The 121,896-nt window shown below is 40.7% G+C and overlaps 1 protein-coding gene across 2 annotated transcripts; it reads right to left on the bottom strand.

Annotated features, from left to right (window-relative positions):
• Window positions 1-8,905: 8,905 nt before the first annotated feature.
• ZCCHC24 (zinc finger CCHC-type containing 24) lies at window positions 8,906-117,458 on the bottom strand. Of its 2 annotated transcripts, XM_082285756.1 has the most exons (4): window positions 116,867-117,433; window positions 100,455-100,655; window positions 24,317-24,481; window positions 8,906-15,375 (listed from the first exon to the last, which is right to left on the bottom strand). In XM_082285756.1, exons 1-4 carry the CDS (start codon window positions 117,104-117,106, stop codon window positions 15,262-15,264), a joined length of 720 nt encoding a protein of 239 aa, XP_082141882.1. In that variant the 5' UTR covers window positions 117,107-117,433; the 3' UTR covers window positions 8,906-15,261. The 2 variants fall into 2 exon arrangements, with proteins under 2 accessions (XP_082141882.1, XP_082141883.1); XM_082285757.1 differs by lacking the exons at window positions 8,906-15,375; window positions 24,317-24,481 and adding an exon at window positions 59,870-60,912 and having other exon boundaries at window positions 116,867-117,458.
• Between the last annotated feature and the right edge of the window lie 4,438 nt (window positions 117,459-121,896).

Raw genomic sequence — 121,896 nt, 5'->3', positions numbered from 1 at the left:
GATGACCAAAACAAAGATAATACAAAGCATATGGAAATTAAATGGTAGGAAAATAAAATAAGAGCTGTGTGGAAGACTGACTAGCACTGACCTGGGCAAGGGCTGATGTGGAGAACCATGTGATGGAAAAAGGGTGCAGCTGATCCAAGCCCTTTTGTAACTCACTTTGGGTTCCTTGTGTTGCCAGTATGATTAATGCCCAGCTTTGTTAATCTGTCCGTGAGTGGTTGAGGACTGCTTTATTTATTTTTCCTTTGTGGCCACATCACTCCAATAAAGCATTTTACCCTCTGTGTGTTACTGGTGAATGTTCAAAGCAAGGTCAGCACAGGGGAATAGCGAGCAGTTCACACTGTCAGCCACCCCCGCAGGTCCCTGCCAACCCTGCTAAGAGGAGCTGGACATTCTGGCCAGTGGTGATGCCCTCCCAGCCCTGGTCCTGGGTAGGCAGTGCAAATGGAGTTCAATTCAGGTATATGCAGGAAAGTGATTCAGGAAGAGTTCCCAGGTGTTGTAAAAGGTCTCCAGCTCCCAGCCAAGCTGCTGGGGGCTTTCAAAACAGCTTACCACTAGCTGGAAAATGCTTATAGAAGGAACCAAAAGGCCAGAACATTCATTCATGTTTGATTGCTCAGTGTGAGAATTAATCCCTTCCTTGGGCTCGGGCTATTTGGGCAGGTAGGCTGCAAGGAAGATGTGCAAAGCCTTATCAGGCAGCTTGTTCAGGAGTGCTTATGACTTTCACAGAACTACTTTCTGACAGGCTTTTTTCCAAAGTAACCATCCTCGCTCTCTCCCTCTGGCACTGTGACCCTGGAACAAGCGTATCACAATTTTGGCATGTGTGGGACATGCTACCACAGTACAGCAATATTATGTGGCAAGCACAACATATGTTTTGGAAGAGAGTTCAGTTTATTTTAGCTGCTCCAAATTTACTTGACCTGTTTAATCCAGCTTTCACACTACATCATTTCAATGACTGGGACTGCTTTTAGGTCATGCCCCACAGAACATATGCAGCCAGTTGGCCTATCATCTGTATGCTTAATTGTCCGAAATTATTTCCATGTGATTAATATAAACCCCCAACATCCACGATAGGCCAGGCCACTCCATCATCCGTGTTATGTTTGGCAGGTGCAGGGTCTGTCCCACTGAGAAAGGAATAGTGTGAACACGGCATGCTGGGGAGTCCACACAGCTTCCTAGCTGGGCGTTACCCGATGGCTCCTTATCTAGGCTGGGTGTGAGCTAATATTGACTCAGGCTCCCGCAGGACACCAGTGAGGGGCAAAGCTCGTGGCATGGACAACCACATCCTGCTCTGGATGCTGAGCCATGGTGCTGCGTGGCTCTTTGCTGCTCTGCATATGGAAACAGCAGCTCGGGCTAGTTCTGGTGTGGGAGCTGCCGCCATCCCCAGTGATACTCAGACACGCCTCTTCTTTTGGGACCTGCCCCTCTGAGCACACAGCATAGCACTGCGGCTGCAAGAGCTGCTGTGGTCCTGAGGCTGAGGTGAAGGTGCAGGGCCAGGTGAGTCCTGTGACTGCTGCAGGTGGTCACTGGCACACTCTGGGGGATGGGACAGCTGACAGTGCCCTGCTCATGGATCACACCAGAAGCACCACAGGTGTCATCAAGGGATGAACAGCCACAATGGCCACACCCTCACGCTGTTGCCCGGCGCACCTGTGCTGCAGCTGTAGACGTGTCTTCTGTCTTGCAGGGTCTTTAGTGTAGTACCCTGCATGGGGTCCATGCCCCATACAAAATTAGGTGATTGCTGTGGCATCATTTCTTTACAAGAGAGCTGCCCTGTCCCCTCTTCTACCCTCTGTTTTTCCTGTCAACAGCAACAACCCTCACCCCTGCCTGGCAGCCACTCCCTCACCATCCACTGAATCATCCTGGAGACAGCAGGCTTTTTTGGGTGCTAAAACTTTACAAGGCAAAGTCTTACAGAATACACCCATATGCCCTGCCTGGAAACTGGCTCCCACCTCTGCGGAAAAAGCCAGACAGTCTCAATTAGGCATTCGTGGAAAGTGGGGACAAGCTGGGGCTGGAGCCAGAAGCTGTAAAATTTTCCACGTTTGCCAGCACCGATCCTGCAGACCCGTCTGCTCATTCCATCTCGGCCTCCTTCTCACTAGGCAACAAAATGTGCTAAAGGAGGAATCGGGAAGATCATTTTCATACCCAGCATTCTCTGGTTGGGATGATTTTTGCTGTGCTGCAAAGCCATTGCACTGTGTCACCTGTTTTCCCTAAGGCTGAGGGGAGCAAAGTGCTCCCGCAGCAGTGTGTGCTCTGCCCCAAGGAGATGTACAGTGGCTCCACCAAAACAAGCAAAGAGGCTCCAACCAGGCCATTCATGGGGTAGAAAAATCAGATTCATCCCTGATGGGAAATCCTCCTGGAGCTCTTGCACTGAGGATTGACAGAAGGAGCTTTGGGAAGAAGAAAATGCCAGGACTATTTGGCCGTAACCCAGCTGCAATTAGCCACACCTGGGGACTAATGGAGCGAGCAAGAACTCAGCTCACAGCCCTTAGAAAGCAGTGCTGTCTGCCTCATCTGAGAGTTTTTTGGTTCTCTGCTAAGCCAGTGATGGAGGCTGCATGAGAAAGACCAGAAAACACAATTGTGACTGGAATACAGAGACCTTGATTTGCTTCCTGTGAGGGCAGGGAGACGGCTGTGGTCACTTACCTGCATCCTTCTGCAGAACAAATAGGCTTCTTAAGAGTACGAGTGGCAGTGGGGAGCTCCAGGGTATTTGCCTGTCCTGCAGGTCATGTGGGGCAAGTGCTGGGGGAATGTGTGTGCCAACACAATTAAGGATGTTTGGAGGGGACAGCATATTATCGTAATTCCAAATATACTTTTGAAAAACCAGGGGCGGTGCAAAGCCCGTAATGCAACTTCAGGCTTGAAATGAGTAACAACTGTAAAATACAGGCAGTGGGGAGGAGCTGGGAGAGGCAAGAGAAAGTGGGGAGGTAGGAGGCATAGACGGACTTGAAATTTACAGTTCCAGTTATTTGAGGTACAGTCATTTACAAACTAAATCTACAGGTGAAGGAGCCTCTGATTAGGTTCACCAACTTTATAATCTAAACATACATGTCTCATTCCAGTCACTGAACAGACTTTAACCAGCTTGGTTTTCTAAGAAATTAGTTTTGGGGATTTTTTTTGCTTGTTTGCTTGCTTGTTCTGAGTAACATAATTTCTTTCCTACAATGAGCTTCTCCTGTTGTGCTAAATTCTTGCAAAGATGTGCACAGAGTTCATTGTAGGAAGGAAATCTGGGGAGAAAAAGGCCCTTTTCTTCTCTTGGCTACATTTATTTCACAAAAGCCTCCTGATGTATCTTCTTTGGTCTGAATATTTCTGTCTCCCTCAGACTGACATTTTCTCCACTCATAGAGAGATGGGCAGAGATATTTATGGCAGAAAAGGTAAAGTGTTTCTCAACCCAGATGTGCACATCTCATGCCTCCCCTGCAGCTCCTGGGTATGAAGCTACACCCTTGGAGTAAATCCATGACTTAAAATCAGTAGATGGGAAAACACAGGTGCAGGCTAACCAACCTCCATGCTAATTCAGGGTGTCCTTGGCTGTGGCTCAGGGCTGGCCAGGAGGACTGAGCACAGCATGGTTGGAACCACTGTGGGAGCCCAACACAGCTTGGCTGCCTCCCATTGTGACATGGTGCATGGCTCAGCCAGAGCCCATAACCTCATTGTTATGAGCTCCATTTACTGGACCTTTTGGATGCTAAGAGGTGCTTAAACACCTCTTAGAAATTTTCCTTGACTCAATAAATTCCTTTGTGACCCCAGAAAGCCATATGTAAGGCTAATCGAGGGCTAAACCCTGTCCTGCCACTTGGAGAGCAAGAGTGGGTGGTGTCGCCCGGCAAACAGGAATGGAGTGTATAGAGACATTTAAAATCACTTTAAGCACAGCTAATTAGGAACAGCTTTTTAAACAAAAGTGTATGCAAGGAATTAAAAAAAAATTAAACCCAAACCAAAACTATTGCTACCACAGTGCAGTATTCTGTTGGAGACTACAAATTATGGTGGTGTTTCAATTAGTTTCCTGCCAATTAGCCCTACCAAGCATGAGCATAAGTGAGTCTCAAGGTCTCCTTCCAGAGCATGGATGCTGGGAAACTAAAGGGTATTTCCCTGGGCATGTCTGTTTGAGTCTTCCCCAGCAGCTGGTGGGTGCCACATATTTCCTTAAGTACAGGGCTGAAATATGTTTACATTCACGTATTGCAGCTCCTATTGTCACCCAAAAAAAAAAATCCTTGGGCCAGGACAACACTCAGACTAGCACCTACTAGGATATCTTCTTTCCTACAGCAGTTTAGTGAGGGAAAAGATACGAACCACAGCCAGTCAACCTTCTGTTGGCATCATCTCTTGCTGCTGGCGGCTTCTGTGCTTTGGGACTTCCTGAGCAGGGTCACAGCTTCACGGTTAATAACCCTTGCGGAGTTTAATTTTTTTTTTAATGTGGTTTTGTAGTTGGTTTTGATCTCATTTATTCTTTTGGCAGCTAGAATATCCCATGACTATGCATTTCAGACTGCTGTGTGAAATTTTTGTTTTAATTATATTGCCTCAGTTGTTTGTATCCAAAATTCCCTTCTTCTAGGAGAGCATTGTAGAAGCAATTGATATTCCTTCCCTTATTTGTGTCATTTATTAAATTATGGGATACTAACACAGCTGCCCTTAGTGATCTCTTTTCCAGAAGATGGAGGTCCAGTGCACAGACTCCTTTCACAGAGAAATAATTTCTTGCATTTTATCATTCCTGATTTTTTTTATTTCTGTTTTGTCCTTTTTAAGCGATAAGGATCGTATAAGGATGTTTTCTCTTTAGTTTCTTGTTCCTACTTCCAAATCCTCTGTTTGTCTCTTTTTTTAAACTATTATGACATTGATCTGAACAATCCAAAATAACACAATGCACTTATTCCTGACTATTACAAGCTAATTTAAAACCTGTTATTCAATATGCACCATTTGGGGTGTCTTTCACTGAATATCAGGGACTCTGACAGCTGCTACTTGTGTTTGGTTTTGCTTTTGCTACTCTGAATCAGTGCATTACTGTTCACCTCCCAAGTTAATAAACCTGGTTTCATTTCTTCAGATCCTGGAACATGTGAGTAGTTGTCTTTATTTAACTAAGACACTTTTACTTCAGTGTAATTAAAGAAATGCAAAAACTTGCTGTAGCTAAGTATCCAAAGGAGTACCACACTTTAATAGTTGGGCAAGGTATTAGTTGCCACGTGTAATTGCTTTGTATTCAAAAATTGTCCAACACATTCAGAAACTTCAGCAGGGTATGTTGGGAAGCAGTTTTAATTGGTTGATTTCAAAGCTTCTGTCTAGTGAAGTTTACTTGTGTGTATCCCTAAGTGAAATTTCTACAGCTGCTGAAGATTTAACTGTGTTGATCTTTCAATTACTGTGAACATTAAAAGGAGAGTTATTTGTCTCTCGTAGATGTGAACTGAAATATCCTTTGCCTCCCAGCAGCCTGTGAAGATTCCTGTTGGTGGCACTGATGTCTGTGCTCTTTTTTTCTTGCAGCACTGTTGGAGAGGGCTCTGGGGTTTGTGCTGCAGCAGGCACAGCCAGGCAGGAAGCCCTTGCACCTGTGGAGGAGCTGGTGCCCACCCCCATCCCCTCCATCCCCTTCCCACCCCCCACACAGCTGGCCAGCACAGATGGAGCCCTCAGCAATCAGGGCCAGTAGCCAATTTAAGTGAGGCAGAGAAAAAAGAGGCCCTTTTTAGGGGCTGTGGGTTTCAACTCTCTGAATTTGGACCTGTGGGTTCTCAGCAGAGGTATTTTTTTTTCCTGTGCTAGTGCTATTCATCCGTTTATCATTGTTTTATTTGCAAGCAGTGAGTTTTGAGGTCTTGCTTCCTATTACTTCTGCAGTGTTTTCCTGCATTATTCCTTCAAGTTTTGCTGGGTGAAATCAAGTGGAGCATAAATATGTCTAGCTTCTTGGAAATCCGTTGAGTTGTACCTCCTTATATCGCAAAACTGTAAGGAAACTTCACGGAAAGATGACTAGTGTTAGATTTCCCATACCTGCTGCTTTAATGTGTTCAGGAATTGTGTAAGAAAAAGCTTTCTCATGGTGTTCTGGCATTCTCTTTTCTGGTCTCAGCTGGTGAATTGGAGGCTAGAGTAGTGATCAAAAGGAAATCTTCGGTTTACACCCTATTCCCCTTAAAACATACATAAAGTTTTTGGCTATGATTTGCTTTCGCTGCAGGCATGGGGTTTGTTTGGGTAAGCTGGGCATGCAAGGTCCATTTTTACCTCTTACTAAAAAAAAGGCAAAAAGTTGATGATGACTGTACTTTTATTTAGCTAAGTTGATGGCATAGAAAGCAAGCCTCCAAAGAATGCCCAGGGGTACTGTTGCTCCTGGTCTCCTCGTTGGCCCTGGAGCTGTGTGCCTGTGCAGTGCCTCAGCCAGCGAGGGCTCACGGTGCTCTGCTCTCTCCCACAGCAGTGCTGGCTGTCTCTGCTGCCCTGGGCTGCACGTCAGGGATGCTCCAACACCTCACACCTGTGAGTGCCTCTGCTTCAGTCTTGGCCCTTTGGATAAAGACCCCATAAAGGCTGCCTGAGGTAGGTGTTTCTTGGCATGTTCAGTTACTAAAATGTCTCATGAAGCTTGCAAAAGGATTGTAGGAGGTACTAATCTGTGTTGTTTGAATGAGGTTTTGCAGTTTTGGTCTCATGAGCAGTCTTCTAGGATTGGTTATCTGAAATGTGTTTGAGATACAGATGGTGAGGAAGAGCAATTGCATTATTTTCAGTAAAACAAAAGTGCTTGATGAGTAGGAGTGCTGGTTGTCCCCACACAGGAGTTGACAAATTATCAGTCCAGAAGGTGAACACTGTAGAAAAGCAAACCTGAATGTTGCATTCTATTTTTCAGGATCACAAACTACATATCAGGAGCAAGAATTTTATATGTTCCAGTTAAGAGGTTTCTTTAGTTCTTAGTGGAAAGACCTGAGTGTCAGCATTCAACCCTTGGTGTTTTAGGTTCCTTTTTACTTGCCAATGTCTCTTGTGTACAGACTCTTTTCATAGCGGTATGGAGACAGGAGCAGCCTTTTTAACATTTGACTGTGTTATATGGCAGTGAATATTCTATGTCTGAGGGCCCTGAGTGAGATTAAACAAGTGTAATATGCAGACTGTTTCCCCTTCCTAGCTGGGATTTAAGATCTAGTCTGTACACCTGCTGTACAGTGGGAGGATCCGAGGAGGGGCTTTTGGTGTGATGTGACTATCTTGAGAAGTAGTAGCCTTGGTGTGCTGTTTAAATTGGCTTTCATTTAAGGATAATGAAACAGCTTTTTATTTCAAAGTATCAGTGTTATATGAAATCTGTTTTGTGAAAGCCCTATTATTTTTCTTGTAGTGGGAATCATTTGGCCCTTCCATTACAAGCAGGTTGTTGCACTGTCTCTTGACCTCATTCATAAAGAGCAGGAAGGTGAAGTGCTTGAAAATGAAAAATGAGGGAGGAGTAGTTTGATTGTTCTTGTTGATGCCATCTTGTGTTAATCTAATTTTGTTTTAAATATGAAAAAGTTATTTCTTTGAGGAATCATAGAAAATGTGGTAATAGGGAGCTAGGACTTTGCAGTTGTTCTACTCAGCATGTTTTCTTGTCTCAGCTGAGTGCTAAATCTGAGGTGTTTGTGGGTTTTTTGGGAAGCCCCACGTCTTCTGTAAAAAGAAAGATGTATTTCAGTACTAAGCTCAGCTTTGTGGCTTGTGTTTGCTATGGGAACAGTACTGTAGCCAAATTTAAAGTGAAGAGTAGTGTGTTTTATTTTTTAAACAAAAATTACCAACAAGTTCTGCATATGTGCTTTCCCTTTCCATAGGGCTCAGCTGGGGATGTCTTTCATCATCTGATGAAACAGTCCATTTTCAAGGCTTCAGAACTGTGCAGTTCCCTGTCAACCTCTTCTTCCACTATTGCATCCCAATGCACAAACATGTGGACGTGTTTTTGCTCTCTCTTATGTGGACTGAACAAGAAGAGGACTCAAATCCAGAAATGAGGCTTGCTATGTGATAGAAATGGTGTCAATGTGGTGAAGATCTCCAAGTGGCAAATATGTACTGTGTTTGTAGGGATGATCAGGCATAGAAAAATGTGTGCTAGCAAAATGGTGTGTCTAACAAAAATTTTCTGCTTGTTTTAAATGAAGGAGATCTCTTGTGTTAGAGGCAGGATACCTAAAATCCAAAGTTAATTTTGTGACATCCTTATTCTAAGTTCCAATCACTACAGTATTGTCAGGCTCAGGAGAAAAATTACTTGCCACTGAGCTTTGGCTGGGAATGCGAGAAGAGCATTGCTAGTACACAACAAGCATTTAGTAGGTCTGGTTCTTGCTAACTTCTTGTGTTTGCAAAGAATGATGAATGTTGTTTTTCATCAAAGCAACTTTCTGGCACCTCAGCTTTCCTATCCAACCACAGGCTACAAGTGTACTTTGATTATAGGAGGTTTTCCTTGAGAAGGGATGTTAGACAACACCGGGCTGTTAAAAACTAGGAGCTGGCACCACTAACCCAAGGTGTCCCTCTAGCAGTGAAGAGGTGTCACCCTGGGTGTGATCAGGCTCCTTGCAGCATAGGGACTCACTGCAGTGGAGAAACTCTTCTTCCATGGTCTGGGTCATGGCTGTGGTAGGGCAGGCTTGCTCCACTGGCACCAGACTGTGGCTGGCCAGGCCATAAGCAGGAACCCACTGCAGCTGGGAGTAAATTGTCAAAGGAAGGAACAATCAAGAAAACCATGCCACACTCTTGCTGGGTTTTTTGCAATACTTTAATACAGCATTAAAATGCTAGAATACTAGAGGAAAGCTGTATACTATCCAGCAAATAAGGCACATGTCGGAATGCCATTTTATGGACAATCCACAACAGAGGTTTTACAGTCTCTTTAGCAACACAGTCACCAGATGAGCAAGCTGTCATCTTGATTGCTGAAACAGAACTGGTACCTCTGAGGCCTTTGTCCATAGTTTTTTTTTTTGTTTTAGCTGTACAAGTTTATTAACAGTTACAGAAAAAGAAATTATACAAATTGCCAACTGAATCTGACAAGGTCAGTGGGTACAGCTAAACACATGTAATAATCATTAGGTTAATTTTTTTAAAGCTGAAGAAATTCATAAGATAGTGTTAGTTTTAGCACTATTACACAATGCAGTGAGTGCTGTACTAAATAACCTTTTAAAGGAAACAAGAATCCAGTATAGGGTTGGGCAGACCTCCCATTTTAGCATGGTAAAATATCAAACTAAAAACTCAATCCTTCATAATATAAATCAAACTACATGAAATGTAAAGTGTAAAATGCTTTGAATACGTGCACATGCATATTCTATATTGCTATGAGTTCTAATTAAAATAAACATATACCCCTACAATAATCTACTTCAATCCTTTTCTCTTACATCCTTTGATTGGTATTATTGCTGTAGATGATACTGCATAGCTGAGCTCACAGTCTGCAAAGAGTTGTGAAAGTCAAGTCAAACAGCGTCCCAACCAACTTTCTTCCCCTCTAGTTATGGGGAAGGAAATAGCCACCATCTGAAACCCACCACTTGTGCTTCGGAGTTTCTGAAAGCCAACTCTCTACGGTGCTTAACATCTTTTGTGTCTCTCACAAGGCCATAAAGTGACATAAAGTGTTATTTTCTCCTCACTTGCTACATGTCTAGTGATAGCTTTTCTAGCACTCCTTCCCCAAATACACATAAATAAATCGTATAAGCATTTTCATATAAGTCTAAGCACTTGAATAATACACTGGTTACTTAATACTGATATTTTCATCCAAGGATAACAAAAACAATATGGCTTAAAGAATTGCAAGGTTTTTGTCAGAATTATGTACCAACTTTCATATAATATTTTATGTAGACAATATTTCCTTCTTAATGTAGTTCTGTTGCATACTTTATACAGACAAAAGCATTGTAAAAAAAAAAAAAAAAGTAAATTATTTCCATAAATATTTTCTTGAGGATACATCCTTAGTTCTGCAAAATACTGCAAAATACTTAAGAAAACTCTTACCTCTGTTAGTATCCTAGTTGAGAGGAAGGCCCTTCTGAAAGCTTCCCAATTGTAAAAACTTTGCCCAAAAAACAAACAATACTTTTTTTAAAAAGGCCCTCAAATATATACAAAAAAGTTACTGCAAAGAGTTTCCAGATAACAATTCAGTATTATAAGAAATATTTGTAACCATTCAAAAATTTTAACATCTAAAAAGGTTTCCAAAATACACACATAGTATTAAAAAAAATTGAAAGAAACTCTATGTCAAGTATAACTCAAGATAAATACACATCTGCAAGTAAAATTGTAAAATACTTCATACAGGGGTAAACATTTATATCAATCATCTATAGCTAGTAACTGCACACGATTGTCCCTTTGAAATTCATCCTAGAAACACAATCCATCATCCCTATATCTAAGATCTCAAACAGCCCTCTGAGCACTTGAGCGATATAGCAAACTGAATGGACAGCACTGGTTTTGCAGATAAGGAGGAGATATGGGTTGAAGCCCAGTTGGGAGTGGAGTGATATCTGAAAGAATGATTTTTCTATGGGGATAGTTCCATCACATTTTAAAATATGTTGGCAAAGGCAAGTGGAAAATATATGTCCATCTACTTAACTTGAAAAACACGTGTTGATGATTTATTGCTTACTGTTCAGTGGATAACTTAGGATCCAGAATAGGAAAAAAATCTATGTGACTGCATGTCAAAAAGCACTAATCTATGAAGTCTGACATTTCCAAAAGCTCTAAACTTTTAATCTATTAAGTAGGTTTCTCTTTTTAAAACTTGCTAGAGTGTCACAGGTATACAATCTGTGTATAATCTAAATTTCATGTTGTACAAAAAGGTAAAATGTAGATAATACTTCTAGGTATAAGGCTTCTCTCAGACATATGTAACTTCACATTTGTAGTTTAAAAACTAAGTCCCATATAATGGGGAACTTCAAAATACACCTATTTTCAGAAATAATATATACTCTTGTGTATTTATCTGAAATTAAATAGCAACTTTGAGACAAAAAGGCCTCAAACTTTGCTTGTGTGGCATCGTTTTACATGTGTGGTAGCAGCAGTAGAAACTGGCTAAAATGGGGCGATCCTTTAAACTACTAGGATTTTTCTTCATCACCTTTAAACAAAGTATTTGTAATAACTTCATTTGTAGCCTCGTTAAGTTAAAAGCAGCTAAAAACCTACAACACACATTTCAAATTACTCAAATATTTTTCCAGAGCAGTGCCAATGCCAAATTCCATATGAAATGTTATGACCAACTCATGAAACAAATCGTGGGGCATTTTTTTGTTCAGTTGGTTTTTGTTGTTGTTTTTGAAGAAATAAATGGAAGTTTAAAAAAATCTCCGAAAGGGTGAAAATTAAAAAAAGTGTGCTGGATCTATTGTTAGGCTGTCAACAGCAAGCATCTGAGGTTAAAAATCCAGTTTTCCAAATAAATGCACAGAGCCAAACTGTGGTCAGGTACACCCCTAAAGAACACTCAGTTTAGGGAGGCCTGTATTGATTTACAACTCTCTTTATTGATGCTTGCTTCACTTCTGCCAATACTGTCTACTAATGCCTTCAAGGATTGCTAGCCGATGCTCTAAATGCAGAGCTAGTTAGAGAACATCAGAAAGCAGTAACAAAAATTTAAAAGATAAATTGATTCCTCATTTTTCCAGTCAAAAATCTGCACATTTATGGGTTTTTTTCTGATTTGGAAAGAGTTGGTTACATCTATAGGTGAATTACCCTTGTGTGGGGAAGGAGGGAATAGAAGAAATCTACATTTTGTAATCAATCTTTCTTTTTTTCCTTTGAAATAAAAATTCATAAATGTCCCTTCTGTGCCACTAACTAAAAGCCAATGGTCATAAGCTGTTACACATTACTTATGTGGATGTGTTTTTCCAGCAACTCCAACTGCACAGACTCAAGTGTGGAGCAAATGCCTCAGGCTCAACACTCCAATCCTACGAGCAAAGTCACGCAGGGACAGAGGAATCCTGCCCTTGCCTGAGCTGGGTGCTCCTGCCTTCCCCACGCTGCAGGGAGGCAGGTCAGGTGCCAGCCCTGTGCAGGGAGGAGGTGCCCAGGCCCCGATGTCCCCGCATCCCACGCTGGCCTGGACCCGCGGCCTCTGGCTCAGGCAGCACAACCTGCGGCAGTGGGGCCTCCTGCCTTTCCCCAGCGCGAGTGTGGGGGGAAATCTGCTCTCCTCCGTTTTACAAATATGCTGAGTATTACTTAAATACTTTATACGTCTTCTGCCTAGGAACACATCAATAATATAAATACTGAACTCTCGTAAGTATGCTCTTAAGAATTATTATGCTACACCTATAGACATTAATTGTGTTAAAGGAGATCACGTATATTTTTAGTACAATCTAAAAATCCGTAAGCTAAAGGTATTGCCTTGCAGTGTTGAATCTGGATAAACAGTTCTTCATAGGGCACTGTCATGAAAATACCAATGCTTATAATGGTATCTTTTAGTCAGCTTTTTGTTAGAACCTGGTGGTGTGTGGGTATAGTGATACAACTATATCAAGAATTGTGCTATTTTACTGATTTAGTGGTTATCGTAACATGGAGATTATTTCAATACAGAACAAAATGTTTGATAGCAACATCTTACTTTCACGGAAAAAAATAATGTTTTCCCTTCATCTAAGGGGGTTTCTCTGCATGTTCTTTAGCTATATGTGAATCATCTAGGTGATATTTTTGTTCATGTACTATTAAGTGCTCAAGAGGAAAAAATAGATCTGGTTTAGAATGCTGCTCTTTCAAAATTACTCATGCTTGAAACAAACTATTGAGATTAATCCTTGAGGTCAAGCTTAGAAAATCCACCCCTAGATTTCCTTGTGTATTTTCTTATTTGTATAGACAGATTAGTATCTTTGCTGAGAGAATTTGTCTCTAAGGTAATTTGTGAATCTGTGCAAAAGAATGTGTTTGCATTTGAAAATGCTAAAACTGCATATCTTCACTGAGGCAACTGTTTATTAGTGTTACTTTCAATAGTATTATTTTCAGCTATTTTAGTTGGAGTTGCCAACTGGGCAAAAGTAGTTTCCAAGTGATTAATTTAGTTAATTCTATTTTAGCGTAACATAGCACTTTTTGTCCAGTGATGCCAAAACACTTAAGAGATATTAAGTAAACCTCACAACTCTCCTGTGAGGTAGGTATACTAAAGTATTATTACCCCCATTTTGCAGTTGGGGAAACTGAGCTCCAGAAGGATCGTGTGACTTGCCCAAAATCAGGGAGCTGTGGAAGAGCTGTGGTCAGAAGCCAGGAGTCAGGATGCTTATCCATTGCTCTGACCAGCAGGCTGGGTCACTTGGGCTGCCCATAAATAATGGGGTTTGCAAGATACATACATGCCACTCCCACCCAACAAGCAGATGCAATTTTGCCCTGCTTATAGCAAAGCAGGGAAATGGCAAGAGTTTTACCCTGGAGCAAATTTGTCAGGAGCTTCACATTCCCTAGATGAATGCTCATGGTAAGTTTTCTACTTGCTTTATAAGAGCTTGTCTTGACATACTGGTAACATCCTGCTATCACTTGGCATAAACCCCCGCTGTCTTTGCATTATGGAACTAGTCCTCAGAAAAAATTTAGTTCACATCAAGTTATTTAGGATTTAAAGTATTTTCTCTAAGTATCATTCACACAAATCAATCTCCCTAAAGGAAACTTCATAAAAATATAAATTGTTGATGTAAAAAACCCCCCAACCTCGAACATTATCCCTCTGATTTTTTTAGTGAATGCTACAAATTAATTGCTTGTGGCGTCCTTTTGCCAATGTACTCTTATGTAGACATGCAAACAGGATACTGTCTCGAGGTACTTTCAGCTCATATTTGCCAATCCCTGATGAGATGTTCTTTGCAGCAGGGTGTCCCTGTGCAAAGTTCTACCTGAAATGGGACAATGAAATATAACTCCTACATTTCTCCCCAGGTATGTAGGTGCTTCAGGAAGACATAAAGAGGGTAGTATAGAGTGTTCTCCCTGCCTCAAAACACTCCTATGGCTAACAAGTTTCATATTATAACAAATTTCTATAGTAGAAAACAGGACATAAAAATATTTCCAGAAAGTGGCTTTAAAACTACTATAAATAGTTAAGTTTGGCTAATCTTTCAGTTAAGGGTTTTGGGGTCAGTTTTAAGTATTCTTATCCCCTTATTCGTAGGAAATTTAGTGTGCTTGTGGCCTAATGAACACACCATGCACATACAGGGGCCATGTCAGTGGGATTATATGACAAGAGAAGGATCTGTTAGTTGTATAAACAAGCCAATTTTGTCTCCTCCAAAAATCCTCTTGGAATCCTTTCTGATGATCTGGGTCCCATTATGGCATTCCCTTTCTAGCCAACTCACACCCTCAAACAATTATTCACTTTTTTTGCCATGTCCTGCAAAAATTATTTTGCCTAAGCCCTGCCCAAGAGATGGTAACAAATAGAAAAAGTCTAAGAAATCAGCAGCACAAAACTCTTAAGACTTTCTGAAACTGGGAAAGCAGTAATTCTCCTTTTATGCTGTGGCTTGTTTCATCTTCCTTTGTCTTGTCATATAATAACAACAGTGTTTGTGTTGTGGGTGAGTGCTTGCAATTGGTGGCCCCACAGTTACTGAACCTCTGCAAAAGCCATACATATAACAAATATTCCTTGTGAATGTTATTCCTTGCCTTTTGAATAGTACTTCATTTCACCTGGCTGTGATATAGGGTCTGTGTAAACAATCAGCAGAAACTGTAACTGTAGTTACAGGTTGACAGTGAACACCATCAGTAACAACTTGTGTGTGTACATATATAAATTCACATATATATGTATACAAATCATAGTCCTGTAAATACCTATTGCATGCATGCACATGCACAGGAGAAATGTTACATTCTATTAATGGTAAGGCATATTATTAGATAGGCAATATTGGCAATTATTTTAGCTTTTATCTTGATATGTTGTGTTGCTGTTGATCTCATGCTGCCAGAGAATCCTTAAGGATGATGGGGATGGGAAGAGGCCACTTTGAAGGTTTATTGCACACGGCGGCAGTAGTAGCCCAAAACTTTGCACTTCTCACACAGATGCTGAGGATGTTCTTTGCTCTGGTCTGAAACATCCAGGCCATCTGGCTTTTCCAGGGGTCTCTGCAGTGGAAGGAAGGAAATCAGATTAGATCCAAGGTTTTGTCCTTGTTACTCTTTATTAAGCATATGAAGTCCACTTTTATAACCCAACTGAGCTTTGTCCTGGTAATTAAAAAGGTACTATGTTTCTCTCCTGAAGATGTGGAGTGGTTTTTTCAGCCCTTCAGCTCTACATTGGTTCAGAGCAGCCTCACAATTTAATGTCATTGTTTATAAAGATGGTGTTAACCTTGTTGTAGACAAATTACAAAAATACTGAATTGAGGACTTCATTTATAAAAGCAGTAACAAGAATTCAATTGCTTAGCTCCAGTAACTTAGATGTCCCAAAGGCATTAACACCTCAAGCATGGGAATCCAATTACCCAGCAATGCAGAGCAGGGATTATCAATGTTAGGACTAGCTGCTACATGAAGAAAACTGTCTTAACTATGCCCAGATACTACATAGCTAAATGGTGTTTTCCCAGTATGCAGTCCCATGCTTTTGAGGCTGAAAGTTTTGAAGCAGAGCAGCTGCAAAGCTATTAGTAAAATAAAAAAAATTCCAAACTACTACAAAACCAAAACAAAATCGAACCTCATGACACAATCCTTTGCCCTGAATCTGAGTAATAAATTATGTATTTTTAATAATATTTGTGAAATCACAGGGTTGGGGGAAATGAAGGTGATTTGTTGTTAGTAGGTATTTGTGCTTTCATTTTCCAAGGCATGTAAAAGGCTTCACAATCATTTTGAAAATAAAATACCCATGTTAAATATTGTGACAAAGTGAAATGTTTGGAAATTCTTATAGGTAGGGAAGTGATAGAGATATGAGGTAGAACTTAATAAAGTGCACCATTTGCTTGGAAAAAACCCCAAGTTCCCTAACCCATAATTTATCTGTTTTCATGAAATGTATCCGAAAGACCATTTCATTGCACAGAGCCATGAAGACAGCAGTTCTTCCATGGGACTGTGGGAGACACAGCATGTGGTGTGAAATCTGAAAACTAGCCATAAGCTTCTCACTGTTTTTACAGGGATATTAAACTCTTGCTTATATCTTCAAAATGTGATTCTTGGAGCAGTGGGTGGGTAAATATAAATTACACCATCTTGGCCATTTATCTCTTAACACCTTTCCTAATCTTAAAGACTTTTCTTTATCTGTAAGATCTTAAAGTACACCTGATCATTTAAGATTTCCTTTATATGTTCTTCATCAAGCCACCTACCTGAGACTCTGTGGATAGGAACAGAGATATTTAAAGCTTTTTTTTTTTTGGCTATGTAATCCTGCCAGAACTGCTCATAAACCAGGGAGTAGAAGGGTTTCTCAGTTCTCTGAATAACTAAAATGACACAAAATATAGTCTATCATCCTGAACAAGGGATGTCTGTAAGTTCTTGCTTGATTGTACTGAATTTTAAGTGCAATACTCTTACTATGCTGCACAGCTAGTCAAAACAATATATAGGAGTGATTCACTGATGATTGTCAATGGTTTGTTCCTGATTCAATATTTTGAACCATGATATTGTCCTGCACCACAGATGTCTTTGAGTCTAACATCATTTACATTTCAACTGCAAATTGGATTTCCTGTGTCAGTTGAGGAGGATAGATGGACTCTTCATCTCCAAATGCCCTGCAACTCCACTGAGCTTTAAATGACTTGTTCGATGTCACTGGGTTGAGATTTGAGATCAGAACCAGCAGTTCTGTTTCTAGGCTTGCAGTCCAAGCACTGGTGCAGATACTGCTTCTGCCACAAGAGGCAAGTTCAGCAAGTGTGTTTGGTCAGAAATACTGCCTTTCTGCCTCATCTACCACTTATTCCGCCAACATCTGCCCACAAATATTCTTCAAGAATTTACATTACATAGATACACAAAGATGAAGCCCAGGTTCTGGAGTCACAGGGGTTAATTTACACTCTTCAACAGCAAATGAGAGTTTTGAAATGCTACACTTAAAACAGGCTATTTGACTCAGCTCTGATTGCTTCTACATGCTAGCTGTGCTCTGATTAAAGAGAAAAATACAGCCGTTATCATGTTTATTGATATAAGCCAGATTTTTTTTTTTTTTTTTTTTTAATATGCAAGGCCTTGGGAATCATTTTTCCTGGAAATAGTGCAAAGGACATTGGGAATGCCTTGAAGTGCCAAGAGTTTTTGGATGGTTTTCAGAAACAATAGCTCTCTGTGGTTTGCTTTCCCCCAGTGTTGATTGAGCTCAGCTTTTTGGCCTGCAAAGCATTTTGGTTTCAGAAATGTTATTGTTACCAGTGTGTTACCACACAGGCTGGGGAGAGAGGGGTTACAAATGCAGGAAAGCAGGTTGCCAAGGGCCAGCTGTAAAGAACGAAGCCGTGGAGAGCCCAGACTGCATTTCTGGTGAGGTGTTGGAGGGCTGAGGCTTTGAAATTGGTAGTGTGCTTGCGTGGTTTGTGTCTCAAAACCACTTTAACCCAACTTTTGCATAAAATGAAATCCCAGCTTATCTCCATTTGCCATTTTCTCTTCATGGATTTCTTGTAAAGGCAAAAAAGAACCCTTCCATCACCCTGAGTAGCAAGTGTTCTTGTCCTGCTACTGTCAGTCTGTTACCAATTGAGGAGAACCTAAAAGTAATAACCTCACACTCTTGGAACCTTTCTTATACCATGCTAAAATGTGGGATGTTAGTCAAAGAGCTGTGTGTCCATCAAGCCTGGACTCCTTGGCACAGGCTGGGCAATTCTCCTCAGCTCTGCTGTGGTGGATGCAGAGGGGAAAGAGAGGACACTAGCACAAGAGGGATGTGGATGGTTGGGCTGTTGCACGCTGTGTTAGCTCTGGGGACTGCCTGAATTCTGTAGGAGACACCAGTAACTGAGGAGGCTGCAAGAGCTCTGTACTGCTGCTGAGGACTCAGCCATGCATATGGAGAGGGTGTGGAGAAGGGGGCAGGCTCTTTGGTTGAAAAGTTAGTTCCTTTCCTTAGAAAGAGGTGAAATGGGACTTGTAGAACAACAGCAAATCCTGCTATGTTCCTCAGGGGAAAGGTATCCTTTTCTTCCATTAAATTGAGAGTTTAACTGTAATAGTTCAATTTTGTTGTCTTTTTTCTTTTCTTTTCTTTTCTTTTCTTTTCTTTTCTTTTCTTTTCTTTTCTTTTCTTTTCTTTTCTTTTCTCTTTTCTTTTCTTTTCTTTTCTTTTCTCTTTTCTTTTCTTTTCTTTTCTTTTCTTTTCTTTTCTTTTCTTTTCTTTTCTTTTCTTTTCTTTTCTTTTCTTTTCTTTTCTTTTCTTTTCTTTTCTTTTCTTTTCTTTTCTTTTCTTTTCTTTTCTTTTCTTTTCTTTTCTTTTCTTTTCTTTTCTTTTCTTTTCTTTTCTTAGCAAGCATCCACAATTGTATTCTTCTGGACTTCACTTTCGTGCATCTTTCTTTAATTTTCTCCTGGTAGTGCAGGGTGGAAGTAATCTTGTGCAGCTCCACTAGGAAAGCATTTGGTGGTGGTGAATAAAGCTATTGCCTCAGGGGAATAAAGCTGAAATAAATTTAAATTTATATATCAATCCCTGACCTGCAAATTAACTTTTGATTGTGAATTATTGCTGTCCCAATCGACATGTACTAAGTGACCTCTGCATTCCCCAACAGTCAGCTGAAACCCCAAACCCTTCAAACAAAAAAGCTCACCCTTATGAAGTGTAAGGTGTTAAAGCAAGCATCACTAGGACATCTTGAGGGAAATTGCTTCCACTAAGATGTAGAATGGAATAATGTGCCTTCTTCTGTTTGTATTTAGAAGATGGATGTTTTTTCTGCTGTAGAATGGAACAATTTAATTGCACCACTGATGGATAGAGGATCACATCAGAATTCAAATGAGAGAAAACAGTTAAAAATAATTTTCTGGACTCATTTACATCAAGTCTTAATTCAGAAAATGAGATGTTTAAATGTCCGATTAGAAATGTGAATAGATTCTGTAGCTACTGCTGGCAGGATAATTGTTAGGTTAACAGTCTTAAGGAGCCATGCTTCCCTCAAGAAACACATGCTATCGTGAATTTGTAAATTTTTTGTCCAATAAAAAAAATAGGCACTGGAGAAGAAAAGATTAAATGCAATGTACATTCTTGAGCAGCAGACCCTCTGCTTTTCTATCTGCCTGGGGGAAGAGGGACATTAACAAGGCCCTGGGCTGTCGCCGTGAATCCAAGAGGCAGTGATAAGAAGGCTGCAGATCAGAGGCAGGATGCTTAGAGAGAGCAAGCAGCCTCTGTCAGCAGCATGCCTCTGGGACAGGCCAGCTAGGAATGAATGATAACAGCATGAGGTAAACGGTGAAAATCTCGTTTTAGAGTTCAGAAAAGCAGCAGTCTGGGGTGAACTGTACTTCCAGAGCTGGAGTACACAAGTATGGGCATGCTGGGGAGGGTTTATTAAATCTAAAGAGTCAAAAGATAATATTTGTAGGCTTGAAACTGTTGAAAAGTTTATTGGGCTTGAGTGATCATACCCACCCCTCCACATACTGAGGGAGGAGAGGTGGCTGTGGTTGCACTCAGATATGGGAATTATGATGAGACCACTGAACTGCCCATGAAAGTAATAACTTGAGTATCATGAAGTATGTATTTACATACCAAATTACTTCCAGTCCAACAGTAAATTCCTGGCAGCTGGAAGAAAATAGTGTCCAAGAGGACAAGTCAGTCACCAGATGGCTGGTTCTGCACCAGTGCAACAGCTGTCATCACAAACAGCACTGGCGTTAGCCACAAAGTCGGAGAAGAAGCCTTGATAAGAGGCCAGCCAGGAAGTAACCACGGGCGCAGATGTTGCTGCTATAGTAGGCAGGGGAAGAAAATGAGAATTCAGAGCTTGGCATCTGGGCTGTCACACTGCCAAGAATGCTGGTGAATGACTGTAAGGACTGGCTCTGCTGCTGGAGCAGGGTAAGAAGGAGCACAACCAACCACAAAATCTAAATTCCTTGGAAGAATAAGAGAGATTTAAGTCTTGCCTGAGATTTCTGTTTATGTTTAGAGTAGCTAAAGTAACTACCCAGGAAACTACTTTTGAAATTGCCATAGAGCAGCTCTGTCAGGGTAGTTCTTTAGCCTTCAGTAAGGCTTGGGCTCAATGGGGCCTATGGCTTTTGCCACATGTTCTGTGCATTCCTGTAAGCACTCCCATGGGAAGGTTTGTCACTTGAGGGAGTGGTGAAAATGCAAAAGGAGGAACACAGTGGAGCAATTAAGCAAAGCTTGCTTGAGGAGCAGTTTCCCATCTGAGGTGTGACAGCTACCTGATTCCCTACTCGGTGGATGAATTGGGGAATGAATGGCAGCAGCCCTCCTGTCAGGCCCTTGTGTTACTTCTTGTAATACATGCTCCACCTTCTCTTTTAAATACAGAGATTTAGAGCTGTATTTATAGAGCACTCTGAAGTATATACACAGCTGTAAAAGTGCTGAGAAGACTTTTCCTGCCCCAGAGAGATTAAAAGCTCATTCTCACAGATAGACCATGTGGACTGAGAGCACAGGGCTGAATTGAGACATGCCTTGTGGGGAATTGGCCGAGGATAGTTTCCTGGAGTGAAACGAGCCTCCAGGAACAATGAGCAGGTGGCAGGAAAGTGTGGATACTCTCCTCTCCAGGGACTCACTAAAGAAAGGCATGCATAGGAAATCAAGATTTGAGCATAGCTGCACAAGCCATTCACAGAGCCAACATATGTGCTTGAATGGCTACCCCAGAGATATCCAGAGTGGAGATTATTATCTTCAGTACTCTGACATTATTGCCTGAGCCGGTTACGTGGGAGTACTTCAGCACCAAACCATCCCTTGTGAGACATGGACAAACCCTACTGTACTGGGAAGTCCATGAATTTGGGAAAGCAGCTGGGGAAGATGAAATACAGCTATGGAGACGAGGATGGGAGAAAAGGGCAAGCCCGGCAATTGAGAAGAAACTCCTAATTCACTGCAATGAATATCAAGCAATCCTGAAATGAGGTTTTCAAATTTGTTTTTGTCCTAAATTGGGAACAAGCATCCTACTCTCTAACAGTTGAGGATGACACAGCAAGGCTTGGTGGCCCATGTGGTTGGATTTCAGCTCGCTAATAGACTCTGCAAGGTTTGATCTCTTTGGTGACAAACTGGGAGAACGCAGAGATATTCACTGGGCCATACAAGAGGATGGGAAAGTATCCTTGGTGGTGATTGCTGTGTCCTGTCTGTATACACACACACCTTTCTGTAAGCGTCCTCCACTGCTTAGGACCAGGTGTGGAACAGGGGGCGTTCACTGGACCTGGTGTGAGTTTTCATTATGTATATACTATGGTGAATGGAAACTTTCTGTAATATGCCCTCAACCAGGGAAATGTGGTCCCTGACTGTTTTAGATATGGGCTGAAATGTTTAAAGTTTCTATAGTTTTGGAAGCTCTTGTAACTTGATAAAAGGTTACTTCATGCTGAGGGACCAGCAGTGATTTTCATCTGCTGATAAAATCACCATTATTTTTTAAAATAATGTTCCAGGATATCTTTTTTCCTTAGGTTACAATTAGGTTTACCTAATTGTTAGGTTACAATTATATGTTTACCAAACGGTAGGGCTAGGAGTAAGAATAGGAGATGATGAATTCCAGCACATTGCTGAAGAGAAATATTGACAAGATTGCTTGAAAGTAGAAATCATTTATTTCACTAGGAGTAAATACTGTCTGATCTTGAAAGGAGGTCAGACTTCTCCAGTTCATCTGGTTTTTGTTAAACTGGAGAAAAAAATCCATTTACTGATTATTGGTACTATGATCATGTCACATATTGTGGTGACTTTGCTGTTTTGAAGGATCTATTTGCTCACTGCAACACTTACTTTTTTCTTTTAATGGAGTTAAAATGACATAAGAGAATCATGGTGTGTAGGGGGGGCAAGACATTATTTAGGTTCGAAAACCTGTCCAATGGAAGATTCAGATAAGAATGCAAATACTCTGAGATACCATATAATAAATGCAGAAGGAGCACATAATTAACTGAGGGCATCCACAGAGAGAGAAGTGGGGGCTTGAAAACTTCTAGAAGTGCATAGGAAATCAAACATGAGTGAGGCCTCTGCTATGGTAGGTATCAACAAAATAATCTAAAGAATAAATAGGAAGTATATCTAGAAAATTAAGTGGTATAGCAGTGCTGTTTAAAAAAATACTAAAACCATCTTATGTGCACAAGACTTTTTTGTGCTGTAACTCTCAAAGTAGAAATATGGGACTTTTAATAAAATCTTTCATTGTGCTTCTACAAAATACAGTTCTTAGTATGAGTACTGGTGACTGGGTGTAACATATTTTCCAAAGTAGTGCAAAATAGCTCCCCACTGATAAATATTGATAAATATTTACAGAGTCTGGTGTGGCACTGGATGCTTGGACAAAAACCACTATGGGATAGCAGACAGGAAGCTGTGTCAAGAAGCACCACAGACCTCCTGCAAGGCTGTTACTCTCTTCTGCTGCTGGCTCTGTGCATGAACTGATGCTGGTCCCTTCACTGTGTGCCTGTTGCTGTTGTACTTAATCAGAAGCAGCACAAGACACCTCTGAAAGAGTGAAAAGGACTAGAAAGCATGACAATGGTAACAACACTGAGAAGCAGATGGAGGTGAGGCAGTGACAACAGGATGTAGAATCTTTCAGCTCAAGGTTTGAAGTTCGCATTTTGGGGAAGAGCACTAGTGACTGGTTGCAAGTTATTTACATCGGGAAGCTGAGCTGAAACACACTCCTGCCTTGAAAATGTCAAGTAACTGCAATACCTGCTGCTGGGACATGAACACATGGATAGACGTGTTCTTCCACATCCATGAGTTATGGGCCCTTAGGGAATAGCATGGAAACAGTGATAGGGGTTGACTGTGGAAAGCTGCACTGCATATGCTGTGATTGTTCCCCAGAAAGTACCATGTTTGTGGCTCGGTGGCAAGCACAGCTTAAGGAAGCACTGTAGATTGCAACCCTCCCACAGTGTGTCTGTGACTTCAGTACTGCTGTGCAGATTGCACTCCTCTAGCCCTGCCATGAGGGGCAACTCTGCACAGTGGACTACTTGCAAAACTTTACTACAAAAATGTACATGTCTATTATGCCTCCTGTACAGTGTGGATGAGATACCTCTTGAATGATTTCTTGACCCTTTGAACATCAACATAAATTGTGGAAAGAATTTTGAAGAACAAGATAAATATTTATAAATTTGTGCTATAAATGGTCTTGTGCTTTCAATGGTCTTGTAATTTCTCTCACCCTCAGGACTGTACTTCCATGCATGTGGTAAGTGACTCAGCCTGGATTTTGGATCTTTTAGACAAGCTGTCTGAACAGAGGTAAGGAACAAGAGACCTTGGAAGCTTTGAGATTGTCTCAAGTTAGTGTCATTAACCAAGGAATTTTGTAGGCAGGAGTCATCTTAGTGTTGTTCTACTTTATCACTACTCTTTTTAAGTAGCAATAGCCCCTTGAGCAAATCCAAGAGGTGAAAAAAGCAGCACACATGGGAAATAACTCTGCTGACACCAGTGGAATGAAACAATAAATTGGTGTAAATATGAAGAGAATCATAAGAACTAGAAGGCCTCTTGCTATTGCTGAACCTTTTTTACTCTATCTCAGATTAAAAACCCTCATAGTCTGTTTCTGTAAGAAAGGCAGGTGAAGATTTTGGGTTTGAGGTATTTATAACAAAAGACAGAACATTCAAATTTTGCAACTCTGATGACACCTGTCCAGACTTCCAGGACTGAGACAGCTCATCTGGGAAACCATTCACTGTGGTGTGTTGTAGCCCATGTCAAGTTCTGTTTAAGTCTTAATCATGCTTTACAAAGTCAAGAGCGTTCCTAGTTCCAAGCCTGTTGCCATCAGGTCTGCACTTCTCCTACCTGTTTGTGAGGATAAACATTAATGTGGCACTTGATACATTCTTGTCCCATGTTAGCCCAGGAGTTTCCACTCATCCATTTTCTCTTGCATTTGGGGCACTTATATTCACCAAAGCAGCGCTTCTTGCCCTGGTATGGTGTCAGGCCTTCTCCTTTTGGACGAGCCTACAAAACAAAGGGAAGTAGCAATGAATGACTGAAAATGTGTGTGTGTGTAGTAGAGAAGTTTTTTTTAATTAGGAAACTTTGTGCAGAAGATACTGGAGGCATGCATGAAGGTCATATCCCCTTAATGAACAGTTCATATGTTGAAGCTAGAGTTTAACAGTTCTGAGAGTTGTTTCTGTAAAAAGTATTCAAAAGTCCAAGAAAACTTGTAATAATTGTTAGTGATACTAAGTATTTAGAAATATACATTTTCACTTTTTGAATAAGTAGCTTTAATATTAGTTTTGTTATGATAAAACCATCTCAGCTGAGTACATATTGCTAGCAATATATATAGCGTTAGGAGGAGTAGCTCATTATTAATAAAGGACTACTTTTAACTAGAAATTCCAATTAAGAAATCCAATCTATTTTTCACTAAAACCTGTAATTGAGAAGAGTTTTAATAATTCTGCTTTTTACAGCCTCTAAACAATTAAATATTGGCACTTCATTAGTATTCATTATTCAGTGATATTAGATATGTATTACCATATGGGAGGGCACAAACTGGGATTATGAAGGAAAGACGTTCTGACTAGTGGAAATAATAACTTTATCTGGCTTCTTGCTCTTGGTAAATTGTTTCACTGACTTCTACCTTTTGAAGGAAACAGTGAAGAGTTCTCAAATGGTGTGTTGTGATGTCTGAGTGCTAAACGTCCCTTAGAGAAAGCCTTCTATGTAGGGAAGCCAGTAGAGTTGACAATGACTGTATGCAAATACCAAGTTTATTTTTTGTACATACCTTCACTCACTAAAACTTTACAAAATATGGTAAGGTATGTGAAGATGAGGGTATTGCATCCAGCTGTGCTAGGATAGCTGTAAAGATGAAGCCATTTTCCCAGGTGTTGAAACTGTCCTTGTATTCACTGTGTTTAGTTTGTTGCTGCCTAGAGGGAGATACTTTGCTTATATTGTATAGTGGCAGAATATGGTGTGATCACCTATCAAAGGCTTCTTTGTCACTTACTTCCACGTCAGGCCTAAGCAGCTTTTCTTTTTTAAGGCTTCTGGATAAAGTTTACAGAAGTGAAATGAGCCATCATGCTGGGAAGGGATTTGTTTTTGTTTTGGGAGCTTGCGCGATTTCTCAGTGTCTAGGTCCAAATCGCTTTCTATGTGAAAACATGGGTTGCAAAAGCAGGTGGTTGGCAGAAGACCTGAGCTTGGCAGGAGCTCTGAGACTCAGGCTCCAGTGGCTGATGGAGATGGTGAACACTGTGTTACCTCCTGGGTTGAATGTGGGAGCAAGAGGGAAAGGAACATCGAGTGCGCTCTCCCCCGCATGCTGTGGGTGGAATAGCAGGGGACACCAAACCTACTCCAACCTTTTTTTCTTTCTGTAGTGTCAATAAACAACATTCTCTGGGGTTTTTTATGCTTATTCCTAGCATAGCAATATTCTTTAGAAGATCAGCAGCAACCTCCATTACAAATAGACATTTGTAATAATTTATAATAATTTGCTTCTGACAAACCACTGTAAATATTCTGGCTCATAGCAAAGATGAAGCTGACCAGGACAACATATTTACAGTAGTATTGCACAGAAGAAAAAAAAGTGCATTGGTACAGTGAGAAACATTGACTTCCACAACTAAATGAGTGCTGGCAGGCACCGGGAGTGTAGCTCTCTGACCCATGGTATCTCTTGATAAGGATGAGAGATCACAACTGAATGTAGTGCAGGAAAATGTCAATTTATGGAGACATCCTTTTTCTGAGTACTTGATTTGGTTCTGCCTCTGAGGAGTTTGTAGCACAACTCCGTGTAAGAAGGAGCCACCTGCTCTCTTCATTTAGAAATTCTCATGGAATTGAATAGGAGCCCTGTGTCCAGAGAGCTCCTGTGATTGAGACACCTTCCCTGTCCTCCTGAGGCATCACAAGTTATTTTTGATTCTCTGATTAAGTCACCCTCTACTTAAACTCCTCCTGCAGCCAGACTTGCAAATGCAGCTCAATGCCCCTACCAAGCAGCAGTCCTTTCAGAAAATGTGCAAGTCACAGGATTCACTATTTCTAAAAGTAATAGCACTGATTTTGGAGACAGAGTGTGTCTTGGAAGTCTTATAAATGTTTACAAAGAGTATTTAAACGTAACACTCCCACAGCAATATGTTATGTCAGCCATAAAGAGCATTTAAACATCAGACTCCCACAGCAATATGTTGTGCCAGCCACAATTCCCAGATGGGAAACGTTCAGAGATGGCCACTGGGTTGGCCAGTGACTGTGGGTTTGTCCAGGTCACATAGGTGACTTCAGAGACATCAATGCCCTGAAATACTCTGCCCTCACAAATGCACAGGGGGCACTGAAGATGCTGGTCTGTGGAGTCCTCTGTGTGTCCAGCTAGGCATCAGAAATGGAGACTTTCCAAATTTGAAGCCACTTTTAAAATCCGGCTTCTCCAACTTTCTCGGTAAATCGGAAGCAGAACCTGGAAAATAATGTAGGAGCCCTGACTCTGTTAGTAGTTTCCTGTTATAATTGCTAGACTAAACTTTTGATTTATTTTTATTTTAGCTTTTTGACTGTCACAGCTCTCTCCTCAGTCAGTGACTCTAATTAGTTTGCTGGCAAAGTTACAACATTCTCTGTAGGTGTTTTGCTATTCTGCTTTATGGATGTTTATGCATTGCCTTAACAGATATTCTTTTCCTTCCCATATCTTCAGTTTCCCAAACTGTGCCCCACAGGGAATTTGGATTCACAAACAAGCAAGCTCATTTTCTCTAGTGAGAAACATCATTAGGAACCACTGACAGCAGTGAAGGCAACCCTCCAACTCCCTCCACCCTGCAGAACCAAACAAAACAGATATTTGACAGCATTTGGTAGAAGGCGAAACCTGAGTGAGACACACCAATGGCCTGCGAGATCTGAGGCTGAGTGTTTTGGTTTGTTTGTTGTTGGGGGTTTTTTGTTGTTGTTGGGTTCGGGGGTTTTGGGTTCGGGGGGTTTTTTTAAATTTAAAGTGTCTGGCTCCAGCAGGAGCACAGCTGAATTGCATAAACATTTCCAAGAAACAACCTGCTCCTTGGCACAGAAGCAGCCAGCCCTGCCCACAGGGTGCTGGAGCACCCAGTCACTGTGCAACAGAGGTATCTCAGTGCTCATTCAGCTAGAGGGCAAGAACTATTTTCACCAGAGGTTTTTCTTTAACTAAGTGCCAAAAAAGAGCAAGAAGACACATTTTATCATTCAGTATTAACCTAAAAACCCTTACTTTACAGAGTGTGGGATTTACCTTGTTTAAACCATAAGCCTCCTATTCTCTCCCCACCCCAGCTCCATTTGAGTGGTGGTTAATAATAGGCTGTGGTTGGTGTTTAGGTCCCGCAATTCCTGTACTGAGCATTCTCTTCTTACTCTTTCTGCAGATAGATTCATTTATGTCTGGAGTTAATCTGGCAAAGTTATGCTTCTATTCATAATGGCACAATATTTTGTTGTTACCATATTAACATACGCTGTCCCATTGCCTGTAGGCCCAGGTAGTCTTTGGCCTGGTTTCTATCCTTGGCTGCAAAAACTTGATGTGTCTTCATTCAGCTGTTTCAAGGATTTATGGCATCCTGGACAGGTAGGCCTTTGGGGAGGATCAAAACCAAACAGATTTTTCTACAAGGACCAGAAGCTAGCCATTACTTGAAGTATGTCTCAATGTCAAGATCTAGGTATTAGGGAATGGATCCTTTGTGATGTTTTGACTTTGGACAAGCACTGACACAAGCACTGACACAAGTGACACCACCTTTGCAGGTGTAGCTAATCAGTGTGTGTATTTGCCTTAGCTGGATAAACAATGTACAAAGCCAGTGAATTTTGTGTGGCACAGTAACAAAAACTACCTCAATATTCCACCCCTCACTGACACCCAGCTGTCTCTATTTTTCATCCTTGTACTTTCTTGAGCCAAAACCACAAATTTGCCATCATAAGATTTTAAAAGTGTTTAAGTTGAGCTTTTCTGCTGGTAACTGGCCAGTCCAGCTCTCTCTCAACCTATCAGAAAGTGCATCTCATGGAGGGATCTGCCAAATCACTTAGCAATGACGTACATAATACAGGACTCTCTGCTTTCCCTAAACAATTCCCTCAAAGTATCAGTTTGCAGACTCAGCAAAAACAAAACATGCCCCCCTCCCCCAACATGCCCTGCTTAAAACTAGATTCATTATAAACAACATGAGGCTGAGTTTCCTCAAAGCAAATGCAGAGGCACAATTTAATGCTTTTCTTCCCCTCATCTCCCCCCAAGTTTGTTTTCTACAGCTGAAAGGGCTCTGTACAGCACAGGAAAAAATTAAATCAGCGTAACATTGGGAGGTGGATCCCCTTCATAGAAGAACTGTATGAGGATCTGCTTGTAAACATGCTTCATCAAACAAAGAGAAAAGAGTAACAGCAAACAGCTTGATGCACTGAGCAGCTCCCAAGTGGTTTGTGGGAGTGGGAGGGTCAGAGCTGTATTTTGAAATGTGAACCCTCCGACACTCTGAACTGAAAGTCAGCACAACTGGGAGATGGCATTAAAAATGCCCTAGCACTCTTACTGTGTACTACTGTGTGTGCATGGTTTTAATAAAGATATTATGATAATGTAGACTCAAAAGGTGCAATTACAAAATGAAAAAGAAAGTATAAGGACTGATTCGGTGCAGTGGGTGTTGTGGTATTCTAGTCCTGACTCTGCAGCAAGTTGCAGAGTGTTGGGATATTCACAGAAGTGCTCTCACCTTTCTCAGCTCTGTGTATACTGTGTAGAGAATGAGGACACGCTTGCACACTACTGCTGAAATGGCATATGAAAGGGAAACTCTGGATTGGTCAACTTTTTTTTTACTTTGTCCTTCCTCACTTTTGTGTGCATATAAATCTGAGTATCAACAGAATACATAGGCAGATAAGTTATGTGTTTAGGAAATGAATTTTAACGTAGCTGGTCTATTGTTCATTGCTGTGTGTAGTCCATGTTGTTCATGCATGACACTGATAATGCCTGACACTGAAGACTTCTGAGGTATTGATTTAAACCAGCAGTCACTACACCTTTAATTAGTACATGCAATATAGAAAGAGCATCTAAGGGATACAGAAACCAAACTAATGCTTTTTTCAGCTTTGTTGCTAGTTTAATTTGTGTGTTAGGGACATGATGAGAAGTCTTACTTGATACAAGTCTGTTAAGGGGAAAAGCACATAATGGTCAGAAAGTAGGATCTTCATTACAGCATTACTATTTAAACAGAAAGTTCTATTTGTTTTGCTGAATGATAGACATTATGGAATTTCTAGTTGTATTGGGTATTTCAGATTAAAGATTTATGATAGATAAAATTATACCTGAGCAAGACATGGCTGAAAAATAAAGAAAACTTAAACTTGTTCATGTAGCTTAAAAGAGGAGGCCAGTGCGTGTTTTATTTGACTGGGATTTTCTTAGACTTGTCCGTGGTGTGGCTTAGGGCAACTTCAACCTCTGTCTGGGGAGTTTGCTGAATGGTTTTCCCACCTCTGCATCCATAGAAACAGACATGTTTTTCATGGCCATTAGAGCTCATTGGTTGTTGTTGATTTGAAACCTTTTATCACACGTGAACCACTGCTGCTCTTAAAATACGATCAAGGTAGAAGGTGGCTTTGTACTGAGGTTCCAAATAATGAAGCTGTTATAGTCAGGCTTCTGATAAAGTTGGTAGGATTTCTCAGCACACTTTCTCTAGGGCAGCACGTGTATCATAGCCCTCCTGCTCCCCATCAGTGTATTGGGCTGGGGAAAAGGAGACAATGAATTGCTGGAGCTGGTACTTGGCCTCCGAAAGAAAAATAAAATTAGAAGTAGGTATGACTGATTAGGCTCTCTGTACATCTGCTTGTTGCTCTGAGGGTGTCATATGCTGTGCTCTCTTGCAAGTAGTATATTCTGTCACCTTATGTGGACAACAATTTCACAGGCAAGTTTATACAGAAATTTGCTCCTCTCCCCTACCTTTCACCTTTATACATGTACCAGTACTGAGTGTAAATATAGTCCTCTACTTTCTTGGCCCTGCTGTCAGTATCTTTCTAGTAGGGTGATGTTCAGAATGGAACTCAATTTTCCAGAAGCAGAGCATTAAACAAAACAGGCAAGTCTGTGCAATGTGCAATACAAAACAGCATTGTTTCTCTTATTTTTCTTGAAGAAATACCCTATTTCTGCTGTTACAAACATTTTCAGTCCCCTGGTCTTAATCTTTGGGAAACATTTAAAAGCATATTGACTAAGCTGTGTCAATGAAATTTTACAGGTAAATTTTGATACGGCAGAAGCCCAATTTTATGTTTGACATTTTGTGTGTATCTCTTGGCTGCTTTGAAAAACCAGTGTTGTCAACTGTGTTGTGTATGTTAACTGTGATTTTGATCTAGTTTCCACAAAGGTAAACCAAGAGTAAGATTTAGCAGTACTTGTTACTAATAACACGTGTATGGTTTCTGATGATGATTAAATCAATAGGCATAGTTGTCATGGACATGTCATCTAAGTCTAGAATCTGGTTTTGCAGATTTTTCAGACTCCTAGCCATGCTGTTAGGAACAAAGGCTTTTCTTCTGCTATAAAATGGCTATTTGAGCTGATCATTAGAACCACCCTCGGGTCAAAGATATGATATCATTACTATGCTAAGTAGTTTGAAGCAGAATAGTTGCTAATTGTCGATGCTGCAATTATCTGATGTGTCAATTACTCAACGCTGAATGGTCTGAGAAGCTGATAAGTATGGGTTTTCTTTGCCAGTCCTAGTCATCATTCCACAGCCAGTATAGAGACAGGAAACGTGTAAACGCTCAGTACCATCCACTCTGAGTAAACAAATCTATTCATGAGTAGCATGCTGCTGCCACAGGCCTCTCCAGATAAAAAAGGACTTGAACATATTGATGCAAGCAAACAGTAGAAGACAAAAGTATCTGGTAGAATGGTAACATGGGACTGGTGTTGGACTTCCAGCACCTAGACTGAGTATAGAGCCCTAAGAGGTTTTCTCTCTGTTTGTGGTCAGATTGTACCTCAGCTCTTCATTTGTAGGGGGGAAAGGTCCTTTTGCTGTTTCCTGCCACTTCTGCGCTTCTTATGGCATTGTATAAATCACTTTGGGCTACCTATAGTAATGTAGCTTGTGTAGCATAGTGGAACCTTGAATTTCATCTCAGGTAAGTGCTATTATGGAAAAAACAAGCAAATAACACTCCAAATTTTTTTCAGTCAATCCTTTCCATAGAAGAGCATTTGAGTGCATATTGTACTGCACAGAAACCTGTTCTCCCTGTAGTAGAGCCTTAATAGAAGGGTAAACTCCTCTTGCATTCACAATTCTAACTAATCTCAGATATACTTCTGCTTTTCCTGAATGTTCACATGAATTTTCCAGGTATGCTTATATATTTAGTATATCATGTGTTATATACAGGGCAACAGGCAGTGCCCAAACGTTTGATGTGTTTGGTAGATCTTCAGAGCCACAAAACTCCGCCAACCCAATCCAAATCTTCTGTTAAGGAAAGCTGCAATTATCTTGGTGAACTGTACTTCAAGGATTTATTTTACCTGCACATGCTAACTCTTTGCTTGTTGAATGACCATGAAAGAGCTCCCAAAAGGGCTGTCTATGCTTGCAGCTAATCACAGCTTTAATATGCTTATTCCCGTAGGACCTTGAAAACAACGAAATTACTTGAGCATATAAATAGCTGCCTAATGAATCTTTTGAAAATATTGCATAACTCAGTCTAACCCAGAACCTAAAGTTTCAAGAATAGGTCCTCATGCATGTAAAGGGTAACCATTAAAATTTGAACTGCATGTTAACTTGTGCAACAAAGCAAGCATACTGAAAAAAAATCACTTAGGAAGTTGCATAGTGAAAACTGTTTTCAAGGTATTGTTTAATGCAATACAAAATAAAAAGGGAGTGGGGCTAGAAAGTGGGGATGGAGCATGCCTGGGTCTTTACTGTGTAATTTAAGAATTGTATGTCATAGAGAAAATAGGGATTTGCATATCAAATTAGGCATGTGGAAGAGTTAAAATTACACTCGCCTGCTGGGATGCAGTGAGGCACTTCCTTTCAGCGTTATAAGATCATATTCTTCAGCTTGAGATAAAAGGAAGTGGTCAAAATCTTTCCTTTCCCTTCTCTGATACAAAATTGGACATGCTGAATTAATTATGAAGAAACTAGGAATGTATTCATTTTAATAGTTTCCTGATGTTTGGACTCTTTTGTCCCTCTTCATCTGTTGCTTGAGAACATATAATGGCAATACTCTCCTCCTCTCCCTCCCCCTCTGGTAGCACACTATATTTAATATGTTCATATTTATTTAGTAGCTGGAATCAGGGTTTTAGAGAAGGGAGGGTCAAACCCGTGCTATAATCAAGCATTACCTCTTCCAAGCTGAGGTCAAGACTCATATTTTTGGACTTGTTTAATTGGTTCACCTCAAATGCCGTCATGTGGATTTCACAATTCTCCTAGGGCAAATGTGGCACAGCTGGGGCACTGATCTAGTGAGAAGCTGACAGGTCTAAGGATTATGATCTGCTCTTTACGAAGCAGTGGAGTTAGTTCTGATAGACCCCTTGCCTCCCCCTAGGTCATGAGACCGTTCAGAACAGATGGGAAGGCAGACAGATGTCATAGAAGGCAATTCTATTTCAACTCTAAGTGAGTAGCAGGTGCTTTTGGAGCCAAATTCAACAACTGGGATGCTTTCTGCTTCACTGCTATTCTGAGATGTGTTTATGTAAAGTTTCTACCTGAAGAAAAGATGTGGATTAAATTATGATGCTGAGATAAAGCCACAGATCTCCAGTTGATTATGTGATGGTATTTCTTTCCTTATTAAATGTCCAGGTAAAGAAGCTGCATGAGAAGACTCTGTCCAGGATAGACTGGGTACACCACTATTTGGTCAAAGCAAATTTTCAAAAGAGCATTTGGATCAGAGAATTTTCTGATTTATGGGGTGACCGTAGAGCTTGTGTTGCTCTTTGGTGTGTTACAGCTGACAATCTAAGGCTTTTCTCTCTTCCAACTACATGCAAAATAATAATGTTGTCCTTACTATTTGAACTGTTTGAAAGCTACATTGGAACTTTAACTGCAGATATGGCAATTTGCAAAACATTTAGTACTTGCTCTTCATGAACTACTGTAGCTCAATGTTATACTGGGTGCAGTTTGATCTAATTTTGGTGTCGATTTACAGAGGGGAGTAGAGAAAAGGCCTGTATTAAAGAGGTCTGTAGGTGCTGAGGGGAGATAGGTTTCTCTGCTGCTCGAGTGGCACCATAAAATCCTGCTGTATGACAAGCCATAGCTTTTGGTGCCTTTATCCTTTTGTAAATCTAGACCTGTTGTGGCTTTCCTCCAAGCCAAATACCTGCTGGGCTTCACCTTCTGGAAGTACTTGGGGAGGGACTTTAATATGTCAGTGATCTTAAGAAGAAATGTCAGCTTGGGAATCCTCTACTTTCACTTGTTCTTCAGAAACACAGTGTGTTGGTGTTGAAGGATATCAGGGGAGATGACCGCTTCATGTTAAGGTACTTTTTTCATTTGAGGTACAGTTGTTTGTAGGACTTGGATGACATTAACAAGGACATTACAATAAGTAAGGATTTTATTCCTATTTTGGCCAGGTTGGGGTCTGTGGCTCAGACCCAGGAAGTCGTGACTGACCCAGAGAGAGCGTCCCGCAAGGGACAGTCCCCCAGAGGTCTGCGGCGTTCCCTCAGCCGCCAGGGTGACTCTGCAGAGCTGTGCCTGTCTCAGCAGGCTGTCAGCTCTTTAGGGATTTCAGTGAGAGTGATTTCAGCAAGGCAAACCCCAGGCCAGGAGGAGAGAGACGAGAAGCTCGTTTGGTGGCTCCACATGGAGCAGCTTTATTTGTCCTGCGCCCTGTGAAGGGTAGGCTAGGGATGAGCTCTCCGATCCCTACGGGGGAATAGGGTAGTTCTTATAGGGATACAAGGGTGGGTGTGAGAGGGTAGAAGCCAACGGGTTACAAAGAATCTACATAGGGTCTCCCAGAGGATCATGGTTCTTGTTTTCTCTCACCCTCACCAAAAGTAATGCCTTTTCCAAGGGGATCTTCCCCAGAGGTTATGCAATCCCTCCGAGGCAGGGGCTGGGCATACCCCACAATTTCCAATTAGAATCTTTGATGTTCATATATCTAAAAATAACATTAATTTCTTGCTTAGTTTTAAAATGAAACTGCATCATCCCAAAACATTGTTTTTCCCATACTAACAGTTTGTAGCCCAGAAGTTTAACCTCATGCAACAGATATCCTTAATTAATAAAAAAAATTTAAGAACTATATCCAGTCTGTATGCAGTTCCCTGAATAGTCATTGTCCTCAACTCTGACAGTGACCAAAGGATGCGTGCTTTGTACTCTATAGGCTGGGAAAAGGGTGTGCAGGGGAAAGCATTGCACTGGGAGGTGGGGAGGAGAAGGGGGTGGCAAAGTAGAGAATATTTTAATTCAATGCAATATGAAATGCAACTTCAGCAGTGTTGCTACTCAGGAAATGGCTTGTTTTGCTCTGATTTTTTTATGTTGCTTGTTGCGCCCTCTGGACTGGCATACTTTTTTTTTTTTGTTCCATTAGTATGTGTATGAATTATTATAATACTGGATTTCTTTTAGCCTGAATTAGAAATGCTTTTGCTCATGTAAAGGTTTTATCTCTTCAAAACAACTCTTGGAAAGTAAAGGAAATATTGTTCAGATGATAAGGGCAAGCTTCAGGGGAAAGGATGTTTCTAGGAGAACTCAGCCTTCTTCCTTCCTTCTGTTCTGAAAGGGACACGGTCTCTTTCAACTGCCCACTAAATCTTTAAGGATTCAAGACCTGGTTCATGGCACATCTCACACACTGCATGAGAATAGGTATAACTACAGTAAGAAAATTCCAGCGGGAGAGTGCAGGATCATGACAGTAATGTGATCTTGTGGTTAAGGCATGGGACTGGGCCTCTGCAAGCCTGGGGTTTCATTCCTGGCTTGACTACAGGCTTTATATGTTGGTTTGTGGACGTTACTTGATCTCTCCATGTTTGAATTTTTCGTCTGTAGTATGGGCAGTGCTAGTGTACCTCACATTCTGGGAATTTAATCAGTGTTTGTTACTACAAAACTGACCAGTATGCATGAATCTCATTATACAATTCTCAGGCAGAAGTTTTGAACGAGGACTGCTATAGGCCTGTTGCTGGTGACCCTGGCCTCATCCCTTTGAGCCTGTTTCATAAAGTCTCTGCTTATGGATGTTTTTCTTCAGCTTGTTTTCTTCAGAACCTGACTGGTTAAAGTAGTCAGAACTGTAATTTTCAATTAACTGCTCATAGCATCTCTACTGATACATCATTAAAAAAAAAAGGTTAAAAAAACCAACAGAAGTTAAGGCAAGTACCTATATGGTTGTTGTAAGGATTTCCAGCTAGGAAATTCTTTATGCAAAAGATGAAGCTTGGGCCCTCTTAGAAAGCTTCCCCCTGTACCAAATGCAGCCTAAGGACTACCAGCCCTCTGTAACCTCCCCACTCCACAGCAGCCTAGTGGTGCAGGCTCCCAGGACAGCAGCACACAGGGCAGGCTGTGGCCTCTCCTACTCCAAGATGAAATACCACAGCAAGAGTGTCATTGCTTCTGGCTGGAATGGGCCCTTTGCTTGAACTATTAAGAAACAGGGAAAGGAAATAAAGACCAGATGAGCAACCGCCCTGCTTTTCTCCCCCTCAGCCTCCTTCCCTCCACCTTCCCCCCCACCATGCTGTCTTTGAGATGACATACAAAAACACCAGTTGAGTCAGCCTGCTTTAAATTACAGCATTCTTTTTGAGCCTGGAAAAAGACATGCTATGCATAGCCCAAAAATGAAACATGACTTCAGATGCTGATACGTAAACTGCATAAATGTGAAGGGGACTTTTTTCTTGTGCCAGTATTCTTTACTCTAGCAATATTGTGGCAGGCCATACATGAACGTATTGCATAGAAGAAAGTCTTAGAAACCCACCCTTTCTGCCCAGAGCAGCCATGTGTTCATCTACATGAAGAGCCATCAAATTCCAGCTACCTGACTTAGTTCATGGGCATGACACTGCTTGAGTGCTCCTTCCTTGCTCTGGCCACCTGTGCATGTAGAGCTGCCTGGGAGGAACTCCCAGATAGTTTTCTTCTACAGAAGACTTGTTCTCCCCATGAAGAAAGAGCAACCTTCCAACATCTTAACTGAAATGCATCAGAAAAGACTCAGTGTTTTAAATATAGCCATGGGTTTGCAGTGAAAGCTTATAGGTGTATACACTCACACTTTAAGATGATCCAAAGGCAACCATCCTTTGCACACCACAAAATGCTATGCAGTTTGTGATAATACAGTAGGAATCTGCACCTGTAATCTCTTCCATCCTTCCCTTCACATCCTGTTCCTGCAGTTGTATTTGTATTTTCCACTGGGCTGCTTGACTGTTTTTTTTTTTTCCCACTCTGTGCAAAGCTAACTTGAATCATCTAAAGAATCCCTTGTCATTCCCCAAGAAAAAGCATCAGCAGCTGCCATACTTCATTAACTATTCTGTAAGATTCATAGTTCATGTTTGTAGTGTTACAAGAACTCTGAACATTTTACCGAAATTCTTATGAAAACAAGCTGAAGCAAACTGGTTCCCTCTGTAATGTCTTTCCTAATCACATGCAGAAATATGTAGTACCTTGAAGGTGAGGAAGGATGGACTGCAATCAGTAAGTACAGAGTGAGAATATTAATAGGTATGTGAAAGGTGAGAGGACAACATAGGCAGTGTTGGGTGAAGAGCACTTCTCACATCAGAGTTCTTGCTAGAATGGAGAAAAGTGGCATCTAAGAGGTGACTGTTACACAACAAAAAGGAATAAAATTTATAGCCTTTTCAACTATTCAGATTCTGCCTTCTGTTAGTTAACTGACTCTTTGTCTTTTTATAACTAATTATTTTGTTTTTCTATTCTGTCATAAAATAAGCCAGGAGGACACTTATGTGAAACTTCCTGGGAAACAAAAAGGTCATAGGTTGAATCAGGCCATGGATGTTGTGTGAGTTTTTGAGAGAAATAAAATCTTTTCTGTGTTGAAATAGGAAATTCATATCTGACTCATCAGGCTGCCTGACTGTACCGCAAGAAATTAAGTCTTTTGAACACCTATATTTTAGGCCCATTCTGTATAAGATAATCATTGCTGTTAAAAATTTTGAGTGGAAACTGTTTTGACCAGAGTATAGTCAGAAAACTGAAACAAAATGGGAACTGTCTAAACAAGTGAGCTGTAATCACCATTTCCTTTCATCCAGGTAGATGACATTTCTATTCCAAATATTTTATTAGCTCTTTGCCTGTTCCTTCTTTAAAAAAGAAAAATTAATCAACCATTTACAACCTTCACAATATGTTTGTCCAATGGCCCCAATGGTATTTCCGATATTTAAGAATTTATTGTCAAAGACACTCACACACAGCATTTCCTTATCATGGGATACCTAAAATCTCACTTCCCGAAAGTCAACTTTCTTGTTGGTGTATGCAGCAGTAGCTGTCACCGTAGGACACATATCACCATCATCTCACACTGGAAAACTTGGAGCATATGATGTTGGCAGTACCCCAGACCTGTTGCTAGAAGCTGAACTAAAATAGGAGAAGTGGCCTGAGGCCAACTGGTAGTTCCATATTCCTTGACGTGGATTGGCATATGAACACACCTTAGAGTAAATCTTTCTCCGCAAGGAAGAATTTTTTTCAAGAAAAAACAAGCCAACACCAGACCCCACTACCAAGTTAGGTACCTCTTTTACTAGCAAATAACATGCTGCACCAGAAAGCACATGGGAATGACAGCTATTCTACATGACTAGGAACAGTTTTTTCCTACGGTTCTAGTTCTATTTTAGAAATTCTTCACCCTGTTCAAAATATCTGATTTCACCTTTGTACTTTTGTAGCAGATAGTTTCAATATCCACAGGCCAGTTAAGTGAAAAGCTCATTATTAAACAAAAGAGAGGAAGAATACATGTTCTAATTGAAATCTCATGGGAGCAGAGGATCCACCAAAGGGCTGTAGGGCACAGAAAGCATGGCAAGGCTTTGTGCTATATTCAGTGCTTGTCATGGGAACATGTTTGTGACCAAGGCCATCTTCAGTGTTTCTAAAGTCTAAGGCAGTCTTCTTGACACAGTGAACAGCCCACAGCAAAATATCTTTACTAGAAGCTGTCTCACTGTTGTTTGCTCAAGGCTAAGAAACTATTAATTTTACAAAGGTATTGTGCAAGAAGCATCTGGTGTAAAATGCTTGTCATGGTGTTTGCTGCAGAAGATGACTGGAGAGGTAAGATGAAGATCTGGGGAAGGGAGATGTGCAGTTCTTTATCCCTTTTTCTACTGTTTCCCCTTTCCTGTTTCACCCTGAGACTCTTTCCATTGACAGATGCTAGTCTAAGGATAGATTCATGCCTGCTCTGCTTCCAGAGATGTAGTACAAGTGAATTTGCCTTGATCTTGGAGGGGAAAAAATTTTAAACCATTGACAAAACCTTATCAGGAGTCCTTGATTTTGTTTTTCATATTAAGGTACTCCTCTCTGTTATATGGGATTATTTCAGCAGTGTTACTAGTTTAAGAAAAAAAAATCAATGTGGAATGACAAAATAGAACACGAACAGAAACAAGTCAGAAACACCTGATGTATAATAAGGTCTCTGAGTGTTATTTTTCCACATCAAGGAGTATTGTTAAGGCTGTGCTGTTCTGGTAAGCCATGGATTCAGACTCTTGTGAGGAGATTGGCACAACAGCAAAAGTCTTCTAGCCCCTTGATTTATTTTTTTCAGTCTTTCCAAGGACCAGTTAATTTTATCTGCTCAGCATTTTGGGGGGATGTGCAGTTCAGTGTGTGCTTGGTGAGAGGCTCATTATCCTCTGCAGGCTCTAAACAAACCCTCGATTTTGAAAAGGCAACAAAAGAGGTGGCTGGTCCTGGTTTCCGGTGGCCCCGGCCGGGCCAGCACGGCGGGCTCCCGGCCCCGGCGCAGCTGGCTCTTTGTGCGCTCGGGCATAATGAGGAGGGCTCGGGAGGAAGCTGACACAGGTGTGCCACGAGGCCGGGGACTTGGCTGGGGACACTGGCCCGGCTGTGCACGCACGCCTCCCCACACACAGGTCTTGTGTTCGCTCTTGGCCACGGCCTTCAAGGGCCTCCTTGTCGCAGCACAAACAACGGCGTCGCGCAGCCTCCCTTGTGCGCTGCATCCTGGCCCGAGCTGCCCAGAATAATCCCCTTTCTCAGCCCCTAATACCACAGCAGAAATGTCATCCTTATTCTGCAGTGCTGGCATTTGTCAACTTGGTGGGTACAAAGACAGCATTCACTGAGCAGGAGGCAAGCACAGGGCCCCAGGAAAAGCCCTTCGAGGGGACAGAAAAGGGTCTTCTGTCAAACTTTGAACTCTACAGGAGCTGCTGTTTGTCTTCAGGTCTGGCAGAACTAGAGAGGGCTGTCTTGTGTTGACCGTGTCTTCAGCTGGGGTTGTGGGGCAAGTTCAGGTTTAGTTTTTAGGACAGCTGACTAGCAACAAATGGCCTTTCTTCTGGGGCAGTGCCATCTTTAGCAATTGTACAATCTACTCTGTTCAGCTCTGTTCACTCTTGGACAAAATTAAACCTACAAGAAATGGATTTATCCTCACACTTACTTTACACATAGATGCAGCTATTCTAGTATCAGGTACTTTTATCTCCTGTGCCACACTTAGAAATAAAAGGTTCTTGCCAGCCCTAGGGGACAACTTCCGCTCTCCAAAAGGTACCAGTGAGAGGCAGCAATACGAAGGAGGGGAAGCCTGCTCTTCCTTGGACAGTAGATACTTCCACTGGTGACAAATACATCAACAGCAACCGATGGAAGAGATAGAGCCCTTTTGACTGTTTGCTCAGTGAGTCAGCAGACTCCTCACAAACAGCACTGGTTCCTCTTGCCCTTGCTGTTGAGTTAAAGTAGATGGCTCAGGATAGCATGATGTAACCAAGAATATTCCACTTTATTGAAAACAGAGCCACTAGTTTTGTAAATATCATATTACCCACTATCTGACACAAGCACTGAGCTCACTTAAAACTCTCTATACTTGGGGGATGCACAGAGGTGATTAACCCTGGGGTATTTGTATTATGAAGACAGCTGCAATTCAGGTCTGGGAAGGCTTGATTTCAGGCAATTCTATTTTTCTATTTTAAGTTGTCCTCTAATGAGACTGTTAAAACCTACCTCACTAAAGAAGTCGCTGTGTTTTAGTGAAAAGTTAAACTAATTTTGTGGGCCATTAAAAACATGCCCTGGGCTATTTCCCACTTGCTCCCATTACAGAGCACTCTAAAATTATAGAGTATATCTGCTGGTATGGAAATGCAGCTACCTTTGGGGTGGAGACCAGTACCAGCCTGTGCTTTGCACTTTGCTAACTCTTCACAGTAATAAATCTGGGTGAAAGTACTGGGGTACACCCAGTAGGTCGTCAGGAAGAGAAGCTACCAAATAGCTTGCAATGTGTGAGGTACTGGAAAAGACAATGGGGTTTGAATCAGTTTTGAGAAACTGAAACAATTTCATCATAATACATAATCATGCTAAATGTGGGGTTAATAACAGCAGCAATAAGCAAAGGATATGGAAAGAGAAGAATATTCATTAGGCACTTAACTTCCATGGGTAAACAGAAGCAAAAGAAGAGTATGTGTTATATACATTTAGCATGAGGTATACAATTGACTCAGCAAATACAGGTAATTTTCCTTATAATGGTGAATGTTACAGTTCACTTTGATATAATAGTGTTAGATGGCTCATCTGTAAAGCTCCATACTAAATACTGAGAGCTAATGGAAACTGACAGAGAAGACTGGGATAGTAGGATAGTGCCTCAGGTTACCCCTTTTTAAATGCTAGAGTAGCTGAGCCAGCTTTGGGGGAGGAATTGTGTTCTAGGCCATTCCAGTTCCTTCTTAAAAATAAAAGGAAGAAATATATGTCAAGCGCGTCACTGTTAATCCTTTCTGATGGTTGTGGGGCGTGCTTAGGTTGTACAACAAGATGCTATAGCTGTTGGACTGGGCTGTGGGCAGCACGTTCTGTGCTGCCAGGATGCAATCAGGGAAACATGTGCAAGAAATCATTTTAGAGACTACCCACCACCCACTTGTTTTTAAGGATGTGGTTCTGCACATGAAATTGGGATATAAACAGGAAAAGCCTCTTCATTCTTCTTGTTATCTGAATAAAGGGAATTTCTCTAAATTATCTGTGGATAACTGCCTTATTCCTAAATCATTTCTTGGGACTTGGGTTTAAACAGCATGAACTAAAGTCATGTCTTTAACGTCAGCTAAAGGGGTATTCAAAAATCCCTTACCTTGCCTGTTCTTTATTCCCCACTAGGTATAAAACAGTGGAGCAGATATTTTTCTGCTTAGAAATATGTCAAGAATGGGTAAAGAGACCTCTTCAGAGTGTGTGGACAGACAATTTAAAGACCATAAACATAATCTGTAATAAAAATAATCTGTAGTGAACAGGCACAGTGAACTAAAATAGAAACATTACTGTGTGCTATGATGGAGAGAGATGTAAGAAAAGAGTGTGTAATGACACATTCACTGTAATTTGCAGTGTAGCCAGGAAGTGTAGTGTTAATACCAAATAAACTTGCACAGACATAGATGTGCCCAGCAGTCAGAACCTCGTATCTGTGCTATCTCAGCAGCTTCTCTAGCAGTCAACAGTTTCCTGCTCTTTTGCTAGTTCTTTTCAGTGGGCAATATTCTTAAAATATTGCATATTAAAATAGTTGCCTTCCCTAGAAGGGGGGGGAGGTGGGACAACATGTTTTAAAGTGAAAATAGTAGTTTTGATGTCTATGTGTGTAGTTTTAATTCTCTGCTTTTTCTGTTTGATTTGTGAAATGGCAAAAAATTCATTGTGTTGTATCATGTGATATTAGTAAACCTAAACATATTAATACTTCTGAAAAACTTTAAGAAAAGGCTCCAGAATTTATTTAATTTGCCATCACTGATGACACAGTGTTATTCAATTTAGGTTCATTATCTAGTAGTTGGTTCAGAATATCAGGGTAGATGCATGTGAACTGTAATGGAGCTCATTTTTTACTATGCCTATCCTGTCCTTTTGCTGTTTTCCTCAGGCTTTATCAAATTATTCAACACAGTGTTATTTTATATAAAACTTACGAAGCTTAAAACATGTAACTATTTCCTGTAAGTAGGGGTAGGTAGGGAAATACAAAAGAACTTACCTGCACTTTTTATTTTAAGAAGTTGAGTCTCTAAATTGGGATTGCCTCCCTATTAATTTCTGTCTATGACATCTTGCAGTTTGTGCCAGTTAAATGATCTGTTACCAGTAAATTTGCCAAACCGGCACTGTTAAAGCTCTTGGTACCAGAAAAGTGTAACCACACAGGGACTATCTTTCAGTTCTCTTATGAGACTGTTTCATTGCTTCATACAGAGGAAATGAAGGTCAGCTGACTACCTCACAGCTTGGCCTGAGATTGAGCATGTTGCTCCCCATCAATGTGAGAAATCCTTTAGAAATGCATGGTTTGACTTGGGAAAAGGGCAGCAGTGAATAACCAGCTTGGAGCGGTACTTGGCAAGAAGGTTGTGATGACAGTATATTTTTGAAGGCACCATGAAACAAAGAAGTGTTCCCAAAAAGGAGATATGCACAACAAATTCCAGGGCAGAACAACAGCTGCAAAAATCTTTGCTGTCTTTGAACTATGCTTTTAAACTGAACTGCTTTGTTTCACAGTTTGCCTGCAAACAATTGAAGCACTTCCAATGTCAGTATTCATACCTGTTAGTAGAAAAGTTGGAGCTATTTGCAGCCATCTCGGGGTGTAAATTGATCTGCATTTAACAGGAGTTTTTAATTAAGGAGGAGAACTATTTAAAATTATTAGTTCAGATTTTAAAATTATTTGTTCAGATTTTGCAAGTGTGATCTCTGCAGGCCGCATGGGCACTGTCAGTGGGCAGCACTGCTCTGCAGGCAGAGGGGCTCACCAGGGCTGGCTTGGTGCATAAGAGTAGTGTGGAGGACACAAGATTAGGGATGCTGCTGTTAGGTGTCCATACACATCTGTCGCTGGGGTAACTTGCAGGTATCTGTCTGCCTAGACTGCAGGTCCCTGGATATGCCCCCATGACCCCTGGGGGAGCAGAGAGAGGCCCTGCTTGCTGGGTGCTGTTGTCCTGCAGGCAGCCAGGCAGGAGCCCAGGCTGCTGGTGACACATCTGCAGCTCCTGCTCAGGTGACTGCTGTGGGCTGTGGCAGTCCTCAAGTGATGTCATAAAAGCTGGGTGGTCTGCCCCAGCTAACACAATCATAACTTTGCAGCTTTTTGCTTAGGATGTTGCTTTAGAAAATATTCTCACTGTCTGTATTCACTGGAAGCTGTTTAGGGGCTTAGTTCAAGTATACATTTAACATTGTACACAGAGAGCTGTGCTGAAAATGTAAGGCAGCGCTGTTACAGCAAAGTCAGTTTTGTAAACTTGCAGAAGAAACTGCTTTCAACCACAACTTAGCAATAGTCTGCTGAAGCGTGTGGGGCCAGTTTAGGATTTGCATTTCCTTCTTTCAAACAATTAACTCAGCTAAAAGTAGGTTATACTACAAGTGTTTAACCAAAAGAAAACATGTAATGCCTCTTCTTTTAACCAGTATTACGGGTGAACAAAGAACAGAAGTAGAATTGCACACGAAGCTCCTGCTTGGAAGTGAGCTTTTCAAACTACAGTTCAAAACTTCTCCCTAGAAAAGCAGTGATCGAGATTGCCTGGATTTGATCCTGCACACAGTGTCTGTGTTGTGCTTAGTAACAGCTGTTGGCCCCTGGCAGGGGGAAGGGGACAGTGTGGGGTTTCCAACAGCTGGGAGCAGGTTGTTATAGTATTTACACTAGTAAATAGGAAGGACAAAAGGAAAAAGTTGGATCTTGCCAGTAAAAGGGCATATAAATAAAGAATGGAGAACTTTTCTTTTGTCCAGGAAATAGAGACTATTCACAAACCTGTTTGCTGCAATAAATAAATAAAAGCCTTAGGGCACTGAGTCTTGCACTATTTTGAATACTGTAATTATCTTCAGACCATTCAGATAAGACACTAATATCCCCAGAGGCAAAGGATATTTTCATTCTCTTAGATGGAGAGAGCTAAACAGCCCCTTAAGACTGAAAACTAGGTAGAGTTTGAAGAAGAAAGTAAGAACCTAAGGCATACTGACGCCCTATGGCTGGCTTGAAATTCCTGGACTAATGGTGTACTAGCATAGCAAGATACAGTGTAGGAGGAAAGGGCTTGTGACCACTTTGGCCAGTGTGAAGATGAACTTCCCTTTGCAGCATCTGTACTGTTTGCACATTTGCTTTCCCTAAGCCAAGTGATCAGTCATGTAAACAGGTATTTGGAAACAAACAAGCCCAGGTGTTAGCTGAACCAGTTACCAGGTAGCACTAAGCCAAGACCCTAAATCCCAGTATGCTGTGGTACCTAACTACAGAAGCAGCAAACTGAATGCCATTTCCTCCCATATTACATACAGTATGTTCCTTTGGTCCCTTCCTAAAACAAATGGCAGTGTGCAGCATCAGATTTTGAAAGGAATACTCTGAAAACTTGTGTTGCAGACCTAATGTCACAAAATAGACACAAAATGTACACTAATTGTAGATGTTTGGAAATTTGGTCAGTTAAATGGAAGTAAAAAAGTTTGTGTATTACATCTGAATGAGAATCAGCTTCTGAAATGCTGACTAGTGCTAAAGGCAGGTGTGACTTTGGTGCCCCATTTCCCCTCAGCAGAAATGGTGTGAGCAATAAAATCAGTTCTTTCAACCTTGCCTACATGCACATCCTTCTTGATGATCAGCTGCCTGAAGTCAGTTCTCTTCCAGAACACAGGAGAGTGAACGAGGTGAAATGACCATTGTAGAGTCTGAACTTACTGGTAGTTAATCAACAGAGTTCTCCATTTTCATGGTTTTTTCTTTTCAGCTGTAACTTTCATGCTCTTCTGTATTATTTTCTTCTTTTCTTCTTTCCTTCTCTTAGGATCAGTGTTCTTAATGTTTAAAAACTTGAACAGTGGAGGAAAAACTGGATGTGCAAAATCATCTCCAAGCCATTCTTCTCTGCAGAAAATCACTGCTCTGTCATCTACAAATGAAGCTTTCTTTCCAGTTACACCTCTCCCTCCTCAGCACTCTTCTCCACCCTGACTACTTGCTCTTTTTAGTCACATTATGATAAACAGACTAATCTCTGTGGAGCTCGATGGTTAGTAATAACTCAGCCCCATGAGGCAGAAATATAACTTTACAGTCTGTGATCTGTCAGAAGTGGTGATATGTAGGATTGTACTGTAAGGAGTTGCAGGAAATGCGGGTTATGGACCTATTTATTAAAATCTATTGTAGAAACAGATGCACAAGCTGTAGCAATTAATGAAAAAATGTCACAGAAATCTGACTATATACAACTTGCAAATTATTTTTAAACACAAAATTGCACTAGTAAACTGTTTTCAATTAATGATTTACCAGTTCCATTAAAAATGAGCAGATCGCAACAGAGCGTAGAAACTGCAAGAGGTGGAACAATATTGCACATTGCCTTGGGTTCTTCTGAATTTCAAACCAAAAATGAGCACAGATGATGTTGTCTTACATCTAACAACTTTCTGGGAACTTAATTTGCCTTTTTACCTCTTGTCTAACATCAGAATTGCAATCGCTTTCCCACACTTGACTGGAAATAAAAATGCTCTTGACCAGTGGAAAAAGAGGTTCCTTTAAGTAGGGAGCAACCACAGACAAACATTTGACTCCTTTTAAACATGCTACTTAATACATGTAAAGAGACTCCAGGAGCTGAAATGTTCTGCCTGTTATGCTGATTCAAGAGTGGCAATAAGATATGCATCCTTTAGATGTACAGAAAGATGGAAAAAAGTATCCCATAGAGTTTGTTATTCCAGTATAATCAGCTTTAAGACCAAAGCACTTCAGTAGTACATCTCTTCCCCTCTCCTTTAGTGCAGTGGAAGTCTTCTAAACAAGACTTCTAGTTTTTAAACATATTGTAAACATATATATTTCAATACATGCTTACTTGAACATAAGCTCAAAGTGTGCACACTGTGTACTTGGGGAAGCTTGTGGGAATCCTCAGTTCCTGAGTTGTCCTTGCTCCTGAAGATAAAGGAGACTTTCCACTGAAGAGGTTTTTGCCCTTGGTGACAAGCGCTCGTGAAATTCTTGGTGATAGTAATAGGTGGGTACCCTCAGATAATATGGCCCAGTTCATGAAACAACTCAGAAGATGAGGATTTTGTGGACCAAATAATCAAAGGTGTTTAGAATATCCCATGAACTCAGTGCAAATTGTCTGTAGGATCTCAGCATGTGATTCAGCCTGTACTTCTGTTTTGCGGAAAGCAAAGCAGAACACAAGCTGACTCTTTCTTTAATTTCTGGAGATGCATGCTGCACTATACTTGAATACCTTTAGCTTCCTAAGAGGTGTAAGCATCATAGTCATGTACACGGGATTGCCCTTGAGCAAAGAGGTGAGGAAAATGCAAGGAAAGAAGCCTCAGCAAAGAGTGAATAACTGCAGCATGTTGGAGAAAAACAAGCCTTGAGAATTATGACAAGTTAGACTTGGGGAGTAATACCACAATAGCCCTAAAAAGAGTGACTAGATTTGATCAGTCTTCAGATTGCACTAGTCCTAAAACATTTCCAACAGCTCTGTCCTCTGGCTGCCAGTGTCAGCTCTTGTTCTTGTTCACCTTCAAGCAGCTGTTTTTCATCCATGAATTCAATTTGCCCCACTGACCATGGACTCACTACATAGAAGCGATACAGTTGCAGGCAGTGAAAACCAGCTTGCGCTCTGTGTGTCGCACACAGACATATTGCTGGAATTTAAATGCCATTTTCCTACCTAGTAAGAGCAAACACAAATTCTGTAAGAGACCAGAGGGAACTGATTCTTCTGGAATGTCACAAAACTGAGCTGGGGAAGGGGGATAAATATTGGAAGTGCTGTTCCTGTTGGAAAAGACTGAAACCATCTTAACACGTCAATCTGGTTGTCTGTCACCTCTCCCTGGTGGAACAGCTGTATCTCATGGACAGTAGTGTCAAATGCTAAAGAAGTGCAGGATGAAGAGAATGGATGTGTTCTCTCCTCATTACCAGAAAGAGGTCATCCATCAGCGCCATTATAGCGGTTTCATTTGTGTCCTGGCTTGCATCCATGTTGTACTGGGACTGCTTCAGTCAGCTAAGGTAGGCTCCCTTAACCCTTGTAAGACATATTTCTTGCTACAGGCAGAACCATCCTTCGAAGAACTGTATCTGTACTTCTGTGAATATCTGTCAGCCAGACAAGAAGCTGTCCAAGATGCTCACACAGGGAAGTAGTAAATTGATTTGAACTTCTGCCATACATTTAACCAACCCTTTCATAAATATTAAAAGATTAAGCATGTACTGTGCTGTGTAAGTTGCTATTGCATAGTCCTGACTTTCTCCTTCACCTTATCACCTCTGCCTCTAAGTTAATCAATTCTGCAGACATTTGGGATCAAAAAGTACTGGCAGAAAAGGGAAAAAATCTTCCCTGGTATTACTGCTGAGCTATAGGCTGGACCTGGGATTAAAAATACACCATATTAATAGTACTGGCTACAAAATGGCTTAATGCCTAGATCCTGCAGTAGAAATTCCTTCAGCAAATCCATTTAATGATTCATCTTCATAGCTTTTAAAAGAAATACAACTTAAAAGTGTACACAAAATATATATTGCACTTTATGGAAAGGAGAGGAACAAGATTCCACCAATTCCAGGCATCCATCTCATTAGTTGCAGGCTCAGCAGCATATTTTTAACAAGCAGCATATTTTTAACAAGCTTGCAGGTAAGGTTTTAAAGCTGTCAGCTTTCATGATTATTGTTGGTGTCTGTGGCTCACAGCAGATATATATATGTTATTATTCTGTTTCATTTTGTTTGAGTTAGTTGGATTGTATTTTAATGTAAGGTCATTACAGTGAGAAAGCTTTATATATAAATCCAAAGAGGCCGAAAAAAAATTATAAAGGAACTCTACTACTTGCTCTAAACAGAAATAAACTGACAGGGTCCTAAGTTTCTACAGATTTCTGTAAGCTTAATGAAAATTAGGCAGTATAGTTCTGTACAGCACCCTGGAAATGAATAAGGTGTGTAGTGCTCAGTGTATAACCAAAATGTCAGGACTTGACCAGTGAAGCCCTAGAAAAGCCCTCCTGTATCCAGAGCCAAGGCCAGCCTCAACAAGCAGCCTGTGGAGAAAGGCTGGAGCCAGTAAGTGTGACAGCCCTGTCACTCTGGGACACAGATCTGATGGAAATAGCTGCCACTGTGAATCTGGTTACCCGCACAAGGCTCCTGACTCCACTGGTGCCAGCTCCCTGACCTTTACAAACTCACAGAGCTGCCTTTGCACAGCAGATAAACAATCACCTGTTTGAGGTCAGAGGTGCTGAAGCTGAGTCCCAGAATACAGGTAAAGGCACGTCTCTGAGTGCAATGCCAGCTGCAAGGATCCAACTGCATGGAACATCCTTGTTTTTTCCTGTCTTTTAGGCCTAGCATTGCATATGTACCTATCTTTCTCTTAGAAATCACACTGTCAATCTAGAAGCATGAATGATTGATTATTTATACATGAAATGTCAGCTGCTTTCCTTTAGTGTGTGCTAGGGATGTTCAGCAAACTTTAAAGGTGACTTAAAGGTGAAGTCCTAAATCTCTTGCACAAATCCATTCCATTCAACATTCCACTCATTGAAGAAAATTAATGAAAGTAAACCACACATATAATTTGATGCATCTAAATATAGTATAGAAGTCTTGGCTTGTGTGTGGTCAGTAACACTGAAGTGTTTCCCACAGTTCAAAGATCGTCTTTTGAAACAGAAGGCTGGGAAGAACAAGAACCTGTCAGCCTGTGCTTTGTGACACCAGCTTTAGTGCTCGAGTGTGGCTAATCCAGAGCAAAGTTTATGATAGGGTGGCCCCCTCAACAGCCTTTGGCTTTGAGATGACTTTAGCTCTTTGGAATTGCCAGTACAGCACCTGCACTAGGAACAAATTTTAAAAAGTAGGTCACAACTGCACATGCAATTACTGATTGCACAAAGCAGGCAGGCTATAAAAGTGTGCTGGTGTATCTGCTTTAAGTGCTGGCATGCAATGTCAGGAAACCCAGAAAACACAGGACCACCTGTGGAGTCCTCATTGCAGCATGATCCTGTTAAGTTAATACTCTCGAGCCTCTCTGCTGACTAATACAGGCAAACATTACAGCCAGCCAGGATTTTAATAAGTGGGACACTTCTACCTAGGGTACGTGCCAACCCTAAGCTTGCTGTAGAAAGCAAGCACAAAAGTAAGCAAGAGGTTAAAAAAGAAAACGTCTGGCTTTTTCAACAGCTGGGTTCCATTGTGAAAGGGTCATGTGGTGCCAAGAAAAACAGAAAATAGGAAGGCACACAGATTTGTTAGTTTGAAGTAATTGACCACATGGTGTCCAATGGTTTGTGTTCTCATGTTCTCCAGAGTGAAGTCCCACGAGAGCTGAGGCAGGGGTTCCAGTTCCTAGCACTCTATTGTTTACCCTGATGGTTTCCAGATGCTGGAGACAAGGACAGTGAAATCTTTGGGATGCTGCCAAAGAATGAAAAAGACTAAAGAAAACACTGAGGGTATTTTTTAAATTTTATTTTTAAAGAGACAGTACTTAGTGACACCTTCTTTTACAGTTCCTTGCTCCCTCAAATACACATGCCCACACTGCTTCTCTCTTTTTCTGCCACTTCTCCCCCACCTGTTTTTTCACTTCCTTTTTTTTTTTCTTTTCTTTTAAACTGCTCTGTAGCAACCGAGGGAAAGAGATGTAGCATTTTGGTTTGGTTTTTTTTCCCTTGGCATCCATAGCTCATTTATCTGTTACACGGTGGATGTGCAAAAATGGTCAGAAAGCCCTCGCAAAAACTTCACAGCAATCAGATCACCAAGAGAGTGTCAGCAGTGATGGGAAAGCCTCAGAAGACTGTGAGTTCAAGTTTGCTTTGGCATAGCTGGAAGAAGCTTGCAGAATTCTACAAAGTGTTTTCAAACATCTGAACCATGGAAATCAGAGAAGGGGAGCAAGAATGGGAGAGCAGTACACATTTTCACCAGCAAAGCCAGAAAGCAGAGAAGAGCAAGGGAATGTAAAACAAGGGAAAAACCCCCTCCTAGTAATTAATTCTTCCAGAGGGATGAGGTCCAAGAGCAGGGCTCCAGTGTTTGGAGGCCTATATTTTAGCGAAGTTTGGCTGCCAGCACTCTGAGTTAGAGCAAGTTTCTACATTGCATCTACGTGTATGTATGTACTTGGGGTTAGGCAGAGACTTTGGAAATCTACAAAAGAGTTCCTGTTGTTGCCATCAAAAGGTGGTAGATGAGACAGTTCTCCTGTTCTCATATGAGAAATACCAGGCTGTGCCTTGCCTTTTCTTTTATTGAAAGGTATCTGCTATAGTAATTTCTTTGCTGCAGTCTTCAAGTCTCCTGAGAGCAGTGAATGGGTGTTCTGCAGACAAAAATCTTCCTCTAAAATAGTCTTGGTGGAGTTTAATTTGCTACAATAAAACTTTAGCAAAATCTGCTGTTCAAGAAGAAGCAAACAACAAGCTTGATTCTAGATTCACTAAGAAGTGTAAAATCTTCTCATATCATAGTTCAAAATTCATCTATACTCGGAACCTTAGGCAACCTGCTGGCCAAATTTCAGACCCTCTGATATGCCTTCTTCTTCTTATTCATTGTCTTTCAAGGAGCCTCTTACCAAACCCAGTGATGCTGAAATCTGATGTTCTAAGTCATGATAAATGGGCACAACTACTTTTGCTTTTTCTCCTTCCTGTCTCCTGGACAGGCTCAAGGAGTCCTCATGTCTCTTCCCTTTGTGATTTAGTAGTCTGTGTGTGTAGGACTGATAAAAATGCCCCATTCAGAGAGAAGCATTGGTTTGTTTCTACTGTACATTTCAAAGATTTTTAATGCTAAATTACTCCTATCTTTTTCTTACTGTATGCATTAACACTAACACAGAAGAGGTGAATTCAGACAGCACTGAAATTTAAAAGAGCGACTTCTCCTCAGATGCTGTAAACAGGACTTTCAGCATGAGCCAATACTTCAGGAAGTGAGTGCAGGGTATGTTTGTACATTGACCTGTACATGCCCAGACGTTCTGTGTGTTGGACAAATAAAGGACGGCGCTAACATGCAGCTCAATGCGCACACCTGGTAAATCCAGCCAGAAACAAAATGAGGAACATGATGTTTAAGCTTATGTATCTGTTTGATGACATGCTAAAAATATGAACTGTGTTATTTTGACACAGAATTGTTCTGCTAATTTCAAAACCAGATCAGACCATGCTGAATGCTAAAACAATACAACATTTTTATCACCCTTGAAGTGATGAAGCACAGACTCAACCTTAAGTTTTTACTTCTTTAAAAAACAAGTAAAATCTAATTTGTGTTTGAAAACAAAAGATTTCCTGTAATTTTCTAATTTACCTCTTTCCTTGTTCCCAGATAATATGTAATAAACAAGTTGCAAGACTATTTCCTGCTCCACAAACTGAAAAGCATTTCTAAGGTTGTTACTACCTAGTATTTGAATCACATCCTGAATGGTGCCTGACATCAGCGATCAGTCAGGTGGTTACATGTCAAGATTTGGTTTTATTGTATAGCATGCCTAATACTTTAATTTTTTGTAAATGAAGATCTAATAGTAGCTATGGTAACTGTACTGCTGCCTCTGAAGTTGGACCTTTTTTATTCTTATTGTAACTAAAGGTTATTTCCTTCACTGAGCAGTGTTGTTTCATATAGGCACATGCATGCCAGAATGGCTGTACTGGGCCAGACAAAGTGCTAGCCCAGTGCTTGGTATGTCTGGCCCTGAATGTCAGAGGAGACTACAAAACCAAGCTAAGTGTAAAATAGTTTTACCCCAGGAAGCTCCTCCAGACTACCCCAATTTGCAACTGAGGGATGCCCTGACACAGTGGTGGTATCTTTACCCAAACTCTGTTCTGATCTTGCTGCTCAGAAATATAATCTGAGAGTACTGTATCTGATAGAGCACAGCTGGTTAAAGAATGAGTTAATAACCCTGTCATGAATGTGCTAACCAAGTGGCAGTGTTGGATCATAATTCACTTCCCCTGAAGAAATCACAAGAGATTAATTGTTCCATACTTCTTATTTCTAGTGGAGATGATGAACAATGATACTGGTCAAATGCTCTATGTTCCCCACACTCTGCTTCTAACTTGCAAGACACAGAATCAAAATTACTTACAGTCAGCATATGAAAGATATGTTTGTTTTCAGACTGGTATTTTTTGGAGCCTAATGGTATCAAGTAGATTAACAAGAATGTTTTTATAAAAGGCTCTGTTTTCCCTGTTGAAGTGTCTTGGTTCAAACATGGTGCTTGTGTTGGACTTACCAAGACATGTTTTTCAGTCTAGTTCCTGAAAGACAAACTCCTGCAGACCAAAGCCATTACCCCACGCTCTTCCTGTGCGCTGATCTTACAAGGGCAGAGAGAGGACTGCAGACAAGGCTGACAGTTTGCACTGGCTCCCCCGCACCTGCGCTCAGCTGGGGATTGCATGGTCTCAGCAGGCAAGCAGAAGCGCTTTCCCCACGAGCTGTCCAATGAAAATTTAAACCTCAAGCAATTTTTGATCTTGTTACTAGGATGTAAACAGATAAAATATGGGGGACATACTTTGAGATGGAAGATATAACTATTACTACACTACATTTGTTCATTGCAGTATTCTTGCTTTTCTTCCAAGAGTTTGTTTACCGCAAAAGACAAAGACTTAGAGTCCTGTAGAGGGCCTGCATCAATCTCTGAGTATACGTTGCCTCCTTAATGCTTTCTGTCAGCAGACTTGAAAAGAATAGGTGCAAAAATGAAGTTAGTTCTTGATATACATGGAAAGAATAAAGTATATTGGATGAGACGGTAAAGTGGACAGAGCTTAAAAGGGTCCTTAATTTATGATGATTTTTTCTATTTATTTTCACAACACTAGATTTGGTGGAGATGAGTGAGGACTGAACTTAGCTAAACAGGTATTATATGGATAAATGCTGCTTGGTGGCTTTACAGTGGCTGTGAATCCAGCTCCTAGCAATTCCCTCTTAAAGTCTGTTAAAGAGATGAGCTGTATAGGACTTTTACTGCAATTCCCTGGATACAGGTCCTGCAATTTTGACTGGCTTTTAGTTACTCCCTGAGGGGTACGTTACCAATTTCCTTGTACCTTCTGCTTTTCCAGGCACCTGAATGAGAGCTTCAAAAGCTTGATAGAAATTAGTGCACTTGGGGCTGCAGGTCTGTGCCAAAGCACTGTGAATATCTAACATGCTGTGTTAAAGCTTAGCAGCGAGATGGAAACCTTTCAATTCCATTGCACTTTCAACTGCTGCCAACCTGGCACTCCAGTGTGCAACTTTTGAATCAAGCCTGGTGTATTTTTTTTCCAGGCAGATTTTTTTCCTTACTGTAAACTGGCTGTTCTATTTCCGAATAACACTTCATTTAGGGCATAAAAGGTGGCTTGAAGGAGCTCTAGGACAAGCCTTTGGTGACTTAAAAAGAAGAAATAATTTCTTACTATAACTACATTTTTCCTGTATGCACATTTTTGATATCAGAGAGATGAACACAAATACTGGGTATTTATTTGCCCTTTTCTTACATCTGTTACTGAAATAACTGAAATGTTTTAAATAATGAATGTAAGAAGGGGCACCGAGTGCTTCATAAGCAGCTAATGTTTTAGAGAATCTCTGGATTTGAGTGTTGAGTTTCAGGCACCAAGAAGAGTTTTGTTTTCACAAAGTATAGTTCATCAATCTGTTTTTCAGGTGTCCAACACAGCAAATTAGGGGCTTTTTTGTATCTTCTGGGATTTTTCAGAAAGTTAGGAGTATAGTACAGGGTAAACTCGATACCTAGCACCAGAAGTGAAGAGAGTATTTTGGTTTGGAAATTTTTTTCTATAATTATTCTAGCTGCTTATTCAAACATTTAAGAGCTCCAGCTCTTCATTTAATGCTCTGTATTGACACTGGAGATAGATCTCTGATCAAGACAAGAAAATTTAAATACAATATGTGGATATATGTGATTCTGTATTTGTTAAAGAGATAGAAAAAGAGAGAGAGACCCTCAGCATTTATCTGGGACTCAGTGTGCTAATAATGTGCTGGTTGCAAGCAGCTGATTCTCTTTAAGTATGTCTGACCTAGCAGATGTCTTGAAGTTAGGGAGCTATGACCTCAAGCACTGGCTCATGCAGAGATTGGCTCCCAAAGAGGAGCTCCCAATGAGGCAGTCAGAGAGAGAAAATAAGAAAGAAAAATGGTTTTATTTGTTGCATCCGGTTAACCGGTAACAAAACAAGCAGAAAAACATACACAATTATATCCTGAGTTTCAAGAGCTTCAGTTCCAAACTTTGTTTGACCTGGTTACTCTGGGCTGGCTTTAGAAAATGAAATGCTGTCTTTCCTCCTTACACTTGAAGACTGTTTCCTGCCTGGGATTTATGGCTAGTGATGGACCTCAAAGCACTGCCTAATGTTCAGTATCAGAGGAAGTGAAGTAGATTTAGCTGCAAACACAAACTGAAAAGGGGATTATCAGCAGATTTCTGCAGCGCTTGTGTATATCACGTTTAGCAGGCTCCAAGGAATTGTCTCCCTTCTTCTTCTGGCTTGTTTATACTCAGTAAATTGCATATCTGGGGATTGTATGCTGTGGTTAAAATGTCACCAGTTAAAATTTCAGCAGTTTTAACCTGGTTATATTGCTCTAAAATATTCCACATTGATACTATCTTGTTCCAGTACAAAATATGGACATTGTCTATTTGTGCTGCAACTGTTTAATGTTTTGGGGGTTTCAGTGGTTTGGTTTGGTTTCTTTTTTTAAGTTTGGGCCTAAAGTAGTGCTTTGTCTTATAGGCATTTTGAGTTTGCATCTTCTTGTCACAATGTGTGAACAGATTATGGTACAGGCAAAACCTGCTGGTCATAATCCACAGGAAAATCAGATAGAGCACTGAATGACCCACGTGGTTTCAAACTGGGCTTAACCAATGGCAGTAGAAGTTGTGCTGAACAAGTCACGGGGAATAAGACACGTAGCCGTGTTCATTGGGATGAATGTAAATAGAGAAGTGGTAACATTTTTTCATTTGCAATTGGCGTCTGATTTGAGAATTGAATATAAAGCGCTAAAAGACTATGAGTTTTAAAATTCCTTTTAGTGAGAGCCTCATAACTGATGCAGAACTTACAACAACCAGTAATATTCTGCATTTGTTGTTACTGTGCTTTCCTTGAAGTATTATACAGATATCACTGAATTCCCAATTCTCCTGTGCACACTGGAGTAAGCCTGCATGCCAGTGTCTTCCCTCCTATGCACCCTGTTTTCAGCCCCTCCAAAAAGCCTGATTATTTTTTGGAAATCACTGAGCATCCTTCCCCAGGCCACCTTACATATGTATACAGCAGGTCACTTTGCAATAATCACTGGGAAATTTTGGTCCCTGTACCTTTTTAAGATGCTGGCTGCTGTCAGGAGGGAGAACACACAGCTGATGCACTGGACTTGCTTGGGTAGAACCCCACAGAGGAGTTCAAGCCTTTTAGACCCTCCAGAAAAGTTGTGCCTGTGGTCTTGTTACATCTTGTGCACTTTGGTTGCCTCTTTCTTTTGTTTTTGTATATTCCATAGGAATAGGAAGCCACTACTGTTTCTCAGCTTGTATCACAAAACAAAAGCCAAACTTCTAGTAAGAAAATATTTACACAAAATGCTGAGTAGGCATAAATTTCTGGTTCTCACAGTAAGCCTCTGCCTACCTGTAGGTTTGGATATAAAGCACAAGATTTGGCTGAAGGAGAACCTGTGTTTAGGCAAAAAAACTTTTCCAGATCTAGAACAGGACCTCAAGGGGAAGAGGGATTAATTCCAAACGCCACATAGGACATGTCGTTGCCCTTCTTATTCCTCACACTTCCCCATGGATTACTGGTTACTCTTGCCTTAAAAGGCAAGTTAATAACTTTAGACTCTTCTTATTATAGCAATGTGGGTCAAACAGAATAAAAAGAGTGTAAGAGGAAAAATGAATCAACTTTTATTACTGATCAAGAAAAGGTCTCTTTGAACTTAAGGATTACAGAATATGGTAAAATATTTGAGAATGTAAAGGCTGTGTCTTTGATACTTGATACCTAAAGCTCTCAGCATGAGAACTGAGATCATAGAATCCCCCAAATTTAGGTGTTTGCCTGTATCTTCTGTCACAAGCCTAATCACCTAAGCAAGCAAGTTCTTAAATACATATTTAACTTCAAAAGCACATGACAAATTATACTAAAATCAGGCAAATTTTGCTGGATTGTGGTCTTATGATTCCAAGAGTAAACTTAATTTGAAGGAACCTGAACTTCACCTGGGTTTTTTCTTAGAGAGGGAAAAAAAGAAAAGTATTCTCATCCCAACCCAGTTTCATTCCTCTGTGTGAGTAATGTATGTGGGGAAAAGTTCAGTGCTTGTTACTCTTCCTAACACTCAGACTATTTTAGAGCAGACAAAAAAAGAAAAGAACCATTGCTGAATGAGACTCTGTGTCTGTTGCTTAGGATGGCTCTCCTCTTGCTGTGGAAATACGTGTGAAAGCAAAAGAGACATCTGCGCCAAAGAGCCCAGTAACCCAGAAATTTCCTGTCCCATTCTTTCCTATGGAGAATGCAGGGACTTGGGAGCTCTCAAGACAAGTATGCATCTATATTCCCATGTAAGACAACTGTACAGCTGCCAGAATTGCAAGATGCCACAGAGTGTAATTTTTTCTCAGTCAACGCTAGGAATGGATAATCCTGTCTTTTTATTTATACATTAAAAATATATTTGAAAAAAAAATGCATTAGATTATCCATTAAAGTCAGATAGATGTAAACAAACACGTAGTAAATAAACATGTAAATGTTTTTTTTCTAGGCTCTATGATTGCTTCATTGAAACAGAGAATTTGTGACAGTTTTTGCTGTAGTGCTTTATAATGCTTGCTCACATGCACCACAATCACTATGAGAAAAGACTGACTAGTGAGGGTGGGCGTTGTCTTTTTCTTCTGGTGGTGATATAGGGTTACATAAAACTGGAAGTAAACAGTCGTCTATCACTCAGGACAAAGATGTTTTTCTGCTGAGTTAACTTCAGATGCAATTAAACCAGAGCCGTGATACAGACTGGGATGAATGGTTGTAGGAGACCTATGGAATTACTGATGTAACACAGACTTTCCTGGCAGCTGTGGAAGTTAGAGACTGTATACCTATGGCTTTGCTCCCGTTCGGTTTAAGAACTGGCAGACATCCCATTTTTGTCCTGCACAGCACCCTGATGCCAGCTGTGGCTTGTCCTCTAGTGCAGCCACTGCTTTTCCTCGGGAGCATTGCTCTCTGGAAACAGTGCCTATGCAAAAACTGACCAACTTACTTTTCTACTTTGTCTTATTTCTTCAGCTGTGAAGAAATAACAGCAAATACAGAAAGGCTGTATCAAGTGACATTTACCCTTTTACTGGGGAGCACTAGGACATTGCTTTCTGAATCCCAACTAGAGGTAAAACCTTATATGCAAGGTTGGCCAGAAGAACTCTTACAATGCACCTTGTTGGACTAACCAAGGAAATACACCCCTCCTTTCTCTTTTCTTCTCCCTCCCCCTGCACCTCTTTCATTGTATGGCAATGGTGGAAGGAAGGAAAGTGAAAGACAGGAATAAAAATAAAAGATCAAGGAAGTTGATATGCTCAGACTAAGCAACTGATTTTTCCCATTGTATTTAAAATCCATGCATTAAAAAATGTTGAAAGTGTAGGTGTGCAAACACTCTATCTGGCTGCATTGGTGTGAACTGAGCTACTCTGCTGTGACCTGCTGCCAGCGTCTGCATGAGAACGCTCCATCACTAGGACCAGTTCAGTAACCAGTTCTGAGAAAGCAGTGCTTTAAATAGCACCTTATTAATACCTTGCGCTTGTCTTCATAGTTTGGGGTCTTTTTTCCTTTTCTTTTCTTGGCAATAGATCTGCACATAGTTTTCTTAAAGAGTACTTAGATTCTGTGATGGAACTGTACCCTCTTACAGAAGTTAAAATCAGTCAGCTAAGAGTTTTTGTGTAGAAAAAATAATAATCTTAGGTTCCAGTTTTACAACTGGATTCATGCAGGGTGACCTGTGGCACAGTTGGAAATTCCCTGAAGTTTAAGGAAGATCTTTATACAAACAAGTATCTGACTGAAAATTCAAGACCTTGTATGTTTTGTCACTTACTGTAAGACCAGAGCTGTAGTCAAATGTCTTGCTATTTAATAAGGAGCATATTAAAAATTCAGTCATTTATCCTTAATGGAATATCTATTAATATTTTAATTAGAATTAAATATCAGTATGTAAGTACTGAAGTAAACACATATGCTCAGAAAGACAAAAAGAGGATAAGGAAATTTGCTGTATATTGGCTTGGGATCATTTGTATCAGGTGAAGTACAACTAAAAAGATTCCTTCTGCCATGTCTCCAAGAAGCAGGCATGAATCCGATAGAAACATCTGTGACTGGAAAATGTGCTATGCTCTGGCCAAGCTGTCACTGCAGAGTGAAATATGGGGTAAGTGAAAGTACTGCCCGGAAAAGCGAGTGGTAGTAAAGCTATACAGATGTGAGAGAGAGGCTTCTCTTCTGCTCAGTGCTACCTCCTGCCAGAGTAGGCCAGGGAAAGAGAGGAGAGGACAATATATGCTCAGGGCTGAAAGGAAAATGAAGAGGAAGGAGGAGGAAATCAAGTGGCAAGTGAGGGACTGCAAAAAACACTATGGAAAAAAAGACAAAAACTGTTTTGTCAGCATTCAGATTTTATTCTTACATTTCTCACAACACATTGCTAAGTCACCCTGATATGTCAGCCAGCCAGCTGGCACCCTGTCCTGCAGTATGCTAGCTGACAAAAAGAGGAGAGCAATGCATTTTAGGAATGGCTGAACCAAGCACAGTATCTGTATGCAAAACTATAAGGTCACCTTCAAGAGCTCATTTAGTCTACAAGTTAAACAAATGTAACTGGTGTTCCTTCAGATGTATGACTGTTTGAGTTGTCCAGCACAGATTTCCCTCTAATCTGACAATATATTCCTGGCCAATTCATTCTGAGAGGGCTAAAAGCTGCATTGGTTATTCTACTTGTGTAGATAAGATCCTGTGAAGACCCTGCTACCTGTTTAGATTTGGGCTGTGAGAAGGTCAAAAGAGTGATCTGTGAAAATAAAGGCTAGTCAGCCTCTCTTCAAACAATTCCCCTGTTTATACACAGTGAGTGAGTGAGCACACAGTAGAAGAGCAGAGTGGGTAAACTGGAAGTTCTCCTAGCTCTTTCACAGACTAAGATATTAGACTGAATTAGAAAATAACACACTGAAAAGATTTAAAGGAAATATGCATTATACAATGCATAGTTCCAATCTTTGGCACTCACTGAGACTGGGAACTGAACTGCATTCAAAGCCGGAATCAAGGGTTTATAAAGAGTGAGAACAATGAGTTAGGCATGGTAAAATCTCATCTGCAATTAATAAAAAACGGTATTCAGGAGGACATGTGGCAACTGCAACTCATAAAACAACGTGACAAAGATACACTTTATGATTTTACATCCATTAGAAGATTTTAAACATTTTCTTGAAGTATCTGTTTAGTCATTGCTCTTTACTGAGAGTGATCTTTCTTTTGAGGCTGTTTCTGTCTAACAGTCTGAGGAAAGGTGCTGGGTATCTCCAGACTCTTGGCAGTACTGGCAGAACTTACACAGCCGTTGTTACTCTGATGGTGGAAGATGATGACTCCATGGAGAGGGTTGGAAACATGGATCAAGAGTGCAGGATTCCATGGGAGCATAGTTGCAGGCAAAGACGAGCTAGTAAAGGACTTAGTGAAAACCGAGATGCTCACAGGAAGAGGACCCTGACAATTATGCTAGTGTTGGGGGAGAGACAGAAGAGGACAGAATCAGAACAAGGGAGAGATCTGAACTTAAGTGGCATTGTGCTGCAGGCGTGCTGCTATTTTAGTCAATCTCCTGGAACTGCAGGGTTATTTACTGGAAATCTAGTCTGAAAATGCATTCTTTGTGTAATGCTCTGAGTAGGAAGCCACCCCAAGGGATGTGAATTACCAAATACTGTGACATGATGGTGTAGAAGATAAACCCAAACAAACTATGACTCTCAAAGGCATATAGCTAAATATTTATTTCAGAGTCAATTGAAAAAAAAGGATTTTCATCCAGCAAGAGCACACAGTAATCCTGCAGGTCTAACTTGGCTGTGCTGTTTGCTCATGCTCTATTCCCAGACAGGACAGGTTCAGTGTTTGTAGACTTGAGGTCTGCAGTGGGGTCAGTCCTGCCTGAGTCAGGTAACAGAAAGGGCACTTTCCACAGCACTTAACAGTGCAACACCTATTCAACACACATTATGGAAACAATAGCCCAAGTTTATTAAAAAATTATGTGGAACAGACAGAATTTATAATTTACACTAGACTTACACAGATGTTTAATAATTAAAATACCATTTAATTCTTCAACCAGTCTCAAATTAAGGTTCCCTGGAATTCATCCAGTAGTAATGTGGCAAACTTGCCTTTCATGAATTTGAGACTTACCACAAATCAATCTGTTACTGACAAGCAAATTTTTGAACATTTGGATTTCTTCAGGGAAGTTTTGTGAACATTTATTCCTCTCACTGAATATTTTCATTCATGAATAACCACAAGGATGCAAATGCAGTTACTTTTTGAGCATGTGGTCTTCCTGAATGAATAAATGTCTCAGCATTTGTCTTCATCTGTGGATACCTAGATAACTAGTCTCTCAATTTTATTTTTTTATACCTCACAGAAACTTTGTGTGTTAGATAACATGCTATGATAGCCTAACAGATGAATTAAAATTCTTGGCTACCAAAGGAACAGTAGTGCAAACTTCTATTTGCGTAACTTGCTATTTACACAGGTAGAATTCTTGCTATAAAAGGCAGATTTTTTTGGCATAGCAGTTCAAAGATGAGCAGATTTTATTAATTTAACCATGGAAGTCTGTTATCAATTTCCTACATAAAAAATGAAAGGAGGTACTAGGATCAGAGTCAGTTCCTCAACACTGGCTATGAGTTTTTGGTCACAAGCTTAATGTGTTTAACTGGCTGCCAAGGCAAGTCAGCTGTAAGTGGCAGTTTATAAGTCTCAATAATCTTGGTTCTGAAGAAAAGTTTTAGAAAGGTATGGCTGAGAGGATGGCACATGGAAAAGGTTTTTTGATTAGTGTTACGAGTTTACAGAGACCCACAGGCTTTAGAGAGGTGAATGTCATGATCTCCACTTTACAGATGAGAAACAAGTTGCTGTTTTTGCATGTGTTGTCATTATTAATGCAACCCTGAGGCACGACAATTTAGTGCAATAAGGGTGTTTCTCTGAGTGTCCTAGGTTTGGGGCCTGATTCATTTGCTATGAAGCAATCACTTCTGTCTTCCTGTTAGGACTGCTGCCATAGAGCCCCTGATGCTGCTGAATCACCCCCTTGTGCTCATACACACTGGTAATCTTTATTAAATGGAACACTTATGTCAACAATCATTGCTTGGCAGTGAAGAATACATGGCAGGAGATATCTTTAGTATCAAAAGGGTTGTTACCCAGCAGGATACATCACTGCTTGAAAACAGAAGTTTATGGCTATTGAGCTGGCTGTTTACTGATCGGCATCTAGAGAAAAAACCTGGATTACTGATAAGAGCCAATTGGTCTGTTAACAGCCCACTCTACCCTACTTCTTTAAAGTTCTGCAGTTTGTTGCAATACTATCTAGAACTACAAGGTTCTGATATAAAATCAGAAGCAACTGCAAAACCACACGTACTGTTTTGGTTACTAATAGGAACAGGGCAGTACTAGAAAACTAAGAAGTATTGGTGAACACAAAGAACAAAACACAGATGGGGCATGCCTGTTAGCCAAAAGAACTGCAAGCTGAAAGCAAGACAAGCTTTGTCAGAAACAGTGGGACTCGAGTGTCCAGTTTCCTAAGGTTCCTTTGAACTTTAGCAAAGAATGGAAAGTTTATTGCACTCACTCATTCTGAGACCCAGCATCACTAGGAAGATTTGTGGGGAATAAGGAGTGCTCAGGTGCCTAAAAACCAAGAGCTACGGAATTTGGATCAGGATCTGGTTTTCAATCTTGTTGTCTACGGAAAAAAGAAAGGGCCACAAACCACATCATTATCAACATGATAAATGGCTGTAGGTGAAGTTTCCTCTGGAAGCTCTGCCCTGTGCCATTAGCCAACATGACTTCCTGCTCAAAATGCCTTCTTTTCAAGAAGCCATGAAGCAGAGACTGACTGGAGAGAGAGAGAAAAGGCTGTTTTAGCTACTTTAGGGCTTGGATTTCCATGAGGAAATTGGACTTTACTACAAAATAAATGCTTTGTTTGAAGGGAGGGAAAAAAATCTGTTCCTGTCATGCTAAGCTTCAGTTTCTGTTTTACACTCCTTGAGTCACCAAGTGACCAGAGTCCAAGCTCTTCCACATACACTCACATACTCTTCTGCTCTGTTTGCCTCCCACTTTGTTCCACTGGGATAAAGAATTGCTATTTTGCTGGGAGGGAAGAATGTCAATGATTATGTGCAAGATGAATTCAGAACCTGCTTACTGGAGGTGCATGCTTTAAATATGAGCATTCTCTAATTAGAAGTCCCAGAACTGCCTTTTTTTTTTGTTTTCAGCCTGCACTTGGAATTCGTGGAGGGAATCTCTGGGTACTCTAATCCAGACTCACTACCCAGAGCTTTGCTTAGTAAGCATTACTAATATTTAATAGCATCCTGGTATTATAAGTAAGTGCATGCGAGAAAAAAATCCAACCAACCAAAGCAAAAGATTCAGAGATGTCTTGTATAAATAACTAAGAGAGGGTTCAGGATTTAAAAAAAAATATATATCCAGAAATACAGAATGTTCAGGAGCTTATGAGCATCCAGGTCCATGGTTTGGATTCTGTCTGTTTCGTAGGTGCAAATCCAGTGTTGTGCTGGGCTCACACCCTGAACAGTTTGCTCAGGCAGGTTCAAACATTCTCTGCTCTGGAGCTGGGATCCAAACCACATCCAAGAATAACTTACATTTACATTTTTTCCGCTTGTCCTCCAACTATTCTGCTCTTGGCTTATGAAATGTGAATGGACATCAAAGGGGATCTTCTATATTAAGACAAAGTGTATCAGTCCTATATAAAAACATAGAAGAAAAAAGTCCTTTGTATGCTTTGAAATTATGATCTAAATTTTAGAGCAAATTCTCTGGATCTCATGGGCTGGTGCTGCTTACTGCTCCATGTAGCAATGAGAAATGAGTGACTATCGTGTTATGTTTTCTCTGTCCTTATGTACCATAATTCATGGTTTCAAACACCATTTCCTGAAGCTAGAAACCTAGCAGAATAGATGGGACAAAATCCAGAAACAACATACCAGCCACTATGAGCCATAGCTTTCTCTCAACATAGCTACATTTCTTTGGTCTTTATTCTAATTTTTAGCTTAGCCAGGCTGAGGTGATAGTGGTGAAGTGTTGTGAGACCACAGAATTATTTTTCTTAGCTGCTAAGATATGGTGGATATGTGTTATGCAGAACATATATTCTTCCAGTCATGTCTCAAAGGGCCTGGTCGTAGAAGTGTTTACGTGGAAACCGCAACTCTCTGAGGAAAACAAAATTAGGGAGGAAAATTTCTGTCTACTTGCTAGAATTTACTATAACCTCTGGCACCAGCTTATGTTCCAGAAAGAGCTTGATTTTTTTTTTTTAATGATACATTATAAGCTAGAGAAAGGTGTGCATTGAAAGTACATAATCCTGTGCTAGCCAGGGTTTCAGCTAGACTGCAGAAGGAGAGTGAGTGTTCTTCTGTTGGAATATATCCAACTGATCTGCACTTCTTTGGAGCATAGCATAATGATATATATATCATTAATGATACATAATGAAGGCAGCAAAAAAAATCCTCCAGTGAAGATGCATTTTAGCTGAAGATACCAGCCATCCTGCTGACAGAAGTCAGGGCTATGCGCTGCTCGAAGGATGGGTGGCTTAGGTGTGGCACAAGGAAGGCCTCAAAACAGCCATCCCAGTTAGCCTTTTCCATGCTGTGGAAAGAAAGGGAGAGAGAGAGGAAATCTCTCCCTTTTTCCTTCTCTCTCTGGATGATGTGTGTAGGATGAAACAATTCTCTCTGGAACTGGTAGGAAAGCATAGGCAGGAACAGATGTTCCTGAGAAGGTCCTGGATTTTAGGGAAGAGAGTGAGGAAGGGACATCTAATGCCTCCCCATCTCTCTGGGTACAACAGAGGTAATAAAAAGATTGAGCAAAGCTGTGTTCTGGTAGAACAACAGTGGCATGATGGCAGTGACAGTATTTCAAATAGTGAGCAGCAAGAGGCTCGACTGCAGTTACAGGAGGGTTACACCCCCCAAATTTCACTTGGGCATTTTGTGTGTCCTCATGGCACGTTGTTTGCTGTCTCCCACTTTCTCCTCTGCCCCAAAAAGAGAGCCCAATTCAGTTTACCTTTGTAACAAATACCACATCCAAAGTGATGGGAAAAGGCTCGAAGCCTTCTATAAACAGAGGACTAAACAGAGATTCCTGTCCCAAGGGCCCAAGGAACACACTGTGAACAGCACATCTCACCACACTTGGCCTCCTGATCTTACAGGGCTCTGAAACCTGAGCCTGGGTGAGCTACAGCAGGATTTAGAGCCTGCATGCTGAGCAAGAACCTGCTTTCTTGAAGCCCCTTCTTTCTCTCCTGATTTTAATACATTTTCAGTTCTAGTTACAATTAGAACCCTCTTTTTCTTCCTGTCCCCTCAATATACACAGATTAGTTTCACATCTTAATGCTCGGGAATGCACAGTCATATCTGTATCTTTAGATAGACAGGAAAGAAAAGACCCAAGTAATGAAGTCCAAATCCATCTTGAAAGCTCAATTTCAACCAAAACAGTGGTTTAGCCAGTAATAATGAGATCCTTAAGTCAGAAAATTTATATCAACGTGAGAGACTTGTTCTTCTTTTTTTGTAAGAACTCATATGAATAATTTGAGTGGAGGTTTCATGCTTACAGAGAAAAAATTCAAAAACTTTAAAAAATTCAGGACAGTATATTTCCTCATGACATGGTATAAAAGATAAGTTTGTCTAACCAAAATATCAACAGGAGAGAATCTTTAGAGGGGAAGGTATAAACTTGGTCTCAGCATGCAGAGCTCTGCATTCCAATTCTTTATCTGACTGCTATAATCATGATAAAATAGAACCCAGGGAAGTCCTCATTATACGAAAGAAACATTGTAGAATGCTGTTTCCTGGAGCTGGCTTCAAACCAGAATCTCTTGTGTGGGTGAGACTTTAAGGATTCCTTTAAACATTATTTGGATTGCAAGGCATCTGCAGAGCATTACTGCTCAGATCCCTGGACCACCACTTCAGCATATGGATGGCTTCAATGCATCTATTGGCTTTTTGAGGGTTTTCTTTTCCACTGATTTAATGTTGTACCATCTTCTCTTCACCAAGGGAGTGGTTTCCTCATTTGTGATGTGGTAGCTTTTGCTAGTTTTGAAATTCCATCTTGGAAAAAACCCACATCAGCGTCTACAACATGTTGTAATAATTATGTCTGAACCAAAAATCATTTGCATTATCTAGTCAGAGGGGAGTTACTACTCTGATCTGTGACTGAACTTTACAACTTGGCTGGCCTGCTCTTTTATGCTGCTTTCTTATGCTAAGAGCTTCTAGTAGGAGAAGTAAAAGTTACCTGACATGGGACAAATGTTGATGGAGCTGACTGTATGTAAACTGGTATTAGCAATTTATTTAAATGTGCTTTCGGGGTTGTCTCAGCCCCAGAAAAATGAGACATTAAGCTGCCCACACCACCACGTTCAGCTGCACGTTTTCAAGCAGGCTTCCTTTCCTAGGGTGTCTGCTCGAGCTATGGAAAGAATTCCCTGGCTGGCAGCAGAAAAACACAGACCAGAGGCACTCTCAGCTGCACAGTCCATGCAAGGGCTGTTCATCACAGAGTTAAAGTTCAGAGCCGCGAGGTTTCGCAACTGGGTTCACAGTGGGGACTGCTGTTGTTTACTTTAGGGAAAGATGGAGGCACGCAAAGGAGGAGGGAGTCACTCCCCCATGTATTCCCAACTGCTCGACACCACGCTGCAGCCCTGTTCTCAATGATTTATGCAGCTGCTGGATGGGGTCTGGTTTCAGGGGATGTGAGCTGCAGGAGCAGGTGGGACTCCCAGGCAAAGACTCCAGACCCGGGACAAAACAGAAAGAGAAATCCGTCCTCTTCCCAGGGTGGTGAGGGATCTGACAAGGAAGTACTTTGTGAGCTTAACTTTTCCCTATGACGCCAGCTCCAAGGATCCCTGCAAAGCCACCTGCCACTTCCAAGGTAATAGGAGCCTGTATAAAAATTCAGGACAACTAGTCCAAAGTGTAAGAGCAAATGTTGCTGCTCTGCTCAACATCTAAGGCCACTAAGTGCAGTAATTCTTCTATGTGTTAGAAGTTCTTTGTTTGGGTCTGTGTACATGCACATCCTTTCAACTCATCAACTCTGACATGCAGCACTTGCCAAGCTAGGATTTTAAATTACCTCCCACATTAGCTGTGGCATAAAGAGGGACAGGATGCTCTTTATTTACTGCCATTCTGGGGATTCTTCTCCAGGGCTTGCTATGGCTGTTTTTACAATTTAAAGTAATTTGTAATTTAAAGCCACAATACCCAGGCCAACGATAACAACAGTTTTTCTATGGAGCTCTGTGGAAGTTCACATCCTCTGCTTTGTATTTTCCTTCTCCCTTGCCTGCACTTGATGTGTTCTGCCAGTAGGCTGACCTCAGATGTAATTTTCAAAGAACAGAAACTCCTGAGATATTAATTTCACATGCTGTTTTTTTATCCTGAAGTGTGTACACAGGGAGATCATTCAGGGGCAAAAGCTGTGTGGTTGAGGATAGGGCTGGGTAGAGCTGCCTTCCTGGGAGATGTCCGGAACTGAATCTAGCTTTTCTCAGTTCATGCCTTACTCCTCTGTGTGTCATTTAATAGTCTGTGGCAGGGATGATGTGCTGCCCACCTCAGGCAGGGGCTGTGATAAAGGTCAGCATAGATGGAAAGCCCTGTGCCTCAGCTTGGTTGGGCTTAGTGGGACCCTCACACACATTCCAGGCTTATAAAAAGATCTGTTGGTATCAGTTTAATCTCTTTAGAAGAAATATATCATTATTCATTTTCCAACTGGGTTATAACCTTTATGTATGATATATTCACTTAAAGATGGAGGTTGTGACTGTTTCTCTTGGAAGATGAAAGGTTATTGGAAGAAAGTCTGGACTCAGAAGAGGAGAAAGAGGGGGGAAAATGTTTTAGACCACAATTTCAAAGTTACCTCATTAGCCCCTCTAAGTGAGCAGCTCTCCAAGTCATGGCAGTGACAGACCATAAGACAGTACTACCTGTCAGGCCTGTCTGGTCTCCTGCATGCTTGGATGTATTTTTCTCATGGCCTCCTTTGCACTTTTGCCAGGCCAAGATTTGTGTCTGTGAAAAGTTCTCAGGACAACTCGAGTCTCCTTTAGTCCAGCTCTGAATTCCTCTCTGCTCTGCTGATGCAGATGCTAGAGAAAAGCTGGCGTGAAGTTACTGAATGAACCTTGTGAAAGGAGAGGGGGACACTGAGCAATCTTCACCTGTGTGTGAACAGAAGGTGCAGCTCCTTTGGCTGCACTCTATGCTGAGGACATAACTGTCAGCTCTATGTATTCATTTTTCTGATCTATATGCACAGGTACAGGCTGGTTTCTCACTCTAAACCACTTCAAAGAGTGGAAATTCTTTTTTTTCATGGGTGATGCATACTTGGTTCCTATCAGTGCTTAAGAAGTGTAACAGAGTTTTGAAAACTCTGTTTTGAAAACCATGTGTATGTGTTATTCTGTTTCATCACTCCGTGCTGGCATGCTGCTCTCTAGCAAAAGGGATATGATGTTTGTAGCAGAGCCTGCAAAGCTGTGCTCAGCCCTGAGCTGTCTGCAGGAATCAACATACCTCCATACCCACATTTCTCTGTTCAAATGGGGAAATAACTGGGATATGGAGAGCAGAAAATCTCTGCCTCCAAATAGCCCACATTTGCATCATATCAGCTCTTGAGAAATAAAAATCTACCTTATTATCAAGTTATTATATAGCTATTTTCAAGACTGCAACCTAAAGGATGGGATCTTCACTTCCTTTTTCATACAAGTGAACTGAACTCTTGTCTCTTCTTGTCCCTTCTCCTGAGTTCCTACCTCAAAGAACTTATTGCCAAAGAAGACCTGAAGGGGATGTGCCTGGGCTTTGTTTTCCAAAATAAGAAACACTTATTGGAAACTTGGGTTTGTGTTTGCATGCTGTCCATATCATGACTTTTTGCCCTTTGTCATCCTTCCAAAGGCAATTCCACAAAAACCAGAAGCTCGTTTCAGGCATCTTCTGTGGGATAGGTGATTGGGTTGATGGTTTTTGAATCAGTTCTTTGCATGCATCTGGATTTCCTAGTAGAATGCTGATTTTCAGGTTGTGTATTTTGGGAAGGGAATATATAGCAACAGTCAAATAATAGTCATTTCAATGAACTAAGCACCTACCTTAAATTTTCACTACTTAGTTACATCATGTGTAAGTAAACAGTTTGGAGATTATATTTCTAAACAGGCTCAGCAGTGTATAAGCCTGGTTGCTGAAATTGTTCTTAGTTTAGTTCAATGACCCTCAACAGCAGTTTTTGTTATTCTGGTCTGGAGGGTGATTATCTTTTCCTGCTAAGTTTGGAGTCCTTAGCATTCAGTTTGAAGAGGATAGAAACTTCTGTTATATGGACAGTCTCACCAAAACCAGATGAAAGAAAATAGGAAAGAGTGGTGATTATCGGAAGACTTTACATACTTGGGCCTTTGTCATGCTATGTCTGATTCCCATTTCTATATATACACTGTCAGAAACACCATTTGAAAATTTAGAAATGTTACTTCTTGGGAATTTCAAGGATAGTATCTTCATTGAGTACCCCAGAAAATGAGGGCTTGCTTTACAGCCTAATTCTATTTTAGTTTTCCTGGCAAGAAACACACAAATCTGTTTTGCCTGTTCACCAGGAAGAAAACAAAAGTCTATAACCTCACCTTTATAGAAAATCCCTTAGGACTCATCTCCTTCCATGTAACACAAGCCACTTGAACTCCTCTGATCAGTAATATAAAAATAGTACTAGATTCATCCTAAAAGCATCTTTCCCTGGATTAATGGTTACTTTTCCCTTAGTGCCCATCCACCTGCTGGCCAGCCTGCTGCCTCCCTGTCTGCTGTGCACATCAAATGGTCCAGTGCCCCACTGGTCACTGGCTGTGTCAGCCTGGCATGGCACTGACCTGGGCAGGCAGGGAGGACACTATTGCTGGAGGACAAAGCTATATGTCTTTTTATAAATTGTTTTTTAGTACACTGAAAACTAGGATTAATTAGGGTTTAATTCTCCCCCTTGCTATATTCTGCATATAGCCAGTGATCTTTCTGGTGATTTTTGCTTTCTATCTCTTGACATATACATGATCTCTGCAGTTGATCATCTCCACATCTTCTCCTGAGGCCTCATCATGCTAACTCGGTATTTCAGGATTTTCTTAAAGAAAAAACACAAAAAGTATGTCTTCTTTCCTGCTACCTTCACGTATTTTAGTTCTGCAATTAAACTTGTTCTTACTGTTACTTGCTTAGACAAAGATGAACAGCACAACTAATACTTTCTGCTGTAGCTGAAGTCAAAGTATAAACAGAATGAATACTTCCAGGGTTCCTGAGATTATGGGATAAACAATAAGACCAATCAGGTCATTTCCAAATGGACTATTTCCCATTTTTATTTTCAGAATTTTCCTGCCTTAACACAACAGAAATCTTGCTCTTGTTTGCTAGGCCAAGCTTCCAAAAAATGCAGAGGTACAGATTGATCTAAATGTTTTTAAACTAACTCTTGTGAGTGTTAGCAGAGAAGTCCAGCCATGATGAACAGACTGTGCTCCGGTGCTAGCAGGGGCAGCACAACCGCAGTGTTTAAAGGCAGGTGCTCATCAGCTTTAGCTGGCAACCAACACCATAGTTCTGCTTACAGTTTCCTTTGAAATTCAGGGATCAGGTGTGCTGGGACACACAAACAGCATGAACATGAGTAATACTGATAGCAGTAAACATGAAGCATTTTAGTCAAGGACACGTGCCAAACACAGCCTCAGAGACATAGCCCAGGGTACAGTAATAATGTCTCAGCCTGTGTAAAACATCTCTTCATTCAGATCTAATTCTGAATTGAAAACATTTAGGTCTGATAGTTATACATGAACCATGAGGCTGACACAAGTCAAGAGAAAAAGCTGGTAAGGTTGTTCTTCAGCATGCTGCCAAAAGAGTATTTCATTCTGGATCACTGAGACTCACAGTCTTCCATAAGTGCTTCTAGGAAATATGGACTGTGGATCTTTCAGCTCACCAGAAATGCACAAGTAGCTTAGTGTGCATTTAGGGGGAGAAAAGGGAGTAAGGCATACCTGGAGAATCACTGTTATAAAGGCAGCTTCCACTTTACCTGCAGCATTTTTATTTTATGCTAACTGATTTTCTTTGAATAAAAACTAATGTTAGGCTCAGGGATGATATCATGATCATACCATTCCAAGACAAAGAAAATACTTCTAACCCACATCAAGCTCCTTAAGTTCTCTTGACAACAGCAGCATAACCTTGTATTTACCTAGCATCATTCAGACAGTATAGCTTTTAAATAATCTTGAACTTAACCTTAGGAGGTAAACTTTTTCTAAATTACTGTGTTGAAGATGACACACTTCATTTATAGGAAGGTGATTTCTCACTTTTTTTTTTTTTGTAAGCTTTATGGTTTGTCTGTGACACCTGATCTGAACCTCTATAGCATTCAATCCTTAAGAATATTGACTGGTTTTTTAATGTGGCTAAAACAATAGATTTGTAAGGGCAAACATGATGAATAGAAGTAATTTATTTTATGTACTTAGCTTAGAGTATTTGAACATAATATTTTAGATCCTGCAACACTGTTCACTGAAGTATGATTGTACTATAACAAACACATACGCAAAAATTCTGTATGTCTGACCCATTTAGGCTCATTTCAAAGCTTGGTGGAAGACAATGGAATTTCCATTGCCCTCAGTTAGACTTGGGCTTATTTATTAGTGGTCATTTAGTGGAGTATGTGACTATGTTTGTATATGTGGTAAGAAGTAAACTTCATGGGTGCTGCTTTATAATGACAAACCAACACATTTAGGATAACATGGATTTGGATTACATCCTTTCTGGTAAATCAACAATACTGATCCTGATTTATGTGTTCCCTTAGAGTGGGTCTTTGGCTAAAAACATAAATAGTCTCAATCCTTCTAGGTGGCACAAGCTAATTAAGTGCAATTTTCCTGTCTTCCAAGTAAGCCTGGTAGTTAACTCTTTCCTGCCTAATCTCATATTGACTATTGTATTCCTGAGCTCCAAATGGGGCTACTGCATCGCTGACAACCTGTGCAGTGCTGTCAGCGTCAGCTGGGATGGTTGCTGCAGACCTGGCCTGTAATAAACCCTGAGAGTCTGTCTTGTAGCAGCGTCCCCCATACAGACATCTCCCGATGCTGAGCCGGCAAAGCCCAGTGGCCAGCCTGCCCTCTTCTGTTTGTAGCAGAAGAAAAAGGGGAAGCCTCTACATGAGCTTTCATGTCACCTTTTTATAACTTACCAGATTAATATTAGCAGTTGAGGAAATAGTGGCCAGATCCATGATCCAGGCAGGGATCTTGTACACTACTAACACAGACCCTGAAGGGGAATTACAGCTAAGGCGGAAATGGGTGGAAACAAAGACGCTCCAAAACTCTGTGCTATCTTGAAACTGCAAGTTCCTCACAGACTCTGGTTTTCACTTGTGGTTTACTCTTTATACAAATGAAAGAAGAAATATCTCTACATGATGCTGAGGCTTGCAAGACATTGAATGCAGTGTCTGCATTCAAGATCCAAGGACTTGTCTGCCTGATCATCCCTCAGAGAGGAAGTTCTCTCTTACTCCCAGCTTTGACGTCACAAATCACATCACTAGATTCAGAAGACAGTCTGTTGAGCTACATGCAGGAAAGGATTATGATATAAGAACACCAGTGGCTGCTTTGGGCTTCATGGTTTTGAGGACTCTGCAGTTTTGTGTGACAGTGCAAGGGAGCCTGTTCAGTTTGCTGACAATAGTGCTCTCAGCAGAAGTAGCTGCTCCCCAGACCTCTACAAATGGAAAGGCCAGACTTAGACATGCTGTTTCTGAAAAGTGACATAGCCACAGGAATGGATTTGTGACAAGATGGCAAAAGGACAAGTCCCACCATAAAAGAACAACAATGAAAGGCCGTAAGGGGGGAAAAAATGAATTCCAGAGTGGGCTGATGTGCTTACGCAAGACAATTTACACAATCACAGCATTGTACAAAGAAACAAAGATATGGCCTTGGGGAAGCCACTGCCATTTTGTAAGTAATAGTTAAAAAATGCTTGCACTGACTGTACCAAGAAATGCCTGTAGAGGCAGGGGGCCTAATAAAGAGCAGCAGGCAGCACCCCAGTGGGTAAACAAAGAGACATGGCTCCCTGAGCAAGAGACTGGCCCCTCGTACACACGATGGGCTTTATGCAGAGTTGCATGCTCTGGCTGTACCTCCGAGCTGCACAGCCTCACACCCATCTTTATCTAAATTCTTCTGGGCTGGACATATTCTTAGAGATGCACAAGAACAAGAAGTTTCACAGCAAGAGCTTCCATCCTCACTTTACATTATTGTTTGCGTCTCCGGTGTGTTGGGAACTCAGCATGCTCAGCTGTGTTTTTAGAGCAAGTTCCTCCAGCATGGCTTCTTTGTTCCTGTTCTGCTCCAATCTGCTTGTATTTAGGCTTCCCCAACAGGGTGGGAAAACTCCACAAGTGTCAGTAAAAATTAGGTTTTGTTTTTGTCTTTCGAGCTAAGAATCTAGAAATGCTAAAAAGTGCTTCGGCAATCAGGTGTTGTGGGAAAAAGGTACTTTTGCAGCTAGAAATATAAATTATTGGTGACTGATTTGGTAATTTGGTAGCTGACATTTAAAACAAGCGTTACCTCCCCAAGGTCATCAAAGCAGAGTGCCTGACTGGATGAAGTGGCTTTAAAGTGCTGACTGAGTTTCCAAAATGTTGGAGATGAGGATTTCAGATCATGGGAATTCTAGTTCGCTGAGGTGACTTACTTTTGTGTAAGCATAGATTAGGATGTAAGCAAAAAGTTATTTTTATAAAGTAACAAATAAAACTTGGGAAAATAATCCATAAGGAAAATAACAAACAGATCAGGTTTTCTAAAGGAGCCTTAATGTATCAAGTACTCAGCTTCATAAAACTGCAGTAAGATTTGGTGGCAAAATCCCAATCGAGATGATGTTTTGCTAGTAAATAAGTACATATCCTATAGATTTCAGAAGGAGAGTGACACTTCTGTAGGTACATCAAACACAAGTTCCAAGGGAGTAAAGAATTACTGTGAGCAGTTTTAAGTGAAGACTGTCGGGCTGTTATAAAGCAAATGGTGTTAGGTGTTGCCACTCATCTTCTTCCTAGTATTAGATGTGAGACTTCAGTTTAAATGTCTAAGAAGAAAATTCCTAACAGTAAGGTATGGCTGTCAGGTTAGGAAATGGCAGACACACCACTCTTTCAGCTATTTGAAGTCAGACTGCAGAGAACACTTGAGAATATACAGCCTGAAATGCTGCAGCAGCAGGTGAGGAAATGGCAAGGCTAACTCAACAGGCTGTTCCATTTTGGGCAGTGATTGTTGCTTTCTTCAAGCTTCCAACACCATCCTTCCTCTTCATTCTGCTCAGACTTTCACTCGTAGCTAGAACTGTGTAAACATCTACTACAGTCAACCAATGTGCAATTTCATGTGTTTCTATTTTCTGATTTCTTCATTTTCTAGTCAGAATAGACAAAGAATTGCCAAAGATGACACAACAATCCTTCTCGTGTCCCTAGCTGGACAAGATGTACAGCTGTGCTTCAGTTTCCAAGTCAGTAAGTAGGTTCAGCATCAGAGGAGCAAACCATCTTGGCACAGATGTGCAGATTTGGTGGGATTTAGGTCTGTGGCAACGTAAAAGGAACCATTAAGGCTACCTACAGCATATCAGATAGGTATACTCATGGATTCTTAGGTGCCTATGCAGTTTTCTAACAGCTCTCAATTTAGCAAGTGTCTAAATTTAAGCCATCACTTTGCCACAGTGTCATCTTCAGCAAAGAATTTGCTGGCACAGTGCACTACATGAGGAAAAGCACTGCCCTCCTGGTGCTTTGATTGCCATTATCTTTAGATTCTTCTGTACTAATAGGGTAACACTCTCTTTCAAACAGATTTAGCTAAAACCTTGAAAATGTTTCTTCTCCTCCACTGTGTTTTTTTTAAATAATACAGTAGACAGATATTTCTGTATGTGTGTCTGTGAGGTTATGCCAGTTTGTTATCAGCCTGCCTGATAAAATACTCCAAATTGCACTAGTGACCAGTGATTACAAATGGTTGTTTAATCTCAGTTTTTGTTTCAGTTGAATGTAAATCTTCTAGGACCAAAGGGCTCTACAGTCAGAAAGATGTTATGAAAGAAATGTTTCCATCTCCTCCTGCCATGTGCCTTAAGGCTACAAAAGCAGATCTCTTTCAACCCTGAAAAGAAACAGTAATAAAAAAGCAAACCATCAATTAGAATGTGGAATTGTCTTCAGTGTGAAACTTCATTGCCGAGTCATGTAAAATGGGACAGCAAGAGGGGCAAACCCCTGCTATATGGAAAGATTGTGCTAATCTAGATGACTGAGGTGTTCTCTGGCAGAATTTCCAGGGGTCAGCTGCACAGTAGACCAGCAGTAAATCCAGGAGGTTGTTGCACCAGCTGAACCATAAATATGTTGAAACAGATTATGTCCTCTGAAATGAATGTTTTTGGGGGTTGCAATTGTTTGTAATTCTGTAATGAGAATTTCAGGTTTGTGTATAAACAATGGGAAAAGTGAACTAAGCAATGCGAACTAGTATTTTACTTACTTTTGAGAATTCTTTTGTAAAACTTGATGTTTACATGACAGTTAGCACTGTCCTCCTGCCAGAAGATATTGAAAAGTAAGGAAATGAACTGTGCAGTCATTTACACCCCATGAAAAGACATTTGCTAGCTTAGAAAGATTTCTTGGTTTCCCTACTGACTTGTTTCTAATGTAAGCTTGCTGTCTTTACATTCTGGTCATGTACAGAGTCAAGGAAAAGCAGCACTGGGGAGAAAAAAATAGATAAACTGTAGGGCCAAACATCCTAATGTAGCTTCACCACAGTTGGTGGAGTTAAGCCAGGAGATAATTTGTCCCAAAGATTTTGGAGCAACAAAGTATTAAAGTGAAGCTTAATGGAACATTAAAGCTGACACGAGTAGCAGGAATTTATTTGCAATTAACTTTCACTCAGAATCTAAAGAAAAATGGTAAAAGGAAAACTTTCCAAAGCTCTAATGAGCATGCAAAACTTCTGTCTTCTCTGAAAAGGAAGCTGGCCTTTCCCATAGGTTTTCATAAACATATCTCCCTATAAATATACACTGTTATCTCCTGGTTTTGATCTGCTCAGTTGTCCAGTTAGGTCCATGAAACTGCTAACTTTTAAAGCTGAGTCCTTGCCAAAGCTGTCTGTGTTCTCAAAGTAAAACAAAACATTGCACATATAAAGAAAAAACCAAAAAGGCGTGTTGCTGATGAAGACAATGATAGGAATTACCTACTAGGACAGATGCACACCACATCACATAATAAATACACTGTTCCTGCATATGGTATGACATCACAGATGTGCCTGAACACCCTTGATGATTTAGCACCTTTTGCTGTGAGATAAAGCTGTGCCAGATTATGGCAGAAAACAATCCAAGCAGCTGAACTATGAAACCCTTTCACAAAGACCACAAGCAAATAATTTAGTGAAGTGTGCTGTTCTTTTCAATATTGCATGTTTGATTCTAAAGGACAACAGGTGCTCCATGACCAAAGATCTCCAATTACAAATATGTGTAGGATAGAGAAGCAACACTCTGGGGTGGTGGGAGTTGTGTGGTTTTTTTCTCAGATTTTCTTTTTTCTGTTGTATCCTATGAAGGGACTCTGGGCATTTAGTATAACTCCATTCCACACAATCCAAGCCATTTTCCTTTCTAGAGTAAGGATGCAAGAAACTTTTGGTTAAGCCCATTCAAGGCTATATTCTTCACTTTGATCTTGGCTACATTATTTCTCTTTTCTAGTCCTCTTTGATAATGGCAGAAATCTCAGAGTTTCATATAAACTTTTCCAGCTTTGGATTCCTATTGAAAACATTCTAGGCCTGCTAAAGTGAATTGGATATATCTAGATTAAAGACCACTCCAGTGACCTCTAAAGAGAGTAATAACTGTACTAGCTAGAGATATTTGAGATCAAGTTTACTATTGCTAATGGAACTAAAAGTCATCTGAAATCTTAGTTTCAACATCTTCTTTTGCCGGTATTAATGCAAGGTTTCTAGAACAGTACAAAAAGGCTTGTAAGGATACTTTCTGTGCAAAGGAAACTCATCAGTACTGAACTAAGAGGGCACTATGAAGAGTATTTGTCTCTGCTTTGAGGGTAGATGATGTTACGTACTCTTCAGACTGGGTTCACCACCATCTGTTCGGACTTAACACTCTTGTTACAGTGCAGTACCAAACTATGGAATTTCTCTCCATCCTACTCCTTTCCAGTTCTGTCCATTATGAACCTGGCTCTGAATGTGTGGAAGTTCTTTTGCTCTTGCTTGGTACAATAATTTGGGAGAAGAACAGACTTTGAGAACATCAGCAACAGCATCAGTGAAAGTGACTGCTTTGGTGAGTCCATCTGAAGCCCAACACTGTGATCACTTTTCTCGCAACTGCTGCCCAGATCTGATTCCAGTCCTTAATTCCTCCTTTGGTGTGCTGACAGTGATCAAGAACTATGCACTATCATTTTGTGCTTGTCACAGGAACAAGCAAGGATCAACTGTTGACTTCACCCGGGCTAATGGTTTAACCATGGCAAGCACCTTTCTTCTACTAATATGTATGCAACAAATTGAGGTGCTAAGAAAACTGCAGTGTTGTGTTCTTACCCAGTGCAATTTGGAAACTCTAGGAAAGGCTCTATAAAGACCTAAATGGGAATCAGTTATCTGTTTCTTGCTTGCTCATTTTCCTCTCCCCCTCCCCATAACTTTGCTAGAAAGAAGACTTTGTTTCATCCTTCCCTTATTCTGGATCATATGGATCAGAACAGGATCTTGTTGTGCATCTTGTTTTAATCAAAATAGGCAGCAATAGCACTAGCACAGGAGCCTGTTTTTATCATCTGAGAAACAGCTGTAGTTGAATCAAGAAATAAATTGCAGGCTAAATGAAATTTCAGTGGTCCAGAGTACGGTTATTACCTGTCTCCAGAACACACTTCCAGAACACATGCGATAGGTCCTAATACACATACGTGTGTTCTGGGATGAGATTGATTAGGTGAGGACAACACTCTAAGCCACACTGAAAAAAAGACTGAAAGGATCAGTTCATTCACCTCCTATTCCCTCCTATTCCCTACTCTGGAAAAAAACCACAAGGTGTCTTACTACAAATCCCCCAAATTTCAGCTTTTGGTTTTGGCAGGTGGTTGCACTGAAAAAGTGTTTGCAGATAAAGAGGGTGAGAGAGAAATCAGGCAGGCATGCTGGCACAAATGACCCTGTATTTTAGAGTAATGCTGCAAATAGCCATAAACAGGTTAGCTAAGAAGTTCATTGGAATAGTGTCATCTGAAAAATTAGGGGGAGGGGGAAGTCTGAGTTCAACTATTTTTCTGATCGCTATCTATAGTCAAGATCATCTCCATTGTCAAAGGGAGGTTTCAGAGACCCTCTGTTCATTTGGGTAGAAGCAAAGCTTCCTGGTAAGAGGGCTAGAGAGATCCTTGTGTATTCCATGATTCACTACATTATATGGAGGATAAATGCTCCAAAGAAGAAAGGTCTGGTTTTAATAATATTATTGACTATTTGTGAGAAGCTGTCTGTCACAACAGACCTGGTAGAAACTCATGGATAAAGGCAGTCTCTGCCCCAGTGAGTCTGTCCTCTAGATGATGACACAGAGCAAGGTTCGGAAAACAACGTAGGATTACTTTTGGGCTCAGGGTATGTAGAGTACATTCTATCAGCTCTTTTTTAATGACTACAGTGGCTACATCAAGTCTCCACTCAAGTGAGCCACACTCCTCTGACATCAAGTGTGGAAGTTCTGGAGTAAAGCAGACAGTACGGTTAAGGTAGTTTGAAGGTTGGCTTCAAGGACAGCACATTCTTCTTAATTCAGAGTCATCTCTTTTAAGAATGAGACTTCATTTTATGCTTTCAGATTCTTCTTGTAAAGAAGGATTAAGCTGTATGTGAGGCTGCAAGTTTACAGCAGCAAAAGAAGGAGGTATGAGTTAAAAAACATTTAAACCTGAAAGTAACAGCTGGACATAGATAAAGTATGAGAACGTGAATCTTTCAGGCTGTAGCTGAAGATCAAACGCACTGAGAGAAGTTGCTTTTTCCATCAGGATTTTCACATGGCTCTGCCTGCAGGCTTCAGGCAAGACCAGAAGCAAAAGTGCCAAAATATCATGAGAAAAGCTGCTCTTGCAAAATTTCTGGCCTGACCAGAAGTAGGAAAATCTCATGAAAGACTGTTCTCGTTTGCTTTCCAGCCCTGCTTGGCACGTCCAGGAGGCTAAACCAGGTTCCTCTTGGTTTTGAACCATATTTGAATTCTTCTTTAGTTTCTCACGTCTTTTGTAAATAGTACTCTGTAAACCTGTGGTATGTCAGCTGTGCTGACTTGACTTGTGCTGATCCCCAGACTGGTGTAGAGCAGCAGTGATTAAGTGTTTTTCAACCTTGTCTAAAAATTATTTATCATTTACTACTAAGTGGAGATCCTGAGTCTACTGCAGTGGGAGCTATACAAAGTTACAGGAAAATACTTTGGCCACAAGAGCTGACTAGTAGGTAAGACAGGATTTTGCCACAGTTCCTTATCCATAAAACATGGCCATATAGTATTGCTAACAGCACTGACACAAGTGTATACAACTAGTCAGCATTCAACCTACATGTTTTTGAATCTCAGTCCAGATCTTAAACTGCAGGACCATTCTCTCACTTCCAAATCAATGTGTTACATACTGTAAGAAGTCTAAATGCAAACAAAAATATCTGAAAAGCATGTTGTGCAGGAAACTGGCTGGGATTCAGTCTGTTGTCTTAGTGAGTTCGCAGTCAGCCTGACTCTGACCATGTAAGCTTGTATGTTCTATTGTTGTGCCTGTGGTAGACAGTAAGCAGAACTGATTTTAAGGTCAATATGCACAACATCTGTACTTACTGAAAGAAAAAAAAATCCAACTCCCACATTCTGAAACTAGTAAAACTAATGATGACCTACAGAAGAAAAAGATATCTTTTTAAAATACATGATTTAGAGAATACATTGACTGTAAACTTGAGTACTGTAACTACCAAACAAAGGAAAGAAAGTTGGGAGAGCTTGCTGACTCAGCAAGCCTCTGTGGAATCAAGTTCTCCAGGAATTTTTCCAGTAATTTAGTGTCAGTTACTAAAAGCCATATACCTTTGTTCACTTTAGAAATTGCTAGTTTAGTTGCTACAATGTAATTGAAGTAAGAATGTACTTCTCATTAAACAATCTCCTTCCTCCATTAAATAAGCAATTTGACTGATTTCAATGAACTACAGGCACATAGTCCAATTTCTCTTTATAATAAAGAAATGAGACAAAACCCCCATGCTGTTTTCAACCTATACTTTACAGTTATGACATGTAGCCAATAGCAATATGCTGCACTGAAGGTCCAGGGACACACACACTTACCAAAGAGGACCTGGCTAGGATTTTGAAAGGCATGAATTCCCTGGAGAGAATCTGTGGGGTACTGCAGTGCCTCAGGGCAAACTGGTACAGCCAAAGAATATATTTCTGACTGTGCTAGAAAGAAGTCCCATGCAAAGTCCATTAGGAAGAACAAACACAGTTCTGTTTTACATGATATGAAGGGATTCTAAGGGCACATTACCGCCTTCTTGTAAAAAAGGATCTTCTTTGTGATTGAAATTCCTGAGCAGAGTGCACACTGCAGCTAAACTGGGGAGGTCTGCACACAATCTTTCTGTTGTATTTCTGTGGGTGAGTACGTGGTACTGCAGAAGACAATAGCAGATAGGACAGTTCAGTCCTCACTGAACAGTGCATGCGATTATCTTTTGACCTACAATATTTTTATAACTCAGAAGAATTGAACTGTCTAGGATTTTATACATGAAGCAGTATCAAGAGGAGCTTCTGGACCAAAAGTATTTAGAAGTAGTCCATTATTTGGCCTAAAGATGCTGTTATGCAGAGCTCCACACTGATACAGTACAAAGCATTACTAGTGGATGTTGTATGCAAGCTGCCATAAGACCAGAGCTGTCACAGAAAACCTGATATACTTAAGGAAGGTTTAAAAATTCTATTTTCTGTATTTATTTTGTATAAAGTAGTTGTCTCTGCTACTACTAATATTAATTAATAAATAGTAGTCAAGAGAACTCGCTTTCTAGTTTTCCCATCCCTGTGGGACCAGGCACCTTTGAGACTATGTAGAAGAACAATGCCTAGCAGAGTGAATCCAAGACAAGTGACTATACTATAAATTACTAGTAGTCATGCTCCACTTCTGGATAAAAGATGATAGTGGCTGTAACTTGTTAAAAAAAAAAAAAAGGGGTGATTAGATTTTGTTAGCTGACCAATGCATTCCTCAGGATACCACTACATTTTTCATTTCATCTAGTGCCTGAGATTTACAACTTTCCTCCAAAGAAGTAACAAATTAAGATCTAACTTTGGTTGCAAAATAAAAACCAATTGTCTCCCAGAATTTTTCTTCTCTGTTGGTTAACCATCCCCAAGTGCTTTAAGCACATATTCTCTGAACTAGCAGAGTTTTGACTGAGGAATATTTTCCATAGACCCATTATGGTTATCTGCCAGCTGTGCTGGTTTTCTTTCCAGAAGTACACAATTAACTAAAACTCCATGACCACTACTAAAACAAATTACTATCTGCTATATATTTAACTTCTCTTTCTTGGGTAGCCCTCTCCAGAGTGAAACAGTGTTAGTTAAAGATGAGAAAATTATGAAGACATAAATACTCTCAGAAATGGCACTAGAAGGAGTCACCACCATGATACAACTCTCTCACTAAAATGATGTGCCAAAAGCAGGGATGTTCAGCATAACTAGTTCTTATTCTTTTCTAGTCCTTAGTTCCTGTCTTGACTAGCTTAAGCCTCAGCTCTAAAAATACAAAGTTGAAAGGGAAATCAATGCTGGGTTGATTTAATAGTGAGACAGGAATTAGAACAGTGACAACAACTTACACTGGCATTTAGGAACCATTAGTTTGAGTGATGATGTATATTTATGCATGTAGAAGGGGTTCAGGATTGATTTTTAAGCCTTAAAAATGAGCTACTGGCCTTAGAGCAAGCCCACAAAGTGTAACTGAAAGTGTAAGAAGCAAATGGGGAGGGAGAAAAATATTTCAAAGAAACTTCCGTACCAGAATAGCAAAATGACTAGCATCACAAATTCAAACATCATTGGGCAATCATGAAAGCCAGTTAAATAACTTCTCTCCAAAATGATCTGAATAAAAAAAAAAAAGTTCATAAAATAATATTTGAGTTTATTTCTAAGCTTCTATTAGTTTGATAAAACAGCAGCTATGCTGTTTCAGCTGGGGGTTTTTTATGTTTCGTGATTTTCATTGACGCACAAAAGATTTGCGATTTTTCATCAAATATAACTCTGAAGTGCTGTTCTTCTAAAACCTTTTTTTCTTCTAGAGTTTTTATCTATTAGTCTTTATAGATAAACATTTAAGATGTGATATTACCTGCTTGTAATTATACAATATTCCTATAGGGCAGGGGACCATAAGTAGAATTATAATTACACTGATACAAATTATATAGATTGGGTTCAAAGCCAAACATTCAAAATTAGAAAGGCTTTTATATTTTGGAAAAATACTAGAACAGCATTGACTCTTACTCATAGTGATGACTTAGTAATTTAGTGTCACAAATTCACCATTCCCTGACTGAGCCCCATAGTTGAATTGGTTGTAACGAGTACTTTTCAGTCTCAAAAGCAATTTAGGGGTGAGTTGAATCTGAAAATAAAAATTCGTTGTTTTTAATATATGGATGCTAAAGCAAACCTGTCTTTTGTTTCACTTTGATATTATTACATGGAGATGTAGCCAAAAAGAGGAACCTAGGTAGTAAGGACTATTAAATCTGAGGAGTGCATGGGATGTGGTAAATAATGAAGAGATCAGCTAACTGATACAGTGATCTCAATCACTGCGGAAGTGGCACAGGACCATCTTTTAGCATAGGCAAATATAAAACTGAAGGGCTACAGCTTGTCACTATAAGTAGAGGTTTTTTCTCAGGAAGGTGATTCAGAATCAGCTAACCTTGAGTTTCCAGTATGACACTATGAAAAAAAATTAACCTTTTTCTTCTTCACTGATGATCTTCTGCGCTACAGCACTGTTTTTTTTTGTTTGGTTGTTTTTAATCAAGGCTACTCATTAAAAAGAAAAAGAAAAGCCTAGTCTAATTTAGTTCTCTGAGCAATTAGGTCAGCTGTGCAGAAACAAGCAGAAAGTTTACTACTTCCAAGGATCTAAGTGGGTAGTAAAATGCTGGGAACAGAGCGTGCATCTGCCGCAGGCCAGCTCTGCAGCACTGCCTAACCTCTGAGCCAAGGGTCTTGGTGTCAGCTGAGATGCAGGTATTCAAAACTTGCATTGCCAGCCTTGGATCAGAAAGAAGCAGACAGGTTTCTAGGGAGTGGCACTGGACAAAAGGAGAAATGTTTATGTGGAAAAGCATGGGAAAGTACAAGGTACAGTAATTGTTCAAGGAAGTTGCCTTGCCCCCTCTGACAACTCAAGATTGGCATAATCCTTGTGATTCTGAGTTCTTTCCATCACACGAACATGACAGCTATATAAAGTCAGAGTGCCACACCAACTGAAATTCTCAGCTAACAGTATCTTCTGGCTTTTCCTGTTTGATACTATGGACCAGATAATCCATTATTACAAACAGATGCTTCCTAACAGACTTGAACAGAATCATGCTCCTTTGTCTTTGAGAGCTGACCATGCTGAGCTTGCCTGCCCTGACCTTTAAAGCCTAACACACAAAACACTGCTGCAAGTTGAGGAGAGGTGGTGAGGTAAAACCCAGCAAAGATGGAGAAGAGTGGAGAGCTTGAAAATCCTGTAGTTATGTTTAAAATGGAGAACTAATAGCAAACTCCCTAACTGTAAACAAAATCTGCAGTGCAAGGAATATTCTCTGTCAAGAAGCTGATGAAAATACTAAAGCCAGTGCAGATATTCTGACTTAAAATGGAGTTCTGCTTTAGTTTCTCTTTCTTTCTGTTCTCTCTCATTAAATTGGAACAGAGAAAATGGTATTTGAGGTGGTCAAAATGTGTATTCTATATAATTGTTTCTGCATGTGTTAATCCAATGCATTCAGAGCTTCAGCACCCCCAGCATCTGAAATGCACTGCCTGCCTCAAGAGAAGTTTCCATGTCAGCTACTTAGGTGGGCAAAGTTCTCTCAATTCATTGACTTGACTGGTTTTTTTTTCCCCAGAGTGTATCTGAGGGGAAAAAAACCTGCTTTTCATAGTCATGATTATCTGTAATGACTATACCTCTTACTTTCTATTTTTTGGGACTGGTAGGATGGTAGTTCTGAAGAAACTGCTTCCAGAAGTGGAAATTGCATGCTGCAATGCATGCAACCCTAATTCTCTACATGACAGTGCACTGTGTCATGGAAAGTACAACTGTTTTAAGCACAGCCAGAGTTTAGGTCCAAGTTACTTCTAATATCCTAGGAATCACTTATTTTAGCATCCACCTTGTTGGACTTTGGATCTCAGATGGCAAAAAGGTGGCTACTGCATCTTCCTTCACACTGAAAATCTGTTCAGCATGGCTAATACTTAATTCAAAAGGGTCCCCCAGATTCTGTCTTGTGTAGCTGATATGCAGCATGGGAGAGATTAAAGACAGAGTTAGACACTTCTCAGCGGTACCCAGTGGTAGAGGAGATCTGACCCAAAAGGCAATGGGCACAGACTGAAATACCAGAAATTCCCTTTAAATATAAGGGGAGCTGTTTTAGGGTGAGGGTGACTAAACATGGACGCAGGATGCCCAAAGGGGTTGTGGTGCCTTTATCCTTGGAGATACTCAACACCTGAGTAGTATTGGACAGGGAGTTGGATTAGCTGATCTCCCCAGATCCCTGCCAGCCTCAGCAGGTTTGTTGTTTTTGTGATTTAATATTCCAAACTCATGTGGAAGGTCTCCTGTAAAGGTACCTGTATTTTGAAGAGTAACAGGGAGGATAAAAATGGTATTTAGTATGAAAAGTGTGGGGAGGTTTGCAAACACCAGGGGGTTTTCAACTTTAGAAGTTTAATATGGATGTGCTGAGCATCCTTTCTTCTTGATTTATATATGAAAGCAAAAGTACCTTAGACTAGATTTTGAAGAGGACTGAGTGCATGACAATTTCTTTTTTAAATACCTACAGATCTTTAGTGGAGAGTTTTCAGCTGTCTTCACTTTTTATGAAAATTTGAGCAAACATATTTCCTGGTCCCATACTTCTGTTTAGTTACATCTGTATGAAGTGACACTACATTAGCAACAAAGGTTCAGCTTTTGTGGTGGAACACCAGTTGTTCCAGTTCTGTATTCTGTGGGATGTTTATCTGATCAGTCCACATTATTTTCTCCAACAGAAAATCAGGGAGTCAGGGAGGGCTTAAAAGAAAAATCAGCTGACAGATGATCTGTCTTCTGGACATGTACAGTATGGTACTTCTTACAGTGTCCAAATTCAGTTATTTATCTCTACCTTAAGTAAGAAGGAATCAGGAATTTTTTTTTTTTTTAAAGAATCAGTAGGGAATAAATCAACTTTACAAGGAGGCAGTGAATATTTACTGCTGGTTACTTAACTGCTGGCTAAGTCTGACATGGAGTCCTACTAAAACCTACTCTGGGCTTTTTTAAGAATTTCAAATTGCTTTTTCATAGATCTGAAACTATACATTTAACTAATTCTGCTCACTGCACTTTGGCTATGTTTCTTGCTGTAACATAACCACCCAAGGTATGCTAAAATACCCAGAGAAGAAATCACTGTGTTTTAACTTGCAAGATGTGCTAAGCAGATAAACAACATCTTTTCTAGAGTGATTAATAAAATGGCAGTGATGAATGACATGACAGCCACTGGAGATTAAAAGAAAATAATGGAAAAAAGGTTGAGTTTGAAAAAGCTAGATGAGGCTTGTGTTTCTGGGAACTGTATACAAGGAATATGAGAGCTGTGCTTTCTACTGCCCATTACACCCGTTTTGGTGTGCTAAATATCCATTCTTCAGCCTTAATTCTCTCACACCAATGGAAGGCACCTCAGAAAGGAGACAGAATGGGTCAAAATATTGATCTTAGATACTCTGGCAGATAGATGAGGGATTTAACTTCAGCAGCTGGATAAGGAGAGGAATTGATTGGGAAGGAATGTCAAGAATGGAGGTGAGATAAAGAGAAGGTATGACATGATGCAGAACATGGGGTCAGCAGGGTCAGATCCTCTGTATGCACTCCAATAATTCTGCTGGAGTGAGACAACAGCCAGTTTCTGAAGGCTGACCATCCAAAGTTGCTTATATCTGTCTTCAGTTCCTACTGAAACAAATAGGTTTTTTACACAGACAGAGATGGCAGCTGAAGTCCTTATTTAAGTAACCTTAGGGTGATGCTGCACAGTGCCCTCTGATTATTTTTCAACAGCTGGTAGTCTTCAGGTGACAGCTGTCTTCTCACTTCTCTCACTTCCCTGGCTCTTATCTCTACTAGCTTCTGCTTTGGCCCTTATCAGACATCAAATATATCAGGGGCTTGTAACAGAGAAGACTATGAGGCAGAAAGAAAAGACATGATAAGAAATGTTTATAGAGAGAGATGCTTTCATAAGATACTGCTCTTCCTTATGTAAAAGAATGGCAAGCTCCAAGGTGATTTGCATCTTCATGGAAAGGATCATTTAGCCTGCCCCCCTCAAGAGCAGTGACTGATTACAGCTCTGCCACTGGTCCCCACTGTGGTTTCTGTGCATAGTCATCCTGTTGAATCTCTGTGTACAGCTACCAGAGGAACTGGTTAAAACAACACAGGCTCTAATGCAAAGTCTGCACACTGCACCCAGCTCTTAACCATCCATCATCACAAGTTATGACCACTGTGAACCACAGTTCAGATAAGAGCAGCTCATGAATAATGAACAGCTTGATAACCTGGGCCAAATACATAGTAGTGAATGTGTACTTTGAAGTGCCTGTAGTTACAGAGCAGTTCCCTTTGTAGGAGGCACAAATTTCAATAACTCTGTTCAGTCTGACAGCAGAGAGGTCTGGAGCCTTTGCAGATGCTGAACTGTTACTGAGCAGCATCCATGAGTAACTGTGCTGTTTGACAGCTGCAAGATTTACCTCCATCACAACAGGTCTAATCACAGCGTTCCACGGAAAAGAGTGCAATAGTGAAAGATGTGAAGCTGTGGCAGCTAAATCTACAGATTGCATCTCAACAAGTAGGGTTACAGGACTTTTGCATCAGAAGTAGCCTGGCCAGTGGCCCGCAGCAGGAGCAGAACTTGCCCAGGTCTGCAAGCACCATGGTCAGACAGATCTGGGAGAGGTGCAGCCACTCAGAGGAGGCCACTTCTGTCGACCACTCAGCTTCCAGTCACAAAGGAAACTTCTTGCAGCAAAGCAGCACTTTGTGACTTGGCTGAAGTCAAATATAGTTGAAATGAGGAAAGCTTGCAATGCCTCACATGTGCCTATGGAAAGATGCCTCTCAGAGTCAAAACAAACCCTGATGCGTCCTACTGTTATTGGAAGTACAGAAGACACCACTTTTAATTATTCATTATTAATGAGTTATTTCATTATTCAGTAATTCTTCAGTAGTAGCACTGACTTTGGGATATACTAGATCTGTTTAGGGCTCAGAGTAACTGATAACATAATCACTCAATTTCTTCTCACTTTTCCACCAAGAATCTTGACTTGCTATCAATTTTACCTTCAAACCATCCCCCTGCTGCCCTCTGCTCTCTGAAAACACACTGAAATCTAAAGTTTCAGACATTCTAGGAATCTTTCCTGATTCTTTTTTTTTCCATTCTCTGAGAAACCCGATCCACCAGAAGGGTGGGAGAGCTTATTGTTTTTTCGTCTGACATCTGGATTTCATTAGCAGACTCATGCGTGCTGAATCAGGAATGGGAGCTCAGACGAAAGCAGATGAGAGTTAAAATTACGTTAATGCTAAAAAAAAAATGCCCCCTTCTCCAAATTTGCAAACAAATACAACATGTGAGTCATGCTGTGAGCTCAGCACAAACACTGCAGCCATATTAGCTGTACCCACTAATACTGGATATATCGCACCTCAAGCAGCTAGAAAGAACATTGTATTATTTACTTGTACATGTCAGTATGTTAAAAGACCCCAACCAAACCTTTCCAGTAGTTTCATGTTAATACCACTACTTTGCAGGTTTGTAGTGTCTCCTTCCCTTCACAGTATGAGAGGAAATAATTCATCACAAACCAACCATAAAATTACAGTCAAGACTTGCTGCTTAGGAGACTTCTGCAAACAACAGCAGCAAGAGAGACAACTTCTTTAAAAGCTTAACAGGAGTGTTAGGAGTGGCTGGAAAGTCACACTGTTATTAATGAGCATAGCTTCCACTGCAGAAATAGTAATACAAGCTGTAACTCTGTGTCAGAGTTGTACACAGTGCTATGATAACTGATAGACTGGATGACTGAGAGAGCTCAACTTATTTGCTAAGACTGATAGTTGCTGGCATACAATATCCACCTTTACAACCTGCTTCATCCTTCTTCTCTCTCCCAGTGCAGGACATCTGACTCCCAGACCTCGAGTGCCACACTATCTAGTCAGACAGCCCTGTCTTCTACAGGCTCCAAGAAAATGAGAAGACTCAAAGTATCATTTGTGTCTGGGTCACACAGAGAAAGGGAGATTGACAAGAAGCTTTTGGTCATGTTTTAGAAGATCTGATAAGTCTAGGATAAGGAATCTAGCAAAACTGCAAAATGGTAAAAAGCTGAGAGGGTAGAGTGATTACAGATACTGGAGAATACCTGAAAGAAAAAAAGCTGGAGAAAAACATGAAAGTCAGGCTTTGACACTCCCCTGCAAGCCACCTCAACAGAAATTCATATAGCATTGAGACAGGTCTCTATTCCCTCTTGAGGGCTTCACCTACACATTTGAGGACCACGTGACATCACACAGGATACAACTGTGTAATATACTTAAATTAGCTGAAAATTGATAGAAATTTTGAGTCACTAATGCACAAGGAACTAGCATGCTGCAAAAGCACAATATGGTTAGTTTCCTATGTGTTAGGGAGCGTTAGGGAGGGCTGGGGTGTGCACTTGGGCTGGCTGTTCTTGGCTGCCAGGCAGTGTGGGCAGCCTGGCTCAGGTGCAAGTATTGATTTGCCTGGGCTGTTGCAGAGTTTTAACTATAGCTGCACACCTGCAATGTGTTTAAAATTAGAAATGGACTTGAAACCAGTATTTTGTATGTGAAATCCTTGAACCTGGGAAATGTTCAGGGTCACTCTGAACTCATGTCCAAGATTTTAGCTTGAGACTGTGTTGAAGGCTAGTTGAAATGTGCTATTTCTCTGCAGAATGAAAAAAAGAATTATTTACAGGAATTATTTACAGAATTATTATTATTTCAATAACACAGAAGATCTCAGAAGGTGCTGCTGTACTCCTATGCACATTTCTGCAGTCAGGGAATGAGTTAGAAACAAAGAGTAGCAAGTTTCTTGTGGAAAATCAGTCACAAATCTGAGGATAAACTAGTTACCAAGATTATGTCATTTCCAAAATGTCTGCTGTTGCTGCTAAAATCCCCAAATGTTTCAACTTAAGTGCCTGTATATGGGCTTTATTGCTTTAGCTAATAACTTGGCACTGACCAGGCTCTGAAATAAAAGGCTTATTCTTTGTTTTCTCTAATTACTATACAAACATTTTAGCTTTCCTGCCAAATGAAGGACATTTGGAAGAAAATTGTCTTAAAACCTTTTTTCTCAATTTTTTGGTCTTAAAAAATCAAGCCTCTACAAACCTGGGAAATGCCTCCTTAAATAACAATCTTCTATCAGTAACATGACTGATAATTTATAGTATAAAATATAAAATGTTAAGGAATGAAGTTTACACTGAGTTTACCCCAAGCCTCACGCCTACGAGGCTGACATTCCCTGTATCAGTATAGCACAGACATGTGTTCCTGATCCACACAGTGCTGCCTTCTCTCCTGCTTCTCTCTCTCTCTGAAGGATGTCTGAAGGGTATCTACAATCCTACCAGGCACAGATGACAATAGGTACCTGAGAAACTCTGCTCACATCTCATAGTAGACCTTTCCATAGCTATGAAAGGAGACATATCCAAATATATAAGGCTCCTTCTACATTCATTGATATAAGCCAGACACAGTAAAATACCACCAGTATTTGTGCTATACCAGGGAAATGGAACAGGGATTAACTTCCATTTAGTATCTTAATTTCTTGAGGGAAGTGATACAATGGGAGGGACAGGCAGGACTGACTGGTACATGCTGACAGCAGGAAAATGAGAGGGGCCTCCTGGGTTAGATTTGTGCCCTCACAATCTACTGACTATCCCAGGACAACCAGGCAAGCAAGGAGGGGCTGAGCTGCCACTGTTGGCTGTTGCCAGCAGAAGCTGCTGATCTGTCTTTAGCCATTTGCTCTTGTTCACTGCTTCTGCTGTTCGCCAGCTTCCTCCTCTGGACAGTAACTTAAAAAGAAAAGGGAGGGAGAGACACAGCAGCTCATGCCCCTGACAGTCACTTTCTCCTCAACCACCAGAGTTTCCCATTTCCATGACACCATCCCAGCCTCTACTCAGACTTTGAAGGCCTTCTGTAACTGGGCACGTGGTTTATCAGAAAATGCATTGTCATTTTTGAGAAACAGGGAAACAAGGTTAAAACTGGGAAAGAGAGTTGAAATATTTGTATATTTGGCAGATGTGAAAATTTTTGGAATTTCAAACCAGAAACACCAAGATATAAATGTTCATTTTGGGTAAATTAAGCTTTTGAAACATTTCCAAAGAAATTCTTGCAAAACAAATTCAAACCATTGCAAAGTAAAAAGCTTCCACTTCAGGTGTTTGCTTCAACTTTTGCTTTTTCAGCTGAACAGCTTGTTGAAACATATTTTCCTGGAGAAAATTCCTGTCAAAAAAAAAGTTATTTGATTTGTTTTTTATATATAGATTAAATGAAGCTACCTTTTTACAGAAAGTGTTTGTGCATGGACATTTTGACAGGTAGTATGTTTAGGGGGGCCTCTTTCTGTATTTGATGTTGTAATAAATGCCTGTTTGCTTTTACTTTTACGTTTTAGCAGTATTGTATTTTGCAAGAGTATTTTATTTAAAAGCACAGTGAGGAAGGGCTATGGTAGATATTAGAGCTGGGAGACATTTTGATGAGCAGTGATCTCTTATTGCAGAGCATGAAAATTTAGTTAATTTTCATAAATCACATTATGATTAAATTTGATGGGGACATTGGGAAGTCACCAAGTCCAACCTCCTGCTCAAAGCAGGACCAACATTGAGTTCATGTCAGGTTTACCATGACTTTGTCCAGTCAGATCTTGAAAGCTTCCAAGCATGAATGGAAATTCCACAATCTACATTTCACACTAAGCCAAAATACTTTTATGAAGTGAGAAAACATGATTCACTTAATTTTCCATTATTCACTCCTTATCAGTGTGAATGAGGAATTGATAAACTAGTGTGGTTTTACCTGGTAGTTCTCTCTTTACCTTATCTATAAATCAGCTTGTGGAGGGCTGGAAACCAGACCCTACTTTCCCCCTCAGGAGGAATGCTCTCAGTACTAATTTCCAAGCTAAACACCTAATTATGGTTTATCAGGAGTTTTACTGCAAACTAAGCAAATACCAAATTGTTAGCAAACAGAGTTCAGATTTAGACAAATCCAATAGCAGTGTTCAGTTTACTCCAAAGGAGTTTATGGAAGTCTCTCAGTGACTTGCACAGGATTTGGATCTGGTTTATTGTGCAGGGCTTTTAACTATAAATTATGGATGTTTAAGATAGTGAATTGTAATATTAGCATGCAGATATGCAATAGCAGAAACACAAGGCTGGGAGGTGCTTTGGGATGTTCTCCTCACTTGTCCCTGGACAGGATCACCAGTGCAAATCTTGATGTCTGTTTATCTACACTGTTCTGAAAGCCCTCCAATGATCAAGAGCCTTCCCAGGCACTCCACTTCAAGGCCCCACAGTTAGAGCAGCCTAGCTGAAGCCCAGCCACTCATTAGCTGTGGCTATGGAAAACAAACTGTGCCCTTCATGCAAGGCTTTCTACATACTTGCAAAATTTTAATGTGACTCTTTGTGGGAACAAACAACACTGGTTCTTCAGTCTTTCAACACAAGTCATGTGTCAGAGACCCCAAACTGATTTTTCTCCTCTCTACTTTACCCTGAATTTCTGTGCCCAACCTGGAGCCAGATGAGGCTTTATCAGTGCTAAAACCTTATTCAGTTTAAATGCCAGGTATCCTTATGGTTTTGCATTTAAACAGTAATCTTTTCCTAATATCCACCTTACTGCCAGTTGCCATGAAATTATCTAGATAGTGAATATGCAAATGAGATTCAAAGGTGAATAAAAAGTAGTTGGAAAACCTCATTGAAATGAAATCCCATTCTGTGGTGGATGGTCCAGCACCTGTCACACAGCCCACTGGAAACTATCACACAGGACCCGGGACTCCACTCCAGGACCACTGCAAAGACCAAGCAAGCATTGCTCTCTTAGAGTATTTGCCTTTATCACCTCTGTTTGCATTGCATTTCCCACAGGGATAAAAAAAAAAAGGTTTGAACTTGTATTAGTATACAAAGACTGAACTGCAGTAATAATGGCTTAGTCATGGGCCTGAAGGAGGAGTTTGGTTTTGGCTGGACTTCCAGACTTTTGGGAATGTAATGTCAAGTAGTATGCTAGACAGGAAAGGGGCACAGACACAGTTTACTAGGTATTTTCTGTTTTCTTTTTCACTATCTAGCTGCTCGTACTTTGGTATGTTAGGGTTCAGTATCTTCTTCTCAAGCCCTCAGTTTATCAAACAACTGGAAATAAATGCCACATACTATAGACACAGCTTTAAAACAAGAACTTTGGGAACATGCTCTCAAAACAGGGCTCTTCAAATCCCCTCTATTCACGGACAGCTGTCTGAATTATTTGTCTCTGATAAACAGAACCCATGACACGTATAGTTTATTGGGAATTTCCAAGACAATGCACAATAGGTATTTTTTGATCTTTCAGACTCTTAAACAGCTTACATTTCTAGAGGTAAGATGGATGTGACCAAATTATAGCCCACTATACTTTGGTTACAAGATTTCTGCAAGTCTTCACAATAGAAGTAGAAATTCTCTGAGAAAGTATATTCAGCTAATCTCAGAAATGCTGAGAAAACTTGGCAGAGCTAAGTTCAACCATATGAGAACAAAAAATAACAGACCTGCAATAAATTTTGTAGTATATTTAATATCATGGAGTTGTCAAAGTGGATCCATGTGAGGAAAAAAGAAATTAAAAAATCTTAGCCAAGTCCAAATCATCTACAATAGTTTAATGCAGGTTCTGAATGAAAAAACAGGCATAAATTAAAGTAGTATGTTGTGTATAAAGAGGACTTTTGAGAGCCTCACATTCTTCCAGTATCTTGTAATGAGGAATTTTAGTATGTGCATAAGTATTTGCAGAATGAACACCTAAAAGCTACAATTTTTTATAGAACTCTATGTAGGTGAAGAAATGTGCACTATACAAAATGGAGTAATTTATCTAAATGTATTTCAAAGCTAGAGTATGAAGGGGCTGGACATACAGATTTTTTTTTCTGGAGTGCCACACGTAGTTGTACAGCAGAGATTTAACACTTTTGCTCCTTGTAATACAGGCTAACAGATTCTCTCTCAGCACTGATCTTACTAACATCAGTGCTACTGCACCAGGTGTAAGTTTAACTGCTGTCTTCTTTTATTACATGTCCTATATTTTCACCTTTACCTCTGCAAGAAGGATACTAATTTTGGTGATTCCAATACTGATTTATTCATATTAGGGATTCCACTGTCAGGGCTTTACTAACTCTCTAGGACAATAGAATTGGAGCATAAATAGGAGAGGCCTGTACAGCACCAGATTAAATGCCAGCAAGTACACTCTGATCAAAAACTATCATGGAACCTGAAAAATTGAGCCCATACAGATTCCTCCAAGAATGGGGAGATTGACCTCTCATCCTGTAACTGAGTAACAATAACCATATTTCACTCAGTTCAATACAGAAAAGACACATTTATTCGGAGGCCATCACACAATATCCAAAAACCTACTGTAAAATGTAGCAACTGTCAAAACCTATTATTTTCAGAGTGAATGTTAAGATTTTCTAAAGTCTGCAATCTCCTTTAATTCCAGAGCTCTTTGAAATATCTCTTTTACTTTAAAAGAAAGAAAAATTCCAAGAGGTTTGTGTTTGTTTTGTTTTTTAAAAAATTAAGATTTCTGAGCTAAAACCCAGAAAGTTAAATGTTTTCCATCTTTGTAGGGATGCTAGATTTTCCTCATTGCCATCTTAGTCAGCCTTTGGTACCTGGAGAAATCACAGCTGTGAATTCCTTAAATGTTATGTACCTTTGAGATCCTTGCACAACCATGAAGCACAAGACAAATCAGATAAATGTTTCAGGCATGAGAGTTGCTCCAGTCTTGCAGCCAAATGGCTGCCTGCTGAGCCAGCTCTACTGCCAAAGATCCACTATATCTGACCACAGGGAGGGGCAGCTTCAGGGCAGCATGATCTGGCAGACCAAGCTATGGACTAAGAAAAAAGGACTAAACTCAGCTTGACACTGATTTCTTCCACATCCTGCATGAAACCACAAAAGCAAATCTATGTGAACTCAAGCAGCCACAGCAATTACCTACTGCTCCCATTGACTTGAATATGTGTTCTCAAAGTACTTCAGTTTTACAGGATCTGCTTCAAAGATCGCTGTTGGCAGTGGAAAGACTCCCACTGTTGGCCACATTAATATGGACCATGCCATGCATTTCAGCCATAGATTTAAACATGCAGTGCAAAAAGAGACTAATGGTTTCCCATTACATGTATGTATGCAGCAGTATGTCTGTACTTCTGTGAGCATGCACATGCATTCTCCTCTGTAAGTACCATGTAAAATTGGGAAACACACTGTGCAACGTTTCTCTGTCTCCCAGAAACAAGGAGAAATAGTGGCAGTGCATAGGAATTTGACAGCAGAACAGTGATATTTGCCCATTTTATTTCCCCACTAAGTCACCATGAGGTAAGGGTTCCTTGCCTGTGCAGAAGTTCACAGGAACTGTCAGAAAGTTTTTTCAATGAGCTTGGCACTGGCACTGTATTTGAATACAGTTAGGACAGAGACACCAGTAGATGGAACTGGTGCTTGGCAGAAACACCAGGTAGAGCAGTTTGAAAGTTCTGAATGCAGAGATGCTTTGCTGGATCTCCGAGCTTGGACTTCTGTTGCCTTTACTGCCCAAATTAACAACAGGAATGACATAAGCAATAAGTGAGGTCTAGGATTGTGTATTTACTTTCCTCAGTAGATTTTTGAAAAATGGCAAAGATTCAATCACTCAGCAATATCTTAGAATGTGAACTAGGTGTTTTATTTACAAATGTCCATATAGAGTGTATGTAACACCATACCCCATTATTCTGTACTTTCCGCACGTTAAACTTATATGACAGGGAGGTCTGAGTTTAGGTTGATGACACCATGGAAGAGCAGTCACATCAATAACATTCTCACAATTTAAAGGAGCAAGATCCATTTTGTATAGGCCACACTTGGTACAAAGGAACTCACTTTGTATTTTATAGGATTTAAAAATAAAGATATAGTGATAATGGATGAAAAGAGACAATGTAACTTTTTTTAAAAGGTCTTCTAATAATTTCTACATATATAAAAATTTCTACATATATAAAAAAAGTCATAAAGAATCATGTCTTTAATACTACTGGCCCAGAACTCCTTGGGTTTTGTCCTATTAAGGGAAAAAAACCCCTTTGGTTACCATGCATGTGTACAGTACCTTTGAGTACACAAATAAGTATACAAAGTTTTGACAGGTCTATATACATATATATTTATATATCGTGCAATCAACCACTAGTAAACCTGATAGGAAAAGTACACTCATTCCTTACCTTCCTTGCTATTTAAAGAGAAAGAACTTGTTTATTTTTATTGCACTGTCAGTGATAATTTAAGAGCACTGCTATATTAAGAGCACTGCTTTTAACCTTTATTCTCTACAAATTTTTCAGTTCATTCAAGTCAATGAGAATTCTGTATGTGCAAGAGTATCAGAGAGATATGAGTAAGATGTTATTTTCTAAGCCACTGAAACTCACAAATTAGTTTTGGAAAAAATGTAGGCATGCTATAAAGATGATACTAACGATAAATGCTGGGGTTTTTATAGACATAATTATTGCAACAAACAGCTTTTTGGAAATGTAGGCAAATTGGAAATGATGAATCACAGTCATAACATTGCTCTTTTTTCTGGTAGTTTCTTAAACAGAAAAAACCACTTTCTATCACTATATATGACACAAACTACATGCTAAAATAATAGAAGTCTGCTAAATCCCATTTAAATTTTCAAACAGAAAATTGTGGACATGATACTAGAAAAATTGCAGATACCTGCAGTACTTAAATACTAAAGCTGGCAATTTTTGTTTATAATTATTTAACCTCCTGGAATATGAGCATTACTTAAGATATAAATCTGAACTGGTACATGCATTTTCATCAACTTTTACAACAACAGAAAAAGAACATATCTTTTCAGTGGTCATAACAGGCAGAATTAAGGGAGGATATTAAGTTCTAAAGTTGTTGCACAATTTCTTTGCTATGAAGACAAAACTTCATAAAACACCCCATTTCAAAATGTGTTTCTTATTAGGCAGTTTCATAAAAACAAAAGAAAAATACTGTATGATTTACTGATACGCATCAGATGAGTTTATCTCTTTTCTCTATTCAGGTTTAAGTACTTTAAAAACACATAGCTACAGACCTTTTTTTTGGTAGGATTTGCTAAACGACTTTTATTTTTGACAGCACTAGCAAAACTAAGTATCAAACCCTAAGATTTTAGGCAGCTCATATAATGTTCAAATTAAGAAATCAGTTATTGTCAAAAGCAGTGGTAACAAATGGGGACTTTATGACAAAAGCTTGATCCTGCCATTGGTGCTCCCTTCTTGTGTACAATGTTTTCAAGGTTTTGAACATAACTTGTGTACACAGGGTCATCCTCTTTAGAACTGTCCTCAAAATCAGATAACATAAGGAAAGTGTGTATGTTTCTGTGAATGCTTAACTCTGTTTTTTTTCAAGACAGTTGCTGATTAGACCAGAAAGTACTTTCCTGTGTTAGAAGAAATCTCCAGTTAAACAGAATCAATTTCATATTACTTGTCCCTCAACTAACATAAACAGAAACGTGCACACACAGCAGAAGGCACTGACAAGCTCTGTTCTGGGGTGCCACATGTACATGTAGTCATGCATGTGCAAGGAGATGAAAAGCACAAGAGAACAGCCATTAGAAGGACAGGGGAATAGAGGGGCTCTATACTTTTTGTGAAGAGACTGAGAAAACCTGGCTTGCTTAGTCCTACAGAATGAATGCTGAGAGAGGATATGATTGCAGTCTATTAATACATCCTGAGATAAACACCAGGGAGGGATAAGAGCTATTTCAGTGGAGCACAATGTTGGCAGGAAAACAAATGACTATAAAGTGGCCATGAGTTACACTTGTCCTAGAAACTGGAAGATTTCTAGTTAGGAGAGGATCGAGGTTCTGGAGCAGCTTCCCACACCAGCAGTAGCAAGGGCAAAACACTACAATGCTTCCCAAGTAAAACTTGATCAGTTTTCAAAAGGGGCTATATGAAACGGCTGCCTGCAACCATAGACTGCATGCGGTGAGAGAGCAGATGTTCCCCTGTCCTGTGTTCCTTTACTCATTGCTCCCGAGCTCACAGGACAGTCACAGAGTATGCCAATAGGAAGTCTTTCCATTTCCTGCTTCACAGAGAAATTGAAGACTTTACAAATGAAATCTGAAAAAAAATTATACATGATGCGCAATTTAAGAGAATTAGTGTTCCTACACAGCCCTTAATTATTCATATCTCCTGGATTTCTGTGCGTGTGTCTTCAATTTTCACTCACATGTTTAATCCCTAGTGCCTCAAACCATAAAAATACCTGTGAAATAAACAATGCATTACTGCTCCAACACTGACACATTCACTTGGGACCATCTGTGTGAGCTGCAGCTTGCACATACTGATTGTCAAGTGACCTGTTGCATGCATTTGGGTTCTCACACAGCACGGCAAAGCATAGCCACCCACCCCAGTCCAGCAGTTTCTCACTCTGCCACATATTTAGTAATTGGAGTTTCACTCCTCTTGTTAATTAATGTATGCTATTACAAGGTCTTATCTTTACATTCTTCTGTAACATGCTAAATTAAGTAGATACAACACAGAAGTCTATACCCCAGAGTACTTTTGATCTCCTAGTAAAGAAAATTTCATAGTTTTTTTCTAAAGAAAATTCTTAATCTAGATTAAAATAAGAACAAGTAAAAATATTTTCAAGTGCCACACCCAAGACTGCAAATGAACTTTAATTCCAGAGCTTTCATTAGAATTAATGAAAGATATACAGCAAAAGTAATAAGGTTAGTCTACGCATAACAGCAAGAGGAATACACTCAAAGCTCATCTGATGTTAGACTTGATTTCATGCTGACCTTGCTCTGCTGGCAGATGTTTTTCTGCCTGTGTTTTGGTTTATGAATGTCTGACATCCTCAACAGCAAATTAACTGTAGTTAGTTTTATGCAGATTAATTCTGCTGAAAGTCACACAATAAGAGGAGAGGAGGTTAAAGTCATAATGATGTGGATGCTGGTAATGTCCACATCTGTGTTTTTAGAGTATTGGCAGCATTTTAATTTCCTTGGGACTCTACATAGGATGTTGCTGAAATTGCGAAAGTTTAAGCCAGCAACACAACTGCATCCAGCTGAAGCTTGGGAAAATTAAGAAACCTGGTACACTGTGGCTTGGGAGCCTCAGGGAAAAAAAAATAAATTGCAGACTGGCAAGTGGTTTTAGTGCACACTGCTTTATACCTCTTTTCAAAGGAAATAAATATTGCCAGCTTTGCCACTACAGAAAAGTTCTAGGAGTCAAAGACCATCACATTTTGTGAAGTAAAGCAAACATCTTCTATAAGACAAAAAGATTTTGCACCTGGAGCCTGTGTTACTGCAACACTGATTCAAAATTCTCTTCGAATGTAACAATTTCTTCTCCTTTAGCATATGTAACTTTTTATATTAACTGCCCTTGCCAAACTGACTACATAGAGTGCTTCCTGATAGAAAATTACAGAGTAACCATTTTTGAAGTTACCAGAATCTACTCACTCGTGTGCCTAGATTAATGTCTTCTGTAATACTTACGAGGCAAATGAAATAGTCTACTTTGTCCATCAGCTTTGTGATAAAGAATAGATTAAAAGAACACATGGCTAGCTTGGCACTTTGTCAAGATACTTCTTCAGTGTTACTCAATCTAAAGTACTTCAGTCAAATTCTGTGTTGCTAAATCGAGGAATAAAGAAAATCTTGATGAAGATTTTTTCAGAATATATATTCCTTACCTGGGGGCAGTCTTTGATGTAGTGTCCCTTGTTAAAGCAGAGGTGGCACAGGTAGTTAGGAGGTGGCCTCTTGCTGGGTTTTCTGGCTTCTGAAGAAAGGGATAGGTCAGAGAAATGCTCAGTGAGGGAGCTTAACCCGTCCACGATGTTATTAAGCGAGCCATAAGGTGATGCACTCTTGTAGAGACTGCTGCTCAGAGCCTGCAAAAGAAAACAAATAAGTCACATGCAACATAGTACTGTATTAAGGATTGTTCTGAAGGAGATCAGAATAGGGGATGGATAAAAATAGCAGGAAAAAAAAGTGATTTTTTTTTCTTAGGAACACAGCTGCATATTCAAGGGGAGCAATATACAAGCTATTAATAAAGAGGTTTCACAAAGGCAGTGCAATGGAGCTGGTCACCCCACTGCTGAGGAAACTATTGAGCTTGCCATGGTTCTCTTAGTCCAACCTTTTCATTAAGCAATGATGGCTTTCTTGTGTTTGACCATAATGCATTCATAGCACAGTTGGATTATGCAGGCAAAAAGCCCAAAGAACAACTCACAAACCAGAACCCTTTTGTGTCCAAAACTACTTACGCAAAGAATATTGAAGTCAGGGAAAGGAAAAGAACACCAAGAAAAATGTAAAGTAACTTTTTATTTCCAATATGGTTAATCAGACAGTCAACACAGAGTCCCATGTTCAAATAATAACAAGAAGCATTGAGATCTACATCTGCTTTGGATTGTCTAAGGGGGAACCTGCTGTGATTTAAACATTTCCTGATAAACAGTAAATACCCAGGTTTTGTACTTCACCTCAACAGGATCTTCCCTCTCCCAATCTGCAAATCAAAATCAGTAACTCCTAATTTGCTATTCAGTAGTTTTAGAACAGCAGGAAACCCATCAACACCTAAATTAGGTATTCTCCGTAATGGAGATAACAAGGATTAATTCACTTTAACCTCTTAAAGTTCAAAAGAAACTGCATAGTGGAGTTCAAAAAGTAAATAAAAACTCTTTAAAAAATTAACATCATAGTGAATCACTGTAGAAATAGGACCAACTATTGACTGTCCTTTCCATCCTCACATGATGGGACACATCTCACATAGTGTTTCCACCTTAGGTCATTACATGCTATGCTCATGTAATTCTGGCATCAGAGAATTACTGCTGGCTTAGGGGAAAGTAAGGTAAGAATAGGTCCAATCTGTGCCTCTGTGCCTTAATTCTATTGAATTCAAATATTTCAAAGGGGTCTTCATATGTGTTTTCATATGTTTATACATGCTATATACATTTTGAGGACATGCACTGAAATTGATTTAGAGTTTGTGAAATAAATCTGAAATCAAATTTCTTTCAGAGATCTCAAACATTCAGGGTGTCTCCACAGTGAGTGTTTTCTGGGTGACAGTCGCATGCCAAAAAAATCGTATTAAAGCTCTAGGGACAAGCACCTGGGTGAGACCCAACTAGCCCTGAATCCCATCCCACCACAGATGGTATACACTGTACAGAAACAGTCAGCCTCATAATCTGCTTCACCCACTTGCACTATAGTCAAACACAACATGCTGAGCTCCACTGACCCCTCTTGCAAAGCTGAAGCTGGTGCACAGCAGCAGGATCAATTCAAGGGGCCCCAGAATGGAATCTGATCTCACATGGGACTTCACATATGTCCTGGCACTAAAACATCCTGTGTAGCACAGTTCTGTGCTCGTGCAAGATGATGTGGCTGAGAGGAGAAACAGCCACTTTGTTTCAGGGGTTAAAGCCATAGATTTTAAAAGGAAAAGGTATTTCAAAAACTAAAAAAAATATTTTAGCTGCTTTAGACATCAAGCAACCAAAGATACCTCCAGTGGTCACTGGAATTTATTTTCTAGGATTTATTGGATGCTATTGGAATGAGAAATTCTTGGCATCAAATTTTTAAAAGGAAGGGGAAGTGCTGTGGATGCCAAAATAGTATTAATTAAGGGTCTTCAAGAAGTTCTTGTCTCCCTAGGAGCCACTTTCTCTTACACACACTTGGAAAAATATAAAATACTTCTTTTTAAGAGATCCTCTTGCCAAGAGATTCTTAAAGTACTTCACCTGTATTACACACATCAGTAACTTTGCAAATTCCTTATTATCTGATTTTATAGAAGGGTGAAAGTATGGACACAAAACATGTGAAGTCACAAATTCTTTACCTATTGCCAAAATCTGGAATATCTTCTGAGGATGTAGAGTAACTCCTGCTCATCAGGAGGTTGCTATTTTTGCCCCCAGGGCCAACTCAGTAACAAACCAAAACATATCTATCTGCTGCCTACAGCGGGCTTTGAGTTGGACATAGAGCATGCAGTGGTGACTGTTTTCTTTCCTACACATCCTTTACACTGAGCTATTGCCCTCACTAAAAGGGAGCAATTTGGAACCACAGCTGGATGTTATGTAAGTCACTCCTCCACCAACCCTTCCTGGCACGCTTCAGGTCAATACTGAAAAACAAGGTGGCTCACTCTGGCAGCAAACCTTCACAAAGTTTTGTTTCAACCGTGGCAGCCAGAAGCTGTGTCAGAAGCTAGGATCCCATCAGACTGTGGGCTGCACTGACACTAAATCATAACCTTAGCAGCTACCAGTGGTTCTGTGGCCGAAGTGTGGCACATGGCTCTAGAAGTGGCCACCTGGTTCAGCCAGCAATACATGCCACAGTTGGTCACGGCACAACATCCAGTCCACACATGGCACCATGAAACACTTCCCTATAATCATCTTGAGGCCCAGTGTTAAAAAAGGAAGAAACAAATATAACATCCCAGAAGATGACAGTATAGGAGAAGATGGACATTGCTGATGTCACTGGTACTTTAAGGAACAGTGCATTCCTTTGGAAAATGCCTAGAGGATCCCAAGGTGCAGCCCATCCCTCCGGGTAGTCAGGCAAACTGATTCAGCTGTTCCTGCCAATATGACCTGGAAAATGGTCTTAAATCTGTTTGACTCCAAGTCAATGTGAAAAACACATCAATCTGGTACTTGAAAGCTGCTATAAAGAGCACCAGCACAAATGGTGCTACATCCTGTTTCTAGCTCTGGAAATCTCCAGTTCTTCAGAAGGAGATGAGGAAATAAGCCATTCCCAAAAGCCAAGTTATATAATAAGGGTGATAATGGGAAAGTTCATCTTGGCCACTGGAATCAAATAGTGAAAGCTTAGGGCTTGTAATGAATGTGATGAAATGGTGATTGACTCCATTTTGTCATTGTAAAAGACAAGGGGTGAATGAATATTGCTGAGATACATAAAACAGTTTTGTTTTGTTGGTTTTTTTTTTCCTTTCTGGGGCACTCAATTGAGCAGAACAGCAATTCAGCCCTTACTAAGTGTTTGCACTGCTGCAAAGGGGATTTTTAAGACGGGTTTTGAATAAAAACTTTGAATTAGCTTCACACCAAAAGGGGATGTCCAGGGGGGTGATTAGAGTGCCAGGGAGAATGTCGATGGTCTCAGACAGAAAATAGAGAGGAAGAAAGAAATGCATTCTGACTCACTCTGGTCTCAAGTGTATTAGTACTCATCTGGGAGGTGGCAGGGAGACTGCTCCTCTCATGAATTTCACCAAAAGCAATGACTGCTCTGTGTTCACAATGCACCACTAGCAAAGCACACTTATTTCTTTAAAAGATAGAGACAATAGTACCTCTCAAATAGAGTCTCATTTTGAGCTTGAACAGGATAGAAAGGACTTGGCACTGAAAGAGTTAGTGCTCTCAAGGCGCCCGAAAGACCACATTGCATGTCCTAATTACAAGGCTCATCAGCCCAGCTGCAATGAATTCAGGATTTCCTTATCTTGCCTTACTGGGGGGATGGGGAACCTGGTGGTAAAACTTAGAAACTGCCTTGGTGGGAGGTTGGAGCTGATACTGTAAGTTTGTCTGTTTGTTTGTTTCCTTCCTATGAAACTCGTTGATTTAATTGAATATGAATCAAACTGAAAGTCTTGTATTGTATTTTCCAGAGGTAACCTTTCTGCCGGGTAGATCTTTAAACTGTATCTGTTGGTGGTGTTGGGAAGCAAAGTTTCCTTTGTTATTTGTTTGCTCAGTGTTTCCAGTTAAAGGGCACATAACTGTAAGGTTGCAGTGTAGTCCTTTGTGAAAGAGGCAGCTATTGTCTTCTACGGCTTCCTCACTCTGATTTCCAGTTGGCTACCATACGTGAGTGATTCAAGAGTTCCAGTATTTAACTCACCTCTGAGAAATTCCTATTTAAGTGAATGATTGGCAAATGCTCTTGATTCCCCTGGCTGGGTCCCTGCCTTTCGAAACATCTCTTGGGATTGATGTGTCAAGAGACAGAAAAGGAAACACCAAAACACTGAATTTATTTCTTCAGCTTCTTTTTTAGCAATGGTATAACGCTGAGAAAAAAGACAACTGTTGGGAATATGCAATGAAACATTTAAGCAAATAAGTGGCAAGTCTTACTTTCCAAATTTCCCTTTGGTATGTATGGCTACTTCACCTGTAAAGGTATTTTTATAACAGGGACCAGAAAACACAGAGAGCACAAAAGCCTCTCAGTTATCACATTTAAGTCTGAGCCTCTACCAGATCAGCTGTTATTAATAAGCAATGGCAACCTGTTTACGTGGGAATGGTATCTTCTTAGTAGGCATGGACTGGAAAAGTAGAGGAATATCTGGAAAAACCAGTTTCTGCCCTAAGTTCAGTTTGTGGCTGCTGGACCCTTAAGGCAGTGATAAAGAGGTACATATCCACCAGTTACCTGAAGCTAGAATGACTTGTGCTGGTTGATGGAGGCTGTATCTGGACTGTGCATATGTACCTGGATTAGTGTCTGATGCCCTCGAAGTTAGTATGACTTGTGCTCATGGGTCTCTCCACATTTGTTGTAGTTGAGCATACTGAAGTGAGGTAGGTCCTGCAGCACTTCAATACTCCTACAATCTAGTCCAGTCATCAATGCTGCCACAACATGAAATAGTCTGAATAACTGAAAAGCAACGAGCAAAGAATTTTTGATGACATTTTTTTTGCTTTAGTATGCTGCTGACCTAATAAAGCAGTCTTAACAGACAGAGTTAAGTTTAAGTCAATAGATGCCATGGCTCTTTGAAGTCTGTAGGAAAAGGGAATTTGGTTGCCCTGTCATCAGTATGGAAAAAGTAAGGTTTTCATAGGCTGTAAATTGTAAATGTTTTCCAGCCTATATGATGGTCACCAGGCTAGCCATGCTAATTATTAGCCCTGCACTGAAATGTCAAAAGGTGCTAAAGTTATCAGCTTGGATTTTCACAGAGATAAGAACTGAGTGGTCCCTGTGCTGTGTCATGGATAAAACAGTAGGACAGAAAAGTCATTGCCCTCGCTCAGTTGCTATTTTCATGTTGGAGGAGAGGGAAACCTGAGCTACCCAAACAGTGTATGTGTAATACACGAAACTTAACCTGAGGGCCTATGGCTGTCTTATTTGCTAGTGTCCTAAGCCTTGCTTTTGACGTGGGCTTTATCCGTGGGGCCACGCAATACGTGTGAAAGCACAACAGTTGCACCAGAAGACAACCATGTTTGGAGAAGAGCACTTAAAATCTGTGGCTTCTCTGTGCTTCAGCTCTTTGTAAGTGGTCAAAACAGTTCCCTGGTTTTGTCCCCAAAGAAAACATCAAATGCCAAATCACAGAACAGAACCATGGAATTGTTTAGATTGGAAAAGACCTTTAAGATCATCATCAATGTTTATGGCCAATTCCAAAGCCTTCTGAAAACAGAGGGATTAAATGAAAATACTGTAATAAATTCAGTTGTATTAATTTGAGCCAGAAGAAATAGAGAAGTTTAATTACCAAGGCTGAACTGGAAAACCTCAAAAACTGCTCCTGTACGGCTTATGTCTGCTTTAGCTCCTCTGATAAATTGGATACTTTTACAAAAAAAACAGCTTAAGAGTTTGTTCAGTAACATTTTATCATTGGAAAACTGAAAGCCAAGCTCATCACTCAGAGAAGAAAATGTTTGCCTGGAGGAAGAAAAAAAAAGACTCAGGCTTCTGTTTCCTTCTGAAGTCAACTTTTAAGTCAGCTGTCAAAAAATCTGGTCTTTGGCCTGACTTTAGTAAAATCTGAATTACTCAAGTTCTCATATAAAACCACAGAGAAATGTAGATTAGCCAAGTAAACCTTAACACATTCCTGGTTAGTTAGACTAGCCAAGTATACTTTAATTCATCCTTCTTCTGTGGGGGGTTTTAGGCAAATACATGTTTATGTTAAACTGCTAACACTAATGTCTACTTCTGAATATTTTCAGATAGATGGCACTAGGCCTTTCCTTCTGCAGAAACAGTATCTTAGAGACAACTATGAATGCAGGGTGACCTGCTAGTGGTTATGAAGTGAGTCATTGAAGGGCAATGAATCTTTAATCCAGCAGATAGATCTCTCTAATCCAGTTATTCCAAATCTGACAGCTCAGCTGGCTGTGGCTTCTCAGGTTGTAATTGCTGAGACTCTGCAGCACAGTAAGTGGGTCCAACATACTCCTCTGTGCATGACTCGTGTGTACCTTCAATCACAGCAAGGCTGGACAGCAACACATGCCACCACCTTGCCTTGCTTTAGATCTGCTGGTCTTTAACACCTGGATTCAAAGCTTTCAATGAGTTTCACAGATCTTAAAAAAATCCTACCTTCTATGTACTATACAGTGGTAAAGTTACTCTGACAGTTCAAGAATTGCTCAGTCACCACCTCCAGGCTTGCTGGAGCTCAGGCAGGCCTTTTAGCTTTCTGCTAGTAGTGTGATCCTCCTTATTTCAGCCTCAGGGGAGGGTTTGCTGTGGATATCAGGGAGGATACTCATTTTACACAATGTACAGGGACCTCACAAAAGGCCTTTAAAGGCAGATGCGGGAGAGCACAGAGATTTTCTGGTCAGAGGTGTGCAGTCTTGAAGGAATTTTCTAAATCTTGCACCAAGCTCTGCAGGGTTCCTTTTCATCTACTGAATGCTCACTGATGTTAAAGAGAAGCTCTAACACATGAGCACTATATTAGGGACAACGGAGACCATTCACATTGCAGATTACTTTAACACATCCCCACAGGAGCCCTGGATTCCCAGGCTGTCCCCTGTCTCCCTGCAGCCAGGTCTCCCTGACCTTTGGGGAGAGGCTGTGGGGAGGGCCCCTGCCAGGCCCCTCCGTCCCACAGCCACCTCGCTCTGCCCCAAACAAGTCCCTTTGGTCGAGACAGGGTTCTCCGGCGAGGAGGAGGTTGTGAAGGCTGTATAGCATGAAGTGAGGGGAGAAACGGATGGACATGTTTTGATCCCTGCACTTTCTGTTAACATCTCTGCTTCCTGCAGGAAATCTTGTCTCAATCTGACCTGCAGTCTGAAAAACAAGAGTCGAGTTTCCTCTCATTTGGTAGGTCTTTTGACACTCCAAATGCAAGAAAAATAACACCCGGAAATAGATATGTGCCTGTTCAAGACACACTTAGGAAAGCATTTACCTCCTGCGCAGCTCTTGCATGATGAAAGGTTTTGCTAAGAAATGTCCATTTTGGGTTAAACAGAACTCTAAGTCTGAGACAGTTTTGTTTATATCATTTACATTCAGTAATGCCTTCTTGGCACAGAAACTTCTGCGATGGCTGCCAAAGTTTAAAAGAGGCAAAGCTAAGGTCGCTGTCAGAGGTAGAAACAATACATCATCTGCCCAGAATGGGCCCCTCGCAATGCGCTGAGGGCCTCAGTTCCTGCACTCACGGGAAGACAAAAACTTTTATTAAATTGAATATAGTGAGGAAAATAAATTATTTCTATGTACTAAATGACAGGCTGGAATTTCATTTTGTGACTCCAGCTTTTAGATAGTTTTATCTACATTTAAAGCTAGCCTCTTAATCAACTGTGATACCGCACAGCTTGAAGTGTGATCTGAGCAAGCAAACCTAAAACATCACAATCTGCTTCAGATAAATTATAAAATAACAGTTGAGTAATCTGGTTTCCAAGTAGGTTTGAGGCTCTTTTTTCTCCCCAAGCTGGGACTGTTAGAGGAATGGATCTATTATTCTACTAATTTCAGTCGCAATGTATGTTGAAAAAGGATGATTATATAAGAACACCTCTGTATTTCAAGGATCAGTGATGCTCAAACCCTCTTAAAAACTCTTGCTAGTCCTCCATTTTCAGGATGCAATGGCTGTACAGTAGATGCTTTGCTTTCCTTTCAACCGCAAGTATGCACAGCCCTAATAACTACTTACAAATAGTTGCCTAGCAGGTTCTCTTAGTGTGAAGAAATATAGGCTGCAACTCCCCTGCAAAAATCACTGAGATACGTGGAACTCCTAGAAGCAAGAGAAATCTATGAGAGCAAGCTGATCCCCTTGAAGTGTTTGCTTTGATGGCAGTTAGCTGGATGAGATGTAAATACAGATTTCCAGGTACCCACAATCCTTCTGTATAGGGTATTGCACTTGTGTTCATTGAAAAGAGACACCAAATCCTGGCACATGCAGGGAGTAGGTGTGGGTGGTCATTTAATGTAGCAGGAATTTATTTCTGCTTTGCATATGAGCTCAAGTCCTGGATCATGAGGGCATTTGCTAATCTTCAAACTATATTTATCGAAACACAAAATGTGTTTCTTAAGAAACAAGTTTGGAAGACCAGGCAGCAGTTCTCCCATCAGCAGCAGCAGATGAAAGAGCTAAGAAAAAGGGTCTACAAGAGGCTCCTTAAAACTCCTCTTAGTCAAAGTATTGGACTTGTTACTATTTGCTTGCACCAAAACATATGACAGAAAGTAATGGGCTAGGCTTGTGACATGTTAAAACCCACCAAAGCTCCCCACAGCTGTGCTGGCCTGGCTAGACAATGAAAGACATGGAGAAAGCCCAGGACTTGTAACCCTGCATTTATTCTGCTTTCCTCAAGTGAATCTCTCTATAATTTTAGATTCTGCTCTAAGTAGATCACAAACTGTTTGCTATGGTTCTGAGAATAAGAACTGACCTGCAGGAAAAATTAAGTGATCCAAATTTTTACACTTACGAAATACTGTCTGTCTGAATTATGTCAGGATTACTGTAAGATTTGAATAGCTTTTTAAAATTTAATTAGCTGCTTTGATCTATTATAATTACTCTGGAACCCACACAGAACCCAAGTAAACCATGGGGAAAAGACTTATATTCTCCCTATTTAATTTAATCATTTCATTGTGGCTTTCTAAAAGAGAAGAAGCATTTCCAGAGGATAGCAAAATGGGCATCAGGCTGTTAGCAATTTTTCTGGGGAAAAGCAACTGGGGATAAGTACAGGTATTAATTGAGACATTTCATTAATCTGTTCAGAAAATGGAAGGTGATACCCAGTATCAGTTTTTAGGTAGCACTTATATGTATGCATCTAATTTGGGTAACAGGACACAGTTGCTTTTGTTTCTATGCAAATACACATTATCAGTATTGTATGATTTAGCTTTGTAATATCTGTGCTTGCACCTTTTGACAACTGCACTGTGTCATTATTTTTCATGCTTCTTAAAGAAGCATGGAAAAGATTCTCTGATCTTAGATTTAAATTTCACTTAAATCATGTTTCAGAGCCCTTTTATGGTGCACTTAAACTCTGATCTGGAAAACTTTCCTCTGTGTTAATCCTCACCTAGTACCTGTCAGTAAAATTCAATCTTTTCTTTTAGTTGTCAATTACCAAAGTAACAATTACCAACATTGCTACAAGTTGTTTGTTATCTATCTTGTACAAGTACATAAAACCCCCAAACAAAACAACAAAACCGAAAAGGCCTGGGTGGAGCTGAAGAGGGGGATTGGCTTTGGGATAAGAGCAGTTTAGTCCACATCTTGGTCATGTAATTCATTCCATACACTTCACAAATTAATATATTGGTTCAAGTCAGACTTGGTTGTCTGATCATTTGTGCAGTTCACTGGAGAAATATCTTCCTTTTCTGTTCTGAATAACTGAGTCTGTGTCTGCAGAGCAAAAGAGGAGTGGATGAAAAATCATTACCCAACACACAGTTACATCACCCCTTTGTTTGGGTGCTTTGGCATGGAAGACACTGTAAACGCATAAAATAACTCTAAATGAAAGCTCTGTGTATAAAATATAATTGCAACAAGAATTCTACATCCTTTTGCCTCCAATTATAGGTTGGTGTGTTTTACTTTTCTATATACTGCCTGGCAAGTTTTTTTTCAAGATATGAATGCATTTATGAGGCAGAAAAAGCATGCCAGTGCTTCTCTCAATGAGGCATTTGCATAGATACAAAATCCCAAGTGATTTAGAAGTTGGCAATGATTTTCAGCTAATCAGGAATAACAGATATAATTGGTCTATCTTCTATTGCCAGATTTTTCTTTTCAACCTATCAAAAATAAATCAATAGTAAAGCAGAAAGCACATATCCCTCTTCTTGAAGACTTGATTTACTTTCAGCAATTAATATTTTAGCTCTTGCCAGCTTTCCAAGCATGGTTCTGATTTTGATGTGAAAGCAAGTAGCTGCAGACTACTATGGTGGATAATACTTTCATTGTAAATGGACTAAAGCCCAGGTGTAAGTCATGTTTGAATTAGTTAAAGCTGGAGGTAGGGCAGGTGTGCTGCAGAGCTACAGCAGCATTTGTTGGAGGCAGGGGCAGTTTGTGGGTAAGGAAGCAACACAAGAGGTTTTGGCTGTTGGAGTAAATTCAACACGTTTTCTTCTTATTTCTGGGAACTTTCTGCTGTTCTTAGTCAGGTAAGGAAGTCAGAGTAAAAGCAACATAATTGTATTTAGAACACTTTCTTTAGTCAAACAAATTTGGCTCTTGTGCATTTCCTCCTGCAATCAAAATGCTATTTTAGTAATTCAGTCTAAGTGTCAAGAGTAAGAAGAGTATCTACTACATGCAGTACCGTGCACTTATAAAAACACACAGAAACAAAACACTTAATCCTGGACAACTGAGAAGCCTAAAGCCATACCTAGGTGATACAAATGGAAGAGTGTAATTTGGATGATAATCTGAATTTCACACTTTTTATACAAGATAGAGATCTTATTTTCAGACTCCACTTCCTATAGTACATTCACATGTGGGGTTTCTATTTCCCTGGCAAATGTGGGTGTTTTCCAAAGACTACGGAAGCAGCAAAGCAGGAGGCCATATCTGCAGAGATAAGAACAGGGAGCAAAAGAGAATGCTTGTAGACATAAACCCCTGAATTTTTGCATTTTAAAGCGTATGTCCCACTGGAATTGGGAACGGAATAGTTGTTAGCTCAAATACCTGTAACAGGATCTAAGATTTTGAGACCAGTGTACAGTGGGCTGTGAAAGCTGCACTTTGTGTGCTGAGGCAGTATCATCAAAAGGGCTCTGGAGCTTGGCTGTGTGGGAGGACAGAGGCTGGTGTTGCCAAGATTGCCAAATGCATGTTGTCCTCTGATTAACATAAGAGGTTCAGTTCCCTGGAATCTCTTACGAGGACTGATGTGAGAATTGACATTTAACTTCCTGAAAAGCATTTTGAAATTACTTGTCTGGCACTTCAAGTAGCCACAAAATATCTGTAGCACACAATCATCCTGAGGCAGAGAGCACAAGCTCCTGCAACACAGGAATTGTTGTGCTAGTGTCTTTTCAATAAAATTTAGTGAAGGACAAGGGCACTCCAATGTTGGTACTTACACAAAGAATAGTGAGAAAAAATTAGGAAATCAATCAAATAAGAACCGTTATTATTAAAGGACACTTCCAGGTACCATAGGCTGTGCTACTCTGTCAATAACTATGCTGAATAAGAGGAGGTAATACTGTGGCTGTTTAGTCTGTAGCTGAGAAAGCAAGAAGTCCTCACTTGAGTGCCTAGCACATTAAGCCCCCTGTGGATCAAAAACATGCTCTCTGTTAGAATAACTAATAATGTTACACAAAATTAAACAAATTGGACATGTTTTGGAGCATATGGCAATTTCTGCTAATCTGCATCTCTGTTGTGTTTGCCCTCAGACCATATTGGTTGTGAGCAGCCTCTTAAAAGGCATTTTGTTCTCTCTTTTACATCTTTTAATCATGGCTGTTCTTAGAGATATTACACTTAATTTAGGGGGCCAATGGCCTGATCTGGTATAGTAATCCTTGTATTCTTCTGATACTATGAGAATGGAGATTTTTTTTTTTTTAAATCTTACTATTATCCTCCAAATTACTTCATCTAGGCCAAATAACAGATCTTTCTTCATAAAGTATCAGGCTAGTGTGTATCCCTCTAATTATATGAAAGACAGATGAACAACAAGTTTGTCTGATATAAAACATTTTTTGTAGAACTGCCGATTTCCTTCCCTACGTTTTTGTTCTTCCAGTGTTTCATCAGATTTTGTTGTTAGTTTATGAATGCTTCTTTGGGAAGCTACCTAATCTGTCCCAGTGCTTCAGATCTGCTTCTATTTCACAGGGATTTGAATGTTATTTTCTACAGCACTCTGTAAACTTTTTAAACTCTACACATTTTTCTTTCCAAGCAAGTGATCCATACTTCACTGTAGCAAACTGAACTAGCTTGTGTGTTCTCACTCCCAGTTAGTTCCTCTCTTGCCTATAAGGACTGGATCTGGAAGTCTCCAAGTTGAAAATGGTGATTATTTTCTCATCTAGTATATGCAGTTATTTGTGCTTAAATAAAATCTGGTTTAGATCCAGAACATGGCTGCCATAGAGGTTTCTAGAAGGAATTTTGCTCTTGAAAGACACAGAAAGTAGAGAAAAAAGTTTAACTATCATAATACGACAATTTTTAGTTACTGCTTGCTGTCTCTTCTTGACCAAAGACAGCATTGACCTGGTAGGATGCCTCTTGTTAGTGTAGAAAAATACCTTATGACTCTCTTGCCCCCTTATTCTAGGTTTTTCAATTATAGCCCTCAATGACAAAGCCACAGATACCTGGCTGTGTCTCAAAAGCATTAAATTCCATGTAACCAGCCCCACAACAAAGCCTCAAATACTTGGCTGTGATGGATGGTGTTATAATGAGGGTGGAGCTCAGTTCAATGGCCAATTTATTGCATCTTAATGGTCTAACATGCTTTTATTTCATATCTAGGACAACAAATGCTGCCATAAAGTTTGGTTTAAAGCAGGTCTGTTTTGCAAAATGAGTCTTGCATACGGAACAAAACACTCATTGTTACTTTACTGTTTAAACCTTTATTATTGCCTTTTTTCCCTTGGTACAATGGGCTTTTATGCACCAAACAGCTGTGTTCATCATGTTTATTTAGAAGGCATCCATTGTAGTGGAAAAAGTCTGGAGGACAAAAATCTTGAAGTACAAGACTACTCTGTGGGTGCTGGCACTTTTTTTTTTTTCTGTCCTGTTCCTTTGGTCAGTATGCAAGTCACATACACAGGCACTGCCATGCAGACTTGCAAACCCTGTATAATAGCAACTTTTCACAAGTGCTGTCTCTTATTCCAAGTGTTCTTCTCCAGAAATTTTCAATTGCAAGGCAACATACAGGACACACAACTATTTTACACCCTATGATCCTATCATTTCTCAATCTGTTGCTATTTTGGACCCTCATTAGGTCACTTTCCAAATATTGTGTACAGCTATGTGTCAATCATTGTCACAGCTCGGCTCCAGGCTAAGCCAACCCAGGACAAAACCATGAGGAAAAAAAAAATGCCAACCAAAGCAAGCACTGTGTAGAAAACAGTCAACAGTTTAACTGTGGAAAGCTATGTGTTGTTCCAAAGATAGCATAAGCCCACTTGCTGCAAAAACAGCATACAGTGCTAACGCTCTCCAAAATAATTTTACGCGGTTAAAATATGTAGTGTATACCCAATGGCATCTGCAAATAAACAGATGTTAGAATCTCAAGAATTAAGAGCATGACATTGTCGGAAACTCTTGGGCGACTCCTGCCAAAAAGCAGTCTAGTTTCCAGTTTCTGGAAAGAACAGAGCATCTAACATATTGATAGAACTTCTTTTGAGCAACAGTATCTCTAGCACCTTCTACACCCTTGAATGAAAGCTGCTGTATAAGCAGGCAGTGTTACCCTGGGAAATGGAAGGGTTTCCTACTTCCTTCAGGGTATATCCAGAAGGGCAGAGGCATTCCCATGCCATATGAGATGGCTGTGCTCCTTTCTCTCTTTTCAAGTTACCATGTATTAAGACACAGTTCAGGTAAATACTGGAAACACAGAAGTGTCTCTCCATCAGTCACATAGGCAATGCTATTGTCAAAGGCTGGAAAACAAATGGGAACAATCTAACATCCTTCATCTTTTAAAATATTAAAATATCAGTATAGAATGAAATGGCTTCTTATTTCGTGAGTGGTGAATGCTCTTGGCTTTCTACAGAGCTGACATTCTCAGTTGCTGCTGCTGTTCATGTGCCTCAGGAAACTGTAACGAGGTTAACAAGAGCAGAATAAAGGTACAGCTTGTGGATGATAGGAATCCACACAGAAATGCAGTGAAGGTGACTTCTGGGATCTGAAAAGCACAGCCAGGGGAAGGCTGCACAGGGGCTGACTGCTTGGAGCTAGGGCAGACACAGGGGCCTGAGGAAAGCCTGGCATACCAGGGAAATGATTTTCCAGAAGAAAGAAGTAAAGTTTGGGGGGGGAAATGGAAAGAACTATAAGCCAAGTGGAAAGGGAGTGTGACAAAAGGATTAGCCCCTACTTGCACAGAGCATAGTAGAAGCCGAAAATGAACTCGGGGAACTGTCAGGAAGAGAAAACTGTTTCTCAGAGACTGCTTCAAAGGCTTCCTGAATGCAGTCTCCACTTACTTGTTTCTTCCTTTTTCTCCCAAAAAGAAAAAGGACCTGCTGTGAGCAGAATGTATTCCGACTTGAACAAACATGGGCCTGAACAGAGTCCCAGTCTGGAATCCATGCAGGCCAAACTCCTGGAGTCTTGCTGCTACCTGGGTGCCATAAAGCTTGTACACCAAGGAGGAAGGGGCAAAATCTACAATTTGTCATCAACAGGTAGGTAGCTAATAGTTTAAATTGCACTGCCTGCTAATCTTTTTGCAAAATCAATGTGCTTGTTAGGGCTATATGTTGTTAAACTGCCTATGTCATGCTTAATAAGACTTAATCAGGTTGAATGGGTTTTGAACTACATACTCTCAAAAATAGTGCCCATTTTGAGACTGGATGTGCTTTGTTAAATTCTTAAAGAAGGAAGAATTTCTAATTATAGGAAAAAGCATGTGTCTATATAACTCTGCCTCTTAACTGTTAGCAGCTCTAATATGAGAGCAGTTGGGGAATTTGATTTGGTTTTAATTAATAACTCCATACCTTTTCTGACAGAACAGGAAGGTGTATTTTGACTGAGGATACATTTTAAGTCGATGTTTAACATAAAGGTGCTGGAAGGACTTTGAAATGTCATTCCATAGGAAGTGCCAGAGCAGGTTGGGATGTATAGTCCATCTAACCCCCATCAAACAGAGATGCTGTTGAATACCTCTGGCAAGAGTCCCACAGTAGGGTGCCAAACTGTAGTTGGATCATTTCTGGAATTTCTGGAGAGGCTGGGAGCTGTGGTGTGTGAGGTGCCACCTTGCAGTATCTCCACACATGTGAAATCCCTCCAATGCAGAAGTGCTTGACCTCAACAACTTCCTGTGACAGGGAGTTCCACAGCGAATTGTCTTTGCATACCCTAGTTTTTTAGCTTCCTTCCCTTTGGTTTCATTTAGTCTTGTTCTTGCGGTACGAAACGTGCACAAAACTTTTTTCGCTGTTTTTATCACGTTCCTGTTTATATCTCTCACTTTCAAATAGTGCCTGCCTTTGATCTCTCATAAGCTATATGTATTCTTGTACCAAGCTTTTTAAGTAACACTTGGGGGGGGGGCAAAAAACGGGGGGGGGCCGGAGGGGGGGTGGTGGTGGCGGCGGTGGTATTTTTACACGTTATGACGGATGTAGCACTTTTTGCGTGTCCTGCTCTCCGTCCCTCCGGCCGCGCACGGGAAATCGGTGTAACCATTGACCAGACTGTCAACACGGGCGCCCCGCGCCGCTGGCGGGCGGCGGGAGGAGGCGGCGGCTGCGCCAATGCCGCGGCGGCGCCTCGCCCCGGCCCGTTAGCGGCACGGGCAGCGAGGGAGCGCCCGGCGGGAAGGGGGCGGCCGGGCAGGAGCACAAGGAGCCTGCGCGGGCGGCCGAGCCGCCCCGGCGTGCGCGGCGGGGAGCGGGGCTGCCCCGCGTCGGGCGGGCTCGGTCCCGGCCCGGGGAAAGGGGCAGGAGGCTCCCGAGGCATCATGGCGGTTGTGGCCCGGGGGGGCCGGGGGCTCCGCGCCGGGCGGCGCGGCGGACTCACCTCGCTCCGCTGGAGCTGGAAGAAGCTGTTGAGATAGCTGGAGCTGAGTGAGGAGCCCAGCTCCGGGGTGCTCTTGGTGTAGCCGAGGTCGGGGTGCTGGGACGAGGAGGGCTCGGGTCTGAAGGCATCGAAGGCGCTGGCCTGGTGCGTGTCTTGCAGCGAGAGATAGACCCAGTTGAGGAGCTGGGCGGGCTGGTACACGGACGCGGCGCTAGTGTCGATGGTTGACAACAAGCTCATCTTTCCCCACGGCTCTGCCGGCGCGGCTGGCCCCGCGGTGCCGGTCCCCCTCCCCGCGCTCCGGCAGTGCCGCTCTCCCGTCCCTGCCCGCGGCGCTTCCTCCTGGCCGCCCGGAGGAGAGGACGGGCCGGGGGCTCGCTGCCGCGCCCCGCGCCGCTCTCGCTCCCCTAAGGCCGGCGGCGCCCGCGCAGCCCCAGCGCTCCGCGCAGCACGGGCATCGCTGCCGCCGCCCGCGGGCTCCGCAAGAAACTTTGTGCGCGCTCCGTCCCGCCCGGCCGGTGCCTGCCCCGCTATCTGTCTTTATTCCCACTCCCGCAGGCAGCGGCGGGGAGGGGCTGCCGGCGCTCCGGCGGCGGCGCCGCGCCCCCATAGGCCTCCCGGCCGCCGCGGGGGTGCAGGGGCGTCCCGGCGCCGCTCCGCCCCCGCCCTGCCCGCCTGAGCGCGGCGAGAGGAGCGTGTGCGGCGGAGGTCCCTGGGCTGCTGGCCGCGGGTGTCCCCGGACCGCTGGCCACTCGCCCGCCTGGGTCGCGCCGGCTCCCTCGCTAGCTCCCCGGCCTTCCTTTTCTTCCTTCCTGAAGATTTTTGCACTAAACACGCTCAAAGCCCTCCCGAGGGCTCTTCGCTGGGCCCTTTTGGGCTTGTTTTTAACTCGACAAATTCCGCTCGGCTCTCGTCAGCCCGCCCTCTCTTTTCACTCTCATTTCTGTTTCTTGCTGGTGCTGGGAGTTCATTGCAATCTGAGGTTCCTTCTCGCTAAATCTCTGCCAGAACTCCAGGTTTACGAAGCCCTGCGCGGCAGCTGCGGTTGTGCCAAGCCGTGCAGAGTTAGGTCTTTCCAAATAAGGCAGGCGAGCGGCGTGATGTTCCCTTTGAAATCCATCTAGGTAGCCCTGGCGTAGGCTCTTGGGGAGCCTGGCTGTGGTGGGATACCCGGGAGTTAAAGCTGAGTAGGCCTTTTAAGGAGTCGGTAGCACAAAAGAGGATGATGAATGATTCCTGTTTTAGGAGGGAGCCTGAGTGGGTAAGCTGGTAATTACAGTTTATAAACTTTTCCTGCTGCCTTCCCTGCAGTGAGTGGAACAGGGCAGCTATTTCTTGCTTTGGTACAAACACCGTAGCAATCAAACTGGGAGTTTTCAGAGGAGCTCCCAGGAGGTAACTTAAAAACTCGAGCATAGCTCCTTGTGCCCTTTCCCGAGTGACAAAAGGGTAAAAATTAGTGTGTCTTCCCAGTTTGGTTTAGGAAAAAAAAAAGCCTTCCTTACTTAGATAACAAAAAATAATCTGACCTTTGAAACATCAAAGTTGGCGTCTTGGTTTGCTGTAATAAGCCATATGTCTCTGCCAAGGTAGGAGAAAAGTCACTGTTCTGAAAAGGCATGGTTACAAGCAACAGAAAATGAGCGTCAGTGTGTACACAGTAAAAAATGCTGTTCAGTTGTCAGCTGCAAACACCAAAGATGGATGCATGAACTTTTGAGAGCAGGTGGTTAGGGCAGCAGAGCAATCTGCTTGCAGGAATTTGAGTGCAGGTGAAGATTCTAACTTTCCAGAACTGCAAGGTGAAACTTGGAACAGCTGAATCAAACTGAAGTCCTTTAGTGAGACTAGTATCTTTTTCTTTCTTCTTTCTTTGTCGCTAAAAAAAAAAAAAAAAAAAACCAACCAAAACGTCCTTGCAGCACAAATGCAGCTCACTCTTTTGTAAACTCTCTTGCTTTAGAAACCCTTTGGGGCACATCTGAACATGTATAGATCAGCATGAGTAGGAACCCATGTAAAGGTTCTTTCTTTATACTCTGTCTACAGCAGAGATCGTAACAGAAGATTTCAATCAAATTGCATCCCGAACTTAAACAGTTGCGTAGTGTTTTAAAGAAGGAAAAGGTGGATGAGGCTTAGTGACTTAATGAAAAATCTTCTCCCACATTTTATTATTTGCTGCTAAATGAAGAAAAAGCCCCAAGAAACAGATATCACATCTGAGGAACTTGCCTTTCTGGCAGATGGTATTAAAAAACTCAGGATATGGTAGAAAATCTAGAAGGGGGAACTAGGCTGAAGCTGCTTGTTTTGTTGTTGTGGAGATGTTTGGATTTTTTTTTTTTTTTTTTTTTGTAGGCATGCTAATTCCTTCCTTAAAGACAATTTCTATTCTTATCACTTCCCTCTTTTATTTGATAAGTTAAATACATGTATTTTTATTTGGCAGCTCCACTGTTCACTCTGTTTAGTAAGATGCTGTGTAGGAAATGGGATTTCTGAACAGGCAGAAAAGATAACAGGGTTCTTGTACCAAAAGAGGTCAAAAGCAAAGATCAAAATAAAGAGTGGTGAAGGTGATGTAATGTTTTGGATGAAGGGTTTTTGGTATATTTTGATCCTTTTTCCCCTCTAAACTGAATATAGCTCTCATTGTAGGTGATAGGATTGCTTTAGACAACACAGTCGAGATTGCTGCGGGGCAAGGGAAGGTGGAGTTAAGAGTGTGTTTATTGCAGCAGTTGCATTCATGAATGCAGCAACCCCTTATGATGTGAGGAGCACCACGCGCTCCACCAGATGCATTTGAACAGAGAGCTTTTGGCTGTCGTTGCCCCTTGACAGTAGCCCTGGTGGCTTCTAGTAACCATGCAGAGGAATGAGTAAATTGAATAAATGCTTTGTTTGGCGTATCAGGAAAGGGAAAGGCTGCAAATGCATGCATTATGAGGAGCTTGACTGAAAAGCACCCACACTTTGAGTTTCAGTTGTCATCCTGGCCTCCTGTACAGTTTCTTCTGGAGAACAGTTTCAGGCAGTTCCCCTCCATTTCTGAATTTAATACTACTCTTAGCTTAGCAAAATGCTGCTGCCACACTTGTTACAGTCCACTTAAGTTCAAGATAGCAATTTTTTTGTTGGAAGTCCACTCTTCACTTCTGGGAGTCAAAAGTAAGTGAGGAGAAGATGGGTACAAATGGTTTGTTTAGCAGATACATGACAGTGCAGTAAAAGGTGTCAAGGTCAATTGCATCTATTCTTCTCAGAAATACTTGAGACAAAAGTGCCCAACAAAGGTAGTCTGATGGCTTTGAGATATCTTCCAGACATGCACAGTATCTTCCTGTTGATTATTTGGGGATGTAGTATAAGTGACATCAACTACATGGATTTTACATCAGTGTTATGGTGCCAAAACATCTGTGAATCCTCTTGGTTTTCTTAATGAGTACTGCTAATCAATTAAAAAAACCAACTGGAACTTTAACACCAAACTTGGAATAAATTGAATGGCTTAAGTGACTTGGAAAATAGAAGCCTTGAAAAAAGTCAAAGGCAAACACAGCAACAGGATTCAGCTGCTTCAGTCCTATTCTTTGAGTGGTGGGTGCTCATGTAATTTATCCAAAATCTCCTTATAACTGCTCACTCAGCCTGACCCCTTGGTGATCTGGACATCGTGTGGCTGCACCCTTCCCACGGCATCTTTACAAGAGTGAGGAACGTAATTTTCCACTTCTGGCCAGGACTTGTTTCATAATCTAATGTATTTATGTTCTTGCTTGTACTCTTCATACTTTTAGATGACATCAGCCTTTAAACTATATATATGATTGTAATTTTTTTTTAAGACATTTTGTGCGGTTCTCCATATTTTAAAAATGCATGTGCCCTACTACAAGTATTCTGGATTCTTGTGCTTTTAAATGTGTCTTAGTCTGAATTGCTGTCTTCTTAGTCATCTTCTAGATTAGATGGGGCTCCAGTAGGAAAATAGAATGAATACCCAAAACTGCCAATAAGACTAGAGAACATGGGTAACTTGAACCCACCACTGTATTCCCCAGTTTCTGTAATCAGGATATACATAATGCAATAGGCCATTCATCTGCAGTGTAGCTGGAATATTCCAAACGAATGTTTTTCATCTGCTGCAGCAGAGATTCTTATCTTATTAGGAAATAATTTTGCTATGCGGTGGAAACTGTGTAAGCACTCTTTGAATTATGAGAAGGCATTTCAGCAGAGTTGTAAACTGTGAAAGCACATCTGCACGTGGCGTTTGTGAGTTATGGATGTTACGACCACTTGTGCTCGCTGTGTAGGTACAACAGTTCCACTGCCAGCAATGAAATGAAGCATAAACCAAAGTTAGTGAAAGTGAGTCTGGGAAATGCATGTGCTTGGGTATGTAACACCATGGATTTTTGCACCTATCTAAGGGATCACCTGCAACCCAGTGCTTAGGTACAGAAGTAAAAATTCCTGTTTTCTTCCTCCTGTTGCTTTGACACAGAAAATTCAGGAAAAATATGAATATGAAGGTATAGTTCATCCATATGTAGAATGTTAGTAAATATATACCATCTGCAGTGATGGTTTGCTGTAGATAGTGTGTGAAGCACAATTCCTGCAAGACTGTCTGAAACCACCAAGTAGGTAATTGGTGTAACAGATCATCTTGGAGCACACAGATTTTGTACCTGGCCAGTTTGTGGTTTCAAGTCTTGGGGCCTCCTTGCTTGCTCTCTGTTAAGATGTCATTGCTGAGTAATTTCATTAAATAAGCCCTAGATCTGAGTAGCTGTGTGAGAAATAGTGGTTTGATTTTTTTGGTATTGTTTTACAAAGCTTCCTGTACACTCTTCAGCTGCAGCATAGGCATCTGAGTTGTTCCATTAGTTCAGTTTTAAAAGGCAGTATCTCCTTGTTTCTAGTACTGATCTAAAAGTTCAGCATCTGTGTCCAAAACAGTAGCTGAGGTATCTTGTTCCTTTTAGTTAGCCCATCCTAACCCCTTTCACTTG

Source organism: Coloeus monedula (assembly GCF_965178545.1).
Source record: "Coloeus monedula genome assembly, chromosome: 8".
NCBI classification, from domain to species: domain Eukaryota; kingdom Metazoa; phylum Chordata; class Aves; order Passeriformes; family Corvidae; genus Coloeus; species Coloeus monedula.
This window is presented reverse-complemented; position numbering and strand designations above follow the sequence as displayed.

Coding starts and splice junctions, on each gene's coding strand:
- ZCCHC24 (XM_082285756.1), bottom strand. CDS start 117,106: ATGAGCTTGTTGTCAACCATCGACACTAGCGCCGCGTCCGTGTACCAG. Junction 100,656..116,866: donor TCCAGCTCCAGCGGAGCGAG/GTGAGTCCGCCG, acceptor TTTCTTTTGCAG/GCTCTGAGCAGCAGTCTCTA. Junction 24,482..100,454: donor ACATCAAAGACTGCCCCCAG/GTAAGGAATATA, acceptor TTTGTTTTGTAG/GCTCGTCCAAAAGGAGAAGG.